Below are 144,179 nucleotides of genomic sequence, written 5' to 3'. Positions count from 1 at the left end.
CAATGACTGCAGACAGGATGAACCCAAAAGCATTCATTCTGCAAAAAAATCACAATCCACTTAAACACCAAGGGTGAAACTTAATTCATAGCCAAGTGTGACTTTCACCCAAAGCTAAAAAAATGTTATTTCTGACTTTCCTGAACCTCCATTGCTAAATGCCAACACCATTGGACATTCTCAAATTTACTTATGTATCCTGGAAGACAGCCTCAATTCAGTCCCCAAGATAGGAAGGAACCTGTTAAAAAATTATGGTTCAAGAGTTTCTAACAAATTGTATGGACAGTGCTGGAAGAAAACCAGTTTTACAGTCCACAGACACTGAGATTCCCAAGACTACATGAATGCCACTGAATGCCTGTTTATCTTGAGTTCATTGTGTCCAAAACTGTTTTGGTAAGAAATAACATCTTTGGAGCTGAAAAAGATCTTCCCCCAGTACACTTTTTTTCATTTCTCACAAGTAGCATTCTTTCTTGAAACACAGGGACTGCAATGAGTTTGCATTTTCACAGAGTCAGAGAACAAGGAATGGCTGAGGGTGGAAGCCATCCCTGGAAACCATCTGGCCCAAACCCCTGCTCAAGCAGGCCACCTATAGCAGGTTGCCCAGGACCACATCCAAACAGCTTTTGAGGGAGGCTCCACCACCTCTCTGACCTCTCCAGCACTGAGAAGAGGGGAAGGATCACCTCCCTCCACCTGCTGGCAATACCTTGCCTAACACAGTTCAGGTTACCGTTATCCTTCTTTGTGGAAAGGCACGCTGCTACGCTGCTGGCTCATATTCTACTTAGTGTGCACCAGGTCCCCTACAGCCTTCTCTTCTATGCAGCCGGGTCAACCTCAGCATGTACTAGCGCCTGGTGTTGTTCCTCTGAAGGTGCAGAACTCTGCACTTCTTGTAGAACTTCAAGGAGATCTGTGAGATCATTTCTGCAGCCTGCCCATGTCCCTCTCGATAGCAGCATGTTCCTTTCATGTATCTGCCACTCCTCTCATTGCTGGGTTGCCAGCAGACCTGCTGAGGGTACACACTGGCATATCATCCACATCATCAGTGAGGGTATTTAATAAGAGCAGACCCCTATTGACCCCTGGAATAGACCACTAGTTACTGGCCCCCAAAACAGACTTTGCACCACTTACCACTGCTCTCTCATTCTGGCTGTTCAATCAGTTTTTGTTCCATCTCACTATCTGCTCACTAAGCATCTCTATAAGGATCTTGTGCCTCAGCATCAAAGGCCTTACTGAAGTAAGGAAAGACAATATACACTGCTCTCCCGAGACCTACCTGCCCAGTCATTTTATTGCAGAATTTTATCAAGTTGGTAAAGCATGACTTCCCCTTGGTGAAGTCACATTGACTACTCCTAATAGTTTTCTTCTCCATCGTTTGCCTGGAAATGCTTTCCAGGAGTAGCTATTCCACCACCTTCCAGGCATTGACATAAGGCTGACCAGCCAGATTCCCTGGACAGTCCCCCATGCCCTTCTTGAAGATAGGAGCGTCATCTGCCTTCCTCTAGTCATAGGGCACTTCTCCCAGGCACCATGATCAACCAAAGATTATCAAGAGTATCCTCACAATGACACCTGCCAGCTCCCTCAGCACTCACGAGTGCATCCCATCAGGGCCCATGGACATAGCATTGCTCAGATTGCCTGAGCTGACCCTCTGTCTTCTACCACACGTACCTTGTCTTTGCTCAAGCCTTTCACTCTGACCTCTGGGATTCACGAAGGCTGGTCTTGCCAGTTAAGACAGCCTTGTTAGGCTGAAGCAGCCTGTCCTCTCCAGTCAGCAGAGGAGCAAAGAGAGCCTGCAAGAGCACCTCAGGGTGCAGGTGAAGTCTCTTCCTCCTACAGGTCCTTGTGCTACTGCAAGCTCCATACTGATCAGCCTCCCCCCCCTTAAATGCCCCTCCCTCTGTTAAATGCCCCTCCCTCTGTTAAATGCCCCACCCTGCCCTCCTGGGTGGGCCACAATTAACCCATGTGGAATGGGTGCTGGGGTGCAGGTGGGCATGTGGTGATCTTTGTGGTGCAACAGGACCAAATCTGAAGAGTTTTGTGTCTGGGTTCTCCCCGTGACAGAATAATGCGACAAAAATTGGGGTGTTTTGTGTTTGGTCAGAGGGAGGGCAGGCTGGAAACTCTGTGTCTCTGGTGCCACCTCAGTAATTACCCAGCATGATCTCCAAGGACATAGAGGGGGAAGATAACACAGTCCTGGGGGACGTGCCTGTGACCAGGTGGTGAAGTACTCGTGTCTGTGGGTGTGCAGGTGACCTGGCTTGGTGTCCATGCCTGAGCAGGGACAGCAAGGTAAGGGAGAGCGGGATGCGCTCAGCACACACGAGAACAAGCAGCAAACGTTGTGAGGAAGACCATCGACAACCACCAGAGACCCTCAGAAGACCACCAGTGCATTCAGGGACATTGGCATGTTTTTAACAAGTTATAGGAAATTGACTAGATTGATAATCTCTCAGGAATGTAACAGATATGTATGTGTTGGCTGTTTAAACCTCCTGTAGCGTGGACAATTTGGCACACACTCTAGGTGAAGCAATTCCCTGTGCGTCTGGCACCGCAATTAAAGAATGCCTGCCTTCTAAAACTCCAAACTGAGTTTCTTCAACCAACTTTTACAATATCAAGGCTAGAAAAGCTTGCTCAGAGTGCTGTCCATGTGAGTTTTGAATGTCTTCAAGAATAGGCATTCTACATCTCCGGGTCACTCGTCTCAGCATTTTAGGAGACTCTTCTGTAGTTTTCATTAGTTTTCATGCCTTTATTTTAGTTTTCATGCCTTTATTTTTTTTCATGCCTTTATCTGATCATTAGGTCTGTAATACTGAAGAAAGTGCCCCCTCCTCCCCCTCTATCTCCTTGGTGACTGCAGAGTGACCCAGCTGCTGGCATGGTCCTGCTATTGCCAGATCCCGGGGCACCCTCCTAGTGTAATCTAAGAGCTTGCTTATGAGGGCACCTGCCAACACTCCTCTACTGGGGGCACCAAAGCCCACCATGTGAATGATGCGTGCCCTGGGCAGGAGCTGTTGGGCCTTCTGCAGCCTCGCCAACCTCCTCCTGCAGCTGCTCTTCCTCCCCTGGGATGGGAACAGGGGTGGGGGGAAAGTAGCTGAGACCCCTATGCAGGGCAGCTGTGGAGCTGCTGGGAAGCTCTTCTGCATTGGATGCAGTGGGGATGTGATGGCAGGACAGGTCAGGGGCAGGAGTTGTCCCTGCAGAGGCAGTGCTGGAGGCCGGGAGGCCCAGCAGATGTCAGGCCTCCCTGCTGCAGTGGTGCACAATGATGTCAACAAGCTTCTGCACAAATATCACCATGTGCCATCTCAGAGACAGCCACAGCAGCTGGATCAGGGCATTCTCATCCAAGCCAACGAGGCGCAGACTGGACATGATGACACCCTCCGCTGCGGCTGCTTCCCAGCTTTCATGCCCAAAGAACTGCCTCAGCTCTCTGCGCAGCCAGGGCAGCAGGGACTGAAGCAAATCTGGGTATTCTCGGAAGAGCGATGCCCAAGTGCTGGCCTGAAGGGCACCCACAGAACAGCTGGGCGCAAATCCTGCGGTCAATGACTGAGATGCTGCAGGGCGCTGGGAGCTGCGTATGGCTGAGCTCTCCATGAGCTCTCCTTCTACGGTGGATGACGACGAAGGCCTCCACAGGTGGTCTGATGGTCACTTCTTCAAAGTTGTCGTCTGCCTGCAGCGAGTGCACAATGGAGGTCACTCTCCCCTTGCAAAGGGGGCACTCGGGCTTCCTCTCTGCCCAGCGCTGGATGCATTTAAAACAAAACCGGTGCAGGCACGGCAGTACATAGGCAGCATTACTCCATGTGTCTAGGCAGATTGGGCAGCGCTTATCCAGTGCTGAGGCCATGTTCTCCATGTGCTCTGAAAGGCTGGGCAGAAGTGGGATGACAAGCTGCTCCCTCCCACTGGTGCTGCAGCAGCTGCTGTCACACTACAAAAGGAGGAGAGGACAAGGTCATCGGCTGAGCTGGGGAGTGGTGGAAGAATTGTCCAGCACCCTCGAGGAAGAAACCCTTACAGATGACCAGGGGGATGTGTCCCCACAGCGCTCACCTCTGCTCTTCCAAGATCACCTCCCGGGTGCCCTGGCTGCCTGAACCAGGCAGGGCCATGGGAGAAGCTCTGCTGGTTTGAGGGTTGCTCCAGCAACTCCCAAAGCACAGCGCCAGTACCCAGGCAATCCTTGCTCCTCACTGCAGACCTCCAAACCACGCTTAGCTGGAGTGCAGGCGCAAGCTGGTACAGTGAGACTATGCACCCACATATCAGCAGTGATGACCACGTGGTCACAATCCATCACTTGCAGACATCACTGTCTGCCAGTCATTGACAGAATCACAGAATCACAGAATTTCTAGGTTGGAAGAGACCTCAAGATCATCGAGTCCAACCTCTGACCTAACGCTAGCAGTCCCCACTAAACCATATCCCTAAGCTCTACATCTAAACGTCTTTTAAAGACTTCCAGGGATGGTGACTCCACCACTTCCCTGGGCAGCCTGTTCCAATGCCTCACAACCCTTTCAGTAAAGAAGTTCTTCCTAACATCTAACCTAAAACTCCCCTGGTGCAACTTAAGCCCATTCCCCCTCGTCCTGTCACCAGGCACGTGGGAGAACAAACCAACCCCCACATCGCTACAGCCTCCTTTGAGGTACCTATAGAGAGCGATAAGGTCGCCCCTGAGCCTCCTCTTCTCCAGGCTGAACAAGCCCAGCTCCCTCAGCCGCTCCTCGTAGGACTTGTTCTCCAGGCCCCTCACTAGCTTCGTCGCCCTTCTCTGGACCCGCTCAAGCACCTCGATGTCCTTCTTGTAGCGAGGGGCCCAAAACTGAACACAGTACTGAAGGTGCGGCCTCACCAGAGCCGAGTACAGGGGGACGATCACCTCCCTAGCCCTGCTGGTCACACTGCTTCTTATGCAAGCCAGGATGCCGTTGGCCTTCTTGGCCACCTGAGCACACTGCTGGCTCATATTCAGCCGACTATCCACCATCACTCCCAGGTCCTTCTCTGCCTGGCAGCTCTCCAACCATTCCTCTCCCATCCTATAGCTCTGCTTGGGGTTATTGCGCCCCAGGTGCAGGACCCGGCACTTGGCCTTGTTGAACTTCATGCAGTTGACCTCAGCCCATCGGTGCAGCCTATCCAGATCCTCCTGCAGAGCCTTCCTACCCTCAAGCAGATTGACACATGCACCTAACTTGGTGTCATCTGCGAACTTACTGAGGGTGCACTCAATGCCCTCGTCCAGATCATCGATGAAGATATTAAAGAGGACCGGCCCCAGCACCGAGCCCTGGGGGACGCCACTAGTGACTGGCCTCCAAGTGGACTTGGCTCCATTCACCACGACTCTTTGGGCCCGGCTATCCAGCCAGTTTCTAACCCAACGAAGCGTGCGCCAGTCCAAGCCAAGAGCAGCCAGTTTCTTGAGGAGAATGCTGTGGGAGACGGTGTCGAAAGCCTTGCTGAAGTCAAGGTAGACCACATCCACAGCCTTTCCCTCATCCACCCAGCGCATCACTTTGTCATAGAAGGAGATCAGGTTCGTCAAGCGGGACCTGCCTTTCATAAACCCATGCTGACTGGGCCTGATCGCCTGCTTGCCCTGCAAGTGCTGCGTGATGACTCTCAAGAGGATCTGCTCCATGAGCTTTCCTGGCACTGAGGTCAAACTGACAGGCCTGTAGTTCCCCGGGTCTGCCCTCCGGCCCTTCTTGTAGATGGGCGTCACATTTGCGAGCCGCCAGTCAACTGGGACCTTCCCCGATAGCCAGGACTGCTGATAAATGATGGATAGTGGCTTGGCCAGCTCCTCTGCCAGTTCTCTCAGTACCCTCGGGTGGATCCCATCCGGCCCCATCGACTTGTGCACATCTAAGTGCCGTAGCAGGTCACCAACCAGTTCTTCATGGATAGTGAGGGCCACATCCTTCTCCCCATCCCCTTCCACCAGCTCAGGGTACTGAGTATCCAGAGAACAAATGGTATTGCCGCTAAAGACTGAGGCAAAGAAGGCATTGAGCACCTCCGCCTTTTCCTCATCTCTTGTAACTAAGTTTCCCCCCGCATCCAGTAAAGGATGGAGATTCTCCTTAGTCCTCCTTTTTGTGTTGACGTATTTATAGAAACGTTTCATCACAAACGGACATCACAATGGCCATCCTCATACGCAACAATTGCCGTAGCCTGCACCAGCACTTGCACCACTGCACACAACCATGCACGGAGAACTCCTGGAAGCCCACCTGCACACAGTTCCCCTCACCCTTCAGCATCCCAGCCTTTGGCTGTGGGATCATTGCCTAGTGTTCCTCTGTGTGGCCTCCAACCCCATATCTGGGCATCACTTTTCCAAGACTACCCAGCTTTGCTCCAGTCCCTGCTGCTCTGGATGCACCACAAACTGCAGCTACTTCTCGGGGCTGAGAATCCCCAAGCAGATGTGATGGAGGACCTAATGACGTCCAGCCTAAGCTGCAAGAAAATGTCTTGATCAGGCTGCTGGGGTTCCTTCTGAAAAGTATTACAGCAATGTTTGTTCACCAGCTTATTGACTTTAGGCACCAATGCATTCAAGAGGACTGCCATTTGCTGAGCCTACAGGACTTCTGTGCTGCCACGAGGCAGGAAGGCAGCCCTGTAGCTTCCCCTGGATCTGCTGTGTCCTTGGGAGAGTCTCCCACTTTTGCCCTGTTCCTCACCACCAGCTCACCACCAGATCCTCTACTGCTCCTCATGGTGGTCTGACCCACCCCTCTTCTGTCCCTTTTCCTGTTCTTGAGGATGAAGTGCCCTGGAAAGAGACAGAGGAGGCTGTGGCCAGTCCTGTGGCCAGTCCCTACACTGCTGTACAGGGCAGAGATCATTCACACATATTCTAAACTATTTTAAATAGCTGCTTTTAAAACATAAGTCCTTCTTCTTCCCACTCATACATATGAAAAGAAACAAAAAGCCAAACTAGAGCAGGCTGACTTTTCATCAAAATAGTGAAGAATAGCTGGCTTTGAAAGTGGTTAAGAACAGGACAGATAAAGTAAATCTTCCGTTATCCCTGTCATAGTGTGTGATCTCTGCTCAGCTTTAGTTCTCAAATACATGCCAAGCCAAAGGTATCTTTGAACTGATACGGCTTTTTGACTGATTTCATATTTGTAATCCCTTTTGAGCTGATGTAAATCCTCTGACATTCGCAGCATGCTCTGACAAAGATTGTGTCACTATATATAGATACTAGACTCAGTGAGGTGAGACATGATATTAATGAGTGTTTTAGTAATTGTAAAGCATTTGCTCACATCTATACTGTAATAGAGTGATTTTGTTTTTACTTCATAAATTTAGAGAGGAAACTGCCTGCTGGTGAGATAAAGAAATTTTCATAGATGGTTGAGAAGGTAATAACAACAGGAATGCTGCTAGAATGAGCTAATATATTTCACACTGCAACATTCTTTGGAATAGATGATTCATGTGACAAAGAAGACATGCACACAACTTTACATACAAAGCAGTGGGTACTGAGATGATCATTATAACAGCCAGTCTTATGAAAACAGTCAGTGCACATGTGAATGGTTGTGAATATAAAGCCACGCGCATTAGAGAAACACTTTAGTGCCGAGTGCAATATTGTCATGCAAAGAGATGTATGGAATAGCCCTAATTTTTCCAGAAGTTTTTTTCCCATGGTTAAAATCTTTTGGATATATATATATGAATATATTTTAGTTTTGAAAGTCCTACTTGCTTAGCACTTTGAAAAGACAACATAGTTCCACTAGTGTGGATTCATTTGCTGTCTCAGTCTGAATTAGCAATCCCAATAATATCACTGATATGAAACATTTCCTTCTCAGTGATTGATTGCTGTCTTAGAGAAGAACAGTTAAAAAAAATTGTCTTCTGTTAAACACATGCACTGAGCCAATATTTATTTCTTTTCATTCCTGCACACAGTGTATTTTGTAAAGGGCAAAGAACAATAAAGATTCAGCACCTCATTGTTGTTTCATTGAATCACAACTGCACAACTCTCTACCAGTTGGGGAATATTGACAAGAACAACAAGATACACTGGAGTTTATAAGTTTTCAGATCAGAGACATCTGTACTCTCTCAAGCTCAGCTAAAGTCAATGATAGAAAGGAAAGAGCATGGGTGTGAGATTTTTTTTGGTCTTTGTGATATACTTGGTCTTGACCACATTCTTAAAGATAATGTTTATCACTATGTTAGACAAACTAAACAGCTCACATGTGTTCTGCAAATTTGCTGTTTTTAGAGAAAGAAAAACAAACGCATGCAAAATGCATGCAAGAACGTTCAACATTGGGGTTATCTTTGTTATAAATGAAGTCTCAACTCAATCTGAATTGAGTAATATTTATAAAGAAATATTTATAAAAGGTATAAAAGGCAAGTAAACAGCGCTGGGTTTGCAGGGAGTCTACACTCCACCAACACGCACACATGAACATCAAACATTCTAAATACACAGAACATTGCTTTACATACTAAACCCAAGTATGCCCGATTGTACATATGTACAATCAGAAAAGGTAACAAACAATCCTTTAAGTCTATTACTATCAATGTCCATGACAGGGGGCGCATGGTTGGCCTGGTTGAAGTGCTCCCCTATCTCCCATGACTTGTAACAGTCTCCATTTTCCATTCCTTTTCTTGATTACAAACAAGTCTCCGTTTTCCATTCCTTTTGAACACTATGTCTTGCTTTAAGTTGTCAAGCAACTCGGTCTTCAAGCCTTATGTATCCCGTTCCTCCCAGATCGAAGAAAAGCATATCCATCTCCTTTTCAAGCAATAGGCCTGGGTCAAAAGGCACGTCCAGGTCAACAGGGGGCGTAGCAGCAAAGGCCTGCGATGGCAGTGGGGGGGGGGGGGCGGTGAGCGATGGTGTAGCAGTCGGATCAGTAAAGGAGCCCGCAGCTCCCTCACTGTCTGGCAAGCCACACGTTTCTGACTGTGGGCCCACATGGCTCTTAAGGCCTCTGAAGCTGCTCGCCAGGTGCCGAGCAATCCCACCGCAACCTTGTCGTTTTGAGTAGCAGAGTCCCACACCTTGACCTCAGTTTGGTCCCATATTTCAGGCTCATAAACTGTCTGATTGTTAATAAGGAGAATAAGCTGTAAGGTTACCCGGACAGTCTTTGTTTCTAAGGACGTATGATTCCCCATAATGTGCAGCTGCTTACCAGCGAGGGGCAGCTGTGTGCACAGATCCGCTTCTCTCAGCTTGAGCTTCTTCCCAGCTCCGGTGCGCCCATTTCCAGCGACTTTCTGTACGAGCTTCTCTGAGCGGTTTGCTGAGTCTGGCCGAACCTATCTCAGTGAGGCGATCAATGTGCCTGTTCCCGTCCTGGTCCCTGTTCTGCTAGCCTGTTCCTTTTCATTCCTTCTTTCTGCTTCTTTATTGATGACATAAATTCATTATATCGTGTTGCCTTTTTTATCTTGAGGACAGGCTCCCCTTTTGTACCCTTTGCCCCACAGCAGTCCTTTTCAAACAACTTTTCATTGGTCAAACAACTTTGCATATAACAGCAACAGCAAACACCCAGCAACTTCCATGCCTTAACGGCTGGAGAACAAGCCACCTGAGACGGCATGGCGTCTCCGGAATCACCCTTCTTTGTTCCCTCTAAACTCTTTTACATTGCTGATGGCCTCATCGTTAAGAGTCTGATGTTATCATCAACCACGGGGCTTACCGACCCCCATGGCCACACTCCCACATCTCCCCCTTCTTTATTAATATCAACCATTTTCTCAACACGAATTACCACTCCATATACAACATCTTGGATCCCTGTGAAGGAGATTGTCACTGGAGCCAGAAGAGTTCTGAGAACTAAAAAGCTCTGTAGCAAAGACCTACTTCGTGCTGAAGAATAAGGGAACAAGTGAAAACATTTTGAAGTCTCTGTGGCTGGAATCCAATGCAAGTTTTGTTTGCTTGTTTGTCTTCCTGCAGGAAATACCACGTGGAGGTACTCTATATTCATTATAGAGTATTTTCATTGTATATATTGTATACATACATATCTATAATATATATTATAGATGTATAGATACCTATACTTATTATAGAGTACCTGGAGGTACTCTATATGCATTGACACAGACACACACACACATTAGAGTATATTTGTTGTACATATTACATACATATATATAATGTATTCTATAGATACATAGTTTTATAGAGTACCTGGAGGTTGACACACAGACACACACAGACACACATTTCCTCTATCTCTCTCTCCCCCACACACACGCTGCTAGATTGTTCTTTTATTTGTTTCTTTTTATTGACTCTGAGCATTTTGGTGGAGCGGGCCATCCTCCTGCCCCGCTCCCGGCGCCGAGGAGCAGCCCCGGGCTGTACATTTTATTCCCTTCCGTGCTGTAGCCGTGCCTGCTGCCACCCCACCACAGCGGCGCCGCGCCGCCATACTCCTCCCACCACCACCCCTCGCCGCCCACAAGATGGCGGCGCCGCCCTCCCCGCCGCCATTCCCGCCGTGCTCAGCGCCCCGCGTCCCCGCCCCGCCGGCCGGGGGTATCGCGGCGCTGCGGGCTGGCGGCGGGCATGGCGCTGGAGGCGCGGCGGATGGAGGGCGACGTGGAGGACGGCGAGCTCTCCGACTCGGACTCCGACATGCCCGGGGCCGGCTCCCCGGGGGGACAGCAGCAGGTGAGGGCGCGGCGGGTGCGGCCTTCCCGGCCCCGCCGCCTCCCGGTGTGGGTGTGGGTGCGGGCCGCGGCCGGGCTGTTGGGGGGTGGGGGGGTGGTTTTGGGGAGCCCCCCTCAGGCTCCGGTGGCCCTCGGGGGTTGGGGGCTGTGAGGGGGCAGCCCCGCGGCTCTGGTGGGGAACAAAAGGCACAAACAGCCCCGGGCACGCGTGGGGGCGGCGGGCGGCCTGCCCCGGCTGGAGGCCCGGCTGCGCCCCGGGGCGCTGGGGGAAGGGGGGGGGGGCAACGGGTGTGCGGCTGCGGCGCCCACGGCGTGTGCGGTAACATAAAATACAGGTGTTTTGTAATGAAAAATAAGTATAAGGTCTCTCTCTCTGCTTATAGGAAGAGAAGAGATGTTACCGTAATTGTGGTGAGCGCAGTGAGGGATTTTAACCTCGGTGTAAAAGAAGTCGCAATCTAACTATCGCAGCACAGGGCAGAGCTTTGTGATAAGAAAAATCCCGGCCGGGGGAAGCCTGGGATGAGCAATAAGGAAAGTGCTCGTTGTAGAATGGCATGGGCAGCATGGCCAGAATTTACCTCCAGGTGCGAATAGGGATTCTGGGTTATGTTGCCAGTGGTGTTTCCGTGGATTAGGCAGGTTTGAATTGATGTTTTAAATTTACCTGTCAGATAGGTGAGTTATTACTCTCTTATGAATATTGCAGCAATTGGACTTGTTTGTAGAAAATTCTAAACAAAACCTTTCTTTTTTTTTGTTTGTTTGTTTGTTTAGTCTAAATTAGTAAGTAACTACGATGAGTCAGTAGCATGTTCTTGCTTTAAAAGAAGAAAAAAACGAAGCATGGGAGGTTCTTGCTGAATGTGAGGGGGAACTTCTTTACTGTGAGGGTAACAGAGCTCTGGAACAGGCTGCCCAGAGAGGTTGTGGAGTCTGCTTCTCTGGAAATACTCAAAATTCTCTGGATGCCATCCTGTGCAATGTGCTCTAGGTGATCCTGCTCAGCAGGGGGTTGGACTAGGTGATCTTCCAAGGTCCTTTCCAACCTTGGCCATTCTGTGATTCTGTGAAAACAGAGTTCTTATCTAAGGTATTACTATCACTAATTGTTCATGTCCTGTCCTGTGTGAATCAGAATCAGCACACCCAGTTCACTTCTCAAAGTCTGAGCAGCATCCGAATATTGTGGGTTTGTAGTTCCCTTTCTTCTTTTCCTCCTCGCTAACGACCTGAGGAGCACTATGGTCATTACAGGTCACGCTAGTTCAGATCTCATTCTGGCAGGTCAGACTACAGAGAAAACATTATTTTCTCTACTGTTACAAAACCTTTCACTAAGTTGATCTGGTGGTTTGCTTCCTTAAAACCTCTGTGCATGTCTGTCTTGTCTGAATTGGGATTTGTATTAAGTAGGTTTGCCAGTCTCTTAATAATCTTACTTAATGTGATTCAATAAAAGTTATGTTAAGCAGATCGGTGACTCTTGATTTGTTTTTGTGTTGCTTGTTTTTTTTCCTGTAGCAACCATGCTGTAGAAGCATTCAAAATAGAGGAGTTTCATAAAATGCTCGTGTGAACTGTAGTCCATAACATGTTTATAGAAGACTGCCCAAACACCCACAAATCAAGATTAATAACTGCTAACTAATGAAATTTTTGGCATGACTTGATAGCTCTTTTTCTTTACAGAAGTAATTGGATTAACAGACATTTATTTCTTCATTCCAGAAATCTCATGATGGCAGTAATTCAGGCAGACCTTTCCAGAGCAGCATTTCATCCTGTGCACCAAGCGTTCCTTATCGAACAACCAAAAGCGTGGATTCAAGTGATGAAAGCTTTTCCGAATCTGATGATGACAGCTGTCTGTGGAAACGAAAACGACAGAAATGTTTCAACCTTCCTCCTGCAAAGTCTGAGCCTTTTCCACTTAGCCAGAGCCACCAAAAACAAACTGCTGTAGGTGGTAAGAAGGTCAACAATATTTGGGGTGTTGTGCTTCAGGAGCAGAATCAGGATGCAGTGGCTACTGAACTTGGGATTCTAGGAATGGATGGCAGTATTGACAGAAGCAGGCAGTCTGAGACTTACAATTATTTATTGGCTAAAAAGCTGATGAAGGAAGCTCAGCAAAAGGAGGCAGAGACATTAGATAAAGAACTGGATGAATACATGCATGATGACAAGAAAACAACTCCAGCAGAAGAAGAAAATGGACAAGGCTTTCTCAAACGGAAGCGGCCTGTAAAAGATAGACTGGGTGAAAGGCAAGAAATGAAATATAAAGGAAGGTATGAAATAACAGAAGAAGATTCAGAGGAAAAAGTGGCGGATGAAATAGCTTATCGGTAAGTTGGGTAATGATGCATCTGCCTCAAATATGGGTAAGATGTTGATAGAAACAAAGGCAAAAAAAAAATAAAAGCTTTCTAGTTGCTAAACCTGTAATACCAATCTACAAAAAGCATGAGTGCCTTGTGGCAATTTCCAAAGTCCTGAAATGAAAATACAGCATTATAATTGTTGTCTTTTAGAGGCATCCAGGAATGGTGTCCAAATTTTTGTTTCTTTTTTGAAAGAGGTAGGTAGAGGTTGACTGGAATGATGTGTTTTTTGATAGCAGTGGCAAGGACAAATACTGTTTCTCACTATTTAGATTTAACAGTGGCTTTTTTAGGAAATACCCTGTATTTGAAAATGTGAATTTGAAGTTAGACACCAATGTACACATGCTGTTTTCACCACGAAAATCTGTCTGAGTTACAAATCTTTGAAACTGTAGTTGACTTAGGTAGTGTAGTGCTTTGGAGAGCACGGCTTCTGAAACAAGTTTGCTTCACGTGCATGGAACATCCCTGTCTGCAGAGACATTTCACTGCTGCTGTAACTGAGGGCTGTGCCAGGGCTAGACACCAGCACTGAAATCAAGCGTCTTGTCTCTTTCTGTGTTGTAAAACTGTGCTGCTGTTCTGTGCTAATCTATGCCTGCCATTGTTAGGGTTTTCAAGTTCCAGCCACGCACATTATCAAATTCTTTTCACAGTCCTGCTCTTTACTGACTGTACACTGAGCTGAGAATCTGAGAACTTACCTGTTCAAAATCCTATTGTTTGTTTGTTTGTTTGTGTTTTTTTTTCTTTTTTTAAGGGTTAGTTTTCAGGTAAGTTGGTTTCCCCTATCAGTTTGCTTCACAGGTTCCTTTAAGCTTGCACTGGCAGGGCTGACTGATGCAGGGGGATATGGGGGCACATGACAGAAGTGATTTAAGATTGATTTAAGCTGCTGTAGTCTTTTCAGCAGTGCAAAGGAACAAAATTGGTAACTAGGCAACAGGAGCTAAAAGACTTACTGATTTGTCTATTGACATCTCAGCTGGCTTTGTTGATTGTTGTTGATTTCTGTCATATGATACTGGTATTGCCAGATGCTGAAATACAGCAATTAGGCAGTGATTAATGCTGTTATCAGTTCTCACTATCTTTTCATTTGTGAATCTGAAAACCTAGAGCACGTCTCTTGTAATAAACTTTTCTTTATTCTGTTTAGCTTCATGACAATAAGGGCAGAAGACCCCCCCCCCCTTTTTTTTTTTTCTAATTGCTTATAGGAATAGCTGCACTGAACTATGTCAGTAGAACTGTGCTTATAGAGATGACAGCACCATTATTTAAGCTGTGCTGTGCCATCTGTGCGTGGATTCATAACCTTGTGTTGTGCTGGCCCACACAATGCATGGAAATGAAAGAAGTTTTCTGTCAGTCTTGTATCATTTTTGCCTCCTATCTTGCTCAGTCCCTGTTGCTCTGCACAGCATTAAAGTGCCCAAAAGAGGGTTGTACTGGGGTAGAATGAGCACTAGGTGGAGATCTGACTTTGTCAGGCTGCTGCTGCTACTAACGGAAACCTCTGCAAGGAGTCCTGGTTATCTTAAAGTTGTCTGCATCTTTGAGAAACCTTTTCCTCTCTTCCAGTAATTCACAATTTAGAACTCAGTCCTGTAAAAATATAAGCAAGCATTCACTTTCTGATGCCTTATCATTCTTTGAATTCAGATTAAGCACAGTATAAAATGTAGCTGGCTTGGTGAACATTTGCATGGTTAGGACAATTATCATTATGTGGGGAGATTCAGCATGTAATGTACGTAGCTGTGTAGCAGTCATGTCACTGAAGAGTGCTGAGGGCTGGAGATGGTTTTCAAGAAATTTTTGTAATTGCTGTGATCTGTTGGTCCTCAAAGGTTAAACCTACTGCTTGGGACTGTGCATGATTAGGTTTGTCATTTAAAAAAAGAGAGTTCAGAGCGCGAACTCTTACTCTGGACAGGTGGTTTTGGTTTGTGGGCTTAGGCTTTTTTCCAGTAGGAGTTCACAGTTTGGCACCGTGACTTGACTTGATGCTGTGTAAAAACTTCTCTTTCATGCAGATTCACAATAGAAAACTTCTTTACTTAGGACATCGTTGTTGGGGAAAAAAAAAAAAAAAAAAGGCAATTTAACTCAGTAGTAATGTGATTTTTTTTTTTTCTGATGGCATTTGATAAATTAGGTAGATAGTTTGATAGGTTTGATCACAGGTTGGTCAACATCCTGTTTTGTATTATGTGGGTTTGTTTGAGTTGCACATGTTAGATGGTAACTTTTACATTTGCTGTTGTCTCCCGTTACTTGTTGATTTAACTTTCTAACTAGCCTAAATGTTACATTTACTGTAACGTCCATCTTCCTTGCTGACTTTGTACTCATAACTCTTTTAAAGTTACAGTTTGGTGTAACACTTTTATACTGTAATTTCAGATGTTTAAAAAGGGCTTTACAGTTTCTCATATGACTTAACTTCTTACAATTCAACAGAGGGAAAACAGTGCATTTTTATTGAAATAATTATTTAAAATGCATACTTTAGAAGTTACTGGTACTTAGAAACTCAATATTATAAAATTAGATTTTAGAAGCCACTGAAACACATCTAGATTTGTAGACACAGGTTTTAGCACAGTTTCATGTCCTGCAGAATATGTTGGTGATTATGGAAGTTTTTTGGATGATTTTACTTGAAATTCTGCTGACTGTACACTTGTTTGTTTGTTTGTTTTCTCTCTTTAAAGACTTTGTGAGCCAAAGAAAGACTTAATTGCCCGAGTAGTGAAAATAATTGGAAAGCGAAAAGCCATTGAACTGCTCATGGAAACAGCCGAAGTGGAACAAAATGGTGGACTGTTCATAGTAGTAAGGAGGATGTGATATTGTGGGTTTGGGGGTGGGGAGGATGCTTTTTACTTGCAGAAAGTAAATTTAAGTAATTTACATTTAAGTAATACATGTACTATCGCATAGCGTTCACATTTAACAGGTTCTCCCAGATGCCATGCGTTAACCTATGGCCTTCTTTCAGGAAGGAGATCTTTCATTTGAGCCATGAAAGTGACTTAGCAGTAAATACTAACGTAACCATCAGCAGGGTTAGTGGAAACAGTGAGATGAATGAAACTGGAAATTGCCTGACTTTGTGTCCTCAGATCAGTATATGTTTTGCAGCATTAACATGTGTTACCTGCCTTCTCTTGTGTTGTTTCCCTCACAAACTTAAGAGTAAGGAATTCTAAATCCTGAATAAAAGCTTCTATTTTTAGGCTGTTTCACAGCACTAGCCTACTTAGGTTAATCAGCGTGCAGTCACAGGTCAATGTACTGTGCTGAGCATATCTAATACCACATTCGAAAAGTAACTTGCAAAAGCGAATCTGTTAGCTTTATTATAGGACTTTTAGTTTGTGTACCAGGAGAGCAGAAACAATCACTGATTTCTATTACAAATTATAGTAAAAATCCTATATGTAATGAATAGGCTGTAAGTTTCTGTACATGTTTTTGTTAAATAACAATCTATAAGGCAAGTTAAAAACAAAAATTGAAGGAGGAGCAGGAAGAACCTTGTGTATAGTTTATATTTTTTACATTCAATCATTGCAGATCAGGGAGAAAGCTTTCTAACTAGTGAATTCTCTTAAGAGCAGTCTATTGTCATGAAGGATTAAAGTGTTTAATAAGTATTTACAAAGGAGATGAAAGGACACAACTCCTAGTGGTACAGGTTCTTTGGCTTGCAGATCTGAGTATACCATTCGAAAGGCAGATTTCATATACTGTTTGTCTTGGTTGGGATTTTGTGCAACTAGGTTGATAAAAGTATGGTGTCTGCTGTTTCAAGAACAGATATAAAAATTGAGGCTCCTTGTTAAAACTTTTGGATAGTGTTTGTTATTTAGTAGAAAAGTGTCATTTACTACGGTATTAGTGCATTAGAGCAGCAGCACAACTTTATATGATGTGAATTGTAGTTGAAAAATATTCTGATAATTAGTATTTATAATTCATAAAGATTTCAAAGTTGGGTTTGTTCATGCTTTGGTATTAGGCATCACGCCACTGTTGTTCCGCTGAAAACTACTGCATTGTGGGGAGAAACTTACGCCTTAGGCAAAAATGCAAAATTCTGCAGATAAATAAATGAGATTCTACATAATTTTATGAAATTAATTTTTGACTTTGTACTATGCTTTTATGTTAGGAATATTTTGAATATCTAACCTAATACATGCATTATTGCAGATAACTGTGAGAGTAGTTAGAATACATTAGCATTTTATGTCTTCACTACCAAAATCAGAAGCAGAGTGTAGCTGAACAGTTTGGTGTGATATTCTAAAATGGATTTTTTTTTTTTTTTTTTGAAACCTCATGCATTACCTGTCAAAATATAGCAACCTAGTAGTTGACCTTCTTATGATTAGAACAGCCACAGGTAGAAAAGAACCATGGTGATGGTTACATAACACATAGCACAGCAGAACTTAACCTTTGTCTCAGTAGAAAGCATCGTCTTTTGTGCTGTTTTTATATTAAAAAGTTCTTGTTAGGTTTGCTGTTATCACTAACTCACTTTTTCCCTATTAAGAATGGTACCAGGAGGAGAACACCAGGGGGTGTTTATTTAAACCTGCTGAAGAATACACCCAGTGTCAAAGAAGAACAAATCAAGGTAAAATTGTCAAGAGTACAAGTGGTTGTCCAAAGTAAACTGGAGGGGGGTAAGGGTAGTCTGCCAGAAATGTTACAGTTGAATCCTTCTCATAACTTTTAGCAAGTTTAATTCTATTATTCCAAAGGAAGTATATTCCAAAGAAGCCAACTTTTCATATTAAAAATACAAGCAAAGAACAATTGATGAAGTACATTCACACAATGCAAAAGGAACACCTTTTATGTATTGCTAGTTACAAAAACATGTCAGGGATAATGAGATTGTCGAGTCTGAAGAGTTAAATGCTGTATTTTCTTTACTTTGTATATGCTTTGCAGTAACGTTACCTACAGTTATTTTAGTTATTACAATATTTTTCCGTTTGGACTAATGGTGTTCTCTTGTAAAATACTTCTGTCCTGCACAGCTCCAGCTGTAGCACCAGGCGGTATGGACTGTCACACTGTGATCTGAACCTAGCTTTAACTGCTCTCAGGCCTTATTTGTGGTGATCACCACTTTAGTTTTGAGAGCTTGTAAATATTACTGCCTTTCATTTTACAGTATGAAATGGTCTGAGATGGTATTTTTCATGCTATTAAAACAACTTTCTTCTTGAACAGTATTTGCTATTTATTTAAGTGTGTTTAAAGAATGACTCACTTATTTGTTTGTAGGTGGCTAGCGGCTAGAGCTCACTCTATGTATCATCCCAGTATTTTGTACTGGGAAAGAGATGAATTAACATAAATGTGATTGTTGTATGTTTAAAAAAAAAAAACCTTCCACAGCTTACAAGTCACAAGAAGATGCAACTTTAATCACTTCACCTCATTTCCAAATTAAAAAAAAAAGTCGTAACAGAAACTTTCTGTCAGGATTTCTCTACAGGTCACCTTTAAAAAAAAATTCTTTCAACTTGGCAAACATATTTTTCTTAGAGTGGTGTACATTGGAAGAGACCTCTGGAGGTAGGTCCTCTGGCCTTCACAAAGCAGGGCCCCACTACTAGAGATTGCCCAGGACCACATCCAGGCAGCTTCTGATTGTTTCAGAAATTCAGCCAACTGAAAATTATGCCAATATACAGTCATCCTTACAGTCAAAAAATATCTGCCAGTGTTCAGGAGGAACCTTCGGTGTTTCAGTTTGTGCCTGTTGCCTCTTGTCCTGGCACTGGGCACCACTGAAAAGAACCTGTCTGATTTCTTCACGCTCTTCCTTCAGGTACTTGTATATATTAATGAGATACGGGCCCCCTGGAGCCTACTTTTCTCCAGGCCATCTTAGTGGCCCGTCGCTGGACTCTTTCCAATATGTTTGTATGGCTCCTGCACTGGGTAGCCCAGACCTGGACACAGCACTCCAGGTGTGTCTTCTCCATCGCTGAGGAAAGAGGAAGGATCACCTCTCAGAAATTATATAATAGAATTATTTATGGGGCATTTTTCTTAATTGCTATCTCTACTCATACTTTTACTCTGAACAATGTATATATTACTTATTGCTCAGCTAGTCATAAAAAGGATTTTACTTCACATTCTCTTTAGGAAGCACTAGTAAAATGAATATACCAAACTTGTTTTTTTTCTTTCAAGGAAATATTCTATCTGGAAAACCAAAAGGAGTATGAAAACAAGAAAGCTGCAAAGAAGAGGAGAATACAAGTTCTAGGAAAGAAGATGAAAAAAGCCATCAAAGGGCTTAACCTGCAAGAATACGATGATGCATCTCGTGAGACTTTTGCTAGTGATACAAATGAAGCTCTGGCTTCTCTGGATGATTTACAGGATGGACACCATGAAGCAAAGATGGAACCTGAGGATATTATAGAAATTGATAATGCTCATGATTTGGAGATCTTTTAGTTCACAGTGATAACAAAGTCTCCACGAAACACATTAAATGAGTGTTTCTTATTATCCCATGACTTCATGTTTTCGTAAGTTGCAGAAACATAGGAAATACTTGATGGTGAAGAAAGTGACATAATTCCTAGCTAAATTTAACAGCATGAAACATGTTAGTTGTCCTGTTACTTGTTTGCTAAGTCTTCAAAAACTGATAAGATTTTTCTAGATGACAACTGCATCATTGTGTTTGTCCCTTAGGAACTTTTTTCTAGCCATATATTAAATTTAGGCATTAAGTCTGTTTTAACCAAATACATCCTACTTAATCTGCTGAAGCTAACAAAGTTGCCATCAAATGGGGGATATTCCTAGTTACAGCTGGACAGAAACACTATTATAAAGTCAGTCTTGATGTGAAAGATCCTGTGGTCTTAATAGGACAGTGAGTTGACAAGAATAGCAATGTTTATAGGATGAAGACATGTAAAAGCAGATTGGCTTGTGAAATTAACCAAATTTTCATAGCTACTGACTTTTTGATAACAACCTTGTAAATAAGTACTGTTGAACAATGGATGTTGTAAATTTCTGCAGCAGTTCACTCCATTTTATAATAGTGGTTTGAGCTTCCAACTTGTTCTGTCTAAGCTTTTTCTGTGAACCCACAGACAACTTATACAGGATTTTTTTGTTCTAAAACATAAGTGAATTCTTCCTGAGCAGAGATTTGTGTTTCCTTTGAGGGTCTGTAAGCTCTATGTGCAGGTATGAATATTGCAATTCTTGTCTCCATGCTTTTTCTGATGTGAAGTAGAATGAAGCAATGTGCAGCTTGCAAAAATTCAGAAGTTTTTCTTTGCCTGAATCTCAAGAAAATAATAGTATGCAAAAGATAATTTTTATTTGATGCAGAAGACTTATGTAGTTCATAAGTTTGAAGATAACTTTTACATTGAACATTGTGTTTAATATAATTGAAGAACATTTGCAACACTGAAATGTATGATATCTTGGTCACTAATAAGTTGTGTTTTCTGTGAATATACGCTATTTTTCAGTATAAAATCTTTCCGCGTTTTTAATTCACTTTCAAACCCAACAACAAAGTTCTGGGCATGAATTTTGCTTACCTGAAAGTCTTTGGATTTCAGAAGCAAAGCATATCACTGAAGCACATAAAGAAATTACTGTCAAGAGTAACATTTAAAGCACTAAAATCTAATGCACTAAATGTCTTGAAAGAGACATCTTAAACATGCAACACATTCCATTATGTGCTTTAACAAATTTCATTAGAGCTGTTCTGCGTTTTTCTGTTCATGCACCTGTTATTCATCAGACGTGAAGCACACCTTTGCTGGTAACATTTGCTGTCACTGAAGTAGCAGAAGGTTTTAATTTATTCGTTGGCTTTCCTCACACATCTGTGGTGATCAGAGTACTAAACTGGTAACTCATGTAAGATACAGAATTTTGCACCAGTTGATTAGCTTGGAGCTGTAGCAGTTGATCCTAGTTTTGGGAATATCTTCAAAATACTGTAGATGGAACAGCAAATTTTTAGTAGGTTAAGGTTTTTGGGTTTTTTGTTTTTTTTTCCATTGTTAGGTGATTTGCTGCTAATTACTGTGTATTTTTTTTTTTAATGTTACTGGTTTTAGTGTTTATTTCCCAGGTAAGGACTACTGAAACAGTGTATAAAGTTGTCTCTTTAATGAAAGGAAGATCATGCCAACTATGTCTACTGTCTAACTGGCATTTACTTGTTTTCTGTGTGTGTGTTTTTTTTTTCTGTCTTGCCTATTGTCTATGGCTTTTACCATGGTCCTTTCAAAAGGAAGTACATCTCCTGTGGGCTGCGTCTGTTTGCACAGCATGGCGATGGCCACGTCCTAAGTCTGTGGGTGATGGAGTTTGGGGCTGGTAGAGGCAGGACTTGAGCTGAGCGTGGAGCTCAGTTCTGCAGCTGAGGAGCCCAGAGATTTGGAAGAGTGGGATGCTCAGTCCAACTTGGTTTTCACGTTGGCCTGATGCAAATGTGTAAGGGTGAGAGAGAACAGGTCATGATCTTCCTGTGTATTGCTAGAGGTCAGGCTTTTTTCTCTGTATTTAACTGAGTTTGCTGGAAAGTGTGAGGAACATTTTGGTGATTATTGGCAGCTTCCTCGTCAATCAATTTTGCATTCCTCCATGCTTTGTCTTTTCCCAAAACTGCAGAGCAAGAAGCACAGGCTAAGGCTTCAGTGTTTTTTCAACTGACAGGTGTACTGAATTTATTTAGTCTGTGCTGCACTGGTATTTGCAGAGGTAGTGGCTCTACAGTGTTTGTCATAAGTTTTGACCGAAGTGAATGGCGTTTTGTCTGGAAGCTGATGTTCCTGGCTGTTGGGGATTCTAGTAGATGATGCTATACGGACAAAAATGTAAACATAAAGGTTGAGGGTTTTGTTCTTGAGAAGTTTCTCTGCTGGGCACATGCAACTGACACACTAGGTCTACTTGAGCTTCTACTGCCAGGACAGACATCCTCCATCCACCAGGAATATACAAAAACATCTCTATTGTGTCCGAGGCAGACAGTGGCAAATAAGGGAAGTACAGTCTCATTTGAAAACACAAAGTTTGTTTGTGGGCACTTTTCTCCCATATGTTACAAACCCAGATAACTACATTTTTCTGTATCACTGGAAAAATGGATTTATTAATGATCCAGGTTCATAGCAGATAATGAAAGCATCACTTCATATATAAATATGATATTACAGATCCCTCTTCCCCTTCCAAGTACATCTGAGTCTCATGTGTCCTTGTTATCTTTTCAGACGTAGTGAGGTAACTTGAAATCTTTTTTTTTTCTTCCAGGATTATTGTCTGTCATTTAGCAAAACACTCAAGCATGGAATGACCCAGTGCATATTGTGATGCCTTCAACAGAAGACACGAAAAATAAGTTCAATTTAAAGGTAGTGATAGTGAGATTTGAAAGCATTTTTCTGCTGTATGTAGCTAAACAGTTGCCCCACATTCTTTAAAAAAAAGTGCTCCTAGCATCATTTACTAATTGATAAGCAGTAATTTCTGGCAGAGGAGGGAAAGCTAAATTTGCTGTCTTTCTGCACTGCTACAGTAAATTCCTCCAGGTCTTATCAGACTGTCTCCTTTGTAATGGTCTGAGAAACAGCTAGATACAGAAATGTCTCTGAGAAAGAGACGGATACTCTGTCACATGCAGGGATTCTCATCATATGGATAGGTTTGCTAAAGACTGAGTGGTGTCTGAAAGACCTATTAAGAGCCAAAGAGGGAGAGGAGGGGGAAAACAGCAACAAAGAGGTATTATTGGTGTTGGAAAAGGTGAAGGAAAAGGAGAAGACTGCATTAATTATGACAATCACTGTTTTGGAGAAGAATTTCTCATACTGTTTCAGAACAAAACAAGATATGAAGATATTGACTGGGTGATTAGGAAACTACTGAGTTTTTCAGAAGTTTGTTTAAATCTGTTAGAAAGCTTGGCTATGACAGCCCTCCTTACTTATCTCCTTAATTTATGCCATCCTGTGCTCCTGCTGTTTTGACACAGAGAAGTATGCCAGAGGCACTTCTTTAGAACTCAGATAATTCCAATGTATAGAGGAGAATTGTAGCCCAGAAAATAAGAGCTCACTTGTTGCCTCACTGCTATTTGTAGTTCCTAAGTCAGCAGTAGTTCAGAGATACAAATTTATTTCTACATTACTGTGGTATTTCACTCTTTGAGGGAATACTGAGCCTTAAATTTAATGCATCGGAGTTCTCAGCTGGCAGATGTATAATCCACTGGCAACCTCTGTGGAGACTATGGCCTCTTGGTATTTTGCATCCGCTGCATCCTGTTTCACATGTGGCTCACCACGCCTTAGAAAACGTTTTCAGAACAAAGCTTCCCAATATTTAAAAAGGATGTTTTGAAGCTTTCTCACTTCCTTATCTGCAATACTGGTGGATTACACTTTTTCAGAGCTGTACAAGGAGGAGGGAAGACTCAGCTGTGATAGACTTAATATTGCCAAGCCAAAACCATTTCTAGAATCACACCTAGACGTAAATGCTGATAACCAATGAAAATGAGAAATGCATACCTGAAGTCATAACACAAAAGCTAGGTATTCAAGATGCTACCTTTAACATCAAAATTTGTGTCTTAAATGGAAGATTATTCTTGTTTTGTTTTGCTTTAAAAAATATCAGTAAATGAACAGTAAAATATCTTGAAACATTTTCTCTTTAGATATATTTCTTATTTTGATGTGTTTTTTTTTTTTTTTTTTTGTGATTCAGCATACCAGCATTCTTCTTTAAAACAGCTCTTCTTTAGCTTTGAAAGGCATTCTTAGTTTTTCAAGAAACTGAACTTTTTAATTTGCCTCCTAAATTTTTCATTTGTTCTACAAGTTTGGTGGTTGTTTTTCTGTTGTTGTTTGGTTTTGTCTTCTAAATAATAACATAGCTATTCACAGCTCCTGTTTTACAGATGTTATTAAGTTACCATTGACTGAGTTTTCCACTGACAACTTTTATCCACTTGAATTTCTATTCAGCATGCAGAAATTGGTGGAGTATACACAGAGGCTCTGGAAGGTCTGTCTGGAGGGAGCACCAGGAAACACTTGGGCATGAAGAAAGAAAAAGCCTCCAAGGAAAAAAAATAATGATCAGGAAATATTAGCAAGTACTAACTGCTGGTACCTCCATGTAGTCTCATTTCTCCAGATACTGGACAACTGTTACTTCTCTTGCATGCAGGAGAAAACCCTTTCTTCTTCCATTTATCTATGGAATGGTATAGCCTGTAAGGTTTAAATTATGTACAAAATTAATCAAATTGCTGCACGGGTTATACAGAGAAAAGTCAAAAATGTGCCTTAAAGTTGACTTGCTGTCCTTAGTAAAGGAGAAACCAAAGCATTTTGGACTCAAGATTTTGGTGGAAAATCAAATGTCCATGTAGATGGACAGGAGATAGATAGGTGGCAGCCTACTCCTGTGCTGTGTGCTGTTTCCTTCTTTTAAAGTCCTTGTGGCTTTCTCCTATTCCTCCCACATCATCTGAAAGTGAGCCTATTCTTTTTTTTTTTCTTGTCCTCAAGATATTTTTCAGACCTGTCTTAAATTCTTTCTTGTTTTGGCAATATTCTTATTTCTCTGCCTAACTCAAATATAGATAAAAATACTTTTTGGAAGATACACAGAAAAATACGGTTCTGCAGCATCACAGAATGGTTGAGATTGGAAGGGAGCTCTGGAGATCATGTAGACCAACCCTTCTGCTCAAGTAGGGTCACCTACAGCAGGTGTCACATCAGCCTCTGGAAATTGTCCAACTCGTATTGCTTTAGTTGCTGGGTTTGTTTCTAACTCATCAAGTGGGTTGACACGTAGTGGGTACGAAATGCTCTCAAGCATAGTACAGTAGAATAAGATTGTCTGAAGGAAGAATTTCTGATCTACAGTCACTGGCAGCCTGCAAACAAATAGGAGATGAAAGTATCTCAAGAGCCACCAGGGAAGATAAGTGCTGCAGATCTAAGTGAAGAATAAGACAAAGTAAATGAAGGCATAAAATAAATGAACTCCACACATGATGGTAATAGGCTGCAGCCATCCAAATGCATTCCCTATGATACTATCAGTCCAAACAAGATACATTTAAGAAGAAATACCATTTAATTTTGTATTTTGATTCACCAATTCCTCATGGTGGAAATGTACACCTTAAAAAGGCTTTTTAATGCTGTAGCATAGTAAGTGGGAAATCGTAAGAAAAAACATAATTCTGTGAGGTGTTGAGTATTTTTTAAATTTTCCAGAAAGTATTTTTAATATCTGGGATATGTTTAGCATTTGCTTTATGTGGTACAATTAAGTTTGTTTACTGTGATGGTTGTTTACATACTTAATTGTTGTCATTTAAAATATTATAAACTGAAACTTCATCTTCGCTTACTCACCACAAAAATGTACATTATTCCAATTAAGTCTCTCTTCATATTCTGTTTTGTAACAGACTTCATTAAATCCAATGGACAGAAGCTGCCTTGAAGGCTGTTGGTACTTAGTAATAGAAATACAAAATTGCCATGGAAATGAACAGAAGGGCTTTGAAGATTTTCTACACTTACTGTCAATGTAGTTTTGTGTGCATTGAAATGGTAATCACAAAATAGTGATTTTTTTGTTTGTTTTTTTCCTTAAATGGTCTCAAATCTAAAAAAGTTGCATTTGTATTTCTTTAGGAAAATATATAGTGTATATTTTGTACTTTGTTATTTCTCCCTACAGTATTTGTTACAGTGGATAAAAATCTGTGATTGATACAAGCTTCTTTTCCACAGAATGTAATAAAAATGAGCTAATTTATCATCGCTGTTGATTGTAGGTGAGTCTGTTTCTCTGCTCTCAAAAAAAATGTAACATTCTCTTGTTCTCTTCTTACTTGATTTTACTTTTCAATGCTATTCCTCTGAGCTTTCTATTTTTCTGAAAACTGATTCATTTCTTACATTATCCAGATTTTACCCAAAGAAAGGTATTAAAGATTAGTTTCTGTGTAAGAATATCTACAGTACCTTTCACAAGACTGATGCTTCAATAATTTATTGTTTTTAACATAATCCATGTGGGCAAATTGAACCTTCTACCTGATCAGTTTGTTCATTTTTGTTTGTTTTTGTAGTGGTGGTGTTTTGTTTGATTTTGTTTTTTAATGAATAATTGATTATCCAGTGCTCTGTTTTGGTGTTTTCAGAAATCAGAATGTGTGCACGTGGAAGGAGAGTAGCAGTGTCATACTCCTTTTTCATTTTTTTTAAAGGATTAATTATTATAGCCCCTTGTCAAAACACATGTAACTGGGAATAAGAGAATACCAAGCGTGGTTATGAAATTTCCACAGGAATTGTTTGATAGTAACTATTACTCCAGTTTAATATCTCAGTCTCTTTCCTCTGTGGGTTACAAATTGAGGACATACTCAGCATCCTTCAATTTACACAGGGTTGTATTTTCCTGGTTTAGCCCAAAGAGCACAGAGCAGATGAATACCTGAGCACCACCATGGCTGTAAAACTGTAATCTTCTTGGCGCTTTTCAGAATACGTGGAAAGAAGCAGGTGCCAAGCAAGCCAGAAGAGAAGGGCCTTAGGTTTCCCTACCCTTGATAGTGAAGTAGCTGAACAGAGGAATTTTTCTTGCACTGCTCTCCCTGCCATGGCAGTCTGCCCCAGCTCAAAATGATTTTCTGTGCTCAGCAGCTGTTTGGCAGTGTTAACACCCCAGTGGGTTTCCTGTAGATAGGTATAAAAGCATGTACTGGATAGGTGATACACCAGTTTGCCTGGCCTCTGCAAAATATTTTCCTTCCTTCCTTCCTTCCTTCCTTCCTTCCTTCCTTCCTTCCTTCCTTCCTTCCTTCCTTCCTTCCTTCCTTCCTTCCTCCCTGCTATGGTTTTGTCTATTTTTTTTTTTTTCCACCAGTCTGCAAGCAAATCAATCTTCAGTAGAGTATTTCACAGGTTGGAGGGAGGCATGTCCCCACTGCAGTTTACTGTGGAAGGCAATCCCATAGAGAATAGAGGACCATGTATATGAAACAAGCTTTGGAGTAATGCTAAGTGTGAGTTCACGTTAGCAATTATGTGAGGAGTTACACAGATGAGATCATAGCAGATATGAAAGAGGATGTTCATGTAAGTGGTGTATGACACTGCTGATTTCTACAAGATCATTGTCCAAGATATTTCTGAGTGACATCAACAGGCTCCTCAAAGTAGCCTTTGAAAAAGGGGGGAAAGAAAAATACTGCTTCCTTTCTGGAGTTTCCAAATCTCTCTGGGGAAACTTGAACCTCCTGGCTGTGAACTGAGTCTAGTAATACTGCCAAATGGTCTCTGCAGAATTACTTGAGGAATAAAAAGATTTTAAATAATTTATTTTTACAAGGAAATTAGTTTAAAGGGGCAATAGCAGAAGATTCTTCCCTAAAGACATAACTACATGCAATTTCAATGCTGCCAGGTACTCAGAAATGATAGCAGCTGCTTCAGAAACACTTAAAATAACTAAAAGTAGATTTGTGTGTCTTGACCTTTCAGTTCAAGAGAATGTGGTTGTATGTTGACAGTTCAACATGCAATATTATTAACCTTTTGAGAACAACATGCAGGCTGATATAATGAACCCCTTTCAAAAGCCTTTAACCTATCCAGAGTCTGCAAACCACAGTTTACAAGGGAGCAGGTACAGTGGGCCTGAGAAAAGATGTTCAGTGCTGTGTACATACCAGGGGTGAGAAGGATGTTCAAGAGCAACATGTAAGAAAATTTCACTTGTTTGTTCCTGTTGCAGTTGCCCAGCTGTTCCTGCATTGCTTCACATTTATGTCTGTCTCCACAAGCGTGCTATTTGTGCAGCTCTGCAACTGTCCATCATCCCTCTTTCCAACACAGGCCCAACTACATGTTCGCTCCAGTTGTCTCCCAAGGTGATCAGACTTCAGCTACAGAAAACAGACCCTGGGACATCTTTAAATGTGTCAAAGCAGTCATTTCTACACTGTTTACTGTAGAATGTTTCAAAATAAGAGGTGGACCTTGACAGAGGTGATACTCAGCCTCACTGGGGAATGAGTTTACTCATGCTTAATGGTCAAAAGGAAAAATGTTAAGGGTCACAGGACAAGGAGCTGAGCTGCAGTGCTTGAAGGCTGAGAGAGGTCATTCAGGAAGCCTGGAAGAAACTTTTTTTTTTTTCCCATTTGATTTTTTTAAGTGGAAATACATACAGGAAGGAGTTTGTTTCAGCAACTCTGGAGCTTTCAGGCTGAAGAACTGGAAGAGAGACCAAAGTGAGCAGTTGGTTCATGGAAGGAAATTCTCCCCAGGTGCCGGAAAACATACTGAATCAAGACTGTGAAGCATCTAGGAGGAAATCTGCATCTGGTCTGTGGCTAAGCTTCCCCAGAGGAAGAGAAATTGAGGAAACAACATTCTATTGTCTAAAACCTTCTAAGGAGGTGTTTACAGCAGGACCCAGAGCCAAACTCAGTAAGTCCTGTTTTAAAGTTGCACTGGGGGCTCACTGAAGCTGAAGACCAAACAAGAGCACTCACCATGCCTTGGACTCAGCACCAAGTGGAAAATGAAAAAAAAAAAAAAAGCCAAATATATATAAAAAAAAAAAAAAAAAAAAGTTAACAAACCGTGTGTGATCTCTTTCCTCCTCTAAGTGTCGCACTTGCCCCAACATTTCCTAGCAAAGCCAAAGGCACGAAGAGTGTTTTCTCAAAAAGTGCTGGCCACGGGGATAAGTTCATGTGGGTTGTATGCGTATGTCAGAGACCAACAGTAATTCTATTTATTTAAAAAATAATAATTAAAAAAAAATAACGTATCCATGTTAAGTTGTTCTTCCAAGAAAAGACGTTTTATCATCTTGTGGTTTCATACCGCTGGCCAGCTAACCACGACTCAAAGGAAGGGGGGAGGGAAATACAATAGAAAGGGCTCAAGGTTTGAGATAAGGGCAGGGAGATCACCAACAATTACCGTCAAGGGAAAAACAGGCTCAACGAGAGGAGATTAATATTGTCTGCTACTAACAGGACAAAGTAGTCACAACAAAAACTAAAAACACCTCCCTATCCACCCTCTTCCACCTCCTCCTGAGCGGTGTGGGGGAATGGGGCTGCAGTCAGTCCCTAACGCTCCATCTCCCACGGGATGCCGTCCTGCCCGAGCTGAGCCTGTGGGGGCTGCCCACAGGCAGCAGCTCTCCAAGCACTGCTCCCACACGGCTCCGTCCCACGGGGTCCATCCATCCATCCCCCAGGAGCAAACTGCTCCAGCACGGGTCCCCCACGGGTGGGGGCAGCTCCCCCCAGACCCCCTGCTCCTGCGTGGGCTCCTCTCCACGGGCTGCAGCTCCGGCCCGGGGCCTGCTCCTGCGGGGGCTCTCCATGGGCCGCAGCCTCCTCCAGGCCACATCCACCTGCTCCACCGGGGGCTCCTCCACCCATGGGGGGGCTGCAGCGTGGAGATCTGCTCCATGTGGGACCCATGGGCTGCAGGGGGACAGCCTGCTCCACCAGGGGCCTCTCCCTGCACAGCCCGCAGGGGAACTGCTGCTGCCCTGTGCCTGCAGCACCTCCTGCCCTCCTGCTGCACTCACCTGGGGGCTGCAGGGCTGCTTCTCTCACACTTTCACAATCCTCTCTCCCAGCTGCTATTGCACAGCAGTTTTTTTTCCCTTCCTTCAATCTGCTCCCCCAGAGGCCCACCCAGAGTCACTCCCTGCTCCGGCCAGCAGCAGGTCCCTTTTGGAGCAGCTGGAGCTGGCTCTGCTCTGATGTGGGGCAGCTGCTGGGCTCTGCTCACAGAGACCACCTCTGCAGCTCCCCAGCTACCAAACCCTTGCCAGGTAAACCCAATACACATGTACGGCTGTAGGGCTCTGTTTTGACAATGTAAGTTAAAAAAAATGTCTACGTACATGTATGTCTATATATGTCTAGTATTTGATTGTTCTTGCTACACGCAGAAGTATTTTAGTTTCTTCCTTTCTAATTTAATTCTAAAATAATGATATTCACTAAAATTGTATCCTCTTCTATGTAATGAGGGCTTTTATTAGTGTTATTCAACCAAACCATGTGCTTCACAGTATGATAATGGAAAGGATTTAGGACCAACACTTTATTCGTATACATGTATACGAGCAGAAAAGGACACACAGGGGATATATTCGGACACTAGTTGGAATATCACTAGACAGAAAGTAAAGGCACTTATCTAGACCATGTTTTCCTTCTCTGACTCCTCTTCTTTACCTTGGCATTACAAACAACTACTTGTGTACGCTTTTTGTTACCTTTAATTACCCTGTTATTTACTAATAATCAGTCCAAGTTACTATACTATGTGATGCTGCATTAAAAAAAAAAGAACATGTAATGTAGAGAAGGAAGGCGTGTGCTGCTTTGGATTGACATGATCTAGCACTTTTTTCTTTCTTTTTTTATTCGCTCCAGCATGTAACTGTGCAACAAAATTTTGTGTCTTAGAAAGCAGGCATAGTTTCTTAAACTGTGTGGTATACTATGGTGGCTTAAAAGTCAGAGAGTTTTGAAGACAGAAGAACAGTACAAAACATCACAACGCCGGATGGAATTCTTCTGACTAAAGATTAAAATGACAGTCTGTGTTCATTGCTTTTAAAGGTACAATTGGATTGCAGGTCATGTTCCTACCTAATAATGGCTCAGGATTTTTCCTTTTTCTTTTTGTAAAGGACCTCAGTTAAGTCTATGTACCATGCTTATGAATGCTTCCTTTACATTGACAACCCCCCCCCCCCCTTTTTTTTTTGTACAGTAAATTTTTGATGGTTTGTGAATTTTTTCAACAATTGTTGCTTAGCCAGTTAGTTACACAAGAGTTACCAGGGGAGGTGGAAGAATACCAAGTTTTCTGTCATAAGGAATGAAGGAGGTGCTTTCAAGATAAAAAATTAAAAGTAAACAAATATTTTTTTTAAAGAGCTAAGAATTGATTCTGTTTTTAAGTTATCTTGTATTTAGGGTATTCTGAGGCTTGACAGTTGATTCAAAGTGAAACATGAATTTTGTTCTACACCCAAAATTAAAAATAATTTTTAAAAAAGACTTCTTTATTTCCTACTGGTTGTTTCTATGCACTATATTTCTCTTCCATAATATTACTAGATGTTATCATACAGAAGAAGAGGTCATGTTTTGCAACAGCATATTTAGTAGAAATGAAAGTCACAAAAAGAAAGCTAGATTCTGAAAAGAAGAACAGAGTAGAAAGCAATGTATTTTGTTTTTAGGACTCTAGCCCAGATCTGTGGAGAGGTTATCTTGTGGGTTAACCATTTTCTAGTTCTATGCATATTTTCAGAACTAGATAATCTCTTCAAGATGTTGAAGCAATTATTGGCTCAATGCCTGAAAGAATTACTCAGATGTCTTTGAACTTTTTGAACCAGATGAGCAACTATTTGAACCTTCAAGAAAGTTGGAAGAGAAAGGGGTTCTTAGAGTTTGCAAATGTAGTTCCAGAAATGCACCAGAGTTTTATTTTGCAGGCAGCATATCAGTATCTTAGCAACTACCTTACTGGCATTATACTACTTTATAAGAACCAATTGGAAGCAAAGTGTTTTTTGTTTGTTTGTTTTGTGTGTTTTTTTTTTTTTGTTTGTTTGTTTGTTTGTTTTTTGTCATTGTTATAAAAAACTGTTTACTTTCCCATTCACAGGCTATTACAACACATCACAACTTTTATTCATTCAAGATTTCTTTCTAACTCTAAAATATTTTTTATCAGTAAGAGAATGTTAACTCAATACTTATGAAGTATTTTGTAGTATTATTTGAAGTATTATGAAGTATTACTCTTCAGCTCTTTGCAATGTTTAATTCTCTTTTCTGTTTCAATAATGCTTCAAGAGAAGTATGCAGTGTTTACTTCTGCAAATGAGTGCAGAATCAGGTAAGAACCTTTTATCGAATCTTGTCCTCTGCTGAGCAGAGCAGATTCCATTAAAGTCGGTGTGGATGAGCAGCCATTTATCTCTGGATGGAATTTGGCCCTTTGGCCATTTGGAATTAATACAAAAATCTCTTAAACCGTGAGGAGCTAAGCTTTAGGATTCCAAAAATTCTTCATGTGCCAGGCAGCAGATGAATGTAAAAAAAATTTACACTGATTCAAATAAAACTATTGCCCAAGAAAATGAAGAGTACCTGAAACTTAGGATGCCATGACTTAAAAACACTTCTTACTTGTCTAACCTGCTTGGAGAAATTTCTAAATGTAATGTAATTCTAAATGCAATTTCTAATGGGTAAGCAGGGAGCTTTGTAGTGTTAGGTGAACAGCTTTTGAATATGACTCAGAGACGCCTGTACATGCAAAAATGAAACTAATTTGGGGAAATTAGTTCAAACGGTGCCTACACATTTGGGATCACTAAGACTGAAACTCTCCATGAGGCACACATAGATCATGATATTCGTAAGTTCAGTCTCTCATTTGATAAGAAGTAAAGTAAAGGAACACGAATGTATAAGCATACTTTTTTTTTTTTTTTCTTTTTTTTTTTGAAATAGCATTCCTTGAAAGCAGTTGGTAGTTATAAAATGAAAAAAGAAATCCTATAAAGAACAAAAAGTGCTATACTTGGTCAGTCCTTTGTTAATTTAGCAACTAATGGGAGTGGTAGATGGCTTCTTCTGGGAACAAAATGGAGGCCCATAACCTTGGAAATCCCACTCAAAGCACGATGATCTTCAGGAGAAACCAGAACTTTCAAGAGGCAGCAGCTCTTCCTGGGACACGCTGGGTACTGGGAGGCCGTCCTAGCACACCTGGAAGCAGCACTGCATGGTGATGCATTCCCATCCCATCCCATCCCAGGTATTGCCACCCCTGAGATGGTGATGTCAGGTTGATCCAGAAGAGGTAGAGAGTGATTGACAATCATGCTCATCTACTCCTCTTTATTGCTAACAACTCCTGGCCTACAGCCCTTAGGCACAGCTGCATAAACCTCAGTGCTTGCAGCTTTGGATCTGACCTTTGGCTTCAGCCAGCACAGCTGTGAGTTAGCGAGCTGCCGGGGCTGTCTGAGAGCTCGGCAGTGTGGTAGGATGTAGTCCTCAAGAGAGGGGCATATGTGCACATAGACAGGTCAGATTTGTGTTGTTAATTTGTGGTTTGCTTCATCTTAATTAGTCTTACCCCTCATTCATGCTGGGTTAATGAGCTAACTTTAATAGAACTTGCTTCCTGCACACTAGAGGCAAAAGCAATACATTATTTCAGTCACTGAAGCCAAATACTTAATTTTCTGCAGTTTACTTCAGACATTCTTGCATCATTTAGTGTAAATGTCAATGAACTGGTGGTCGGCCTCTTCTCACAGGTAACTAGTGACAGGACTGGAGGGAATGGCCTCGAGTTGCGCCAGGGGAAGTTCAGGTTGGAAATGAGGAAACATTTCAGAAGAGCAGTCAGGCGCTGGGACGGGTTGCCCAGGGAGGTGGTGGCATCACCATCCCTGGGGGTGTTTAAGGACAGGTTGGACGTGGTGCTTGGGGATATGGTTTAGTGGTTGACACTGATGGTTGGACCAGATGATCTTGGAGGTCTTTTCCAGCCTTAATGATTCCGTGATTCTATGAATGAAGGGAAAACATCAATAACTGTTATTTTATTTTATGAATGTCATTCATCTGTTGTTCCATGGAAGTCAGTTATTAATAAAAATGACAGGGTCAAGTCACTTTTCTTGAAGTACAGAGGATATGCACAATAAAACTCTGCATCCTAGTATGGGTCGTTCTTAATGAATAGTTTGCCCTGTACATATCAGTACAAAGAAAAAAGTGTGTGGTTTTCTAGGAAGTCTCATCAGGAAGAAAGGGCTGGTAAGAGACTCCTTGTACCCTCTTACTTTCTTCTAGCACACACAAAAAAAGAATGTCTGTAATGACATTGCTGAGAATTTAAAAGGTAAGAACATGCTTTTAATTTCTGCACCTAATTAAAAATATACTTTTACATCCTTCTAGTGCATGAAATATTAGTTAACTTCATAGTGAATTCTTGACCAGAAAGCTGTATCACTTATGTACACCTCAATATCAACTTTCTCATCCAATAAACATTGATATACCCTCATATGTAACAGCGGCTATTTATTGCAAGACATTTTTTACAGTATGACTCTTTGTGTGCATGTAGTGGTGAACGTACACAGGGGAGCAATGACTGCTGAAATCTCTACCAAGAATGCACTGGGTCATGGTAATGATTTCAGAGTGGCAGGGCCTAAGTGGGCTCTGCTCCCATGCTTCTGGGAAGATTGCGTCTTACCTCTGCTTCCATACAGATAATAAAATCCACTGCGAATGGCTTAGTGCTCCAGTGAGGTACACAACTAACATGCCATGTAGAAACCACAGCTCTGTGAGAATTAAGGGGTTTTCTGAACTGCTGAGTTTGGCATTGGTGTTTCGGTAACAGAATTTCTGCATTCCAAGTCCTCTGCTCACGTACACACGTTGTCTTCACCATTCAAATTTCTACATGCAGCAAGATAAAGTCTTCTGCATCGCTCTTTCTGCTGGCCTTTATCCACAGGGTTAGAATCTGCATGCAGTTTGAGGTTTTTATCAGAATATAGCTCTACCTATTAATTACAACTATGAGTAGTGTGAAATTAAACAGTACTTCAAGTACCAACCGGTAGAACCTGCTTAGTAGAATCAGCATTTGACTTCTAAAGAATAATGAATAATAAAATAGTAAAATATAGGAATGTTTGTGTCTGCATTGCTTTCAGGAAGTAGGAAGAAGAATGCCAGAATGAAATATGGCAACAGTGAAAGAAAATGTAGAGGTCATACACCATTGTGCCTTAAAGCATCTTTTCTATTTAATTTGGAGAGCTGAAAACATTCTATACTCACTTGTAATTACAGCATGCTATTCACAGAGCTCCAGAAATGAAAACTTAGTAGACAAAAACATGTTGCAACTTCCTACTGGTGTTTTGGTGAATCTTTTCTTTTGCTCTCTGTTGTGGTTTAGTCCAGCAGGCAGCTGGGAGCTAAACAGTTGTTAGTTTACTCTCCAGCAGTGGGATAAGGGAGACAACTGAATTTAAATTTTTATTTTTATTTTTTAAAAAGAAGTGCAAGAACTTGCATCAAAAAAATGATGCACAATACCATGGTGCCACAGGGTATGGAATATTCCTCTGGTCACAGCTTGGGCCAGCTGTCCTGCTGGTGTTGCCTCTTGGCTCCTTGTGTACTCCCAGCCTCCTTGCTGGGGCAGTGTGAGATGCTGAAAAATCCTTGGCTCTGTGTAAGTACTGCTCCGAAATAACTAAAACATCGGTGTGTCATCAACATTATTTTCATCCTAAATCCACTGTTTTCCTCATCCAAGAAAGTGGAAATGATTCCACAGACACAGGTAAAGCAACACTTAAAAATGGAACAGGTTATTATTATCAACTTGAGGAGTCTGGAGCAAGCCTCCCTTTTCTGAATTTTCTTTTCAGAAGCAAAAAGTCATAAAAAACATAGGAAGCATTTCCATCAGAGAGATTGTTCTATCAAAGAGTATTATACAGCTAAGAAATGAGGGTTACTCTGGATTCTGCCAACTGCAATTGTACCAGTGCAGGAAGTCATAATGGACAGAAGCGTACTGTTGCTGTTGTTGGATATGAGTTTGTGTGTCTCAGTGTGCTGTATTTACCTCCCTCAATATGAGATCTGGAACATGTAGCACTTCCCTGTACTTCCATGTAGGCTAGAAATACAGGACTTAAGATGAAGTATTGAAAATTATGTTTTCTTGAGGATTTTAAACGTGATTATCCAAGTATCATACAGCTTTAGTATTATGATGTGCTGTCCTATAGTTTAATTTTATTGGATTTACGATTAATGCAATGTCTTAATGGTTGTTCAAAACCACTGATTCATCAAACCTACGTTCTTCAAGCCTTGTAAGACAAAAAAACACAGATGGTGATTTCCATATTTTAACTATAACACTATTGCGGTCCAGCTAGGAGTAATTAAAGAGTAATTAAATTGAGATTGTATCAACACACTAACCATACAGACACTAATAAAGAAAATCCTAAAAAAAATGGGGATAATGTTGTGATGTACCAGTGTGACCCCTTTGTTATCCCTTTGGCTGGCTGGATCCTGCTGCTATTGAATGTACTGACTTCAGCTGGAGCAGATTTGAGTCCCGGGGAAGAAGGAATTTACTGTTTGGTTTTACTTTGAGGGAATATCAGGGTGTTATGGGGTTGTTACTTGTTTGTTAGTTTTTTCCCCTTTTTGAAAAATGCAAAATGCATAGGAAGCAGACTAATCTTAATTTGCTATGAAATTGTTCTACCATTTACAGTATCTTCCTTGTGCTAGTGCTACATATCAGAATCCCTTGACATCTGGAGGTAGAGTTCCTAACTCTGAAATATAGTACAGTTCCTGTAAGACTTCTTTATGAATAACATTATTAAAGAAGAACTCTACAACCTAGACAACTTTAAAATGATAAATATTGTCTTGTACTTTATTTTTAAAATGCATAAGGCTTTCACATGCTTCTAAATCTTCAAATGTATAAAGTGAAAACTGGTATTTCCAATGCCTGTATGGAGGCTGCAACACCCTTAGAACAAACACTGACACTCCTTATCTTCCCAGCCACATAAAAGAAGCTGTTGGTATAAAACTAAATATAAAGACATGTCAGCACCTGAAATTTGCTGCAGGTTTATTATATGTTGTGCATTGTCACGCACAGCAACTACTTTAGGAACAGTCCATATTGTGGGATTTCAGCATTTTCACTGAAGCTCTCTAAAAGCACTCTAACCCAGTAACTATCCTAACTACTGTTGTGGAGCCTGGAGCTGTTTCTGATGGAAGCAAAGAAATCTTAATGCTGTGCATCAGTCTGAGCTGCCCTTCTTGTTCCATCCCATCATCAATGTGCATGAGTTACGGTGTTTGGGTTTTATTGTGGTTTTTCTGTGACCTAGCACTGGTGTGTTTTTGTTTTTGTTTTTGTTTTTTTTTTTTGATGCTCTGTCAGTACAGAGAGGAGCCAGTCTGGTGAGCACAGTGATTCATGGTATTAAATAGAGTTGGATATTTCTCCCATGGCTTTTCCAGGTGTTTATTCTCTTGAATAAATGAGCTCTGACTGGTGAGAGAGCAGCATATGTGAGTGAGCAACAGGCTACTAGAATACATGTACAGTTTTCTGAAATTCAGTACTAAACTTGCTTGGAGATGTGGAACAGATAAACCACATGAGAGCCTACATTAATGCACAGAAACTAGGAAGCTCACTATGCCTACTGTCACCTCTCAGGTACTAATTTAAAGTCAAAGCAAGTGTTTAATTTTGTTTAATTAAGATGTTTAATTTTGCACTAACTCACACTTTTTTTTTCTTGACCACTAAAAAGACAACAATATTTTAACTAAAACTTTGAGTTGTGATTATTCAGTGGAATTCATAATTAGTCTTTGAAACAAAAATAAATAGCTTTATAAAACTGATGACAAAGTCACAGAAGTTGGCAACAATTAATGTGTTCTCTTAGCCATTGTCCTTACTTAGTGAATTGGAGTTGTTCTGTCACCAGCTACAGCAAAGTGCTCTCATGTATCAGAATGGTTAATACCTCTGTAATTTTTCAGCAAAAAGTTCTTCCTGAAGACCATTAATTCAGTATAAGCATAAGTCTCCTGTACTAACTGGCATATTATTAAGCAAGGAGATTCTCTGTAATCTGTTTTATAGCTGTTTGCCTGTGTGGAAATAGGATGTTTCTAGTTTTGCACAGAACTTTTTAAATTGTCCCTAATAAGCTCTCAGCTCATAGCTCACGTGGAGCTACATATCTTCAGTTCCTGATTCTCTTTTACCACCTGTAGTTTCTTTCTCTCTGCTTTGGGGTTTTGCAATCACTGTGGGAAGTGACTTCAGCACAGGCTAACAGTAATATCACTACATCTCTCCTACGTAGACTTCTATGCAGAGGGGGGTGGCAGGTATAGAATATTCCCTGGACATGATCTAAGTCAAAATCAACCACCACCGTGCATCCCTTCCTCTAAACATGCATCACAGGGTGATTTTCTCTGCCTCGAAAACTCTAGGATCTGCTTGAGTAAAGAAAAATGAACAGTGGTGGTGTCAGTAATGGATACTGAGGAGCGCTACAACTCTTGCAACATTCTTTCTGCTTCGGTCTTTCCTGCGCTGCTGCTTCAGGCTACATTCCCTTCTCCTCCCCTGCCTTCATCAATCTTAGTGTGCCACAAGCTTGCAGATACAGCAAGGCCGCATCCCAAATGCCTCTGTTCATGCTATTTCAACTTCTCCTGGAGGATATATATCCCACAGAACACAAAATAGTCTTCAAAAAACTTTCAATGTGATGGCTTCAGCAGAAATGAAAAAATACATATTTTTACCTTAAACAGTAACTGAAAGATTCCCAGAATCTTTATTTTATTTTATTTTATTTTATTTTATTTTATTTTATTTTATTTTATTTTATTTTATTTTATTTTATTTTATTTTATTTTATTTTATTTTATTTTATTTCATTTATTTTTTGCGTTTTGTGTATATGCAGGAAATATTGATAGCTCTGTTTGATCTGTTTGAATCCTTATGAGGTACAATTTAAAATTAATAATTTAAAAGTACTTCTTAGGCAAGGCTTTGAGTTATACATGAGGAAACTTATTAAAAGTAATGTAGTCATACATGAGTTATTACAATACAAAGTAGTAATTAGAAACACATGGACCATGTAGACCTTACAGTTATCTGACTGGCATCACTTTTGCATTATCAAAGCCAAAAAAAACAGGGAAGAGTATTACTATTATCCTATCTGCTGATGTGACTAGTCTCCAGATTTTGCTGTCTTTCTAAACATCTGTAGACATACCTATTCCCTGCTTGCCACTTCCTCTTCCCTCCCACCCCCCCAACGCTGCAAAGTGAAAATAAAGCAAGATTCTGTTTCAGAGTGTCTGTGTCCCCAGTAGTGGTCTTTAGTCAGCACTATATAACCAAAGGAATTGACGTTTTCATTGACTTGCCAGAATTAAATACAGTAATATTTATGATGCATAAATGATAACACGGGAAAAAAAAAAAAAAAAAAAAAAAAGAGAGAGAATCTGCTGAAAGACAGTCTTTTTAGCGCTTTAGTGTAAAGTTAATTGCTCTTGGGATCAGGTCCTGATATGCTGTGCATACAAGCACATGTTTATTTTGTGCTCCAAGGTTGTGAAAATGCTTAGCAAAGTTTCACTTACTTGATACTGACTGTAGCTGACAGGAACAGCCCCTCTAGATCCCTGCTACATCTAGCAGGACTGTAACTATTTTTTCTGTAACTTGTTGTTACAGAAAAATATTGGCATTCAATTTTTGTTGGTTTTGCTGGCTTCTTCAAAGCACAGACTACAGCATTTACTCAGATGGACTCTTCTGTAGCAGACATTCCCTGAGTGGTGTGGGAATAGAAACGTTGTTTTTGCAGAGTTATATTGTTTAGGGGAAAGGAATGCGGTATTGAGATATGCTTACAGTGATAAGAAAGCTTAGCAGGCGACCTTGTAAAATACAGACAAACAGACTCCTTACAGCAGTTAGGTGAAAATCACAGTGTTAAGTCAAGTCAGACAAGTGAAGAAACATTACCACTTCAAGCAGTAAAAACGTCAAAAGAAATCTGAAATTTAACAGGCTGGCAACTGAAGGCCATGCATTGTTTGTGAAGCATCAGATAGATTGTGAACCTGGATTACCCACTCAGTGGGGAAACAGGGGAGGGTCCTGTCATCAAAAGGTACATAAACTGTGTTTTGGAACTAGTAGGGGCACTCTCCTGCTTGAGGAGCGCCCGCCATTGCAATCGTGAATAATTTACTACTTCACTGAGACCCTCATCTGAGTCGAAATTACTGGCTACAGCGTGTTTCTCACAATTTGGGGGCTCATCCAAGATCCAGTCACCTGCTGGGGAGCCCCACCGCTGCAGCAGCAGGAAGGCATGCCCCGCTGATTTCAGTGGTCCTGTGCATCGACGGTGGTGGTTCTGCGGAGAGCTGACAGAGGGCCCGAGACTGATGACAGAGGCAGGATCCGTGAAGTAGTGGGGAAAGAAGAAGGTAGGCACTCCGGGTTTTAAGAATTGATCCGGTCACTCTGTGCACAGACCAAAGTAAGAAATATTAAGTATTGCCTTGGGGGTCAGGTGAGACTGTGCAATGTGTGATTGAGACGTACTTTTGTGAGTGTGGAGTTTTACTGATCCGTGGTTCCGTAGCTCTGCAAGGGGCACGGCTGGAGACGGACGAAGCATGAGATAAGGGAGAGAAAGGAAGAGTCTCAGGAAATTTGGTGTACAGTAAGCCCTTGCATGGTGAAGTGCTTGGCAGTACACCAGCGAATCTGGTAAACTCATAGGTGAGTTACCCTTAAAAAGGGTTACTGAAGGTGTTAAAGGTGTGGTATGTAGTGTCTGACAGAGCTGTTCCAAGTTGAATGAGCAGGGAAAGAGGATGTAGGCATTATCTAAGTAGCAGTCTAGAAGTTTTGGTATATTTGCTGTAGTGTTTGGTCAGTTGCCCAAGTATCGAGAAAGGCGGGGGTGGGGGGAGACAGCCTGCTCCACCAGGGGCCTCTCCACAGTCTGCAGGGGGGCTTCGGCTCTGGCACCTGGAGCGCCTCCTCCCCCTCCTGCACTGACCTTGGTGTCTGCGGGGAGGTTTCTCATTCCTCGCTCTCCCAGCTGCTGTTGAGCAGCAGGTTTATGTTTGTTTGGTTGTTTTCATGGATGTGCTCTCACAGAGGCACGGACTGTGTTGCTCATGGCTTGGCTCTGGGCAGGGGTGGGCCCCTTTGGGGCCAGATGAGATTGTCTCTTATCTGCCATGGGGAGGCTTCTGGATTTTTCTTGTGGGGGCTGCCACTGCAGCTTCTCTCTCTTCCCCCCCAAAAAACCTTGCCATCAAACCCAACACACTGGGGCAGCTAGGTCATTACTGGCTTGTAAAGTATCAGGGATTAAATTAACCAATGAAACCCTCAAAAGTGATGGGGGCAGAAGGGGCTGGGATAACAGTGCCACTTTTGGGGGATACCAAGCTGAGACTAGGGGATAAAACGATCACTGGGCAATTATTATATGTACCCAAGGCAGGGACTAACTTGTTGGGAAGGGATTTGATGATGAAATTGGGCATTCAAACAGTAAATTGTTAGACTGGAATAACAGTGTTATTAATGGAGTGCTCTCGGGCCCTGAGAGCAAACATATATTCACCTCTGACTGGAAAGACCCTGAAATGGGGGCGGAAGCAACAATACAGGTGGACAGTTTTACCTTGGGTTTACAGGGCCACCAATTTATTTGGGCAAGTTCTAGAACAGATTTTGGAGCAATTGAAACCTCCCGAGGAGGTGTTACTGTTACAAATATGTGGATGATTTTTTATTGTCAGGACAGGAGAAAAGAGTTGTGAAGGAAGCTACCAACACGCTATTCAACTTTCTGGGAGAGCAGGGCTTGGGAGTATTGAAAAATAAACTACAATACGTAGAAAACGAAGTCAAGTATTTAAGGCATTTAATGTCTGAGGAAAACCAAAGAATAAATCCAGAGAGGATTCAGGGAATTGTTGAAAACTAAGAAAGAACCAAAAAGTTTTAAGAGAAAGATTTTTTTTTTTTTTTTTAAGGAATCAGGAGCCACGAAGTCTGAAGGAAAATGGATACTCCCTGATGGGAGAGAAATGCTGAATAAAGCACCAGTGAGGCAAATATTAATTGTTTTACATCAAGAGTCATTGGGAGGTGCAAGCAATGTGTGATGTTGTGCTAAGAAAGTGTGTCTGTGTAGGAATATACACTTTAGTAAAGCAAATATGCAGGGGATGTACCATATGTCAAAAGGTAAATAAAAAGGTCATCCGTAACCCACCTAGAGGGGGACAGGAGCCAGGGATCCTACTTTTTCAAAGTATACAGGTAGACTTTACTGAACTACTTGTTTGTCCTAAGTGACCACGTGACTGTTTGGGTGTAAGCTTTACTGCAAGGGTTAAAGCAGAGACTGAGTGGGATTTTCACACCCCCTGGCACTCCTCCCCTTCTGGGAAGGTGGAGTGAATGAACCATACATTAAAGAAGCAATTAACTAAATTAGTGTTAGGAACCCAACTTCCTTGGGTAAAATGCTTACTCCTACATGTTCAAACAGCACTGAGAAAGGATATAGGAATTTCATCATATGAGATGCTGTTCGGATTGCCCTATCTGGGCAGAAGGGATGAGATACCACAATTCAAAACAAGAGAGTTTCCTTAAGGGTAAGAGGGGCTGTCCTCTTCTTTGTCATCTCTCAGCACCCATGGGCTGTTGGCTCAAACCCCACCTTTGGAATTCCCCATTCACCACCATCACCCAGGAAATTGGGTCCTGATTCAGACCTGGAAAGAATCAACTCCGGCCTGAATGGGAAGGACAATTACTGACCACTGAAACAGCCGTAAGAACTGCAGAAAAAGGTTGGACTCACTATACTCGAGTGAAGGCATCCATTGACCCTAGTACCGGGGAAGCTGTTCCTACAGAAGACTTGTTGGAAGTTGAAATCAAAGAGAAAAATCTCGTAGTGGACTCTGAGCAGGATAAAAGCTTACAATTGTAAACTAACCTTTTATTTTCACAGATAACTAATGAGTGTGGCTTGCGAGTGAGAGAAAGGACTAGCCTATAGCAAATCAAAGTGCTCCCAAGGGGTTTTTGTTCTAGTAGTACATATATCTTATTATTTGTATTGATAATTATTTGGAAACCTAAAGTTTAAAAATAATGACAGGGAAAACTCAACTGTTACTTTTGTTTCTAGTAATTGTAGGCCTTGGAGAAGGCCTCGGTCGATTAGCAATTTGAAAAAAGCATGACCAGATAATAGTAATAAGGGATACCCCATCAAAATATGGGTCACCGTGACAGAGGGTTATGTACACAATCTGTCACAGAATCACAGAATCACAGAATTTCTAGGTTGGAAGAGACCTCAAGATCATCGAGTCCAACCTCTGACCTAACGCTAGCAGTCCCCACTAAACCATATCCCTAAGCTCTACATCTAAACGTCTTTTAAAGACTTCCAGGGATGGTGACTCCACCACTTCCCTGGGCAGCCTGTTCCAATGCCTCACAACCCTTTCAGTAAAGAAGTTCTTCCTAACATCTAACCTAAAACTCCCCTGGAACAACTTAAGCCCATTCCCCCTCGTCCTGTCACCAGGCACGTGGGAGAACAGACCAACCCCCACCTCACTACAGCCTCCTTTAAGGTACCTGTAGAGAGCAATAAGGTCGCCCCTGAGCCTCCTTTTCTCCAGGCTCCTTTTCTCCAAGATCTTATGGTCCACCCTACCATCTAACTGGGGAGGCACTTGTGCACTTGTTCAATTAGCTATACCCTTCACCCTGGCATTTGAGAAACATCACAAATAGTTTAAGTAAATTACTTTTAATAGTTTTTTTTTTTTTTAAATAGTTTAATAGCTTACGTAAATTACTTTTATGTAAAAAGTTTAAAAATTAAAACTTTGCTGTTAAATGGTGCGTGTTGGAAAGCTGAGACTTTTAAAATGAAAGGAACAAATGCTATATTATCTCAATGAAATATTTTCCTTGTTTAAGGGAGGGAAGTCTCAATGCTGTGTAGTCTGCTGTGTCTGTAAGATATACAGATGCCTGATATATATGATTTATGCTGGCTGTAAATGTATCAGATTGTGACAGTGGTGGTATTTCAAAGCTGTGTCAAAGTTCTTGTTCAGAGATCAGTTCTAAGAGCTGCAAAGCATATCAGAGTTTTAATAAGCTGAAATCGTTTTGAGTCAAGTTGTAAGCCACAAGGGTAAACAACACGTTCCTTTGTTTTGCTTTACTTTGAGGTAGAGAAGACACTCCTGATTCCCTTGGGCAGCAGTCTGTAGGGATGGCAGCGTCAATGCTCAGTCCTCTGTGGCTGTCTTGTGCCTCTGAGCAGTGACCCCTCTGGCTGATTTAATAATGGCACTCACCGGCTTCTTCACACAAAGGAAGCGTACCACATATGTGGTTTCTATCAGGCCCAAGCTGCCAAGAGCAAAGGAGCAAGAACAATATCGATATTCAGCTTCACAAGCAAAGTGTCTGACATCAGCCGAGGCATGATTTACACGCTTTTCTGTTTGTATTTTCTGTCTCAGCCTAGTGGAACAAGATGAATTCAATCACATAAATACCAGGAAGAAATCTCAGGTGTAAGCAAACGACAGGGAGCTTTAAATGTTTAAATATGTCTTTTTAATCTGGGAGATAAAATGAAAAACTTCCCATAACTCCTTTGGTAAAAGCAATATGCTTCACTTCAAGCACAATAACTGCAAATCAAATATGGGGAGAGTCGTAATATACATCTCTAAAACAGAATGAAAGCTCAGTGATTTAACACCCAGCGCTGTGTTAAATCTGTGAAGCAGACATAACCAAAACCAACGCTAAACACCTGCAGAGGGCTCAGCTTGTACACCAGTAAAGTATCCCAAATTTTACATGTCTTGTGTACTGCCTGTGAATACAGATCCTTTCACTCTAGTGCCAGCTGCAGTGTAAAACTACCTTGGGTTGTAATCCTACTTTACTGACAATTTTATGTTGCAGCAGGTGCTATAGAGACGAAATTCCTCTTTTTTTTTTTTTTTTCTTTTACCAGCTGTTTTCACTCTTCCTAACTGGCTTTGCTGTTTTCCAAAGGGCTGGGAAAGAAAAGGTTGCATTAAAAGGCAGAAGCAAAAAGGAAGAGAGAACAATCTGTGTCAACAACAAAGGCACCATGTAGGAAAAAACAGGGACTCCCTGCTGTGGCTAAATTACCTGTACTCATATAAGCCCCTCTGACTGGAATATATATATATGTATATAGATTTATATATGCATATATATATATATATATATTTTTTTTTTTTCCTTGAGGGGATGCCTCTTAATAGCTGAAATTTGCAAAAATGATTTTGCTAAGGCAAACTGAGCTGGGAATGAATGTCTGTGAATGGACATGCGGTCCCCAGCTTCAGATGGGGTCAACCTCATGTCCTGTGGAAAACTACCAGGTTTTTAGCCTCTGCCTGTGGCTCCTTATAGGAAGAACCGTCTTAAATGAGGTGAGGAGAAAATCTTAGTGTTTTCCTGCTGACAAGCCCTTCCTACAGGAGTTTGTGTGAGAAGAGCCACTGGGTTTCGAAGCGCCCCTTTGAAGCATTCGCCGAGTGGCCCTGGTGTGGACTGATTTACGGAGGCACAGCCTAGTGAGCCGTGCTCGTGGAGGGATGCTGCTGCTTTGAGGCCATAAAGCGGACTTTCAGCAGTCCCCGCCGCCTGCACCCTGTGGCACCGAGGGAACGAGCCGGCAGCCGGGGACACGACGCGCGCCCGGGGGAGCCGGGCTGGCACCAGATCAGGCGCATCCACACGCCGCCACCGAAACCTGGCTGGAGCCGGCTGCGCATAATTACATTTTATTACATTGCGGCTGCCGCAACGCTTGGAGGAACCGGGGGGGAGGCAACAAAGGGCGGCGGGGCCGGGCCGGTCCCCTCAGGAGGGGTGGGGAGGGAGGGGGCGGGGCGGTGCCTGACAGTTGCAGCCGGCGGCGGGTTTTGAATCGCGGCGGGCGCGCGGCCCGCCTCGGCGCGCCATTGGCTGCGGGCCGGCCACGTGGGCGCCGGCGGAGGGTCGGGGGCGCGGGGCTGGGCGGGCGCCGGCCATTTTGGATCGCGGCGCCGAGCCCGGCGCTGCTCCTGGGGCACGGGGGTGCTGCCGGGGCTGCCGCCGCGGCTGCCGCCGCCGCCACCGCAGCCTGCGCCATGTCGTCCTCCGTGCCGCTGAGCCGCCGCTCGCGGGGCACCGCGGCCGCCGCGCCGCTGAGCCCCACGCGCATCTCGCGGCTGCAGGAGAGGGAGGAGCTGCGGCAGCTGAACGACCGGCTGGCCGCCTACATCGACAAGGTGCGCGGCCTGGAGACGGAGAACACCACCCTGCAGCTGCAGGCCTCCAAGCGCGAGGAGGTGCGCGGCCGCGAGGTCACCGGCCTGAAGACGCTGTACGAGACCGAGCTGGCCGACACCCGGCAGGTGCTGGACGACACGGCGAGGGAGCGGGCCAGGCTGCAGATCGAGCTCGGCAGGGTCCGCGCCGAGCACGAGCAGCTGCTGAGCAGGTGAGCGGGGCTGGGGGGGGACGACCCATCCCTTCCCATCCCTTCCCATCCCTTCCCATCCCTTCCCATCCCTTCCCATCCCTTCCCATCCCTTCCCATCCCTTCCCATCCCTTCCCATCCCTTCCCATCCCTTCCCATCCCGTTGCAGGGCTCCCCCTGGCGCCGTGCCGTGCCGTGCCGGGCAGGGAATGAATGAGCGTGCGGCAGGAGGAGGCAGCGCCGCCCCGATCCGCCCCGGCGGGAAGCGGCGGCCCGGCCCCGAGGCGGGGCGAGGCATCGTAGCTACACATCCATCCCTCCCCCCCTCCTCCCCCCGATCCCCATCCCTCCAAAAAACATCTCATGCCATCCCCCTGCCACGGGCAGGGTCTCCTGCCAGCCGGCCGGGTTGCCCGCAGCCCCGTGCAGCCTGCTGCTGGTTTTCCCGTGCCTCGAGGCGCAGTTCTGCGCCTGCTGCAGCTCCCCGTTAACAAAAGGGAATTTGCTGCTCTTTTTTTTTTTTTTTTCCCCCCCCCGCCGTTTGGGCGAGCAGGGCGCACCAGATGTCGCCCTGGGTATGCCGTACTTTACCCGTGGGTTAATCTTGGAAGAAAAGCAAAGAGCCGTGCTTTTAACCCTGCTCTGCTCTCGTATAATCTGTTAATCTTTATTTTCAGCTGAATGCAGTCTCTGTTCTAATTTTAATAATGAAAAAAGATACCGCGTGTGTACAGTACTTCCCTGACGTTTTCATCTGTCTGCAGACATCTCTTGCATCGTCTGGGCTCCTAATGTGCCTCGCTTTGCATGCTTTATTGTGTGCTGCTAACCAGCAGGTCGTTGTGGTTGCTCTTAGTCAACCCGTGAAAGACTTCTATCACAAACAATATTGGCAGTGGCAGGGAAAGCAAAGTGCAGCTGCAGATGGGCATCAAAATGACTTGAAAGGCTAACCAGGAATTTCCATCTCTTTGTGACTTGATGGGGAAAGATACAATCTTCTCAGAAGCTGACAGATGAATAGGTGGAGTCTTGGGATGAAGACACAATCTATAGGAAAAGGCATTACTGCCGCTTCCCTTTCTGTGGCTGTAATTGAGACATTTTAATGATGTGAGCAGGAGGCTCTTCATTTTCTCATTTGCATTTTCCTGTGCACTGATAACCAGTGTAAAAAGATGACTAAAAATTGTTCTTGTGCTGCTATGGCCTCTTATGAAGATGAGTGTAATATTCCTTGATATGAGTACCTGTCTGAGATGATCTTATTGCACTACAAAGCACAACGAGATTTTAGTTCCGGGCTTGAACTACTCGGTAGCTTTGTGAGATGTACACTCGCTGCTGCATAACACTGCCAGATTCTGTGTGTGTCTGTGGTTATTTGTAGTTTGGCAGATCTTACTATGGCATGTAGTTTCTTAGGCCACCTTTGGGTATTTTTGAGATGCTTATCTGTAACTCTGTTTCCAAAGTCTTCCAAAGAAAAGGTGATTTTTTTTTTCCCATATGGAAAATTCCTGTATTTGGACAATACCCCCTGATGGCTTCTTCATTACAGCTTTTAAAATGTCTAAAAACTGGCAAAAACACTCTTAAAATACTTTGCACAAATGTGCATGGGGGTACTTTAGGACTACAGATTTCCATTTGCAAAGTGTAGTGAGAATTCACATTCTCTTAACACAAATTCTTTGTTCTTTCAGAAAGCTAAGTGGAAGCATGGTGTACATGCTGGCTGTGGCTTAAATACTGGGTAATCAACCGTACTAGTTCTTGCAGAGTATCTAGACCCTTGCAAAATACTCATCCTGGTCATTGGAGTGGGATTTGTCTCACCCACTTTTGGTTGTGTAAGGTCGTAGATGGACACAAATGAGGTCATTGTGCTGTGTGTTGCTGTGGAAGGAAACAGTGCCTTATCTTCCTACCACCTTCCTATGATTCTGTCCTTTGTCTTGGTTATTCAGTTATTAATCTAGATCATTAAGAATGCAGAAAGTTACTCACTTCTGATGTAGAAAAGTACCAGGGCTGGCATATAGGGTGTTACTGAGGGCGAGGGAGAAGGGCAGGCCATGTGGGACTGTCTCTGCTGCCAGGCTGCAAACCATTCTCTTGGCTTGGGTGTCCTGGCAGCCACGTCCTGAGAGTCAGACTGGGTGGTGGCTGGTGGTTTGGTTTCCTTCAGAGTCACTGGAGATGAATGGTAGAATGAATTCCTCTATTGAGTCATCTTGGGACTGCAGAAAGAGCACGGATGACTGGCTACTTGGTTGGCTGGCTTTGGGCAAAATGATTTCATGGCCATCATGCTCCGTTTGAATATTTCTGTAGGTGGCTACTGTTTCTCCAGATGGACGCACAGCTCTGCTTTCTTTAGTTAGTACAAAAGGCTTCTGCTGCACTTTTTATTATTCCAGTCCTCTTTCGGCCCCTTGACTTTCTGCCTAATGAGGGCATCAAACTGAATCTTCTGGTTACTTCCAAAGTTCTGCAGCACTTCTACATTTCAAGGCTCATTCACCTATTTGTTTTATTTCTTGTTAGTTGACTTCAGTCTCAGATATATGGTGTGATTTCATGAACTCCGTTCTGTTCTCATTTTTAATCCATCAAGAAAAGCTGCATTTTTTCTAAAGTTGATGCAGCTATATATACTGGACTCTTTGCATGCTCTGCTTGCAGAGCTCCTGCCATGCAGTGGGTACTGCTGTAACTAAATAAATATGAAGGCTTCTCTTAACAGTTGAAATATTGAAGAAATGGGGGAAAAATGAGGTGAAGAAAATCAACTTACTCTGTTCTGAGGAAACAATGGGGAAGATAAGTTGTTTTCTGAAAGCAAAGACAGATGTAACAAGAAGGGAAATAAGCTGAAATAAATCTCCCATCTCAAGACTGTATTATGGAAAAATCCACGTACTCTTGAGCTTAGATGTACAAAACTCTGGGATAGCTCTCATGAGGTGGAAAAAAGGGAAATCTGTTCCTCACTTGTGAAAGAATTGGGAGAAGTTAGTGATTTAACAGTATTTCCATTTTTTTTCCTGATTAGGCAAGACTTTACTGTATGTTTTCCTGTTGGTGATAGCTGTTGTAGAGAAATTCCTGCATTTCCTTCCTTCCTTTAAGTAGAATGCTCAACTGTGATTATTACATCTCTGCATTCAAGGGCTGTAGGAAATGTGATCTGTAGTTCAGCAACCTAAGTTCACTGGTAATTAAAACCAGGGTTTTGGGAACTGTGGGATCCTTGTTCTTGCTTCAGTAGCCACCCACTTTTTTGTTTCACCCCTGTTAAAACAAATATTAGGTTGGCTACACAGTAAACTGAATTGGGAAACTCAAAAATCAGCACCAAGCTGTAAGCTCAGAATGACCCTCCCACCACTGGGCAGCCTTGGCTGGGATTTTGGGTTACCACAGGTTTGGGGTGGGTGGAAAGACCTGAGCAGCTGAGGCAGGCCAAGCAGGGAAAGAAGAGCTGACGTGAAATATCTAAAGATCATGCAAGTGACAGATAAATGTTGGGCTCCGTCATTCCAGCACCCTTCTGACTGGATGAAGTTTCTGCCTTTGGGTGGAAGCGTGTCAGGCTTTCATAGCTTGCAACAGCTGCAAACCAGGGAGTACTGCAGAGCAAAACTTGAGGAAGAAAAGTCCTCGTGTAACTTGAGCAATTAACCTGACAGCAGTTCGTGTTGTGAAGTTTGACACGGCTGTGTTACCTGATAATGTTAATAAAATACACGAGGACAGTTCAGTCCTGGGACTCGGTTTTGCTGTATCAAAGATACTGGTAAAGGGTACAATGGATTGTCAACTGTTATAGAGTGCAATAATCTGTAGTGAAGTAGTTGTGGCAAGGAACTAATTTTAAGCATTTTTAATATTAAAGAGGTTACCTTTATCTCTTTTGAGCTGTGTCTCAAGACAGAGAGTATACCCTCTCCATCCTTATTCAGAAGTGAATATTCAAGATGGGATTAGGCTGTAATAGCCTAATAAATATGGGTAATAACTATATATCATCCTAACTGTTACTGCCATAACTGCTGTGCCAGCAGGCAGCACTGTGCAGCTGGTACCCCGAGCAACTGCTCGGAAGAACCATGTTAAGGCAGGCAAAGTTGTAACAGCTGTTCGAGGGTCTCCCATGGTGCGCATGTGGTATGCTGCCACGAGCTAGAGGTGTAGTTTGGGGCAGCTGATTTAACACTTTTCAGTTTTTGTTGTGGTGGGTGGTATTGGGAAGTCGGGTGAAGATGGGTGGCATGGCTTGGGAGCTGCTGAGCTTTAATCAGAACCCTGTCACTGTTGTGGTGTCTCCCATAGAGACAGCATCCTGGAGAGGTAAGGAGGGGAGTAATTAACTTGTTGCACAAGAACTTAAAGCCAAATGTAAGCATTTTTCTTGAATGATCCAAATGTGTCTTCCCTGCAGAGTAGGATGTAACGACATCCTGTGACTTGCTGTGGGGTAGGACCTGAGAGCTGAAGGCTTGTTCTCAGATACCCGGACAGGTAATGATAAGTCAGAGAGGTAGATTTGGAAAGTAAGCTCTAGTGACAAATTTCAGCCATGTACAGAAATTGAGATCTACTGCTGTCTAAGACAGTGAAATTATGACAGAACGTTGTTTTATCAAATTCCTGCTGTATGTTGCTACCCTGCTTTAGAGTTGTTTAGACAACTGTCTGCAGCTTGTTCTTCAGCTCTTCTGAAAAGTTTTGGTGCTTTTTTATTTTTTTACCTTCTAGAGGGTTTTATTACAAACTCTTGACTAAGCATGTTCTGCAGAAATTTTATGGGTACTACTGTCAGTGAAGAAATAGATTACTTGTAGCGTGGGGGTTTTATTGAAAATTCAGGGTGCAGTTGCACCTTAGAGCTGTAATCTAATCAGCATTTTGAAGTACTTTGAATTATTTACTCACATTTTAAGATGTATTTGGATAGGATTATGATTGATTATATATATATATTTATATATAAAAATCTGGCAAAGGGTTCTGCACGACTGTGGGACCTCAGTTTAATTTTGCTGCAGATGATGAGTTCTGTGTTTTAAATCAGAGGTGATTATTTTCGTTCCCACCTTAATCAACTTTCAAAGATTAGTGCACCAGTTAGAAGGTGCAGGCTCTCACAGCAGACCTATTGTTGATTTCTTCCTGCCTTTCTCACCTCAATTACTGAAAAAAGAAAAAATATATGGGAATTTCATATTAATCACATGTTTCACATGTTCTTTTTAATAAACATGAAGTGCTATAGAAAAAAAACTGGATACTCTGCTCATCTGGAATGGTTAATCATGGGTAAAATGGCTTCATACCACCCTTGTGGATTCACAGAATTGTAGGGTTGGAAGGGACCTCAAAAGATCATCGGGTCCAACCCCCCTGCCAAAGCAGGTTCCTTAGAGCAGGCTGCCCAGGTAGGCGTCCAGATGGGCCTTGAATATCTCCAGAGAAGGAGACTCCACAACCTCCCTGCGCAGCCTGTCCCAGTGCTCCCTCACCCTCACTGTGAAGAAGTTCTTTCGCATGTTGGTGCGGAACTTCCTGTGCTCCATCCTGTGGCCATTACCCCTTGTCCTGTCCCCACAAACCACTGAAAAGAGGCTGGCAAAATCCCTCTGTCTCCCACACCTCAGGTATTTATAAACATTGGTAGGATCCCCTCCCAGTCTTCTCCAGGCTGAAGAAACCCAGGTCTGTTCAGTGAACTGGTCATCGGTTGTTGAATTCTGAGTTACCTTATGATTGGGCATATACAGAAAGAAGCTCATTGGATTTTATGAAACAATGTGTGCATATGCTTCTACACTTCTTTTTCAGATCCTGTAAAAATAATGAATTTTGAGCAGTGGCTTGATGCATGCAATACTTGCGTGAAGGCTCTGCCAAGACTGGTGGTTAGAGTAGTTGGATTCACGTGGTCAGCTGAGCTCTTCAAGAAGAGACATGGTTAAGCAGTAAGTGACTGGGGATATGCATTCAGCAGTAGTCTTAAACACTGACAATTTCCAGTCAAATAAACTGGATAAAATGAGAAAGCTGAAACCAAGTGACATATATTAGCTTACAGAAGTGGTAAGTGTGTCCTATCACTCTTATTGGCATGTTGATATGTTTACAAAATCATTAATGCTTTCAGACAGGTATCTCTTACGTTTTTGTAAATTGTGTCCTTGCAAAACACAACTTTGTTTCCTCTCCTTTAGGGGAGAAGGAAAAAAAACACCACTACACACACACAAAAAACAAATTAAAAAACATGGAAAACAAATGCTTCATATTTTATTTACCTAGCCGTCAATGACTAGATTTGTGCTTTAGTTTTTCAAGTTTTTCCATAATTGGTGGAAAATGAATACAACATGCAATACCATCTAATTTTATAGAGAAGTAAGTATGGTCTGCGTTATCATTAGTTACAACACCTGTATAGCTGTTTCTTGAATTAGCTGAAAACCAAATTTTTTTTGAGGTTACTGCTGGTAATGCTTTCCTTTGTGATCTAGCTGTCTAAATGCAGGCAGAAATGAGTTCAGGGTTGCTGGGAGACTGGAAGGGATCTTCCCTAGGGTGCTTGGTGTCTTGCACTTGGTCAGCTTCAAAGGAACTTCAAATCACACCCAGGTTCAGCTTAAGATCTGGCTGCTGACTGAAAGGAGCAGTCTTTCTGCTTCTCTCGTCATTGTGTGGTTTTATCTGACCCTAGGGGTCTATTCATCTTACTAAACTGGTGTAAAATTATTTTTATCTGTTTGCAGGGTGGCTTTTCTGCTAGCTTAGTAAGAAATTCAAGGAGATTGCAAAAAGTTCTAGGGTGTTTCATGAACTTCAGAGATAAGGAAAGAGGAAGGGTTACTGCAAGAGCATGAAAAGGGAGCCTTCCTCTTTCATGGAGCTATTCAGTGTCTTGGCCGTTCCACTGGTTTGCAAACCGAGTAATCTCGTTAACTCACCAGAGCGGCAGCATCACCATATAATGGCATTCACATTTCTGAGAGCTTTGAATTAGTCTTAAATGAGATGCCACAGGTAACCAGATACAGCTTAACCACAGTACCTTAGAGTTGTATGAACTCATCTACATGTATTCTGTCTTACTGGCTACTTTGTGGGAACGGTGGGCAAATCAAACCATCTAGGACTGTGCATTGACTAGGCTGCATCTGGTGTGAGAAACTATCTTGTGTAAAGGTGTTGTGGGCAGATGAACCCCAGCATCAGAGTTGCTTGCACTCTAGAGAGTGGCACTGTGGCATGCTTGCTACTGTCAACTTGCTTGGGAGGTTGGAGTGTGCTGGGGAAAACACATCGAGTTCTCTTGTAGTATGTGCAAAGCCTTTTCTAAAGCATTCACAGCTGCAGCTCTACTAGTGAGCAGTGCTGGCAGTATCAGCTGAGAGGCATGCTGCAGAGTCTCTGTGAATTGAGTGATACAGGTTACATTTTTGAAGTGAAGTTCTCCCTGAAGTACAGAGAAAATAAAGGGGATCTGGCTTGTTTTTGGTCAGATCTTAGTTCTGCATTATTTTGATATAAATCACATGATTCCTTGGATAAAAAGATCCAGCTGCTACAAAGAGAGAAAAGCAGGTTTCTTCTTTGAAAAAGAGGCAAGCCAACAATTAATTCTTCTCTTTTGTTTCTTTCAAGAGCAGCAGTACTTGAAGGAGCACAGTTCTGAACACTGCAAGAAGGTGTTTGGTTTTCTTTTTGTTTTATTTTTGTTTTCGTTTGTTTTGTTTTAAAATGCAGCTTCAGCATATCAACAGCTAGCTTTTCTTCCTCTACAGAAAGCTCAAGTTCTTCCTGTTGAAATTACGAAGTGTAAGGGTGAAGTATGTATTGGATACATTTGATCTTTGTTTTGATGATTCAGAGTTTTTTTTCTGATCTTTTTGCCCTTCTTTCCTATATTTCTTTAGGACTGGGATGACACTGCTGAGTTGCTGAGATTTCATCTGACTTTCAACAAATGAAGTGTTGAGCTTGTTTTCTTCTTGAGAATGTGCTCAGATGAGTTGTCTCATAGTTAGACAACTCATAACACTAATAACTAAACTTTAATTCTTTTTTTTCTTAATATGACTTCAGTCATTAAATTATAGGATAGCTTCACAGCCAGTCTTGTTACAAACAAGCAAAGGGAGTACTTGATGTAACTGGCAGTGCTTATTAACTTATTAGTACAGGTAGAGTGGTAGGTTGTAATAATTGTTGTTGCTAGTCCACAGTATATACCTTCCTCTGTCTCAGTTGCAAGAACAGAATCACAGAATGCTAGGGATCCTAGGGATCGGAAGGGACCTTGAAGGATCATCTAGTCCAATCCCCTTGCTGGAGCAGGACGCTGTTCTCAGCTGCCTACCAGTTTGTAAGTGATAGAGGTATTTGCACTGGGGGAGAAAAATACTTTTGCTTAAAAAGTTATTTAAGGAGTATAGAGAACCTTCCCATTTTGAAGTCCAGAATAATTCAGAGAGTGCCACACTACTGCTGTCAAGGCTGTTCATGTAGCACTTCTAGTCTCAGGATCCATCTTGACAGGCTTGACTTCAGCATGAAGCCTAGTGAGATAGGCTGAGTGAGAGTTCCTACATTTTTTTGAATAAATGTTATCCATCCATGATCAAACAATGAGGACCTGGTGTGGGCCCTCATCCATCCCAATAGATGATGGAGAGATTTTTACTGTAGGTGTACACCATAGTAAGACATCTTTTCCTGTTTTTCTCCTCTGCCACACAGCACCCTTGAATGCTGAAGTTCTTAGCAGGACTGAGGGAGAGGAATGACAGGGTAGCATTACTCCAATGAGTAATGGAGTTACAAGTAAGAGCCCACATGGACAAAACCTAAATTCTGTGCTCTGGTCTGACCTGTGGACTTAACTGTTAAGAACTGGTGGGTCTAATAAGTGATAGGTAAAGTGCCATTGAGGAACTAGATAGCATTGTTGTACTGGATAGTGCTGAGCAGCAGAAGTGACAATAAGTGCTTGAAAATATGTTGGAGTTTAGAATAGCCTGTGTATCTCAGGCTTTTGCTGTGTATGACCTCATTGAGCATTGTGTTACCCAACAGAGAAGGGATTAGTTAGTACTAAGTCTGTTACATAAAGCCTGCCATCTTGTGGCTGTAATGCCTAAATCATCCCCAAATTACTTTCATTTGTAAAGATTTTTTTTGCAAGCCTTTGTGCACACTTTTCTCTTGAGCATGATATTAATTGCATGTACTTATATGTTATTTTGGAAAAGCCTCTTCTAAATTTAGAAGTTTCTCAGTTTTAAAATTGTAGGTTGACTTGACTGGTCTCATTTTGATGATAAGCTTTGCTTTTGTTTCTTGTGTGTTCTGTATCTTGATTTGAAAACTAGTAGATCTATTAGTGCTTTAACCCTTTGAATCTAGTTCTTAAGAATCCTTACTTATTTTTAGTCTCCGCAGTTTAGTGTTGTGAATACTAGTGTGTGTTGTTGTTTTTTTTTTTTTCCAGAGAAGTGTGAAAACTGGACAGAAACCTGCTAGCTGTTGTCCTGATCTGTCCATTCTTGTAAAATGTTCATAGTTCAATTATAAGGATTTATATATGCTACTTCCTTCGCTAGAAAAATCTGGATGTCGCAGAGAGAAAGGAACAAACATTTTAGAATTATTTTACTACTTGGTTGCTTTATTTGCATACATCCTTCTACGGAGTAATTCCCTGAGACACTGTTTGACCAAGTGCGTTGACCTGAAAACTAATTTGAATAGTAATTTGAAAACCCTGAGTGCTTGCTTTAAAGGAAAAGACATCTGTACCTCATCACCAGTGCAGTTTCACTGATGGCATGGACTATTGTATAGATGGGTCATGGGTATCTTTCCTCTGATCTGTGGACTTCGCCATTACGTGTTGCAAAACAGCTCACTATGCTGCAACTTCTGCTTACAGCTTTTACATAGTGAACATCAATTTTAATTGAGAAGTTGGTCTGTTGCTTGGAAGAGGGCTATTTGCAGCCCAAACAGTGGATTTTCACAAGTTCCTACATGGATAAAAGACAACAAAGATTATTTGTTTCCACCCTATGGAAAGGGCCACTTGATGTGGGAACTTATTTCTGGTAGGAACTTATTAAAACTGGTAAGGACAGGGCATTTTTGCAGAGGCTTCCTAAAGAGAAAGTGAAAGACCTTTAATAGACACAGTTTCTTCCCCTTTCCATATATGCCTTACTTTTAAGATCCCTTGACATGCTGTGTTTCCCCTATAATTAGTTTTCTACAGCTCAAGCAAAGTATTTAGCTTATGCTATGTAGAATCATAAAATCATTAAGGTTGGAAAAGACCTGCAAGATCATCTGGTCCAACTGCATCCCTACCACCAATATCGCCTACTGAACCATGTCCCTAAGTACCACATCCAGCCTTTCCTTAAACATCGCCAGGGATGGGATGACAAATCTAAGATCTAAGGAGTTTATTTAAACTGAAGTAATGTAAGCCAAGACAGTGTTTGTATTAAGTGTCTGAAGTTTGATATTCAGATTAGACCTTGTTTTATTAGTCACCAGCCTACTTTGGGGCATTTCTACATTTTCTTACAGCTTTCTCTCCTTTATTCCAGCTATGCAAAAAAGGAGTCTGATTTTAATGGAGTCCAAGTCAAACTTAGAGAGTTGGAAGCAGCACTCCGTTCTAAAGAAGCTGCACTTGCTACAGCTCTTGGTGATAAGAGAAGTTTGGAAGGAGAACTTGACGATTTAAGAGATCAATTGGCACAGGTGAGCAGACATATTTAACTATTAAGCTTCTGTCAGTAGATGAGGTGATTTGTGTATAATATACATCTATAGGATAAGCAGCATGTCATCGTGGACATGCAACTCTGTAGCCAAAATATGAATAGAAAATTGTCATATGGTCAAAACTAGAAGGAAGTTATATATCAGAATTGGAGAGAGTATTGGATTAGGCGTCTGTGTCCAGTACAGTTTGGATTATGAACAGCATGAATGGTGAACTAGTGCTTTTAAAACTGCAGACTCTGTGAAATAGCAAGGGATAACAGTTATATTGACAAACAGATCAAGAGCTCAAAATAGACTTGACAAACAGGAGAACACGTTGTGGGGAGAGACTGACTTCACAAAGGTAGGCAATGAATAACTAGTTCAGTACCAGTTTTCCAGAAGGAATCTGGAAGTTGCAATAGACAACAAACTTGTCATAGACAGCACGGTTGTAGTCTTCATCTTCAAGACTACTTTAGTCAGTCGTCTGTGTAAGTCAAAAGCAGACCAAAAAATGTCAGTTTTAAATTGCAGCAAAATTTCTAATAAAGATTAAGAGTAGTAGTTTTTCAATAGGAAAGTTGGTGAAGCAGTGAGAGAGTGCTGGAGAAAAGACACTTTAGTTGTTTCTCATAATGGGGAAAGACCAAGAACATGGAGTTGATTTTCCATGGAAGCAGAAGTATCAGTATGGTTTATACTTCATGGTGCCTCCTACCTTTGAGTTTGTGATTCTCTGTGCACTCCATGTGGTTCTGCGTGTGGCTGTCTAGGTCCTGGACATCTGATAAAACAAAGAAAAAAGTCTTCTGCTAGTTTCGTTGACCCTTTGAAGCATCTGATTTGCAATTCTAAGCAACACTACCTCACAAGAATGGGTTTAGCAGACATCTGAAACCAGGGAACTGGTATTTGCCAAGCAGAAAAAATGAAGATTTTTAAGGACATTTGATAACTAGCCTTAAAATACAATTTATCAATGTGCAATATCTGGAATTCACTTGTGCAAGCAATCACAAAGGGGGGGAAAATGCATGAGTGCTTTCAGATACTGGATTTGATTGTCATGTTCAGCCTTAAAATGTAGTTAATTAACTGTACATGTAGGTAGCTGAGGTTATTGTGTTGTGTGAGTTTTGCTCTGTATTTGTAGTGCTAAACATTTTTTCTTTCTTAAAGCTTGAAGCTTCTTTAGCTGCTGTCAAGAAACAGCTAGCAGATGAAACTTTACTGAAGGTGGATCTTGAAAATCGTTGTCAAAGTCTCATTGAGGATTTGGAATTCCGTAAAAATATGTATGAGGAGGTAAATTACCTTAGTGTGAAGTATTTGTATTTATAAAGGAAAGAAGAAATGGGGGGGGGGGGTAATTCTGGAGTAGTAGAATAATTTGGGTTGTGATGAACCTCATCTGGTTTAAACTCCCACTCAGAGCAGGATTTATTTCTACTCTAGCTGGAAGATTTCCATCTTTTCAGTATAGAAAAATAATGTGAACTCATTGTGATTATAAATGGTAAAATAGCTTCACGTGTTACGTTGTTCTGTGTTTAAATTCTGCCAACAGTATTGCAATGTGCAATCTTTTCATAGTGTAAGAAAGTAAATTAATAATTTCTCACGTTGTGCTTCTTTGAGAAATAAAGTGGTGAGTGACACTCAAACACATGCTATGAACTTTTTTTTTTTAAAATTTCAGAGCTTTCTGATAGGATATGTTTGAAGAGCATAAATAGTTGCTGGGTATTTCTTTTAGAACTCTTCTTGCCACACTTCCTTCCAGTTAGTGCATCAAGGTTTTCAGGAGAAAAACTGAAGTAGTAACAAAAATAACCTAACCCTACTGTATTTCATTCTATGTGCACATTTCCTGCTAGTTCTGTTTTCAGCTTAGTTAGGGTTTAGAATCTTTTTTTTAGCCATCAAAATCAAGCATACAAATAAATGGGGAAAATGTTGATAGTAAAAGTGACTGTTTAAATTCATAGTACTTTGATTTTGAGCAAGCATGAAAGATAAATAAGAATTAGGGGTTAATTCTAAAATCTGATCATATTGAGGTATATTTGTTGAAAATGTAGGCAACTCAGAAGGAAATATGACTTTGCATGTTCACATCCTAAGTGTTTTCAATTGCAAAATAAGTTGCTTTGCTGGTCAGACATGGAAAAGTGTCCCTGTGAGAAACCTGCAGTAGAAACAGTGTTAAAGTACTCTAAGGAAGACCCACAAGAATAGCTTAAAAAATGTATTACTATCTACTCAGTGAATAGTCTTCTATAGTTTGTTTTGCCTCATTTATTGAATGGCTATTTTATTTTTCTGGTTTTAGGAAATCAATGAGACAAAACGGAAACATGAAAGTCGCCTAGTTGAGGTTGATTCTGGTCGCCAAACTGAATATGAACATAAACTGAGCCAAGCACTTCAGGAAATAAGAGAGCAACATGATGCACAAGTGAAGCTGTACAAAGAAGAGCTTGAACAGACTTACCGTACCAAAGTGAGTCTGATGTTCTTTATTTTCGCTTTGATAAATGGAAGAATCCTAACATTATTACTTGCATTTCAAAGGGTTTAATTCTGAAGCTTGGTTTAAAATCAGTGTTTTTGAAGGTAAATTTCTTAGGTCTTATTTTAGAAGCAGAGTTAAAACTCAAGCAGCACAACAATGTAAGTGTAGAGCACACAGTGTGACTGAATTGTGTGGAAAAAGACTTGTACTGGGATTGCTATGAATTCAAGGAAATTAATGTGTTTATTATAACTATATTGTAACAATCCTGATCAGTAAGGTGTCCTGTGTTTTGTACAGAGCTTATTTCGTAAAACAGCTTTCAGAGAAGACAGCATCCTGAGTCCTCAGACCCTATATAAAAATTCTTGTGTGAAAACTTTACCACACCCAATGGTTTCCACTTCTATAGAAGAGTGAAAGCATACTCAAACTGAAATCAGTTATACTTCATAATTTCCTTCCTCTAAATGATTCAGAATTTCTGTAAGGATGGATCCTGATGTCTCAACTGAACCCGGTTTCTGTGGCTGCTTGTTGCAGTTAGTGTTTTTAAAAACAAGGTGGGGTGACAGCATGCCGTTGCCTATCCTCACAGCTTCAATCTGACTTGAAAAAAAAATAGAGAAAAGGTAATTTAAAATAAGATATAGCAAAAAAATCTTTTCCTGTTTTCTAATCTGAAAAACCTTTTCATAATTGATTTTTTAAATTCCTTTTTCTCAGGTGTACTGCTTCTGTGCTTTTAGATTTATCTTAATTAGAAATTATACCATTTGATCTATAAGTTCAATGCAACTTAAGTCTGTGGTGCTGCTTAGGTAGATAAGGTGGTGATCAGCAGAATGTTGTAGCTAGCTTAAATACATAAAAATATTTGTGCAAAGTAGTGATCAAAATGAAGAAGTAGTGGCACTGTGCACTGAAATCTGAAGGCATGTTCCCAATGTGCTTAACATGGCTAATAATTAGCATCAGTTTGCTTGTTTTTTTTTTTTTTTTTTGGTAGAGAACAAGCAATTTTAGTTTAGCTTCTATTTAAGCATACTTTATTAAGTATTTAAATAGATAAATACTGATAGAATCATAGAATCATAGAATCATAGAATATCCTGAGTTGGAAGGGACCCTTAAGGATCATCAAGTCCAACTCTTGACACCGCACAGGTCTACCCAAAAGTTCAGACCATGTGACTAAGTGCACAGTCCAATCTCTTCTTAAATTCAGCCAGGCTCGGTGCAGTGACCACTTCCCTGGGGAGCCTGTTCCAGTGTGCAACCACCCTCTCTGTGAAGAACCCCCTCCTGACGTCCAGCCTAAATTTCCCCTGCCTCAGCTTAACCCCGTTCCCGCGGGTCCTGTCACTAGTGTTAATGGAGAAAAGGTCTCCTGCCTCTCGACACCCCCTTACGAGGAAGTTGTAGGCTGTGATGAGGTCTCCCCTCAGTCTCCTCTTCTCCAGGCTGAACAGGCCCAGTGACCTCAGCCGTTCCTCGTACGTCTTCCCCTCCAGGCCTTTCACCATCTTCGTAGCCCTCCTCTGGACACTTTCCAACAGTTTCATGTCCTTTTTATACTGTGGTGCCCAGAACTGCACACAGTACTCGAGGTGAGGCCGCACCAGCGCAGAGTAGAGCGGGACAATCACCTCCCTTGACCTACTAGCGATGCCATGCTTGATGCACCCCAGGACACGGTTGGCCCTCCTGGCTGCCAGGGCACACTGCTGGCTCATATTCAACTTGCTGTCTACCACGACCCCCAGATCCCTCTCTTCCAGGCTGCTCTCCAGCGTCTCATCGCCCAGTCTGTACATGCAGCCAGGGTTTCCCCGTCCCAGGTGCAGGACCCGGCACTTGCTCTTATTGAACTTCATGCGGTTGGTGATCGCCCAGCTCTCCAACCTGTCCAGATCCCTCTGTAAGGCCTTTACGCCCTCATTTGAGTCCACAACTCCTCCAAGTTTGGTGTCATCAGCAAACTTGCTCAAAATACCCTCTATTCCTACATCCAGATCGTTTATAAAAATATTGAAAAGTACCGGCCCTAAAATGGAGCCTTGAGGGACCCCACTGGTGACCGCCCGCCAGCCTGATGCAGCCCCATTTACCATAACCCTTTGGGCCCTGCCCGTTAGCCAATTGCTCACCCATCGTATGATGTTTTTATTTAGCTGTATGGTGGACATTTTGTCCAGTAGGATCCTATGGGAAACCGTGTCAAAAGCCTTGCTGAAGTCCAAAAAAATCACATCAGCTGGTTTCCCTTGGTCCACCATACGGGTGATCTTATCATAAAAGGAAATCAGGTTAGTTAGGCAGGACCTACCCTTCACAAACCCATGCTGGCTGGGACCAATGACTGCTCTGTCCCCCAGGTGCGCCTCAATAAGTCCGAGAACCATCTTCTCCATGATTTTACCAGGCACTGACGTGAGACTGACAGGCCTGTAATTGCTAGGGTCTTCTTTCTGACCCTTCTTGAAAATTGGCACAACATTTGCCAGCTTCCAGTCTACCGGGACCTCTCCAAATTCCCAGGATCGTTGAAAAATAATTGAAAGAGGTTCCGCGATGACATCCGCCAGCTCTTTCAGCACCCGGGGATGAATCCCATCCGGACCCATGGACTTGTAGGGATCCAGGTGGAGTAGCAAATCCCGCACACGTTCAGGGTCAGTTGGGAGTTTGTCATCCCCACCGTCCCGGTCCTCCAGCTCAGGGCACCCTCGGTCCCGAAGCCCATCATCGGCATTGAAGACAGAGGCAAAGAAGGCGTTAAGCGTCTCTGCTTTGCCTATGTCATCATGATCATGATCAGCATGAAAACTGAACTTAGCAGTCCAACTTTCAAACTTTTCATTGAAGATGTTACTAATGGGTATTTATTAATGGGTATTTATTTATCCTATTATAAACATTCAGAGGATTCTGATTTCAGATAGAGCAATATGAAATGGTAATTGAATTGCCACATTTAACCCTTAAAGAGAAATGTTTCATTGTGTTAAAGCTGCAGAGAGGAACTTTGCAGCTTAATGTAGCATGTGTTTTTGTTTGGTGAATAATTTTTCTTGTCTTGATCTACTGCAGCTTGACAATGCTAAACTGTCCTCTGAGATGAGCAATTGTACAGTCAAGTCCGTAAGAGAAGAGCTTGATGAAAGTCGTGTGCGAATTGAAACACTCTCTTCCCTCCTGAGCAGTCTTCAGAAAGAGGTAAAAAGCTATTTGTGATTCTTCAGTCCCGCTAATTAGTCTTGATTTTTAATGCAAACAGACTTATTTCCCTTAACTTGTAATTGTGTTCAACTTCACGACTTGGATTTGTCTGTAAGGGTACAAGCACTACCAATTTTCCTATTATGTAGGCAAGTTTGTTTCTGGAAAAGATCAGGTGATGTAATCAGTGTGTGTGAAGTTGCACAAGAAGTGGATTGAGACTTTTCTCTACTTAGCTCTTACTCCTGCCTTTACATACCATTGTGTTTCTTCTGGTGGCTCAGTCAATGTGTTTCTGAGGGGATTTTTTTTTTCCTTCTTTCTTAGTTAAATACCAATGTTCTGTTGCCTACATTAAGTGGCAGCTAGGTTCAGAAAAATTCCTTCTGAATTTACAGGGTTATTTCCTGTGAATTTCAAGACTATCAAAATTGCCCTCTGCAAGTTTGACTATAACTGTCCACCTAAAAAAGATTTTGTTGCTGTGCTTGTTCTAGTGCCAGCGGTGTCAACAAGTACAAGTTTCTTTTCAGTTTGCTAGCACTGATTTCAGCTAGCTTTCTTCTCTTGGAAGAAAACTTTTACCACTGATTGTAGTTTGGATTACCAGCATTGAACACTGTAGCTGTTTCCACTAGGGTCTTCTGTGTGTCACTCGACTCCTTTTCATAAACTCAATATCAAGTCTTAAGATGGGTAACTAATTACAATGGTACTCTGCATCAGCCTTGCAGGCTGCCTGTTTTCATTGTCTCTGGACTATGATGACTTCCTGAGCAGCATGCCTGCATAGCAGACCTGGTTACTTAACACCAGGCATGGCAATTCTGGGGCATTGGTTTTTGTCTGTCCTTCAATTAAAAGATTTTCAGAGACTAGTAAACAGAGAAAACATGCTTGGGGAAAGTAAATCTTAAAGATGTCACTATTTAGTTATTCTTTGGTAAGCATTCCATTCTGTGTGTACAATATTAAATTTTATTTGCTTGATGTGATTTTTTTTTTAAGTATGTAACACATTTTCTTTCCTTGTGGACCAATAACCACTAATTTCAGCAAGTAGGCAGACAGGTTTTCTCATTCACTGAGAACAAACCCTATTCCTTTAGAGAAACTTTCTCGTAGAATTTTGAATTGGCAGCAGTAGGCTGAAGCACAGAACGGACATCTGAAACAACACTTACTTATCACAGGATCTGAAGTTCACTGAACTGCATTTTCATTCTGTGTTGTCTTGCCCGGCATGTCTTAAACTGATCTAAAGAGTCAGACTGAGTAAGTTCAGCTGTGGCAACATTTTCAGATTTCAGAGAAATTAAGTAGGTAGCTCTCTTCCAGAGTAGGTTGCAAACTTCACTGGGATTTAAGGTGTTACCTTTTTAGAAGGAAATGTGGAGAACAGGAGGAAGAATATGGGTGAGTTTGAATTCTGCAAGGGGGCAAAAATGCTTAACCTATTTTTTTTGAGTTTGAGGCTACCTGTAAAGTAGAATGCTTGGAGACTTGGTCTTTAGACCACTGATGTTTTGATGTTTTTTCACTGCTTTCTAGTCTAGAGTATGGCAAGATAAAGTACAAGAGCTTGAGGACACCTTGGTCAGGGAACGGGAAAACTGCCGCAAAATGCTATCTGAGAGAGAGGGGGAAATGGCAGAGATAAGAAGTCAGATGCAGCAGCAGTTGAATGACTACGAACGGCTTCTGGATGTTAAACTGGCACTTGATATGGAAATCAATGCGTACCGGAAACTGCTGGAAGGTGAAGAGGAGAGGTATGAAAGAACATGACAACAGATGTTGGTGTCTCTATATGCTTCACTTGCCTAATTCTATTAAAAGGCACATCTGGGAATGCATTCATGAAGTGTCTAATATACACTTAAGTCTTTGTGAGAGCAACCTGCTTGAGTATCAGACCAACAGTTCTCCCAGGGAACAGATATCATTCCACCATCAAGAGTCATCCCTGAGGAAATAGTGAATTGTCATTTGTCGGTCTGTTTCGCACCACTGCTAATACTGTTTTTCAGGGGTAATTACAGCATTATTTAATTGTGAGCCACTTGTGAGATGTTGCTAAAATAGTTTTAGTACAGTAGTAGCTATTATGATTACTCAGCTTATCAAACAGATATGCTTTTCACATGTGATCCCAGGCTTCAGCAATACTGAGCAATATTTTTCTTGGCAAGCTACAGCTGTCATTTGAAATTTTTTGATATTTCAGTGTTTTTGACTGACATATTACTCATATGGGCTGATACCTCTCAAATGTGGGGATAAAGTACAAAATACAAAGAGTTATGCCATTGGCTTTTTGCATAAATTTCATACAAAAGCATAAGCCCCTGTAAGACTGTTTTTGTTTTTTTTTGTGGTGGTGGTAGTTTCTTTGTTTTCTTTTTTGACTTGTTCCAGATACCTAGGAATACAGCCACTAGCAAAGGCATACAGATACTTAGTAATGTTAACATAATCCTTCAGTATTCTGTGTTCCCACAGCGTTAATCACCCACTTGAACAACATTTTATTTTATTTAATTTGTTAAAGTACCTATAGCTTCAATTTTTGCTGTAATGTTGTTTGTTTATAGTATTCCTGTACCTTTATCTATATAAATCTTTGGGAAGAGGAGGGGATAGGAAAAAATTATATAATTCAAGGTTAAAAAAAAAAATGTAAAAAGTGTGGTTTGTGTGTGTCTTGTGTCCTTTGATTTAGGCTCAAACTTACTCCAAGTCCGTCCTCGCGAGTGACAGTTTCACAAGCTTCATCAAGCCATAGTGTACGTACAACCAAAAGAAAGAGGAGGAGGCTTGCTGTGGAGGAATCTGAAGCCAGCAGTAGTGTCAGCATCTCCCACTCAGCTTCTGCCACTGGAAATGTCTCCATTGAGGAAATAGATGTTGATGGAAAATTTATCCGCTTGAAGAACACCTCTGGACAGGTTAGAAAATGCACATGATGTGACTTTACAGTGGGCTGACAACTAGCGGTGGAAGGCATCCTCCGCAATGGTCAGATCCCAGGCTTCATGTTAATTCTGGAGCTAAATTGGGCTGTATAAGAGTTGTCATGAAGAAATCAGTGTATCACAAAATGAGCTTTCATACAGTATTCTGGGTTGATAATGGTTGGTTTTAATGATTTAGTTTTCTTGCTAACTATACCCTAGGTATCCCACCCCCCTGAGTGTTGTATTACACTTCAGAGTTTACCTTGCCAAGTGTGATCTGGCTTTACAGTTAACATTGTCACTGATAGCCTGATGTCTGCTTACACCATTTCCTGTCTTAAAAATCTCTTCTGAAGTTTGTCTCTGCTTTAAAACGCCCCAGAAGAAATACATACTGATGGAAAATTAAGGTCTAAATGTAATTGTCAGTGTCCCTTCTATTTCCATATAGCTTCTTTAAATCATAATTTTCCTTCCTCCTTGGTTGCATCCACAGTTTCTAGAAGTAGGAGCCCTCATTGCCTGTGCCAAAGCTTCCAGATTATTTTTCTCTGAGTAGTTTGAAGTTTGTATCAGTTGGAGAAGCAAGACTATATCTATTTATCAAAGGGTATTTCATTTAAGGAAGTGTGTTGTTACTCATGTTTAGATCCAAAGGATGTTAACTGTTACATTCAATAATTTGCTCCCTCCCAAGACACATAAAAACTCTACAAATGATCATTTGTAGATATGATAGGGCTGGACAATGGAGTACAGGGAAGAAAACCTTTGGTATCCCTTTGGGCAGAGGGAGGTTCTTTCCCTCCCTTAGTTTGGGAGAAGAAAAAATGAACATTGCTTCAGTAGGGTGCTGGAATTAAGAGACCTGATTTCTTGTAACCTCAGTTTCAGAGAAGTCTAATTCTTGTTTTCTTGTGTGCTGTCTGCACCTAAACTGTGTTCAGAATTGCTAACTGTTCTTTGTTTTCAGTGTTGCACAGGCTTTGTCTAATGTAGTCAGATCTTTTAGCTTTACCAAAAAGGGAGCTTATCTTGATGTTTTAAATGGCAAAGATTAATCTGGTTGCCAGCATCTAAGTTTTCCCTCTAATTAATGAAGATACTCCCCCTGGTGTTATAAATGAAGTCTCAACTCAATCTGAATTTAGTAATATTTATAAAAGGCAAGTAAACAGTGCTGGGTGCATTGGGAGTCTGTGCTATACCAACACACACACACATGAACATCAGACTTTCTAAGTATACAGAACATTGCTTTTACATACTAAACCCGAGTACGCCTATACATATGTACAATCAGAAAAGGTAACAAACAATCCTTTAAGTCTATCACTATTAATGTGCATTACTGGGGGAGCATAGTTGGAGTTGGTAATCCTGGTTGAAGTGCTCCCCTATCTTCCATGACTTCAGTCTCCATTTTCCATTCCTTTTCTTGATTACAAACACCGGAGAATTCCAGGGCAGGAACAATATGTCTCGCTTTAAGTTGTCGAGCAACTCGGCCTTCAGGCCTTATGTATCCTATTCTTCCTGGATCGAAAAAAACACATATCCATCTCCTTTTCAAGGCCAATAGGGCCTAGGTCAAAAGGCATGTCCAGGTATCTAGGGGGTATAACAGCAAAGGCCTTTGATGGCTGTAGCAACAGAGGGGCCCATGGTGTAGCAGTCAGGTCAGTAAACGAGCCCACAACTCCCTCACTGTCTGGCAAACCACACGTTTCTGACTGTGGTCCCACACGGCTATTTAAGGCCTCAGAGACTGCTAGCTAGGTGCTGAGCAATCCCACCGCAACCTTGTCATTTTTAGTTGCAGAGTCCCACACCTTGACCTCAATTTGGTTCCATGTTTCAGGATCATAAACTGTCCAATTGTTAAGAAGGAGAATGAGCTGTAAGGTTACCAGGACAGTCTTTGTTTCCGAGGACGTATGATTCCCCATAATGTGCAGCTGCTTACCAGCAAGGGGCAGCTGTGTGCGTGGCTCCGCTTCTCTCAGCTTGAGCTTCTTCCCAGCTCCGGTGCGCCCATTTCCAGCGACTTTCTGTATGAGCTTCTTTGAGTGGTTTGCTGAGTTTGACTGAACCTTCATGAGGCGATCAATGTGCCTGTTCCCATCCTGGTCCCTGTTCTACTAGCCTGTCCCCATTCATTCCTTTTTTCTACTTCTTTATTGATGACATAACTTCATTATATCGTATTGCCTTTTTTTCATCTTGAGGACAGGCTCCCCTTTTGTATCCTTCACCCCACAGCAGTCCTTTTCAAACAACTTTTCATTGGTCAAACAACTTTGCATATAACAGCAACAGCAAACACCCAGCAACTTCCATGCCTTAACGGCTGGAGAACAAGCAACCCTAGATGGCATGGCATCTCCTGAATCACCCTTCTTTGTTCCCTCCAAACTCTTTACATTCCTTATGGCCTCATTGTTAAGAGTCTGATGTTGTCATCAACTATGGGGCTTGTGGACCCCCATGGCCCCACTCCCACATTGCCCCCTTCTTTATTAACAATGACTATCTTCTTGACAAGAGTTATTACTCCATATATCACAATTCTTCCTCTTCTTTTGAATGTCATTAATTCGTGTTTTGGCTTTGAATTTGGCCAAGGCCAATTGAACCATAAGAGTGACTCTGTCTTCTTGAGGACTTTCCGCTGGGTTTGTGGTAAACTGCATTCCTTGGATTATTATTTTCCATACAAGGAGTGTAGTACAGGGAATTAAGAATGGGAATGTTAATAGTCCTCCACAGACAAAACAGTTCATTACATTTAATGCCTTCGCAATATTCTCTGATACTATCTTATCTCTACTGGAAGTGGCACTCCCCCTGTGGGGTTTTGAGGTCCCCAAATACAAGTTTTAATATACATACGGTTAACATCCAAAGGGTAGCTATGCCCCGATATACTTCAAGTTCTTTTAAGCTTTACTTTCAAATCTCCAGGAGTAGAATCAACCTCCCAAGTTCCTGTTATGGGTCACTTTTCTCCTGACCCATCCTGGAACCTTCAAATAAGTTCCGAATCCCCGGAACCCTCCAAGAGGCTCCGAATCCCCGGCTGTGCCTGTGTCTGGAGGTGTCTTGCAAGTGGTTAACCCACCCACGAATTCCTAGACCAATTGCTTCGGTCCTTCACCAGCCAAGTCCCTCACGGGAGATTGGAACCGCAGTTAGAAGACCTCTGCACTCGCTTCGGAATGAAGTTCCGTCTCAGCCACACCCTCACACACAGTCACACAGCCGAATCCCACCCAACCGAATGGTACACTCACAAATCCTCTTCATTCGGGTCTTTGCACGCAGAATTACGGGTCACAGAGTGAGAGCTCTTGGTTCTTTACTTGCCTCTTGCCTCACAGTGTCAATACATGAATTAATCTTAATTACCTGTCTGGGATAAGACTTACAGGCTGGGTGTGCTCAAAGGACAAAGCCTTAACATTTAGCTGTCTAGACCAAGATAGTTGTCTAGATGTCTTTAATTTACCAGAATTTAGCTTGCTTCTAATGAATCAGGACCAGTTGTTTTTTACCTTTCTGAGTTGTTCTAGTAATCCCCCGTGTCTGTGTGTAATGCAGATTTCCCTCCTATTGTGGGTCACATCTAACCACACATTCATTGCTCCATGAGTGGGCCATTGGTTCAGTTATACATGTAAGTAGCCACAGATATGATTCATGGTTATTGTACTTTGGCAGCAGTATAGCAATAGTCTGTAGCGCAGTGTTATAAGCTGTACTTAGAGATGCTCAGAAGTGTTGGACAGAGCAATGTGTATATCTAAGTAGATACGCAAAAAAAATACCATAAGAAAAATATAAAAAAAAAAAAAAAAAAGAAAATATACCATACTCATTTAAAGAGGATTTTATATATTTGTATTGCAATGACCAACTGAATGTCAGAAACCATTAAGGTAAATCAGATTATTTATTTTTAAATAGTGGAATCTGGAAAGTTAATCATTTAATGTTTGGAAGGTGTCTGTTGGTTGGGAGAGGGGAGAATTTAAGATATCTATACCCATTTTGAAATTGTCATTCTGCAGTGATGACCTGTATATGTTTTCCTATTTGATTTGCCAATGCTTATTATTCCTTTCTATTATTTTTTATCCAACAAAAAGAAGTACATAGTGAGAGGTGTGTATATTTAGACACATCTTTTTAAGAAGACTAAAAGGAATGATTTGTTTTTCAGAAAATCATTTTCTTATTATTGTCGTGTCTTAAATTGTAGTATTTATTTAGACCAAGCTGTAAAAAAAAAAAAGTAAACAATAAACATTAATTTGAAAAAATATAACATGAGAATTAAAAAGCAGGCTGTATTGAGCTTTCTCTTGAAATAAGATGTAATATCAATTTGACTAAAACTAGCTATTTACATGCTGAAGGTAAATTGATAGTAAATGTTTTCACTGAAAATTCTATGTATGCATTTGTGGCATAATGACCACACGGACACCAGGGCTCTTTTAGGGTCAGTAACTGCTAACATAACTTCATCTCTCTCTCTCTCTCTCTCTCTCTCTTATTGAGGGAATAACTTCATCTACCTTATTGAGGACAGGATCCCTTCTTACACCATCTGCCCCACAGCAGTACTTTCCCATTAACTATTCATTGTTCAACCACTTTGCCTGGGAACCAGCCACCACCCAGCAACTTCAGTGCCTTAGCAGCTGGAGAACAAGCTGGAGAACAAGCAACCTGAGATGGCATGGTGTCTCCTGAATCACCCTTCTTTGTTCCCTCTAAACTCTTTACATTCCTGATGGCCTCACCCTTAAGAGTGCGATGTTACCACCAGCCATGGGGCTTGTCGACCCCTATGGCCACACTCCCACATCTCCCTCTTCTTTATTAACATAAAAAGCGTGATTAACACAAATTAAAACATGGAAAAACTACCAGAAAAACTACTTTTTTTTCCGGTATCAAGCCCACTCAAGGCAGCTGCCAGGGCCTAGCAGCCCTCATGAGGGAGGTTGACAAGGTATAGGCAGAGCCAGCAACAACCCCTCCCTGGCCGTTCAGAAGCTGCCCTTAGGGAGCGCAGTGACCAGGACGGGCAAACAGGGCTGAGGGAATAGTGTCTGGACCAAGGATTTGGGTATTCCGATCTTGGGCAGCCCTTTGAGAAGCTGGCTGTGTGGGCTGCTGACCGACTTCAACTCAGCATCACCAGCTGGATAGATGAGGGGAGAGCAGTGGATGTCATCTACCTTGACTTTAGCAAGGCTTTTGGTACTGTCTCCCTTGACATCCTGATAGCAAAGCTGAGAAAGTGTGGGATAGAGGAGTGGACAGTAAGGTGGGTTGAGAACTCAATGACTGGCCGAGCTCAGAGGGTGGTGATCGGAGGAGCAGAGTCTGGCTGGAGGCCTGTGACTAGTGCTGTTCCCCAGGGGTTGGTGCTGGGTCCGGTCTTGTTCAACATATTCATCGACAACCTTCATGAGGGAATAGTGTGTGCCCTCAGCAAGTACGCCGATGAGACAAAGCTGGGAGGAGTGGCCAACAAGCCAGAAGGCTGTGCTGCCATTCAGCGAGACCTGGACAGGCTGGAGAGATGGGTGGGAAGTAACCAAATGAGGTTTAAGAAGAGCAAGTGTAGAGTCCTGCACCTGGGAAGGAACAACCACATCTGTCAGTACAGGCTGGGGGATGACCTGCTGGAGAGGAGCTCTGAGGAGAAGGACCTGGGGTTCCTGGTGGACGACAGGTTGACCATGAGCCAGCACTGTGCCCTCATGGCCAAGAGGGCCAATGGGATCCTGGTGTGCATAAAAAGGAGCGTGGCCAGCAGGTCAAGGGAGGTGATCCTCCCCCTCTACTCTGTCCTGGTCAGGCCTCACCTGGAGTACTGCGCCCAGTTCTGGGCTCCCCGGTACAAAAAAGACAGGGATCTCCTGGAAAGAGTTGAGCAGAGGGCCACGAAGATGATACGGGGCCTAGAGCATCTTCCCTGTGAGGAAAGGCTGAGACACCCGGGTCTGTTCAGCCTGGAGAAGAGATGACTGAGAGGGGATCTCATCAATGTGAATAAATACCTGAGGTGTGGGAGACAGAGGGATTTTGCCAGCCTCTTTTCAGTGGTTTGTGGGGACAGGACAAGGGGCAATGGCCACAAGATGGAGCACAGGAAGCTCCGCACCAACATGCGAAAGAACTTCTTCACAGTGAGGGTGACGGAGCACTGGGGCAGGCTGCCCAGGGAGGTTGTGGAGTCTCCTTCTCTGGAGATACTCAAGGAGACTCTGGATGCCTACCTGGGCAGCCTGCTCTAAGGAACCTGCTTTGGCAGGGGGGATGGACCCGATGATCTTTCGAGGTCCCTTCCAACCCCTTCAATTCTATGATTCAATTCTATTTCCAGCGACTTTCAGTATGAGCTTCTTTTAGCGGTTTGCTCAAAACTCATCTTAAGAGTCTGATGTTATCAGCAGCCATGGGGCTTATTGACCCCCATGGCCACACTCCCACATCTCCCCCTTCTTTATTAACATAAAAAAGGGTGATGAACACAAATTAAGAAAGCAGAATTAACACAAATTAAAACAGAGGGGAAAAGTACCAGGCATACTAATTCTATCTTTAATAAACTTGGTAACCACATCTTTTGGAGAGGCAGGCACTGACTGCTGCCCAGCTGGAGGGCGCTGGCTGCACCTCCAGCTCCTGGAGTCCTTGTCTGTGTGTCCTGCATATGCCAGCGGGACCCTCCCTACATTGTTTTTTGTTTGAGCTGGAATCCAAACCATGGAGGAGAGCGCTGTGATCACGTTAAGGCAGATGATGAGACGTCCGGAGGGACCCATCATGCTGACACCCATCTAGGACGGGTTCCTGTTGAAGCACAAGCACAACCTCGGCCCCAGGTTATTAGCGAGTAGGGCCCTTCCCAATGATTGGTGCTTTACTTTTTACCATGACTTGTGCCACATTCATTGTGTCTTTATATGTAGAATACCCAACGTGTAATAGAATGACTGCTGATGGAAACATTTTTTCTTCTTTTTGTTAGGATCAACCTATGGGAGGTTGGGAGATGATCAGAAAAATTGGAGACACATCTGCTCGTTACAGATATACCTCAAGATATGTACTGAAGGCAGGACAAACTGTTACAGTAAGTTGTTGAGCTTCAGCTGTTCATCTGAAACAGGCTTGAGGCCAATTTGTGTATATCGGTCGGTATATATATCAGTATATCAGTATGGAGGTTTTAATTTTGCTCGTACCATACACATGTTCAGAAAATAATCACTTCCATTTATATTTGGCATTCTTTTTATCAATTGCTGGGAAAAATAACTCCTTGGTGAAGAGAACTGTATTTTTCAGAAACATGCGTTCTTTATGGAACAATAATTCTGACCATAAATAAAGGCATTTATGTATTCAGAAGTCTGTATTAAAAATAAAAGAATACTTTACATTAAAAAACAAAACAAAAAAAAAAAAACACAAAACGACAACTTGGAAGTGGCTAGGCAGAGACTTGTATTTTTTTAACTGGAGGATATTCATTGGCATCACCTAAATGGAATTCATTAACTCAGTAACATGGAAATGTAGTACATAAGACTAGCAAGTAATGTTGTAATGTTCATTTATGACCTTTAACAGATTTGGGCTGCAAATGCTGGAGTAACTGCTAGCCCACCTACTCACCTCATCTGGAGGAACCAGAATTCTTGGGGCACTGGTGAAGATGTGAAAGTTGTACTAAAAAATTCTCAGGGAGAGGTAAAGTACCTCAGATATGTTTAAGCTTTTTTGACTGTTTAGCCATCCCAGTATCTACCCCTATAAGGATGAAGGTAGAACCACTGTAAGAACTTTGCACAGTGCACGAGTGTCTAGTAAGATTTTCTGCTGCTGCTTTTCAACCCAGCATACTGTACCTGTCTTAAAATTAATTGCAGTATAGGAATGTGATGTTTGGAAGATTGTGGATTCTTTTATTTCCTCTATGCCCCCTCCCTGTATGGAGTAGTAGAATGACTTGTTCAGATGTTGCCCAGACGCCAAGAATTAGGCAATGCCTTAAAATGTATTTTGAGTTAAAAGATACTAGTAAGCTTTTCTCCTCTTTTAGATTTGTTTTTCATTAAAACTGTGTTCATGGGGAGTTGGTAAGATTAATTTTGGGTAGATAAGTCACTATGAGCTGTAGCAGTTGAAGTAAATTACAATATATTTTTTTTGTAACAAATTTTGGAAGAACTTGACAAGTGTCTTGTTAGAAAGACTTCTTAATCGTTCAGAGAGTTAAAATTGAAGTGCTAGGAATGCTGTTTATATACTCTTTGTGTACTGCTCTGCATAGACAAACTGTACAAGTAGCTTTCCAAACAGATGGCTCTCCAGTTTCTCAAAATACAAGTAGATTGGCATCAGATCTTTAGGAGAGTCAAGTCTTTAAAATGTAACTCTGTTGCAGGAGGTTGCTCAGAGAAGCACTGTCTTTAAAACAACTATACATGAAGGGGAAGAGGAGAATGAAGATGAAGAAGAAATAATTGTTGAGGAAGAAGACCAGCAGGTATGTGTTAGCAGTCGTCCTACAGAGGTTATTTAGATAGTAAAAATCAGATACATGAGGAATGGATTTTTGCAGTTATGTCTGTGTGGTGGGTGTTCTTTTGTTTTGTTAAATTTTTAAATTTAAATTTTGTTAAGTTTTTTAAATTTTGTTAATTGTAACATATGAAAGAGGTTGTATTACAGCTTTATGGCATTCTGACTCTTGGCTAGACGATACCAGGCTAATATATTTTTAATATATTAAAAATATGCAGTATATTATGTTGAGTTGCTAATCCTTTTACTAATGGATTTTTTTCCCAAACCTGTCTTCTTCTGTTGACAACAGGGAGGCCCAACAGCATCTAACAAAAATTGTATGGTCATGTAAACTCCTCCGGCCAGCCAGGTTCTTCAAATAATGGTAATTCTTGTCTACAGAACAGAGCCTTCTCAGAAGCACAACATATTTTTGTATTTCCTTTATGTGAATTTTTAATCTGAGAGTGATGGCCTTAATTTCCTTTGTCACTGAAAACGAAGTTATGTAATAGAAACTATCTGTAACTTTCTTGCAGGATGTGAATTGTTGATTCTGAACAATGTACTGTTTGAAAAATGAAACTCCTACCCAGTTTTATATGCCAGGTTTTTTTGTAATAGAAACCTTGCTGGAAGGGTAATACACCACTGCTTATTGGGGATTGATATTCTTAGACTGTACACCTCTAGCCATGTACTGTTGACCTCTTTATATTTAGGTGCTGTTGGGGAAGGGAAAGGTGTTTTCAATACTATGAACTCTTTTTTTACTGAAGACTTGGTCTTTTTCTACAGCACAATAAAGGTTATGAAAGTTTCTTATAGAAAATAACAGCTTTTTGTTGTTGTTGTTGTTGCTTGTTTTTTTAAAAAAAAAAGTTTAAAGAAAGCATAGATCATGTGAGCACTCACCTGATGAAGGATGCAGTACAACTTTCCATTGGTACTCTTTTCTTTGCTTAGATTTCTTATTCTGAAAGGGGATACATGTTACATGCATTAGTTGTGTTGTTAAGATAGTGTAACCAGCTTAAATTTGCTTACGTGATTTTTCTTAACAAAAGTAGGTTTTAATATGGAATGCCTTGCTTGCTTATAGTTTTTAGAAACAAAACCAAATCTTTTAGAGATGTAGTCTACATTTGTATGGAAAACAACTGTAATGTTGTCATTGTTGAAAGTTTTTGTCCTTTTTGCCTTTACTTGATGTCGAAAGCTTTGAATAAAAAGTATCTCTGTATAGACACTTCTGATAAAGCTTTTGGGATTTGTTTTGTGATAGAACTGAGCTACAGTTGAATGATTGCTGAATATTTAGAATTGATAAGCTTTGAAGCTGGAAAAACTTCTCTGTGAATGGAATAGTGGCACTTGACTTGTAAAGATTTCTTTTAAAATAATGGGTAATATAGCTTGACATGTGGAGAATGAATTATTTAGAGCTTTATTCAGACTGCATTTTATGCAGTTATCTTCTTAATCTGGAAGTATTTTTGAAAGCATGGATAGAATCATTGTAGTCATTGGAGCTTTTTTTCTATCATTAGTTCTGTGGCAGACTTGACTTTTTTTTTAACATATCTTCCATGTTAGATCCATTTCCTATTCTGGTGAACTACATAATGGCATTTCAAATCTGTGGCAGTACAAGGTGATGAAGGCGGACAAGGGTTATATGGATGGAGATTGTAGTGCAGTGTGGAGTGATACTGCTTATTTTGACAGTAAAGGTGGCTTAAACAATTTCATTAAGCCTCAAAGTAAAAGTTGATTTAATTCCCTATTCACATGTAAGTGTTCTTACATAGTATAAACATCTTCATAGATCTTCAGTATCATTTTTCATATCCTGTAATATTCTGAATACTTCAAAATTTGATTTGTAGGAACAGTGGCTTTCTCTTCATTAGTCTTGGGTATCTCCAGGCATTGCCCCTATAAACACTTGAGTTGTGGGAAACTTTATTCTAATCCTTGGATGTTATTTTCAAAACTAATAGTAAAGTCTAGCAGCAGTCGATGCCAATAAAGACTTAGCTGGATCAGTTAAATAGGTTTGTTACTGCTCTTCACCACAGATTATTTTGCATGTAGCCATTGGTTGCTATCTTATTTCATGCTAGGAACCTGCCAGTATAAGTGTTTTTGGCTCTAGCTTTTTATAGTCTGTCTTTTATCACCACAGAATATTGAACAGTGCTGTAACTCTTACCTGGGCATGCTACTTGAGGCTTTTGTATAAAGAGCTTTTAGACGAGTCTTTACAATATTCAGGTAAATCAGCACTCTTGTGATAGATGGCAGTGGGAGAAATGCTGGTTTTTTAGAAAGATGGTTTTACTTTCAGAAGTACTTTACTTAGTACATTACCTGGCATAAAGAATGTTAGGAAATGTAAATTTCTTTCTGCTGTGTATTGTTAACTTTTAGAATGAAACATTCTGCCACCAGATGGAGATGTTGTTATTGAAATACATACTCTTTTTTTTTTTTTTTTTTTTTTTTTGGGGGGGGGAGTGGGTGGGGCACAACAAAATTTCCTGCACTATTCTGCAAAGTACCATGTTAACTTTAGAAGGTTTCTGCTTTACTGGACAGAGCAAGTTCTCCCACCTCCTCCCTACCTTTCCCACTCTGAAGTTGGGTGGACCTTTAATTAGTGTATTGAAAAAACAGCCACAAGCTTGAAAGAGGTATTGCACATGTCGTAAATGTAAATATGATTTTATGTCAATACTAATTCCCATCCGCCCCACTAACATGAAACAAGAGTTTTCATGTTAGTCTGGAACTGGGTTAAAATACACTACCTGGACTATTGTAGTTACTGCCATAATTACACCAGCCCAGGTGAGAGAAGGCAGACTGACAGATTTGGTAAATGTAGCATAACGCGGAAAAATGAGCTTATTAGCTCTATTATTTTATCACATATTTATTTGTGATAGCTTTATTAGCTGTTGTCTAAACTGTATTTGTGTTCTTTGTGCTTCCTGCTCTACTCTGCGCTGGTGCAGCCTCACCTCGAGCACTGTGTGCAGTTTTGGGCACCTCAGTACAAAACGGATGTAAAACTGTTGGAGAGTGTCCAGAGGAGAGCTACTAAGATGGTGAAGGGCCTAGAGTGGAAGATGCATGAGGAGCGGCTGAGGGCACCGGGCCTGTTCAGCCTGGAGAAGAGGAGGCTGAGGGGGGACCTCATCACGGTCTACAGCTTCCTTGCGAGGGGGAGTGGAGGGGAAGGCGCTGACCTTTTAGTGACCACTGATAGGACCCGAGGGAGTGGTGTCAAGCTGTGACAGGGGAGGTTCAGGCTGGACATCAGGAAGAGGTTCTTCACCGAGGGGGTGGTCATACACTGGAACAGGCTCCCCAGGGACACAGTCACTGCACCAAGCCTGTTGGAGTTTAAGAAGTGTTTGGACTGTGCATTTCGTCATATGGTCTGAATTTTTGGGTAGACCTGTGTGGTGCCAGGAGTTGGACTTGATGATCCTTGTTGGGTCCCTTGCAACTTGAGATATTCTATGATTCTCTGGCTCATAAGCTAGTTTATGACCTTTAGAAAGTAAGCAAACAATGTCCTAGTTAGCTTTACAGACATTTTCGTTACTACTTTTATAGCAGTACTTAAAGAATATTTTTATGCACATTGTTTCTTCTAGAGTTGACAGCAGATACAAATTACCAAGATGTGATATGGATCAGTTATAGTTTACCGAGATGCATATTGTGTCCTCCCGACACATAAAAGCTGCTAGGGATTTGCTGCATGCAACTAGAAAAACTTTGCTAGAAATCTGTCTGCTAAAATGAATTAATTCCTGTAAAAAACAGAAAAAGAAGATTTTAAGAAACAAGTAGTTTAATTTTTACAGCACTAGTGTTGTATGATTGTGGTTTTACCCATCTGGGCAGCTGAGCTCCACCACAACTTCTCTTTCACTCCCACTTCTCAAAGGGGGAAGGGGAGGAAATATGATTGAAAGGTCTCAAGGGTTGAGATAAGGACAGGGAGATCACTCAACTGTTATGGTCATGGGCAGAACAGTCTCAGTGTAGGGAGATTAATGAAATTTATTATCTATTACTGGTAAGCTAGAGAACAGAGAAACTCAAAGCAAACTACAAACATCTCCCCTCCATCCACCCTTTCCCACTTCTTTCCACCAAACAGCAAAAGAGAACAGGGAATGGGAGTTGTGGTCAATCCCTGATGCTTCGTCTCTGCCGCTACCCCTGCTCCCCGTGGGGTCTCTCCCATGGATGCCGTCCTGCCCGAGCTGATCCTGCGGGGGCTGCCCACAGGCAGTAGCTCTCCAAGCACTGCTCCCACATGGCTCCGTCCCACGGGGTCCATCCATCCATCCCCCAGGAGCAAACTGCTCCAGCACAGGTCCCCCACGGGTGGGCGGCAGCTCCCCCCAGACCCCCTGCTCCTGCGTGGGCTCCTCTCCATGGGGAAGATTCCTTAAATCTCTTCTCCCAGAGGCCCAACTGATCTCGCTTATTGGCCCATCTCTGGCCAGCAGCAGGTCCCTTTTGGAGCTGTCCGGAGCTGGCTCTGCTCTGCACATGAGGCAGCTGCTGGGCTCTGCTCATAGAGGCCATCCCTGCAGCTCCCTGGCTACCAAAACCTTGCCAGGTAAACCCAACACAGCAATGAACATTTCTGAGGCAAGATGTTCATTCCTGTCATTTGTTTCTATTTCTATAGACGTCTCATTTTCAGACTTCTCTTAGCAAAAGCAGTAAAATTTTAGATTGCTTTGTTTGTTTATAGTAGACAAGTTCATTACTAAACCCCAGTGTAATGAACTGTAGCTGTATGCTACAACTTGTCTTGTGTTTTATCTGACTTCTTTATCCCTGCTCTATGTGATAGGATGAGGAAATGGTCTCAAGTTGCACCAGGGGCGTTTTAGGTTGGGTACTAGAAACATCTTCATGGAGAGTAAGGTTGGTCAAGCATTGGAAAGGTCTACCCAGGGAAGTGGTGAAGTCCCCATCCCTGGAGGGATTTAAGAGACGTAGTAGTGGCACTAAAGGACATGGTTTGGTGATGAGATTCACTACATCAGGAGCGTGGCTAGACTCGACAATCTCTAAGGTCTTTTCCAACCTAGATCATAGAATCATAGAATGGCTTGGGTTGGAAGAGACTTCAAAGACCATCCAGTTCCAACCCCTCCCTGCCATGGGCAGGGATGCCACCCACTAGATCAGGTTGCCCAGAGCCTCATCTAACCTCCTCTTGAACACCTCCAGTGATGGGGCATCCGCAACCTCTCTAGGCAACCTGTGTCAGTGCCTCACCACCCTCTGAGTGAAGAATTTCCTCCTAACCTCTAACCTAAATTTCCCTTTTTTAGTTTAAAACCATACCCTCTTGACCTATTGAGGTTTAGTTTAAAACCATTCCCCCTCATCCTTGATAGTTCTATGGTTCTATAGTCCAACAAAATGTTTGTGCAAACAGGGAGTAAAATACACAAAAATACAGTAAAATACATTTGTCTACCTTTGTAAAAGAGGAAGTTTTAATGCTGTTCTTAACATCTCACAGATAAATTTAACTGTCTTTAACTGGTGTATTGTTTTGATGCTAATTTGAGTGTTTCCAGAGTGAAAAGGGGGTTCTTATGGAAAATCTCCAAGTCTGGAAACAGTGTCTTTAAAATCTATGCAGCACGGTAAGTAGTGTAGGTTCTTCTGCTTGATAAAAATGACTTTGTCTTGAAGAAAAGGCTACAACAACCAACTATAAATAGTTTTTGCCAAAAAGTACTTTTCGTCAAAAAAGGTATGTTGTTGATGGGAAAACTCTTGTCTGAAGTATCACAGAATCACAGAATGGTCTAGGTTGGAAGAGACCTCCAAGATCATCGAGTCCAACCTCTGACCTAACACTAACCAGTCCTCCACTAAACCATATCCCTAAGCTCTACATCTAAACGTCTTTTAAAGACCTCCAGGGATGGTGACTCCACCACTTCCCTGGGCAGCCCATTCCAATGCCTAACAACCCTCCCAGTAAAGAAGTTCTTCCTAATATCCCCTGGCTCAACTTAAGCCCATTCCCCCTTGTCCTGTCACCAGGCACGTGGGAGAACAGGCCAACCCCCACCTCGCTACAGCCTCCCTTGAGGTACCTATAGAGAGCGATAAGGTCGCCCCTGAGCCTCCTCTTCTCCAGGCTGAACAAGCCCAGCTCCCTCAGCCGCTCCTCGCAGGACTTGTTCTCCAGGCCCCTCACCAGCTTCGTCGCCCTTCTCTGCACCCGCTCAAGCACCTCGATGTCCTTCTTGTAGCGAGGGGCCCAAAACTGAACACAGTACTCGAGGTGCGGCCTCACCAGAGCCGAGTACAGGGGGACGATCACCTTCCTAGCCCTGCTGGTCACACTGCTTCTTATGCAAGCCAGGATGCCGTTGGCCTTCTTGGCCACCTGAGCACACTGCTGGCTCATGTTCAGCCGACTATCAACCAAAGCTCCCAGGTCCTTCTCTGCCTGGCAGCTCTCCAACCATTCCTCTCCCAGCCTGTAGCTCTGCTTGGGGTTATTGCGCCCCAGGTGCAGGACCCGGCACTTGGCCTTGTTGAACTTCATGCAGTTGACCTCAGCCCATCGGTGCAGCCTATCCAGATCCTCCTGCAGAGCTTTCCTACCCTCAAGCAGATCGACACGCGCATAGCTTGGTGTCATCTGCAAACTTACTGAGGGTGCACTCGATGCCCTCGTCCAGATCATTGATGAAGATATTAAAGAGGACCGGCCCCAGCACCAAGCCCTGGGGGACGCCACTAGTGACTGGCCTCCAACTGGACTTGGCTCCATTCACCACGACTCTTTGGGCCCGGCTAGTACTAACTGATGATTTTATAAAGGGAACAGGCTGTATACAATGGATTTCAATGCTTATTTAGGCTTTCCCTTTTTATGACAGATAATATCACTGAAATATTGGGACATTTAATTTGTAATACTCAAGTAGATACATCCCAGGATTACAGCAAAAGTTAGCTACTACTTACCTGTGGTTTCGCTTAGTGTATAGTTACTGTTCTGAGTTCTTTGCTGCTTCTCTCCAGTTTCCTTTCATGTGTTTGCATAAATACAGAACTTGTTCCCTGTAAGATTAACTCTGGAGAAAGAAAACTTAAATTTAGTGGTATCAGTAAGGGTACATTCCAGCTTAGACTGATTGTATGGTAGGTTATTTTCATTTAGTTACCAATTAAATGTTGGATGTGAGTTTTCAAAGCTAATGTCATTTGCATTTTATGAACAGGAAAGATTATTGGCAATAAAGTTCTGACTTTCTCTTTAAGCCTGAAAACAAACAAACAAAAAATTACATCAGTTTTCTGTGCAACTGCAGCATCTTTTTTTTTTCCCAGAAGGTGGTGTGTTTTGCTCTTTGTAATGGGGTTTTGTAGGGAGTGTATCAACACTGACTACGTATACTTAAATTCTGCTGTGAAACTATTTTGTACACTTAGGATACAGTTGAGGGAAAAGTTGTAATCAGTTCTATAACCTTGTGACATCAAAGGGAGGGAAAAAAGGTCTGTAGCATTGCCACTGTCAGGTGTAAGAGGCAGTCAGTAAAAATTTGATAAGAACTAAAAGCAGTCACAAGTGCTAACAGACTTGGCAGCTGTTGGGATGTAGCCCTTGATCTTGAAAAAGCTAATTCTCCTACTGCTACATGTGGGAAAGAAGTAGTATATATACATAGTGAGAGAATAACAATAATGAATTGGCATGCAGTGTAGCGTCATCATCAGTTATGGTGCACACTACACTACATATCTATAATGTAGACTTTATTTTACAGGCCTACTAGGTATTTATGAAAGTGGGGGTCTCTGTTGTGTATATTGGTTTGTCTAAGAGCTTTAGAATTACTTTGAATGCCCCAAATCACCATTAGGCAGTAAATAGGCATGACTTAATTCTTATGTTTGTCATAGAATGGCTTGGGTTGGAGGGGACCTTAAAGATAAAGATCAGCTCATTCCATATTCCCTGCCACGGGCAGGGATGCCACTCTGGCTGGCAGGGCCTTGTCCAGCACCTCCAGGGATGGGGCATCCACAGCTTCTGTGGGCAACCTGTTCCACAGCCTCACTACCCTTACAGTGAAGAATTTCCTCCTAACATCTAATCTGCACCTTCCCTCTTTTAGTTTAAAACCATTCCCCCTTGTCCTGTCATTGTCTGCCTGAGCAAAAAGTAATTCTGCTTCTTTTTTATGCCCCCTTTAAGGGCTGAAAAGCTGCAGTGAGGTCTTCCATGAGACTTCTCTTCTTTAGTATGAACATCCCCAGCTCTTTCAGCCTCTCTTCACGGGAGAGGTGCTCCAGCCCTCTAATCAACTTTGTGGCCCTCCTCTGGACCCAGTCTAACAGCTCTTATAATGTTATTATTATTTCTTTTAATGGTCTTTTATTAATTTTTCCTCAATAAAATGTCTGAGAGACCATTGCTAGTTGCTTCGCCAGTTAGTTCTGCTGTACTTGCTGGTGTGGCACAGAAACTAGAGCAGCAATTTAAATACATTGCTAAACTGGACTTAACTTTCTGTTTGTCTGCTTCAGGTTGCCACCTTCTGCCTAAATGAGATGTCTTGAAACCAGAAATGGAACTTGAACTAACACAGACCAGCTGGCTGAAGTCATTATGTTGTTCTGTGTGCAGATGATCTGCAGCTTGACTTGAACAATCATTTTCCTTGTTACTTTGGGAATTTGGTATCATCTCAATTTTTTGTTTTATAAAATAAGAATACCTCTGACTTCACATTTCTTTCATGGGGCAGCTTTTTGGGGTATTGCCCAAAGAAGCAGAAGCAGCAATTTAATTTTAAAGAAATCTTACATACAGAAAATGTGTATGCATTAAAATCTTGGTTGTCCTAGTGTGGCGGTGTTGTGATCCAGCTAGGCTTCCTTTATTTCTCTGCCTGTGGCCAGCAGGTTTCTTTTTAACCTGAAACACTCTGCTTATGCGAGTTTTCAGTCTTCTGTCCAGAGTTACTCTGAAAAGATGGTAACAGAGCAGTAAACACATTAGGCAATCACAGTTTGATACACGTTTCCTCAGAATTTTGTGAATTTTTCCCAGTTTTATACTGGAAGAGAAGCAGGTGTCTGATACCAAACATATGAACGACTCTAGACCTTACCATCACACTAATGATTACAGACCTGTAGGTTCATGACTTCTTTAGACATAAGTTGATTTTTTCTTGCTGTGAAACTGCAGTTTTATCTCTGAATAAAACTGTCATTACAGTATTACGTAGATGGTTGATTCCTTTACCCCTATGAAAGTTGCAAATATTGCTAAATAGCTTCTTTATACTATTATTTGGACAATTCTAGGTTCAGTCATGTTAACAGATTTGTATTGGTGTACAAATGCTTCTTCTAGAAGAGAGCATTAAATAAATTCTGTGGGTGAATACCCATATTCCCTTGATCTGTCCAGATTATGTAAATCATTATCCTTTTTGCTGTCTGTTCCTTTTATTATTAGTTGCTGCAGAGTTTGGAAAATAATGCACATGGTGGCATTACCATCTACAGATACTTCTAAACCAAACACAAAAAAAACACATTCAAATAAGCTATGTATCACTTGCTAACTCTAGTAGAATTTGTTAATGACATAGTTTTGTAAAAATAAATAAATAATATATATATATATATCTCCACATAAATGTTATGTCTCATTTAAGAGTAAAGAATTCTTGAATGATTTGGGGAAAAGCCAATGGGGAAATAGATAATGCCATCCAGGAATCAAGTCTAGTATTTAGATTGCAAATTCAGTTCAGTCACCACTGTACGTTGTGTTCTACATTTTTTAAAAAAAGCCCTAGTCTCAATGCTACAAAGAGAGGTCAGGGTTTACATACACTGCTAAATCTACTTGTCAAGCTGAAAATTCTGCAGCTTTAAAGGAATGTTAATAATTATGCAAGACAACTTCCTGCTCCCTAAAATATGTCTAATGATCTCATTCATTATGTATGCAGGGTTTGCCTTACAAAATAAATTTATACAATTAGGGTTAAATTCAACTTGGTGTAAACACAAAGTAAATTCACACCAGCAGAACTTCAGTGCAGGATGTGATGCCTAATTTGTTGCTTCTGAGTGGAAACAGTGCAATTTTTTTGTTCCCTGACTGTTACTTAATAGAATACTTTCAAGAAGATTATTGCAATTTATGTCACTTCTTTCTTTCACATATTCCAAATTTATTCATGAAGAATTTTCCTTTCAGAACTTCTCTGTCAAACAAGAAACAGAAGATCATCTTCCAATCACTTCATAGGGTTTAAATAATATGCCAATTTGTAGAAGTCATCACACACAAAAAAAGTATTTTAACAATCCAAAGTGCTAGTATAAAATCCTTCAAATAAAATCTGTTGGGGAAAAAAAAAAACATCTGCAATATTGCTAATGTGACTCAGAAAAACAAAATACAGCACTGGTTACTATACATCTACCTGAAGACATAGAACTATGGGAACAGAAACAAAAACAAAACAAAACAAAACAAACAAACAAACAAAAAAGCACTCTTTACACCTGTTTTGCATTGTTAATTATCATAGTTTAATATTTTTAAACAATAGAAAAGTTTGCATCACTTGTTGATGCAAGTATTAACACGAGCTTCCATATAGTATCTGCTAAATAAACACGTTTGGCAGCTTAGCAAATATCATATGATTGCAGCATCCATGATTTGAATTCAGACAGTGATTTCTTCCTCTGTGAAGAGTTTGTAAATCAGAACAGCACACTAGTGGGTTCTGGACGGTGTCTGAGCCCGAAGAGTTTGAGGAAAATATTTTTAGTGCATGGACCCAGTGCAGAAATCCCCAGATCAGACGATTGTCTCCTTTGAGTTCCTTTTGACTGATGGCAGGCCCAGCAGGGACTGCTGGTTGGAAGGAACATTGGCAGACTTCGGGATTAGGAGTATCACCCGCTGATTGGTCCGACGCCATTCGTTGTATAATCTGCAATGATATCTAAATGATACCTGCAGGGAGAAAAGAGGTGTCGTGCACTTAGAATCACTTCATTCCTCTAAGGAATCAATTAGAGTTGCAGGGGGAAAACCTTCAAGTGGGACAAAACACCTGTAAGGAGCTTTGTTGGATGGAATAAAATTGAACAAAAAAGTGGTTGGCAAAGATCAGACCTAACATACAGATGGCAGGTTCCACACATATCCACGGCAAAAGAGAAAAGCAGCTTATGTCCTACCTTCTGCTGTTGCCCACCACTCGTTCCCTTTTTACAAAATTAAAAGTTGGACATCCTGCCAGTATTTCCCAAGAACTGGAATTACTGGTAGCCATTTACAACCAGATGAATTTGGGTTTGAGTTGTTCAACTGACAAAAAATGGAGCTGGCTGGATGGTGAAGACGTGCAGGTAGCTAAGGTGTGCATACACTGACAAGACTATACGTTCTACCTTGTAATGGCTTTACTGCTGTATGCATCGAGCTCAGGGTTGCTCAGAGACATGTGAGCCATCTTCTCACTGTCTTAGAATTAATGTCCCAGCTGAGGTTGTCTTTTGAGTTTAATCAGATAAGCCTCGATGTGGTTCTGCTAGCAGCGGAAGAGAAATGACTGCTATGCAAGATATACAAGATAGCTTGGTCCTGTACATTTTTTTTTAATAGTTTACTGCTTATTTTAGTGACAGTCACGTGCAGTGAGTTAAGTCTGTGTAAGATGCTGTACATTCACAGCTTTGTTAAAAGCTGTTAGCAGTCTTGGTATCTTTTGGGTGAAACATGCCAAATGACAATTACAACGTTACTGAGCTGTGGGCAGAAGAGACCCAAGCAGTGAGCGCAGAAGGAACCTTGTCTTGTTAGCTATTCTGTTTCCATGCGCAGCCTGTTATTTGTCATTAATTTTTATGCACCTGTGCCACTTCTGTGGGTCATTGCTATTCAGAAGGTAGAAGGTGCCATGCAGATGCTGTATCTGGAGGTAACACGCTTGGTTTACACAGGCAGATGGAAGATGCTGCTGTTTGCAGTGAAGCATTTGCTTCCAACCAGTGCCTTTGTCAAAGGGGCTGTGCTGCTCGGTTCCCTACCCTCTGCAGCAGTGCTGGTGAGGTGTGGAGTGACTGCAAAGCCTGGTGCTTTTGTGTTAGGTACCAACATGCCTATGAATAGCATGTTGGTACCTTCAAAACCCTTTCTTAGTGCAAAAGGGTGCTTTTAGCTAAATAAATGATTTACCATTCTATAAAATCCTACTAGCGACAGGAAAAAAAAAAAAAAAAGCTTTTTTTTTTTTTTTTTTTTAGATCTTTATCCAGCTGTCTGCTGTTAACGAGGGAAACCCACAGAGCTTTTGTTCAATAAGCGGTTGCCCAAAGACAGCTCTTCCAGCAGATGAATACATTCCCCACCTTTCGATCTCCTCTGCTTCCCCCGAAGGTAAAGCAGCCTGCATCTTCATTTCTGTGGAACATCCTATATGTAAGGACATGAGAAATCCCTTTTAAGAAAGAGCTGCAGCATCAGCAGAATTCATGTGGTAGTTAAAAAAAAAAAAAAAAAGAGAGAGAGAAAACTGCACAGATGAATGCCATGCAAAATGCTGTGACTGGTTCAGAGAAGCAAGCTGGAGTTTAGGATGGGTTTTCCAGTAGCATCACACCAGAGTCTTTGAGAAACAGCTACATTGTTAATCCAGGCTTTATTGTTTGTTTAAGGCATTTTCACAGGATATCCCAGTTAAGTTTGACAGCTTGTTTACAATGGGTTCTTGCCTGAAGGCAGTTTCCAAGTATGTCAGCTACCCGATTTCATCAAGAGCCAGCATTTCTCACCCTAAACACTTGCACTGGATGGGAAACTCGAGATGCTGAACAAACGCCTGTTTTTACACTGGTCCTTGCCACACTGAAGTTCTTTGTTTACCTATTCAATAGGATAGCAAGGGGAGATGTCTGTCTTTCTAATTTGGATTCATTTAGGCTAGCCTTTTTTTGTTTAACATAACCAGCAGTTATGTTATATTGGAAGCTACATGGCCAAATCCTATTGCACCCCAATCCCTGCTGATCTTGTAGAAGTCAAGATTACCTAGGTCTGAGAAAGCAGAATGTGGCCCTGAATTCTTAAATAGAATTTTGTCTGAAGCTTGCATCTTGGGCATAGCAGGATATAAATATATATATATATATGGTGGTATATCAGTTACAGTTATCAAATACATTGGAAAAGTAACAGTATTTTTATGGAGAACTTGGCTGTTTTAGGGGAAGGGATAAAATAGCTTCTTGGATGCTAAAAACAGCATCACTCCCATTTTCACTGGGCTACTGTGGTGTGCAAATAATCTATACGCCAGCTTTTGCCTCCAGAGAAAATAAGCTGATTTATTGTAAGTAAAATGAAGCTTTAGTTTTCTTAATTTTCCCAGGTCCTAGAGGAGCATTATATCACATGTTGTGTGTAATTTACCCAACAGCACTCAGTATATTCCCTATACAGCCTTAACTAAGCAAGTACAGGATTCACCCATCTGCTAAGGGGAAAAAAAAAAAAAGTAGGGAATAAAAAAAAAAATAGGCTGAATCCTATTACTTCAACTTGCCAAACGTTAACTGGGAGTGCCACATAGCTGACACGAGCAAGTCCAGGAGGTTCATGAAGCACCTAGATGATAACTTCTTGGTGCAGGTGCTAACGGAGCCAACTAGGAAAGGTGCCCTCCTAGACCTGTTGCTAGAAAACAGAGAGGGTCTGGTGGGAGATGTGGTGATTGGTGGCCGCCTCGGTCATAGCGACCATGAAGAGGTTGAGTTCAAAATTTACGGTGACAGAAGGAAAAGTGCCACCAAAACCTCATCCCTAGATATGGGGAAAGCGGACTTCAGGCTGCTCAGGGAACTAGTCAGCAAGGTCCCCTGGGAAACTGCTCTTGAAGGCCTCGATGTCCACCAGTGCTGGTCATTCTTTAAGCGATGCCTCCTAGAAGCACAAGATCAGGCAATTCCTAAATATCGCAAGTCAGGCAGGCGGGGCAGGAGGCCGGCGTGGCTGACCAGGAACGTTCTAATGGAGATTAGGCGGAAACAGAGAGTGTTTCGCTACTGGAAGGAGGGCCAGGCGTCATGGAAAGAATACAGGGATGCTGTTCGTGTTTGTAGGGAGAAAGTTCGTGTGGCCAAAGCACACCTAGAGTTGAAGCTGGCTGTGTCTGTGAGAGAAAATAAAAAGGGTTTTCTAAGATATGTGAATGGAAAAAGGAGAACTAAAGAATACATAGGGCCGCTCCTTGATAGGGAAGGTCTCCTCACAGACAATGACATAGGCAAAGCAGAGACGCTTAACACCTTCTTTGCCTCTGTCTTCAATGTCGATGATGGGCTTCGGGACCCAGGGTGCCCTGAGCTGGAGGACCGGGATGGTGGGGATGACAAACTCCCAACCGACCCTGAACGTGTGTGGGATTTGCTACTCCACCTGGATCCCTACAAGTCCATGGCTCCGGATGGGATTCATCCCCGGGTGCTGAAAGAGCTGGCGGACGTCATCGCGGAACCTCTCTCAATTATTTTTCAACGATCCTGGGAATTTGGAGAGGTCCCGGTAGACTGGAAGCTGGCAAATGTTGTGCCGATTTTCAAGAAGGGTCAGAAAGAAGACCCTAGCAATTACGGGCCTGTCAGTCTCAGGTCAGTGCCTGGTAAAATCATGGAGAAGATGGTTCTTGAACTTATTGAGGCGCACCTGGGGGACAAAGCAGTCGTTGGTCCCAGCCAGCATGGGTTTGTGAAGGGTAGGTCCTGCCTAACTAACCTGATTTCCTTTTATGATAAGATCACCCGTATGGTGGACCAAGGGAAACCAGCTGATGTGATTTTTTTGGACTTTAGCAAGGCTTTTGACACGGTTTCCCATAGGATCCTACTGGACAAAATGTCCACCATACAGCTAAATAAAAACATCATACGATGGGTGAGCAATTGGCTAACGGGCAGGGCCCAAAGGGTTATGGCAAATGGGGCTGCATCAGGCTGGCGGGCGGTCACCAGTGGGGTCCCTCAAGGCTCCATTTTAGGGCCGGTACTTTTCAATATTTTTATAAACGATCTGGATGTAGGAATAGAAGGTATTTTGAGCAAGTTTGCTGATGACACCAAACTTGGAGGAGTTGTGGACTCGAATGAGGGTGGAAAGGCCTTGCAGAGGGATCTGGATAGGTTGGAGAGCTGGACGATCACCAACCGCATGAAGTTCAATAAGAGCAAGTGCCAGGTCCTGCACCTGGGATGGGGAAACCCTGGCTGCACGTACAGACTGGGCAATGAGACGCTGGAGAGCAGCCTAGAAGAGAGGGATCTGGGGGTCGTGGTAGACAGCAAGTTGAATATGAGCCAGCAGTGTGCCCTGGCAGCCAGGAGGGCCAACCGTGTCCTGGGGTGCATCAAGCACGGCATCGCTAGTAGGTCAAGGGAGGTGATTGTCCCGCTCTACTCTGCGCTGGTGCGGCCTCACCTCGAGTACTGTGTGCAGTTCTGGGCACCACAGTATAAAAAGGACATGAAACTGTTGGAGAGTGTCCAGAGGAGGGCTACGAAGATGGTGAAAGGCCTGGAGGGGAAGACGTACGAAGAACGACTGAGGTCACTGGGCCTGTTCAGCCTGGAGAAGAGGAGGTTGAGGGGAGACCTCATCACAGTCTACAACTTCCTCGTAAGGGGGTGTCGAGAGGCAGGAGACCTTTTCTCCATTAACACCAGTGACAGGACCCGTGGGAACGGGGTTAAGCTGAGGCAGGGGAAATTTAGGCTTGACATCAGGAGGGGGTTCTTCACAGAGAGGGTGGTTGCACGCTGGAACAGGCTCCCCAGGGAAGTGGTCACTGCACCGAGCCTGTCTGAATTTAAGAAGAGATTGGACTGTGCACTTAGGCACATGGTCTGAACTTTTGGGTAGACCTGTGCGGTGTCAAGAGTTGGACTTGATGATCCTTAAGGGTCCCTTCCAACTCAGGATATTCTATGATTCTATGATTCTATGATCCCTCGATGGGGTTAGCCCTTGTGCTGGCAGGTTACCCCTCGCTGCAGAGTGAGGGCAGTGTGGTGCTTCCCAGAGGTAAATGCAGGCTGGGGCTTTCCTGTGTGACTGGTGCATCCCAGGCTGCTGAGCGGAGTGTAGAGTGCTCAGTGCTGTTTGTAAAGTTGTATTAAACCTCTTCCTTGCCTTTATAGCCCTGCCTTCTGATGAAGCAGGTGAGAATACGCTGGCACCTGAGCCTGTTGTCTTATTTTACAGATGTACATAAGCCTCTGCTAAACTCTTTCATCCAGCGCTAATGCTGGGAGAGAAATGAGGGCACCTTCTGTACTGAGCAGAGCCTGAGCATCCTTCCCACCACATCTCCCTCTGCTCTACCCACTGAATTAACTCCACCCTGAACAGGGCGGTTACTGTGTCCTGAAAGGCCTCCTGCCTTGCTCTTGCCTGATGGACAGAGGGCTTCATTAGCCCATTCGCCTCCTGTTGGGCTGAATGGCAGGTTACAACAGAGCGTCTTACACAACTCGCTGGGCATTGAGGATACTGTATTTCAATTAAACCAGCCGAGGTATGCGTTTACATCAAGCTTACTATCAACACATTCTCCGAGTGCCAAATAACCTTAAGGTTAATAAAGGGCATACAGATTTCTCGCTAAACTTCTGAAGGCGTGAAAGTTATCAAGTAAACAGAGGTCATTTTTACCTTTACCAGTGCAATAGCAATAGCTGATGGTGATTACGGCTGAAATGCTGCAGAAGTCTTAATGAGCAAGGTTGGATGTGTCCACATGTCACAAGTAATTTAACCAAGCAAATCAGCCAAACTGCCATTTCCAACTTAAAACCATTCTGATGTTGGTGATTTATATACATATATATATATGTATATATAAAACAAAAACAACACACACACACACAAAGCAAAACAAACAACAACAAAAAAAATAACACCAAAACTGGGCAGCATTTGGATTTCTAAGGCAGTCGTGCTAAGGCAATTTCAGCAACCTCAGCTTGCTGAAATTTGCTGAAAAGATGTTTCCCAAAGGAAATGTCTACACACAGTGTGGCAGAAAACCCAAGTGCCCTGTTACTGCTGGAGTCACTGCTTTCCTGTCAAAGGGCAGAGCTGCTGCTTTATGGGGAAAGGAAGTAGAAGCAAAGAAAAGTGAAACTGCAGAACGCTGAGGCAAAACTCTGAGATTTCTCTACTATTGTGTTAAAATTAGCCTGAACTCCTCTGTGGATGAGCTGAGGTTTTACTGTTCTGAATGAAGTAAAAGAGCTGTTACCTTTCATAGCATTCTTGGAGCTCCTCATTAGTTATTGTGGGAGGGAGGGGGGGTATTTATTTGCTTGTTTCTTCCTTCTCTTTTTTGAGCTTACTATTGATACCAATGCATAGTTAACTCTCTTATGTGTGAAAGAGATAAAAAAATGTACTTTGAGGAAAGGGCAAGATAACCCAGGCCTTGGAGACGTCTAAAGGATGATTAACGGAGGAACTGCTCATCAGGAAGACCATTACATTGACATTCTTGGGGGAAACATCCTGATGTATGCTCTTGAATCAAGGTAACATGAATAGTTCTACCACAGCATCATAGTTGGCAGAAAAACAAAAGATTAGGGGTATTCTGATGTCAACTATCAGTGAACTATTCTCATCATAAAGTAAAAATCATGCCTCTAGGCTGGGAGACCTCGACCCAGCAAGGGTCCCTTCCTCTCTGAGGATGTGCAGAATGACTCTGTGGTGTCAGCAGTGTGTTAATGATGTAACCACTCGGGGGCTATGGGCTCCTACAAACGGGTAAGTGTAGTGATAAGGGACTGTACAAAGAGCAGTGTGGAAAATTCTTAGGTGTGCCAGATTTGTGGGAAACCAGCTGGTACCTAGACTTGCACAATTCTTCCTCTCTCCCTCTTGCTATCCTCTCCAGTGTCTGGGATTTGGGAATTACTGATCTGAAATGTACAGCATCTTTCTAGCTTTCCACAGAACTTAACACCTATGTAACCACAAGATTTCTTGTAGTTGTATATTTATACCAGCGCTAAGCGTAAGTGACACTTCATACAATAGTCCACCCACTCTGCAGCACTCTGTGGCAGAGGTGCAATTAATTTTCTGATTTACTCTTTCCCTCAGTCCTGTGAGTTGAATAGGAAACCAATACTTACTAGGGTCCAAAAGAGGTAAATAGTGAAGAGTGCGACAGTGAGTGCAATGAGGCCAACAGCTTCTAGCCTACTACTAAAGTGCAGGTGGTCCACAGCTCCTCGTAGACACAGCCAGCCAGAGATGGTCGCCAGTGGCGTTATGAACAAGAAGCACACCATGTCTCCAAAGAGAGTCCGTTTCTCATGCTGGGGGCCTGGGTTCCTCAGCCACTGCAGGCAAAACGCAGACAGAGCAAGTGTCAGCAAGGGGAGCACGCGTGGCCCAAGACGAGCTGCTTGCTTGTGAAACATGGGTCTGCCCCTCTGAGAAGGGCAAACAGAGACCACACGCAGGACAGGGCCTTGGCTGTCCCTAGAGAGCTCCCACCTGAAGTTGTCCCTCTTGCTGAGGCACACCTCCAGCCATACCTACCCACAGCATCATTTGTTCACCTGTAGAAAAGCTGACCTGAGAAGGGGACACGTTTCACCAAAATGTGCTGGCAAAGTGCTGCCCATGGCATTTGGCTGCTGGAATGTCTCAGAAACTCCCTTCTCAATGCAGAAAGAATCACACGCTCTTTTGTCAACTCCAGAGCACAGACACCGTTTGTTAGTGCTTTGTATCCTACTTTAAGATTATTTATTTTAATTCCACCAGTAATATCACCAAAGCCATTTTTAACTTGCTTTCAGGTATCTGCATGCAAACAGAGTTGGATTCACACAAGGTTACTTTTACTAAGAGGACATTAATCTTGCAGAACAGAGTGCCTGAAAATCAACTGCTGGAGTGAACGCTGATTGAACAGCTATCAAACCTGCATGCCCCTGTTTCTATAAACAGGATTTCAGGTCACAGAGGTGAAGGAAGTTCAGCCTACAACAGCACACTGAGCTCTTTTAATATAAAAAACCTCATCACTTAAGTCAATCTTTAAACAGGATGACTACCAAGCCATGCAACTTTTTGCTGTGGAAAGGTGAAGGATTTGGACAGATCATCACACTCCTGCCAGAAGTGCTCCTGTTCTTTGCTGTCAGTGCAACAAAAAAGCCATGTCGGCTGCAGCAAGTATGCTCACCTAGGCATCCCACCTGTTCTTTTCAAACCCTGCTTCATCTTTTCCTGCTTTGCCTGCTCCAGGAAAACAAATGCAGCACTTCTCTCTCCATCTTAATACAGGGTAAAACCACAGTCAGGAAATCGATTACAACCAGGAGCAGGAAGCCATTGGCACTAGACCAGCACTATCAGGACAGGTCCAAATCAGCAGACAAGTTTGCCTCGACCTCACCGTCTCTCAGATGGAAATACACAGTAACTATTTCACAAAATTTTTGTGAAGTTTCACTGCAACACAGTAACACAGTAGCCTGCATTCATTTTCAATTATGACTCAGGAATTCAGGAGAACATAAAAATACATTTTAAAAAATAGGAATTATTTTTTTTCTTGAGTTGCCTTTTAAAATCCTAACAAAGTGGGAAGTGCTTCATAACTACTATGTACGACTATAAGCCACTTCTGCAAGCAGGTGCAAAAGAGGGAGGCTGAACGATGATCCTTCCTTTCCAAGCGGGGTCTAAACCTGAAGATAAATGAGAACACCCAAACACCAGGATCAGGGGACTGATGCCAACCAGCAGCAGAACACCCACCCATCCACTCACACATTCCCCCGCAGCAGGATGGAGCAGAGGGCAGGGGTCTTACATGCAGAGCTTGCCTCAGCAGGGCTTGCACAAAGTGAGGAGACTTAGCTTTACACTCGAACAGGTTGTCATTTTACTGTAAATTTACAGAGAAAACCATAAAGTCACGTGTGAAAGGCTTGCAGCCACTTTCCTCAGTGTCTTCATTCCATTTACTGAAAAACACTCCCCGGGGCATATGCTTCACTGTTCCAGGTTATATTTGGATGCTTCTAGACATGACTGATTGCAACCTTCACCTTGTTCAATTTCCATGAATCCCCGTAATGAGAAACCACCAGGAAAATGAGAGGAACTGAAAGCGCCTGGCAGTGGGGATTCTGCTTTTAAAGGCGACTGCCAAAAGGGTTTGCGAGACATATTTGTTTAAAAGGTGACCTGCTAGAGAACTGCTGAGCACCTACACTTCTCCTTCACTTCAGTGGGAACAGCAGGTGTTCGCTGCTTTCCCAGGGCAGGCCTTAAAAAGCCAGCAGCTCCACAGCTCAGCACCGTGTGTCCCAGCAGCTGGGTGGTGAAGAAGGCAGGGCCACATCCCTGAGCCCTTTTAGTGCAGGTGACACCCTTGGACAAACATAGTCTGTGCCCTGAGGTACACAGGTGGCTCAGCTAGAGAAGAAATGCTGCACATTGACCTGAGAGACACCAAAGAACACCCAAGAAAAAGCACACTCAAGGAATAATGCACAAGGGTGTTGTTGTCATCTCCCACTCCATGACTTTCACAAGATGCAGTAGAAGGCATTGGAAGTATTTTATGGTGTTCCTATTACTGTGATCAAAAGCTTAAGCAGATAAAAAACAGCCTGTGCACGCTTCACAGGCTGATGTCTCCAGGCGCTGTTTCTGTCTTGTCTGACCCACATGAACAAAGAATTAAACCTAAGCGATTCAGATATTAGATGAGGCCAGGACAGACAAAAGTAGTATTAAATAATAAATTAAAAAATAAAATAAAATTTTTACAGTCTAACCTTAAAAGCTGGCGTAATTTCACTAGCTATTTCTGAAATGGAAGTCAAAAGCAATGAATAACTAATTTCAATGGCTATATGGATTTCAGTCACAGCATGTATTTTTCTCCTGAAGTAGCATACACGTGTTTCTAAATATGCTCCTGTTTAGATTCTAGGTTTCAGTCTTCCGTTTTGGAAATGTGCACTGTCAAGTTACTTTATAGCTAAGAAGCCAAGTCAGCAAATCCTTTTGTGAAACTGAAACTCAGACAATGATTCCAGCAAAGTGCTGAGCTGATTAATTGGTGTGGCTGTGCAGGAGGGACTACCATGCTGGCAAAGAATAAGATGTAAGGCCAGATGCCACTGTCAGACCTGCACTATGATACTCTGAAATGTATTATATTAAGATGTGTCAAGGTACTCAATTACTTCTGCAATAAATTGAGACCATGAGCAATAATTTCCATTTTTGAAAAAAAAAGGCAGCTCATAAAAAGGATCACATTTGAAAAAAAAATTGGCCGAGCTGGCAAGGCATTTTTTCATTAAATGCCATCTTAAAGTGAACATTGATTACTGTTCCAGATACACAGGCAGAGAAACATGCGGAGGTTTTGCTGAAATGACCCAAGATCATTTGTCCCAACTCTGGGGAAAGGGCCCTTCCTGCAGGGGAGCAGCAGCAAATAGCCTGGGAAAGGCCATGACTTCAGCCATGCAGCTCCTTGCTACGGGGAAGTAGCAAGGAAGCTCCCCCAAGATGCACTGGTGATGGTCTCCTGTGCTCAAGAAAGAATCACTTCAGCTGGTACAGAGAAGGGACACCAAGAAAACTGAGAGCCCATTTTACAAGGGCAGACTTTAAAAGTTTGACTCATTTACCCCAGCAAGATCATGCTCTCTAAGTGCACCTTGGGGACGGCCAGAAAATGGGAGAACAGATGGGGGACATCAGTGAAGGAGAAGTGCTACTTAAGCTAATAGACAATGCTGGCTTAAGAACAAATGGCTAATAACTGGCCATAAATAAATTTAGGGTAAGAGTCAGAATAAAATTCCCAGCCTTCGTAGGATCCAGCTCTGGAAGAGCCTCTCTAAGAGTGGTATAGGCTAAAACTCCACAGTTAATGAAAGAACTTTTGAAAAGGATGCTCGATGTACTGCGTTTGGAATAGGAAACACCACTAGCACATCCAAGGCACCTTCATCTCACACTCTGACATGTGTAGTACACTTAGAAGGATCTGTTGCAGTTACATCGCAAAGCAGTGTTGAATTTAAATGATTACCTACTCCAGAAAGATAAAACAGAGTTCCCGACCTTCATCAGAGGGTCTCTTTGCTTCTTCCAACTGAATGGCAGCTACAGCTCTGGGGAACTTTATATGGATTTTCAGCAGTCCCTGGCAGACTTTTGGTCTGTGTGCCAATTACTGGCTTCCAAAATTTCACCTGATATTTAAAACTGCACACAAAGCCAGATCTGTCCCCAAACCCTTTTCAACAAGAATATACTGAGATGTTTACTTGACATTGTCAAACAATTTGAAACTTCACGCCCCTGAGATGAGCAAATGGGCTCAGTTTCTTTTTAACCGGTTTATTTCATCATGTCTAAGCAAACATAACAAACCGGAGAAATGCTTATCTGAGATGTGAGACAGGCTGATGCATGTGTGCAATGTGACAGAAAAGTGAAGTCTTCCATTTGAAGATGGAAATAACCAGAACAAGCAGCAACTGAGGACCAGACACTTTCGAGAGGCTCTGGCTCATGAAAATGAGTTGCCAGCAGGAAGCTGCTCCAAAACACCTCCAGAAGTCTGAGCTATTTCACCACTGCCATAGGCCAAATTCTAGAAGCGCTCAACTCATAGATATAACTTCAATTAAATGACTCACAGAAACCAAGTGAATTACGTGCACAGTGTTTTCTGGATCAGATCCTAAGGCTACAATCAGTTTCTACTGAGAAGCCCTTTTTAGTTCAATATGTTCTGTTTGGAAAATTGATTTTACATAAATACTGCTTGAATTATACCAGCAACAAAGAATATGAAGAAACTCCATCACGCTGCTTTTTAGTTAAAGGTATTTAAATTGTTATCACAGATGAAGCGGGGGGGGGAGGAGACAGGAAGGAATTGTCTTCCCTAAATGTGTTTCCCTTTGAACTAAAAATAACTTATTACACATCAAACATGTCACTTCATTTCATTCTTTTCATGCTGATAGCCTTGCAGTGAATCTCAACAAAAGCAGCCTGTGAACAAGCAAAACTGCCAGTAATTATTGTCATTTCTGGTTTCATTCCTGCAATGACCAATAGGAGCATTTTCCTTTAGGCTTTAGGCCAAGAAAGACTGATATTGCCTGTATTTTTGAGAGCATTTCTCTTGGATGAAGGACATTTTTAAAGACCAAGAGGACCACTTATTGACCAAAATATATATATATAATAATAACATCTGAACAGGTAGTTTTGTTCAAATATTTACTTGAAAAAATCTGTTTTAAGATTATTTTATTATTATTTTTTTTAATGTTTTGAAACTAAGCTTACTGGAATGTAACTCAAAATAAAGTCTCTCAGAACAGAATGGTACGTATGTTCAATTCCAGTGCAATGAAATACTTTGGTTAACTCAAAACTTTTCTAGGTTAATGTTTTGCCAAGGAAAACAAATATATGACTGCTACTTTTTCATTGGAAAACAAAACAAAACAAAACAAAACAAAAACACTTAAATTTCAGTTTTGAGTTTTCCTGCTTAGATCAGATAAGCTGCTTTTGTCAGTGAGCTGCTTTTGGAAAGGTCATAGTGATAACTGATGGAAATGCTCCTTTAGTCCCAGAGTCTAGACTTTCTAGATTTCTTACAGGTAGAAACTAAAGATCTGAGCTCTGTTATCTTTGCTATGTTAGTGCTATGGCCTCTTCAGAACTGAGTCTGCACTTAACCCTCATTTTAAATGAGGGTTAAAGTTCCAGGGAATATTCTCATTGTTGATGTCCAAATGAGCCAAAGCTACTATGTGAAATACCAAAATAATTTCACTTTCATGTTTTTCAAGTGGAGAGAGTAGAGTGTTTATTGTAAAGATGGTATAGGATACATTGTTGTTGTTGCTGTTGTTTTGAAAGAATTAATATGCCACAGTGCAGACAAGAACCAACCCTAGGCTGAAAGTAAGTGAGCAGAGTACTGCAGGTTGTTGCTCTTACACTACAATAATCTGCCATCTAGACCTTGGGTAGCCTGCAAACTGAAAAGAAGGTGTTTGATACACAGTGCTCCACCAAGCTGTGGAGGTGGCAGTGGCTGGTAAACGTGGTGTTCGGTTTCTGGATTATACAACATTAATACCTAAAAACATGATTAGTAACTATATGATAGTGAAAACAAAGAACAGAGCTTGCTATGTTGCAAAAAATCTGTGAAACTTTTTGCAGGTCCAATTAAATGATATTGAATCCTTTAACATTAGTCTGGCTTCCTGCTGGTCAGTTTTCCTATTACCCACTTCTAGTTCATATTTCAGGTGATACTTCTAACAGGTAAAAGTTTTCAAGATACGTCAAGAAAAAAGATTTTGTGGAACTCTGGGAGAAGCAGTTATTTCCTTTTATCTGTATGTTTTGCAAAGCCACCATTCTATTTTTAGATGAATGTCTTCCCAATTAACCAAACAAATGTATGCAGTCAAGAAAAAATCAATCAACAAAAATCACCTTTTTGCATTTTAAATACAAAGCAAGGCAAGCAAGGCAGATTTGCTATCTGCAACACAAAGTTCAATACACTACAAATACCTTGACCTACAAGGTCAAATATATGGAAACTAATGATCCAATAAAAGCTTGTTATCCCTCCCAAAATTCAGACACACTGAAATTTTTCATCTTAGCAATTTTTTCACTAGAATAAGCAGCTTCTTGGCTGGCTCCTGTTGGTGGTAGGATATGCTACCTGCAGGACAGAGATGATAACCCCACAACCTAGAACTGCATTAGAGAATCACAATGTCCACACAGAAATCACCAGTACCATAATGTGAAACACAAAAAGCTCTACCTTTAAAAAATCACTGTATCTTCCCTCATTTTAACTAGTCCTGAAAGAAGTGTTTGGCCTTTTCCATGGCAGCTATTTCCTCTCTGGGTGTCCATTTACTTTCTCCTGGGAACTTTCCTCAACCCTTGATCACCGTTCCTTTAAATTTAGCAAAGAGCAGTTACAGATGTGACCCATGATCTGCTTGCTGGTAAATAATTTTTACTTTTCTTCCTCAAGGTTTGGGTTTTGTTTTCTTTTGTGTTTGGCAGGGGAGTTGCTTTTGTCTGCATTCTTGTTCCCAGAACTATGAGAAAGATTTGTGCTTGAGAAAAGTGAAGCATTGTTGCCAAACTTTTCTGTAACGAACATAAAATAACTACTTTGTTTCTCTTTATTAGACTTATGAAGCTTTATGCAGCTTGTCTTGGTCTCTGGACTTTTCCCCACTAGGAATGAATACAGAAGGGTATTCTAGGTGCAAAAAGTCATTCTTGAACAGCTCAGGTTTTAAAAACTGCATGTGTCATCGGGTTTACTGTTACTTCTTTTTGTAATACTTTAACTCAAACACATTTCTGCTAGAAATCTACAAGGCTGCTTCAAATTCCTCCCATGTGAATTGAATCTCAAGGGGTCCGTTTTTGCAGTTGAGGACTATGAGGTACAAAAGCATCTCCACCACCTAGCTCTTTTTGGGTTAAGACAAGAGGTGAGATGTATATACATATGTATGCTAGTCAGTTAGTCCCCTGCAACACCCTCTGGATCTTCCGTGACTCTCTTTTCCAAAGTGCTAGTGCTGTCCCAGTGCCCATTTGTTTAAGGTTAGTTGGTGTAATTTGCCTTTTTTTTTTTTCTTCTGGCTAGCCTCTCTTTCCAATTTTTATTTATTTTTTTTTTTAGTTGCTCATGGACACTTTCCCTGTTGCCAGTGCTTCTGTGTTCCTTCCCCATCTTTGCAATGTGCTCCAGCGATCCCGAGTGCATCCTCTATTCCCTTCAGAAGCACCTACCTGCTCCTGGCATGAACACGCTGCACAGACTGCCACAGCTCCTCTGTGCTCTGAGATTTATGGAAGACATCCCTGTTGGTGACTACGCCAAGTCACCATTTTTCTTCTGGCTTTGAGAGCAACCCTTCTACAAACTACGTGCAGCAAATCTGGTGTGTCTTCATCATTATTTAATGTAATCGATTGTTAACGACGTGCTTCACTGAGTAGTGGAGGGAAAAGTAAGTGAAAAGAAACCCAACAGATAAAAAGAGCATGACTCAGAGCCTTGCACGAAAAGTAAATTCAGATTTCAGCGTACAGCTTCTGGAAGTTTTAAATTATAATGTAAGCTCTTCTTAACCACTTCCCCTCTTTCATTTTCTTTTCTAGTACGAGTTCCAGAGGCAGAAACAGATTAGGGAAAAACCTGTAGTTAATTTCTTCTCTTTATTGTGATGTTTATCCTGATTATTCATTCTTTCATGCTGTTTTGCTGAAGAGTTTTATGTTGTTAATGAAATGCTTGTTTGCTTGGAAAAAAAAAAAAAAAAAAAAGGAAAAAAGAAAAAGAAATAACGAACCACTAGATACCAAATGGATTGGCCTTATTGAAAGAATAATGTAAAAGTGAAAGGTCTATAAAATCACTAACTGAAACTGCTGTAATTTGATTTCAATGTGTTTGTTTTGACATCCTTCTAAGTGTGTCATAAGGAACATCAGGTCTACCCATATCAATCCCAGTATTAGACCTTCCTCCAGCGTCTGGAGTTTCTGCTACTTTATCCTAGGTGCTCTGTGCCAAATGTGCTAGGCTCCCACTGTCACTGAGGAGACAAGGACACTGGGGAAAAGTAGGGCTACTCATCTGTAGCTGCTTTTTGTTCTGAAATTCATCATCCCCAGGCACATGCCAAACATGAGACTTTCATGTGCGCAAGCTGACATGCTGTAGATCTCTTGTTTCCAGCAGACTGCACAGGCAGGGGTGCAGCACATCTAGTATGTGGTAGAATAGGTGGGATCAGATCTTTCCTGTAACAAGCTGTACGTTTTGAATTGAATTTTGCAGTATCACAAGGGACTGAGGGGAATGTGCATGTACTGGAAACGTGTAAATTGACAACGTATGTTGGATTACCGGCAAATAGACTGTAGTGCAGTGGATGACTCCAAACAATCTAAAAGGAGTTCTGAAATCAAGAGAAATGCCTAGACTTGCTATATTGATGCTTGTCAAGTGCTTGAACAGCAGCAAGTGGTCTAGCAAAAACATGGCTAAATGGCAACTCCAAAGATGCTACAGAAAGTTTGTGCTCCAGCAGATTACCCCTGCTTGATGTCGGCATTTTCTCAGTGCCGGAGCTTTCTGGGTGCCCTCTCCAGAAGGGAGATGAACAAAATAACTCAGTGACTTTCAGCCTGGAAAAGTGCTTTTTCTATCACACTCCATTTCCTACTCCATTTTAACAATATACCAGGTTCTCCAATGTACTAAGAACTTAACATTTTAACAATGTGCCAAGAACTGAAGGAGTTATGCTTCTGTGACTTGGTGAAGATCAATACACAGACAGCTTCCACCCAATGCAGCAGGGGGTAAAAGATGAAAACAAGAGGGTGGCAAAGAGGTATCAAAAACAATTCATTTGATTTCCTCCTGTTTTAGTCCATTCCATTTGTCCCAGCGTCAGAGAAAGAGAAAGGACCATAGCATGCACATGCTACTACCCAGAATCATGACATGATGACTCATGACACAAAAGATGGGTGGCAAAGAACAAATTGCTCTCCTTGGATACTATAAGTGCAGCCAATCCTTACCATAAATCTAGATTAATTGTTCAGAAACACGTTTCTTCTGGGAAAAAGAATATGGGTTAAAATAAGAAGAGATCCAGGAATGCCTGAAACTTCACAAAGAGAAGGTTGGATGGATCAGTCTGACACTGTGCTACTGGTTTCTGCCTCTCTGTTGAGGCTGTGGGCTTTGGCAGATAGTACACCTACATTTTGGCAGATACTTCTCCCCCAGACAACAGAAGCACGCTGTATGTCACGGATAAAGGAATGTCTCCCATAAGAAGTGCATAGTTTGAAACTCAGCTGACCAAAAAGAAGCTCATGATGAAGAAAAGATACAACAGATAAAATAGAAAATGGAGGTCAAAATCAAAGCTATTTTACCTATGCTTTTCTTTGCAACAAAAAGCCAGGGAAAAACAACAGCTACAAAAACAACAAAACAACAAAACAGGCTGCTGCCCATAATGTAACTTGAGGAGAGAAAGTAAAGCTGGATCCCTGCATTTTTGCATCCTATGCATGAAGTATGCAGGAGGCAGGATACAGCTGTAGAGATCTCTCCCTTCTATCTGAGCTAAAGATCTCCAGTTTGAGCACATGGGCCCACATCCTTAGAGTGAACATGGGCAATTGCTTAAAAGAAGGCAAAAAGCCATCTTGCAATAAATTTTCATGGAGTACTTGCTCTTGTTTCATAATGAACTGACAGCATGGGTGAGGGAGAAATGGAATGGGTTCACTAACCTGCTCTGACCAAGTCATTAAGCGCAGCAAGAAATTCTCTGCTGCTTCCGTAATAATGTACACAGGGGAGGGAGGAATATGGCTGAACAAGCAGCCCTGCCACTTACTGCTCACTTCATTTCAAGCCCACTACTGATGCAGCATCTCTTGGGTGCTAACAGCATGAATGCCTGTCAGATATGACATTTCTGGATAAAGCCAGTAAAGTAACTCAATTTGGTCCCACCGAGATTTCCTTCACACTCATGGCTAAGCCCCATAGGAGGTAGTGATCAAGCCAATTAAAGGGGTAAGGAGAAATAATAGCATGTTTTTGTTGTTGTTGTTTTTGTTTTGTTTTGTTTCCCCCCTTTAAGAAAGTGAGTAGTATTTATTTGAACAGGCAGAAGTATCTTTTTTTTTTTTTCTTTTCCTGATGGAAAAAATTCTAAATCTCCAGCAGAAAACACAAATATGATGATTGATTGCTTCGAGCATTTTTATACTACTTGTCACTGACCAATGGGTGGGATACAGTCTCTGCATGAGATATGACCTGCTGAGGAATTACTGGATAAGCTTGTATTGGCTACGCTCTACAAATGGCTTTATGAGTATAATAGCCCCTCTTGACCTCCCAAAATGCATTGGTAAACTCATCTTTCACCTCCACTGAAAGGACCATTTACCATTTCCATTATCTAGTTGAGAGGAACATTTGGAGAACTAATTATCTTACTAAATGAAGAGAACTTTGACTTTGGTATTGCCTCACACAGTCAGCTGTGCCAGCACCTCACGGGAGGGGAACAGCTCTAGGGAGCTGATGATACTTGCCTGATTTGTCATTCCCTCAGACAAACACAACCCTTTAACTGCACTTGATGGAGTTAGAAGCAGGTGGTCACTCTGGCTTCTCCCTAGTCCAAACATTACAGCAGGTTTTTGTGAAAATTGGTCCTGCTGCATCTGGTAATCCTCCCTCCATGTCCCGCTACCCTAGGTGATACAGGAAGATACAGGACAGTGCTCTTAGGGCACAGGCAGTGACATAATCTGGCAACTTGCATCTCATTTAGTTGCACTTTGGGAACTTCTAGATTCACTGTAAATATCTGCATGGGGAGGTTTGGGGATTTCAAAGCACTGTGCATTAAATTAGTACAAACTTTAAGTACAAACCTAAATTACAGCAATAGAATCAAAAAGTTTGGCTGATGTCTTTCTGCTTAGATTTGTCCCATTACTCTTTATCTCTGCTGCTCTCAGCATTAAAAGTATAAATTCAATTCCCTTCTAAATCAAAAATGTACTCCTACAAGGCAGCAAAGGACTTTAAAAGAGTGAGCTGCTGTCATATTACAAGCTTTTCTGCAACAGCACATAATTTTTATCGACTGTGTTAAAATACTGTGGATGTGGTAGCTGAAAAGCAAGAAAAGGTTAGGTAGTAAAGAGAAAAACAATTAACAATGAGTACCACGTTTCAGAAATGTTTCTGCACCTGCTCCTCATTTGTCCTCAACTGAGAAACAACAGGCAGTTTTTAGTTATTGTTTTTATAGATATACACATAATATATAAATCATATAATGTATATAATATACAGTATAGAAAGTACATTGTATCACATTATAATAATATTATTGCTCTTTTGGCAAAAGAGAGTCTTGCTTCAGCAGGGAGTGATCAAGCAACCGGACTCCCTCAGTCTGGGCAGGGTTGGCTTTGCCTTCAACATCTTCAGTCCCCATTAGCCTAGGGAAATGTCACACCCCATCTGTGCAGAGGAAGCCTCATGAGCAGCCCTTGTGAGGGCACAGCCTGAAGAAGGAAGAATCCAAAACCAAACCGCTCTGCACTGTTTCAGCATTGCTCGTTTTGCAGTCAGTATTATCCTGTATCCTCCGACCTGTGAGTGAAGGCAAAACATGACACCCTCTCTCCCTTAGTTTTAATAGCGTGTCTCCTTCAACAGCTCTGCTACAGGTTACAGGAATGATGAAGGAGGCTTAGCATGAGAGCACCTGTGTCACCAACTGCTACAGCAAGATGCTTCTCATTACTTCTGAAAAATGTTACTCTTTTTAATTCACTTTTAATTCCAACACAAACCATAAATTTTACCTTTTTTTTTTTTTTTTTTTTTTTTTCCCCAAAGGAAAATAAAGAAGAGAAAGATCATTAACAGTGCAAAGATCATGATCTTGGCTTCTATTTCTTTTTTTTTTTTTTTTTTTTTTTCCTGGGGGTACAAAAAAAAAGCTGGCAAATTTCATGCAGCCACTAAAGCTTCTACAATTGGCCCATAACTGAATTTTAATTGATAAGGGAGAAACAATTGCCCAATTCACTGTCTGGTCTGGTACACAGGCAAGAGGAGGCCAAAAGGTCGTTCAAGAATGGCTGGAGATGCCAGACACTGAGCAAAACCAATTCCTTCTTGTGGGCTTGACACAGAAGCTAGGTTTATAAGGCTCTTTGGCTTGTTTTCTCTCTCTCAAAAGCAAACAAAGTAAAACAAAAAATAGTTCCTGGCCTATATTAAATATTCTAAACAAAGATGCTGTTGAGCAGTAACTACTGCTTTGTAGTGACACACCTCTCCTCCATCCTCTATCAAGCTCCTGGTGTACTATGTATCCCCAGCACACTGCTCCCCAGACCTCTGCTTCTGTTTACAATGAAGCAAAAACATCATTCCTGTTCTTTTTGCTTGTTTCGATTTTGTTTGAAACACGGCTTTTGCTGTTCCTGACCTTTCCTTGAGCTCCCACCGCTGCCTTGCAAAGCCCCAAGCTGACAGCTTGCCCTTGTTTGGCGGAGGCTTCGTGATGTCTATGTAAAAGCAGATGGGGCTCACTCACTGAGCTCTGGGGGACGTGCCCCGAGTACTGACCTCTACCAGCGGCCTGGGTTTGCGCTCCACTGCAAACCTGAAGTGGCAGAGCTCACAGTAGCTGGTGTTGGAGGATGACAGCCAGTGCTCCAGGCAGCTGCGGTGGATAGTCCCCAGGGTCCCCGTGCACTCGCAGGGGGAGAGCAGGTCTTCCTGGCTGCTGCCCTCGTGGCAGATCCTGCACATTGGCCGGTCATTGAAGGGGCTGCTGGAGGAGAAGGGAGAAGCCACTGGTCAGCACGCAGGGCCACGATCTGGAGTGTCCCTCTTCCTGCGTGCGTCACCGACTCACAACACAGGAAACTTCTGTGGCATGTGTGCTGTGCTCTCTAGTCAGCACAGCAGGCTGCTAGGCTAGAGACCGAAGGCACTCTGACACGCTTGTTTAAAGCACCCCCTCGGTGGGGCTCAAAACGTGGAAGAAGAAAAGAGGAAAAAAAAAGGAAAAAACAAAAACAAAAAAACACTCAGGAGCGGGCAGGTGAGTGCGGGATGCCCCTGTACCGCCGTATTTCTCACCTCCTTGCAACAGCAGAGGAGCTTCAGGAAACCCCCAAACCCACCAGGTAAGTTCCACACCTGCCTCCAGCGGGCCGGCGATGATCCGCACCACCTCCTCGGGGCCAGCCGACCCCAGGCTCCACAAGCAGCCAGCACCAAGGGCCTGGGGGGCCGGGGCGGGCGGCACGGCGCCCTGCGCCCCCCGAACAGCGCGGGGGCAGCCTCGCACCCCTCTGCGGGACAGCCCCCGACGGCTGCCGGGGGGATAAAGGAGGGGGCGGCGCGGAGCCGCGCCCCGGGGGCGCGCGCGGAGGCTGGGAGGGGGCTCGAAAAGTTGCTGCCGGCTCCGCCAGCGACCCCGCTCGCCGCCCGTGGGGCCGGGGCCGCGCACCCCGCGACCCATCCCCGCATGCCCCCCGCTTTGCCCCCCACCCTTACCTGTGCGCGGCCAGGCTCCGCACGGCGGAGGAGAGCAGCAGCTGCCCGTCCTTGGCCGACACCTGCATGACATGCCGCGGGGGGCCGCCGCCGCCGCGGGGCTCGGCGGGGCTCGGCGGGGGGGCGGCGGGCGGGCGGCTGCCGCTGCTGCTCGTCATGGCGGCCCCCGCCCGCGGAGGGGGGCGGCGGGCGGGGGCGACGGGCGGGGGCTCGGCTCCGCTTCGCCCCGAGGGCCCCCGGCGCCGGGAGGCAGCGGGGAGGCCGGGCTGCCCCCGCCCGCCGACCCCTCGCCGAGCGCCGCCGGGGGGCTGCGGGACCCCCCATGCGCTGCCCGCACACGGACGGAGCCGGGCGGCGGGGGCTCGGCGCGGCTCGGCTCGGGAGGGAGCCCGGAGCAGGCTCGAGTCACGCAGAGCCGCCTCCTCCCAGCCTGCGTGCGGACACAACTTGTGCCGGGAGGGAGCTGAGCTGGAGATCTCCGCTCGCCTGCGGTGCAATTCGGGGGCACCAGCTGCGGCAGCGGGAGCAACAGGCGGCGTGCCCCCGGGACCCCTTCCCAGCCCGAAAACCCCCGCACAGCACGGATAAACCCTTGCCCGAGGGGCACGCGTGGCCGCGGTCACGCGTGAGTGCCGTGCACTGCCTCCGCGATGCTCACGGACCCACGGCAGGCGTGTTTCTGTCCGCACCGCGCTTAAACCCCCCTCCCGGAAAGCCTGGGACACCACAGCACCAGGAGGACCACCACAGGAAGAAACGTCTCCAAACACTACGCAGAGCCCCCTCTCTGAGCAGAGGTGTTTACTTCAAAAGAAATCTCGCAATGAGAGCAAGTGGCGCTGCCCTGGAGGATGCTGAGTGGGTGTTGGTGAGACTTTGGAGCCCTGCGAGGCTGTGATGGGGACGCTGGACTGCTTGTACGACTTCACGTGGGGACTTGGATTCTTAAAAGGTGTCTAGAATAGGAAAAGGCCTGGGAATGTGTTCATTTTGTGGCGTTGCTCTGGCTATTTTCGGACTATGAATACCCCAGAGAGCAAACTGGAGGCTGATGAGCCGTCTTACAGTGCATGTAACACTGAGAGAACAGGGAAGGAAGGAAGCCAGACTCTGGCCCTCATTTAAAATGAAAATGAGGCAAATGGCTGATTTCAAAACCATTAAACCATAAAAGATGCAGACTTCATAAGAGCCATGGACTCTCCAAGGAGCAGGGAGGGACATGAATATCAGCAATGTCTTCATTTTAAAATCCATGCTGAGACTGTTCAACAAGAATATTCAGCAGCTGAGTAGCTGCTTCATTAAGCCTAAAAAGCCCAGACATCACCATGCTTACAGACCCATGCTACAGCTTTCTGTGTCTTTTTTGGATGCTTCACTGACCTCATTAAGTGTAACAGCGGGTTTACCATTGCGTATAAAGTGACCATCCGAGCCTTTACAAACACATCCATCAGCCCCTTGATGAGTTCAAGGGCATTTGCTGAAGCATCAGATGATGCAACTAAATGCAGAGCTTTGGAGCACATGTAATGTCGCCATGTGGCAGCAATAAAGTTAATTCAAATTTCTGGGTACAGAACTGCATTGATATCCCACTTTGGTAGAGCAAATACATATGACCCCCTTCCAGATAACATTCTTTACAAGAAAGTTGGAGTCTATACATTTTTTTCCTCATTTCAGAAGAATGCAATGTTAAATGGTGTTCGCCAGAATATCAGGCGTTATTTCAGATGCCAGAAAATTCAGAGAAAAGTGGTTGGATATGGTGTGATGGATGCATGTTTGAAGAAATGTGTTGCTGCACCCACTCCTCTTGCACATCTCTCGTCTATCCAAAATCTATTTTAAGGCTACCTTACGACTGCAATATTTAGCCCAGATCTTTTCCCTGTTCTAGTTTTTCTGCTTTGCCTTCACTGCCAGTTTCTAATTTCCCCTTCTCACCTCCAGGACATGAGATCTTGTGACGGGAGGTGGCAAAGTCTAGTCTTTTAGAGTGGCCCTCCCACTCCAGTACTCTCTTCCAGCCATCACTGACGAATGTACATACCGTTCACTATGTGCTTCTTCCTTTCATCTTCTTGTGCTATCACTTTGATCAGCTATACAAAAATCTCATTTTCAGTGTTTCTTAATGATCACAAATTGAGAAGTGCTGAGTTAAGACTGAATTATTTTTTTAATGTGTTATATATATACACGAAAATTTATATATATATGTGTGTAAAGATGCTGCATGCATTTTGTTTGTACCATAAGTGTGAAGTTTAGCAAGAAAAAAAAAATGCTGTTAATTCTTGGAGCTGTTCTATGTCCTCAGAAATTTCAAATTTCTGGTCTGAAAAAAATCAGTGGATGTTTTCCTGATGGAAGGACATAATGGAAAAGCACTTTACTAGTCACTGACTAAAATATCCTAGCTGTGATTTATTCTATCCACTTTGTTCCATAACTCCACAGCTTATGGACTAAATATCAGCAAACACTGAAAGTTTCACATATGTTCCTGCTACTTTTGCATTCAGTCCTCTGGTTTGCAGATGTGAAAAGTGCAAGTCTCAGAATAACAAGTCCACTCCCTTATTTAATTTACATGGTTACAGATGCAAATGGTTGCAGTAGTTTGCAGTTGTTTATGTTATTTCCTAAAAAAAAAAAAAAAAAGCCAACACAACGACAACAACAAAAAAAAACCACCTGCTCCCTCCTCCCTCAAACCCTGCAGGCAGTACACATACAGTCAGTAAATTAAACCTAACCATCACTGCAAAGTGAGAAACTACAGCAGGGAACTGAGATGCAGTATGCCCAAGCAAATTACCTGAGGTCGTGGTGGAGCTGGGTAGAAGACACAAGTGCAAGCTACATCTTTCTCCATGGAATAATTTATAGGATGTGATTCCAGCATTTGTTCGTGGTTCCTTAGAGTCTCTCCTCTTTCCTGATCTGCTGGGAGGCACCCCCAGTGCTAAAAGACAGGTCAACATCTTTCTCTCTTGCCCCATTCTGCCTTTCCCACCCTTCCACCCGCACCCCACTGCTTTTATAAAAATCATTCCAAACTCCTGTTCTCAGGGGTTGCAGTACCTATTACAAGATACCTGGGAGTATTTTTCTTCTTGACATTGTGTGAAGAAATGCAAAAGTGCTGGAGAAGAGGCTCAGCCCCACAGACAAATGCCAGCAAACACTTGCAGTCTTTGTTTCCCAGGCAAGCTACTTCTGGGCTTTGTCACCTGCTGATTATTGCAACCAGTACGCCCCCACTGAGCTCAGCAACTGTTTCTTTATATGCTGTAATGTATTTCCAGCATATCTTCTTTCACATCCTTTTAAAGAGATTTATGACTTCTGTATCATGAGAAACTGTGAGACTCAACAAATGTCAGTGAGCGAGGCACTGCTACTGTTTTTGAATTACGCTCAAATACAAAATGTTGAAAATGAGCATTGCTACCCTGGAAAGGAATTTAAAGAAGAAAACATCTGCACTTACAATAAACACCTACAACTGTAATCCTTGCTGCACTTTAGCCTACTGTGAGCGAACTGACCTCATTTCTTAAAGCATTATCATGCTGATGAGTTAAATTATCATAATAGATTTCTTTAAGTGGTGGAGATTTTCTGCTGAAACCATAAGTGGTTTTGATTTTCATGAGGCAAAAAGGTACTGCACTTCAAGCAATAGGATGCAAAAGTTAAACAAATATTCACACAGAGCTCTTGAGTGAATTGCCTGCTTTTCCCTTCTGCAGCACCTTTACTAAGAATAACACATAATACATCTCTCCTAGTCATACAGCTCCAAACTCGGAAATCCATTCACCTTTCTTGTTCTATGTTCCCATGAGTCACCCTTTTAGTTTAAAGACATGCAACCCAAGCATGCATCAATCAGCTTCAAAACTTAAAAACACGTGTGAAAAAAACACTGCCTTCTTATCTGGAGAAAATTGTCCCAAGAAATACTGCATTATTAAAACAATCACAGCCCTTTTATTTTATTTTTAATGGTTTTTGGAGACGTATTTCTATTTCCTATTTATGCACTTACACACGCCAGAGGAACATTTCCCTTTCCAGTCTATCCAAAGCCCAGTGTTCACTATTAAAATCACTATCCAGTATCAAGGAGAAATGGCAAACTAATTGTGCTAAAGGCCAGGAGTGAAACCAAGGCACATGTTGACTTTGTGTGACTTGGTGGGGCCATATCTCCTACACAGGCCCATGATCATGCCTCTATTTACCTAACCAATTCTGCAGTTACAAATCTATGCACTTTGCACAGATCACTGATCTGAGCACCAGAGGAGGCTGGTGCTGAGAGAACAGTGACCTATGCTCACAGGAAGATCCTGGTTTCAGGACACATGAGCAGACTTTGATGACAGATGCAATTCTGCATTATACTGCAATCTGGAAGAAAGGTGCAGTTTTTGGAGAAACATCTGCCTTTATTTCACCTAACAGTCCTATTAATTACCTAGGAGTGAAAATTGTTGCATTCTTATAAAAAGCATTGTTTCAATTGTGATGCAGTGTATTAGACAGTGTGTGACAATGTTGTTCTCCACTGGCTTCAAACTTATCAATCAAGTATTACAATGTACATGTATACATCACTTTGCTTTTGAAACGGAGAGTAAAGGTTCATCTTTCCCTCATTGAACTTTAGGCAAAATTTTTATGCCATCCTGCTTCTTAAAATAGTTTCCTCACCCTCCCCCCTGTCCCCCCCCTCTTTGTGTGTGTGTGTGTATAGTTTCTCAGAACAGGACACATACCTCTCCAAGTTATCCTTATTTTGCACGATTCCTGTAGAGATGAATCAGTACTGTACAAAAAACCCCCTCTGCTTTAATTAAACTACTGTTACGGTTTTAGATACAGCAAGATAGGAGTCAAGACTAGCTGACAATTCTCTGAGAAGCTAAATACTTCAACAAGTTAATCTAGTTGTGATTAAGCTCCATCCCATTGCAGCTACATTAAGATGCTCCAGAGACTAAACTAAGCTTTGTAGTGACTAGTTGACTTGCTCTTGAGCCTGGATGTGTTGATTTGTTTCTCAGATTCACCTTCCTACTGGAAAACAAAACAAAACAAAACAAAACAAAAACAACAACAACAAAAACACAAAAGAAACAGAATTCTCATCCTCAGAGTACTGTAAAACGTATTTATTTATTTTATTATTTTATACTTATTAATTTTTACCTGTTAAGAAATAATACCGGGGTTCCATGAAGGTGGCATGGCCAGAAAGTCTCTAAAATTGCAGGACATGCTGAGGTGCCTTAGACTTTAATAACTCTGACAGTCTTATTAGGGAGTTTTCTGCACGTCATTTCCAAGGTATTCATAGTTAGAATTGTTTCACATGTACCTTGGCTCTTCCCTCCAAACTCCACCATACAGAGTTGCATGGATACCCTCCTGGTTTCAACCCTACTGAGGTTTAGTGAGAAAAGAAACAAAGTACCACTCATAACCCAAGATGCTGTCATCCAACATGTGGGTATATCTGTACTTCTTTCAGCTGGCAGTCATCAGTTTAGGAACAAAAGACTTGGGAACCTCATGTCATGGGAGTTACCAGAAGGGCTCACACAGACCAGGCTCCCAACCAGCCCCTCCTGTCCTTTGTGGTGTGCCATTGGCCATGCCTCCTCTCTCTTCACCCCTCCAAGACCCCAGCCCATCAGCTACTACTGCTTTTTGCTTCTGGACCCCATTTCAGCCCTGTTGAGTGATCCTGTGTGTACCAGGGTTGTTTTTCCAAGTAACTAAGCCTACACCAGTACCAAGACCAGGTTGTGTAATGGGAAAGGCCTGCTGCCCTATGGCCTCAGTAGATGCAGGTATCATTACAACTGGTACGCTTTACCATGTCTGTTATGAAACAATAATAATAATTATAATAAAAAGTACAGGAATTTTCATCAAAAACATACGAATCCCACAGAAGTTGCACCAAAGACTCAACTAAGAGTTGAAAGTTAATTTCTACAGCTTGAGACAATGAAGCAACTCCTACAACTGACAGTCATGTTGCTTAGAGGAGGGGAGGACGCTCCTCTAAACTTTTCACTGCACTGGTGCAAAACACTCACTGGACTCCAGCTATCACTGTGGATGGCTGGGAGTGCATTACTGTACACAGCAGTTCTGGGACACAATGACAGTGAAATGATGTTGAAGAACAATAATTACAGCCTTCCAACAGCATTCATTTTGTAACAATTGCAATAACAACAACAACAACAAAAATAATCCAATGAGCTCTGAGAGACAACTGAGAGCATTGCAAGAGGAAGGTGCAATACTTGTTTACCAGTTGAAGAGGATGGTAAACTTTACGCTCCTTGCAAGATTTTACTTTAAAGTATGTCAACAAATAGTAAGCAGTGCAATACTGAATTTCACTGATACTAGAAAATTTCAGGTTGACTGTTTCAGCACACAGTTTGCTAATTCTTCATGCTGTAGATAACATTTTCTGCTCAGTTGGTCTGATGGCACAGGGCTCCAGGGCCTCTTAAAAACAGCCATGCAGTAGGCTACATGTAAAGTGTAATTCTATAAACAGGCACATCAAAGAAGTGTGTGGTAGTCTCAGGCAGTGGCACAAAGCAATTCAGCATGAATAGTCCTTAAGAGCCTTCTTTAAAAATCTTTGCCTGCCCATAAATCAATTATTTTTTTTGTTATGTACTGAACCTTGAACCACTTTTCATGAGAGAAACGGACTATGTTTTGGGCACTGTGGAACTTAATGAATTGTTTTATATGTCTGTACAGATGCTAACTGAAGTCTTTTGTTTCAGTTTGTCTTTTCTTGCTAGCTGTCAAAATGGAGGATGTTGCAAGCGCAGAAAATCTCATAAAATTTGCTAGCTGAAGCATTTAAGAAAGCATGATAATATATGACAGAAGTAATCATTTTAGTGGCATTTTAATCTTGCATTAATAACAATTTAAAAAAAAAAAAAAAAAAAAAAAAAGAGAGAGCGATACAAGCATAGTTTACAACTCATCTGGAAATAGTAATGATACCTCCCTTAAAAGTATAGGGAAAGATGCAGATTTTCTTTTCCATTAGCCTTTTCTAGTGATGTCTTTCCTCTTACCAGTTGGAATGCAAGACCCGTCTGTTTCATTTTCCTAGAAGACATTTTGGATTACTAGGCAAACAAGAGGAAGCTGTGATTCAGCGTAACTGCTAGGTGCTGCAAGCAGATTTTCCAGCACCAGCCGTGCACTTCCCAAGCTGAGCAAGCTGCTTCCAGGCTCCCCGAAGCAATGTGGGTTGCAAAAAACCCATATTTCCACAGCTGTCCTTTGCTTGAATGGGCTCCCTGTGCTTGTGGAGACTGGTAGAACATGGACACAAATGGAATAGCCTAATGTGCCTAATTGCACTCTTACTAAACATAATCCAGGAAATAAACTAGTGTTTCTGTATATGCATTTTGCATTTGTAAATTCCTGGCAACAAGTGGGTGTTGTGAGACAGACTCCAAAACCACCCACTTGATGGCCACTTGCCAACGGCACACACCAGCCGCATGCAGGAGCCCTGCTGCAGGCTGTTCTCTGCCTACACGGCACTCCTTGCAGCACTCTTACTGGTTCCCCAACCCACACGGCCAGGAGATGTGGGGTCAAGCCCAGGTGCCATTTTGGTCAAATGTTTTCCGAAGAGCTCATTTCCCTGTAGTGGGATTTGTACTGTCTCCTGAAAGCTGGGTGATATGCCTTCCTGTGCACAGTGCCCAGTTTGCCAGGAAAGGAGGACAGGAGCGCGAACAGAAACACCAATATTCAGCAACAGAATTAGTACACAGTTATTCTCTGAAAGCTCACAACTTAGAGGTCTGGAAGTTCATTTTTCCACTAAAAATTATATACTAGATTTTCTTTCATTTTCCTAAATTAGGTTACTTCATACAGCTGTGGAAAGCAGAATTTGAAACCTAACGCCAGAGATGCATGTTTAATTCTTGGCCTAAAACCTGCAAGGTGAGGCCTGCACCAGGACATTTCTTTTGTCTGTAACAAAGGCCAAAGGACAAAGCATCACATCAGCCCTTTGAAATCAAAATTCCTCTTTAAAAGTGACTCAGTAAATATTGGTTGATCTGAAAACCTCAGTAAATTTTGCGCAATATATATTACTAACACTGCACTTCCTTTAACACAGGAACTGTGAAATGTTCAATTATCCCTCTCTCTGCAAGTACTTAACACTTCATCAGAAAGCTTTTCTATTGCAATTTACAACAGCAGCAGTTTTAGTTGGATCAGCCAGATTCTCCAGACTCTGCCTGGATTCTACTCCACAGATACTTCATTTCTGGTGCTCCTTTTACCAGGAAAAGTATAATCTGAGAGTGCAGGGTGCTCCCTCTACACAGCATACATCATGTTATGTTCATGTTTTCAGGCCAAGCGGAAAAAATACTACGTCTGCACACTTTGGGACAGCTGAAAAATATACACAGATTGCACCTACTATGCCCGGAGATTTAAAGCTAGCTGTTTTTTAGCCTTGCAGTGAGACTGTGAGACCAATGCCTCTTTGTTAAGTACACAGTTTTGAAGAGAACAAGTCAAATCAGACCTGATAAAAATGTGGCTCCACTTGATGAAAAAGTTACTGCTGACCTCTCTGCGCTTTATGTTGGACTTGTAGTTCCTGTTCATCATCTGTAAGCTGAATATTAAGGGAAAATGGCCAAAATTAAACCTTTGTGTATGAACAAGTCCATGTTTTCCCCAAGAAACATTCAAAAATATCTCTCACCATTTCCATTGCAAGGCTGAAAGGAGGACTGCTAACATCATACACCTACAGCCCTGTCCCACATATTAACTTCCTAACCACAGTTCATTCTCCACTCATGCAGGTAAACATCAGCTGAGCTCAACTGATTTCCCCTGACTGGGTGAGATTATGCTAAAAATGACTTGTGTAAGCTGCAAATGATGTACATATTGCTTAACTTCATGCCCAGGTTTTAGTAACAAATTCTTGTTTGTGTGAAGCTTGTGTAAATGAATGTTCTGGCAAACTGAAGCAGTCTGAAACCTGCTTTTTATATGGCTTACAGTGGCCTATTCAGCATAACTCCTGAGCTGTTGATGCTCCATGCAGTAGCATGCAGGATGGAGAACATGGGCAGCACTGTTTAGCAAAGGAGTTGGGCATTTGAAAACTTCAGGACTAGTACAGCCTGAAATTGAGACCAAAAAGCAAAGCATTTTTAATTATTAAAGGAGAGTAGTTGGAGCAATACGGCCACAGAATTTCTACAGATAGCTTAACTGTTAATTTTTTTGTTTGTTGTTGTTGTTAATTCAATTATGCCCATTTGGGCTTAATATGCCATTTTGGGCTTATTTGATTTGTCAAGCTAGAGATCTTGCAATCATGATTGTATTCAAATATGATCTCATATTAAAAACATCACTTTTTGAGTCCTGACCGTTGATGGAAAAAGTTGAACATATGGAAATTAAAAAATACATTTTGCAAACACTTCAAGTAAAAAAAAAAATCTAGAAAATTAAAAACACTTCTCTTTTCAATAGCTTTACATTTTAATGCTAGACTTCAGTGATACTGTGTCAGTCTTCCACTTGCTAACAAAGACTTCATTGGAAGCTCAATGAATATGGTTTCTCTTTAAGACTAGTTTTGAAATAAAGATGATCTTACATTGAATACTACTATTTTGTTGCACTGTAATTTGTCTTGAAATCATTCAATTACCTTTATATTCATTTTTTCCCCAGACTTCATCTGCAGAAATGTTTAATTTTAACATTTACTTCCTGTATTGATCACTTCTGTACTCCCTATCCAATGCATCCAAAAAAATCTAATTATCTAAAGCCTTTCAGTAGAGTTGTATGCAAGACAACTGCATTAGTAAAACCATCATCTGGTACTGCTAATGAAGCTTATGTGCATTAAGTACCATGGATACTTAACCTGAAGGAAGAGACAGCTTCCACCTCTTCTGCCCTATATATTGTGTTTGTCAGTACTACAGTGACACTGAAAACTACTTGTGGCATATTGAAGTCTTCCAATATTTTATACAGTGACAAACCAACTGATGACACTTTGTAAATCCATGAAACTTAGCTTGTTTGTGATGCTTGCCAAGCACACTCCAGACAATCATATTTATATGCAAAATTTATGCTTCCTCTTATTTGAAGACCGTGTGATCACCCCATGTGTTTCTGAAGGTACAATCTAACAAGCCCTTCTCCTTCACTAAGAAGAACTTACTTTGTATTATTTTGTCTTGTAGTGTTTTAATTGGCAGTAGCTGAGCTTTTGATGCTTACTGGAGGGAATTAGTCTTCCAAAAATATTGTTTTAAAAAAACATTCTTTAAAGAAAAGTGACTCAAAATTCAACTCTTTTCCTTTTCCCTTTCCTATTCTTACCCTCCAGACAAAAGCAGCTAAAAATACTCCCACTGCATTTTCCTCCACACAGGAAGATACACTAATATGAGAACAAGAAGAGTTTATTCTTCTCAGCAGGAATAAAATGTAGGCTCAGTGGTCTCCTAGTATGTTTACATGAAGATTTCCCTCTGAACTTGAATTCTGGGGGTAAAGTCTTTCATCAAACTATGTACATTGTACTCTAGAGATCACTCCAGATGCGACAAGCACATAGGAATACTGCAAGAAAATTTAAAAAGTGATCCTTTCCTACACTAACTAGTTTTACAAGTATATGTTTTAATGCTGAGTAAAACTAAATGCTGAAGTGACTGGGCAGTCCCATTCTTTTTTCCGGCAACAAGCACGCCAGTAAAGCTTTTAGTGACCGTCAAACTAACTTGATATTGCTCAAATAAATAAGGCCTGACATAGACCCGGGAATGAAAAATAATTGCTGTAAATAAGCAAATAAAATCCAGTTTCTACTCAATAACTTTCAAGCAAATTACTAAGATATTGCAGTAGTGCATGAAAACCAGAGGACAGAACTTAATTGAAACAACATAAGTACAATTTAACTGGACAACATTGTTCTCCTTATCCAAAGCCAAAAGAAATACCAACATGTAAAAATAATAAGAACAAGAGTTAAAAGTTAGATATTAGCCCTAGTATTATGAGAAATAAAAACAACACAAGTGTGGGGCATGTGCTGGTGTCAATTGGGATTTTGATCTCTGTGTTATTTTGTCTTCTGCACTGAAATCAACCTTGAGATGCATATTTTTGTGTGTGACTATTATAAACTTGGTACAGGACTGTGACAATGAAACAGCTTGATGATTGCACCTCAGCTTATCCTAGTGCTGCTAGAACTTCTCAGCAGTCTAACAGCTGCTGTCTAAGTTGCAGTATTGCCATCCATTTCTCTAGAAGACTACATATGCACTATGGTTTCCTGATGTATAACACTATATAGCTCTTTTAACTGATTAAATTCCTGGATAGCCATTGAAGTCAGATTCTGGCTCCCTTTCACTAAGATGACTTAAGCTGTGATCTTCATCTAATGGCTACAAATGCAGGAGTTTGAAGTGGACACTTGCTAACCTAGGAAACTGCATCCAACAGTAACAAGCCCTTGAGAAGACTACCTTTACTTTCATCACAGGCAATTCTAAAAAAAAAAAAAACAACAAAATAAAAACAAAAACAAAAACAACCAACCAGCCAACCAAGCAAACAAACAAAAAAGCACAAGAAATATTTAGTTCTCTATTCTGAATGTCCATCCAATACCTCTTAAAATAAAAGTATGCTCATATTTCACAGGAATAGAATCATAGAATCATAGAGTCATTAGGGTTTGAAAAGACTTCCAAGATCATCTTGTCCAACCATCACCCTACTACCAATGTCACCCACTACACCATGTCCCTAAGCACCATGTCCAACCTTTCCTTGAACAACCCTGTACAACCCTGAACAACCCTTGATGTATTAGGCACATCAAGCCTAATACATGTGGGGTCATTGAGGTAGGTAAGAAGAAACACCCTGGTGGAGGTTTGGGATGCAGGATTTCCATAAACTGTTGATTAACTTCCATGTTCCACAAAACAGGATTTTGTGTATCCTTGTCCCCTCCACTTCCTCTAGACAACAACTTATTCTCAGCCATTCTTGACACATTAAGACTGTGGTATCTTCTGTAATGCTTATGACCCCATGGCTACATACAACAGTTAAGTTGAGTGTAGTTAGAGACAATTACCAATGAAACCTAAAAATGGAAACCTTAAAAGTCCTAAATTATAGCCCTAGTGAGCCTTTAAGGTATTCTTGTTGTGTCTCTTAATGGAAACCCATTTCTAGTTACATAGCCCATGAAATGTGTGGTTTGAAGATCTGGCTTCAGAGGGGCTGTATATAACTGGACAGCATTTAGAAAGAATAAACAAGCATACAACATTTTCCAAGAAGGGCATTTTCCTTGGTTAAATTTATGCTCAGGCTTAAGCTTTTAAAGCACATTCAACAATAATCCAAACACAGCTAGCAAACAAACAGGATCAAGTGACTAGTTTCCAATTCTTTCTGCTTATTTAGTAGATGATGTGCATTGAATCTGCTCTGAGCTACAGAAAGAAAAAGACACTTCTTGTCCCAGGAGGCTTCCACACAGGGATGTCTCAAACTCATGAGTAAATTGATTACACAGATGATTCAGCTGGTTCTGGCATACAGGAAAAAAAAAAAAAAAAAAAAAAAAAACAAAAAAAAAAAACTATTTTTAGCTTAGTACTTCATTATCAGTTTAATGGCATCCTGAGGTTTATCAGTCTGTCAGGTCAGGAAGAAAGTACACCTTGTTAGGGGGAAGCACTGAAACAAATTTCCTCATTAAGTACCATGTCTCCTAGTTTTTCTCTAATGCCAGAAGGATCATTTTTTACACTGCAAGTTTGGTAACCGTAAGCCAAATCGTTATGTGTTGGCTATCTCCATCGCTTTTACCTCTCTTGTCTTTGGCTACTGCATTTTAAAGTGATTGCTTCTGGGTCTTGATATAGTCTCCATACATATTTTATAATAACACTGATACTGACATAGAGAAACTGATCGCTGTGTATATATGAACATCTTACTATTCTAATGCATCTCGGTGGATTTTTGTCTCATCTTTCTAAGACTGTTGCATTGCCAAAGGTTAATTACATTTCCCATGCCATCTGGGCATTGTTCTCAGTTAATCATACTTATCATTACATTTTTTCAGTCTTCCAACATGAGAATCCCCAGTGTTTTCGTTAGAAAGCTTATATCCTCCAACAACTCTCCTTTCTTCCTAGCTTCTGGTTTATCTCTTACCACAGCTGTGGATGCAGAATAAATTCCTGGTATCACATCGTTCAAGAAAATTCATCTTAATGATCTGGCACACTTGTTGACATACTTGTCTCAGTAATACCCTCCAGGCACACAATTTATCTGTAACCCTAATAAAGAAAACTGATTAGAAAGAGTAACAAAAATTGGTTGAAAGTAAGCCAAAGACTTGTTCAGACCCCTCCTCATTGCAGCTCTTCTCCAAAGTCAAACAGTCCCATCCTTACATTAATTAAACATATGTGCATATAATGTTTGTGAGATCAGCCCTTTTTGACAGCCAGTATCTGCTTCACGCACGTTACATTCCTGGCTGCCGATACAGTCAGTGGATGGACTAATTATGGGTAGGTATTTGTGACTAGTGTTCCCGGAACCTAAATACAGATTATCTGTCTCATTGCATATATCCATCAGCTCATAACTGTCAGGCAGAGCTGAAAAAGCAAAACAGAGGAATAAAATTCCCTTTTTCAGTCCCCTAACACTTAACAAGCTCGGCACCCACCAGAGCTCAGGTATATCATCCAAAAGCAAACCACAGTAGCCTAATGGCCAAAGAAGGTAAGTAATTGCAACAGGCCAGTGCAGGAAGAAGTGAGGGAGCCCAGATGGTGGCAAATTTAACCTGTTTAATTTTTTATGCTAGTGCAAGGTAGTACCTGACTCATTGCCATTTGAGACTTTTGGGAGAAGACGTACTTGCTTATGATTCTGAACATGCTCTGTTTCTAAACAACTGTGAACAAGAAAATGGTGACAGTCCACCAGCCACTACTCTTAGGAGCTTCTATGAAGATGTCTTTGAATCATCTCTTTTTAAAAAAGACATACACAAAATCTCAATCCCTTTGGTAAAACTTGTGCAATAGTCAGTCAGGTTTGTAATTTTTCATTATTCCTTTTTGATTTATTTAAGAGAAGCTTTCAAGTGAAACTAAGTGGATCAAACATTGTCTGAAACCTATATAAATGAGTGAGAATATGAAAAAGTGGGTGAGACAGTGAAACCAAGCAAGAGCAACATGGAACTATAGAAACATAGAACAGTTTGGGCTGGACGGGATCTTAAAGCTCACCTGGTTTCAACCCCCCTGCGTGGGCAGGGACACCTCCCACTAGATCAGCTTGCACGAGGCCTCATCCAACCTGGTCTTGGACACTTCTAGGGATGGGGCATCCACAGCTTCTCTGGGCAAACTGTTTGAGTGCCTCACTGCCCTCTGAGTGAAAAATTTCTTCTTAACCTCTAATCCAAATTTCTCCTCTTTTAGTTTAAAACCATTCCCCCTTGTTCTGTCATTCTCACTTGTCCTGTCTGACTGAGAAAAAAAAATAAAAATGTTCTCCATCTTTTTTACAGAGTTTCTTCAAGGACTGGAAAGCTGCAATGAGGTCTCCCACAAGACCTCTTCTTTAGTCTGAACATCCCCAGCTCTCTCAGCCTTTCTTCATAGGAGAGGTGCTCCAGCCCTCTGATCAACTTTGTGACCCTCCTCAGGACCCATTCTAACAGACCCCTATCCTTCTGCTACTGGGGGCCCCAGACCTGGACATCCACTCTAGTTGGGGCCTCACAAGGGCAGAGTAGAGGGGGACAACCATATCCCTCCACCTGCTGATCACATCTCTTTTGATGCAGCCCAGTATGCAGTTGGCCTTCTGGGCTGCAAGCACACACTGCTGGCTCATGTCGAGCCGTTTGTCCACCAGAACCCCCAAGTCTTTCTCTGCAGGGCTGCTCTCAGTGAGCTCATCTCCCTGTCTGTACTCATGCCTGGGATTGCCATGATCTAGGTTCAGCACCTTGCACATGGCCATGTTGAACTTCATTAGCTTCAGGTTGGCTCATTTCTCCAGCCTGTTCAGGTCCCTTTGGATGGGATCCCTTCCTTCTTTGGTATCAACTGCACCACTCAGCTTGGTGTTGTCTGCAAACATGCTGAGGGTGCAATTGATCCCACAGTCAGTGGTATTGATAAAGACAGTAAAAAGCATTGGGCCCAAGACAGATCGCCAAGAGACACCACTCACCACCAGCCTTTTCCTGGGCATAGAGCCATTGACCACCACTCTCTGGGTGTGACTTTCAAGCCAATTCCTTATACACTGAATGCTCCACCCTTCAAATTCACATCTTTCCAATTCAGACATCAGGATGTCATGTGGGATCATGTTGAAGACCTTAGAGAATCCCAGGTAGATGTCATCAGTTGGTCTTCCCTTGTTGACTGATGCAGTCACTCCATCATAGCAGGCTACCAAATTGGTCAGGCATGATTTGCTCTTGGTGAAGCCATGCCGCTGTCTTGGATCACCTCATTGTCCTGCATGTGCATTGACGTTGCTTTCAGGAGGATCTGCTTCATAATATTCCCAGGTGCAGAGGTGAGGCTCACTGGTCAGTAGTTCCCCAGATCCTCCTTTCTACCCTTTTTAAAAATGGGAGTGATGTTTCCCTTTTTCTAGTCACTGAGGACTTCGCCTGACTGCTCAGACTTTTCAAACACGATGGAGAAAGGTTTGGCAACTATATCAACCAGTTCCCTCAGGACCCTGGGATGCATGTCAACAGGCCCCATAGACTTGTACTGTTCCATTCCATCAGGTGGTCTCAAGCTTGCTCTTCACTTACAATATGGGATATATGGGAAATACTTTGCTCCCCATTCCTGTCTACAGTTTCAGGGAAACAAGAGATGTGGGAAGCCTGCCTGGCAGTATAGACTGAGGCAAAAAAGTTGCTGAGTACCTCAGCCTTCTCCATGTCTGTCATTACCAGTTCTCCCTTCTTGTTTATCAGAGGAGGTACACTCTCCTTTCAATGTACCTATAAAGTCTCTTTTTGTTATTCTTTGCATCCCTTGCCAAGCTCAGTTCCACCTGTGCCTTGGCTTTTCTGATCCCATCCCTGTACATCTGGGCAGCATCCCTGTGCTCTTTCCAGGCCACATTTCCCTGCTTCCACTGTCTGTGCATTTCCTTCTTGTGTCTCAGTTTGACCAGCAGCTCCTTGTTCAGCCATCCCAGTTTTCTGCCCTCCCTGTTTGCTTTCTTACACAGGCAAAAGGAGAGTGTTGTGTTTTCATTTTTCAGTGAAAACATCCTTAACGAGTTGTCAGCTCTGTTCAGCTCCTTTGTCCCTAAGGACAGTGTTCCAGGGGATCTCTGAACCCATCCACTAGGTCTTTAAATAGCTTGAAGTTCGCTCTTTGGAAGTTCAGAGTCCTGATTTTGCTCTTTGCCAGGCTCGTGTTCCTTGAGATCAGAAACTCAGCCAGGGCTTGGTCACTGCAACCCAGACTGCCTCCAATCTTAACTTTTTTAATGAGCTTGTCTGCATTGGTAAGCACAAGGTCCAGTAATATTTGTCCTCTGCTTAGTATTACATAGACCAGGAGGTTATCCTCATGCACTCCAGGAGTCTCCTAGATTGCTCACAGCCTGCTGTGTAGTTTTCCCAGCAGACATCCAGGTGGTTGAAGTCCACCTGGATGTCTGAAGTGGATGAGAACATGCAAGCATGACATTTCTTGTAGTTGAAGCAAGAAGGCCTCATCCACAGGCTCCCCTTGATCACGTGGCCTATAATAATCCCTGACCACAAGGTATCCTTCATTGGTGTGGTCCTTAACTTTCACCCACAAGCTCTCAGCCTGTCCTTTTCCTCAGAGGCAGCTCTTCTCAAACAATCCCTTCCCTGACATAGATAGCAACACCCCTGCCCCTCTCTCCCGCCTATTTCTTCTGAAGAGCTTGTAGCCCCCTATTCCAGTGCTCCAGTTATGTGATCCATCCCACCATGTTTCTGTGAAAGCAATCAGGTCATATTTGTCTAATTGCACCACGGTTTCCAACTCCTCCTGCTTGTTTCCCATGCTGTGTGCGTGGGAAACATGCATATGTACAAAATATCTCAAAGGACTGTGACTGTTGCCTGTTGATTTCTAAACCTCAGTGGTAGCAGAGCATGATTACAATAGTAATGTTAAATGAAGTACTTCCATTTCTTCTCCCCTGCTGCACTTTTTGTGGTACACATAAAATGCTGGCTGTTCACATGGGTAGCACTGAAACATCAGGCAGCCACACAGCAGTTAGGCATTAAGTTTGTATTGTAGGTCATGCCTGAAAGCCCACACTACCCTTGCAGCTAACAATTACTTCCAGCCCCAAATGTGTCCTTAAAAGCAGTATTATCATACCTTTACAACACAACCCTACAGTCATAATGAATGACTGACTGACCGCTCCCCATGCGATGAAGTCAGTTTACAACTTCCAAGTTAGCTTTAAGGGCTTTATTATGGATCAGTTCCTACTACGTTATTGAAAATACTTTGATCTATCAGGTTTTAGCACAGCCTAAATTTAAAATGAGCTTCTATAAGAGAAGCCCTCCTTTCATGCTGCAGTTGAGCTGCATGAATTGTGAGGTTGCAGGCACAATGAAGAGAGAAGTAGGAACAGGAAGATTAGCTACTACATTCATCTTCCTCTCTGCCTTGGAAGAGACCCATGCAGTAAGTCAGAGAAACTACAACTCCAGCAGTCATGAAAAAGTGTCTTCCCATTTTGCTGGAGGGGCAGAAGGAAGAAATAGGATTCAGTTTCCAACTTCTTAAAATTTGATCATCTTCATGAGCTGGTCTTAGAAGACAAAATTTATTCCCTGTCAGTGATACTCCCATTCACACTAAGTAGTTCTCCTCCCCTTGCTGCACCAGTCTCCCTCAGATGTGATTTAAGCTGTAATAATAAAAATTGATATTCCTTATGCATACTTAAAAAGTGAACACCATAAATACGCTAGGCGAGGGACACTAGTCTGTCTTAGAGCACATTTCTCTGACTGTGCCAGGCTCTGAGCTCAGGACAGCAGCCTGTGCAGAGGTCTGGGCTCAAATCAAGGCCTAACATGGCCCTTCGTGAAGCATCCAGAGAGATAACCTCCCAGAAAGCTTCCCATGCCCATGGCCATGCTCAGCAGCTGCTGTCCCCTGACTGTCCATGACCTCCACCACCCAAGTGGAGGCCTCACTCAGGATGGTGTCCATCAGCTGAGCATTGGCACCAGCAGCTGCTTCAGCCCCTGCTTACCTCAGCTTGAGTAAAGTCTGAGGATTTCTCTACTAGTTGGCAAGGTCTCCAACAGCATCTGCAAAAGTCACTTTACTCAGTTTCATAGAGACCTGAGCTCAGAGAGAATCAGGCCTTAAAGATGAATTTAATGGTTCAAGCAGCCCAAAGGGTGAGGCTGTAATATTGTCCTCCTTGTGATTATGACTGTGTGAATACTGAAAAGCTTAAGCAAGCCCTGTATATTTACTAACTCTAGATACAAACATGAACTGTTGAAGCTCTTTATTTCTAAACATTTTATAAATAAAAGCTTTTGATGCTTCTCATGGACAGCCTAGAGCGGAGAAGCAAAAAACTAACTCTGACCTTGTGTCAGTGTTATGATTTCATTTTTTATACCCTCAGAAAACCAATTGCCTAAAATGTAACCTACTTAGGACAAGACAAATCTTTCAGTCTTCAGTCCAGTGAGGTTTATAAAGCATCTGGCTACTGGGGAAAAAGATTGTTCTCAAGTACACTGATGTGAAAACCACAGACCGAGTTCTTTTTGATTCTGTCACTCCAACCCTGGCAAAACTTAACTACTAAACTCCACCAATTAAATCTCCACCAGTCGTTCAGAGTTGCTATTGGAGTGTGATGGAAGAGCAGGAACAAAGAGTATTTGCACTGCACTTTGCATTTTCAAAGAATTTTGCAAATGCTAGTGAATGATGGATCAGATTCCTGATTTAGGTTATCAAGATTATTCATCATCAGCCAAGGCATATTTTCTTTGCATAAGAAAGAGGAAAAAACAAACCAAACCAAACCAAAATTAAAAAAGCCTCAATATAATGCCAAGGTGACGAAAACATTCCTCTGTAGCTCATGCACTGATAGGAAGTATGTGGATGCTGCAGACTAGCACATTTCTGACCTCACCTCACACTGCTGTCTTTCCTGAGATGAAGCACTGGTCAGCTGTACTGAGAACTAAGATACCACAGCTCAGGTCTGATGACAAAAGAAGAAGAAGGTCTCTTGCACTTCAGCTGCAATCCAAGCATCTTGGAGTATTTCCTCTCCCTTTTCTGCATTTGTGGTGACTTAATGGAAGAATTAAAGACATTTGCCTCATTTCCAACAAGGAACACCAAGCCACAGGTAGGCACCACACACTGACTGTCTCAAGAAACAGTCACCATTACTGAGTACACAATTAAAAACCCTCTACTGGGTAACTCTCTCAATAACACACTAGCCTGTAAGAATTCCACTGAAAGATTCTGATTGAATATCTAAGTTAAAAAACAAAACTAAAAAACAAAACTAAACCAAAACCAAAACCAAACAAACAAAAAACATCAGAAGGAGAACTGACTTTGTCTCTGCAGCTGCATCACATTCTTTACTATCCTCAGACTTCATCCCTAGGAGTTGTTCTCCCCAGAAGTTTCTACCCCACTGTCCATGGAGATGTTTGTTCCCCAGTACCAAAAGAATTAGCTCTTTGGTTTCTCCTCCAGAGGGATTTCTGTTGGAAGTGAAAGGAATGATAAGACAACTCCAATGAAAATCATCTGTCACTACACGGTGCTACATCCTGATTGTTGAATGAGGTTAAAAAGTAGAATGAAATCCCCTTAAAGGGCTGGAATATGGTATGCCTTTTTCTGTACTAGCATTTTATAGAGTAACAAAACTAAAATACTTCAGACTGCCTGGGCTGTAACAGCTTCATAACAGTGTCGATTCATTTGTGTTTACTGTCATATCCTAATAAATATTGCAGTCAATAAAGGTTTTATGCCAGTTACCTGTATCCTTTGGCTCACCTTCTGCAGAGCTTGTGTATTTATCATAACTGTCATAGTTAAGCCAGAAAGCAGTCACTCTTGCTTAATTTTTCACCATAGGTACTTCTATGCAGACACCACATTTACAATTTTTATGTGTTAACTTCTTAAAATGTGCCAAGTGGTTTTACCACAACTGCTGCAAGGCTTGGATACATTGATAAAAATATAACAGAACACTGAAAAAAACAATCATCAACTGAATCTAATGGAGCTCTTCCCCTGCTCTCAAAGGGGATCTTTGCATGGCCCTTTCTTAGGTCATGAGCTTGAAAGCTGGGCAAAGTGACACCAGCTGCCATCACCACTACCACCTCCCTCCGGGAAGGAAAGTGCAGCTTCTACTTAAAGCTATTCCTCCTAAAAATATTCACAACATTTCAGCAACAGCTTTTTCGAGTACTCTGGCAACCTGCATGACGCACAGTTTTATTTCACGTCTCTGACTGTTTTTCTACCTTCTAGCAATCTTTGGTCTCATACAGACTGCCACAGGCCATGACATATCTCTCCATCTCCCACAGAACAGCCAACAAAAAAAAAAATATTTGGTAAAATTAAGTAAAAGTAAAAGAGCTCCTGAGAGCTCTATACAAAGCTCTGTGCCTCTCTAGCTGTAGCCATCATGGCCAGATAAGGATATTTGTTTCCTAAAATTCAGCAATTTTGTGTAGCAAATCAAACCAGATTCATGCAATCTTAAAAAAAAATATGTGTTTTTTAAAGAAGGTGCTTACTTAGCTGCCATAACTTACTCCAAGTACGTGAACCCAGAAAAAATAAGACAGTCTTCACAAGATTATCCTGAAAGTGCTTTGTAGGTTTTAAGAGTCATTCAGTCTGCAGCAGACATAAATAGAGCATTAAGTAGCTGGCAATTCCACAGCAACAGCAGTATTTGTTGCATGAGCTGTGGGAAATAGCATGTGAGTATGCCATATCCAGAAAGATCATTACATAAATCATTCAGAGCATTATTCTGAAAAACAAATATGAGAGTGAAAAGTTATGGATGAGGGTAATATGTAATGACAGGATAATATCACAGCTAATTTCTCTTGTGCACAAGTCGTTGAGTTTCTAAGTTCCCTAGCAATGTTGATAAGTAAAAATTGAGTAAAAAGGATCCAAGATCTGACTTAAGCTTTTTGAGAATTTTTACAAAATGTTAGACTGAATATTTTTTCTTGCTTCTGTTTCATCAGTACCAGCAATGATTAATCACCACTAAATACTGTTCAATAATTAAACCAGATGATATTTCTGTTCTCATTATTTTATCTCTCTCTTGCTAAGTTTTTCTTTAAAACAAATGTCCCCCAGTCAGATAATTAATGTTCACTTTTCTAGGGTCTGTTCAGAATAGGAATACATGTACACTAACTCTTCAGGTAAAAATAATTTACAGACTGTACTATCCTAAGTTATTTTCTATTATTTTGTCCTTGGCAGAGCAGTGTTGCAATGACATCCAACAAATTAGCACAGGTTATGTTAACAAGATTGTATATTTCCTGAGTTCTACTAAAAAAAAAAAAAGTCACAACACTATTAAACTGAATATCAACTTTATTACCAACATTCTTTCACAAAGAACTGACACTACTGATAACCAAATTCTCAGTTCAGTGAGCTTTTAATTATTGTAAAGAATGAATCCCAGATCCATGAAACTTATTCTCTCTATTGCATTTCTTCTAATGATAGTGCTATGAAAGAATTTGTTTCTGAGTAAGCCTGGGAGGGCATTTCAGACACTGGTAAAGTAGCTTCGCTGCTACATAGCCTTGGAGAAACATTTACAGAGAAAAAGGTTGGCTGACTTACATAAAACCTAATGTTTGGGTCTAATCTGATAGTCTTTTACCCATTTAATGCATGAGTTTGGGAATCACTTCACTTTGTCCAAGTTGCTTGTGTACATTATCCCATGCTTACATTGCTGTTGTGTGCAATGACCTGCAGACAGGACTTCAGTATAGCTAACAGGATTTGCACACAGACAATCTGTAGCTGTTTTCACAACACAGGAACATTTGTTTCCATAATATACTGATTGGTGGAAATTAACATTCTATTTAATTTAAATGAGTAGTATAGAAAGATAATTTTTTCAAGCCAAACTGAGTTTTATGTTTCATTTTCAGTACTTTTTAGAAACACAGTTTAATTTAAAACAAGCAAGCAAACAAACAAACAAAAACATGACACAAAACTAGAACCTTTTGTCATGCTGAAGTGATGCCTGTATTCATGTTATTTTTTTTAAAGACAGGCTTACCTGAAAAACTCAGATTAATCTAGAGAGCTGGAGATGTTGAGTGCCGTATCGAGTTACTGATTCACTGCCATTTTAGAAGACCTTCCTGGAATCTCTATATTTGAGGTTTTATGAAAGCATAAAGCATTTGATGTTTGGATACATTTCTGCATATGTAAAAAGAAGATAAAATAGCTAATTTAACTTGGACTATAACTTATCACATACAGCTTTTCCTTCTTTTTCCTTCTCGTAAGGTGGTATTAGCTTTACTCCATCACTGATAAGTGTTGTAGTTTAGTGCTTTACTTAAGAAGTGTTACATATTATTAACAATATTAATATTTTTTGCAATCTATTTCCTCTGAACATTTTGGGAAGCTTTCAGTATTCCACATGAGAAGTTTTGTGTTTATTAGAGAGTGCTGGAAGTAACCTGAGCTTTGGCTCTGAGCTTTGGCTCTGGGCATTGGCTGCATGTTTTGCACAATCATTGATCTCTTTCACCCTAAATGCTTGGTAAGGTTTTGTGGCAGACCAGTCTTAGTGCCGTATCAAACAGAATTGTATTGTTTAACCTGTGTCTAGTGTAAGCCAATGCTTTCTTTCATTTTGATAAGTATTAAGCTTTTATTTATTTTATCCACTTCTTTAAAAAACAGATGTATGTATTTTTTTTTTTTTAAGAACAGTATTTGACCTGATTGCATATGTGAGTATTTATCTATTTTCCACAACAGATGAAGTTAACAAAAAGAATTCTATTTTTAATTTCAGACTTTAAGATTTTAAATAATTGCATCCCTAGGCACCATAAAGCTAAATGTAATGTAGAACAACTGCTATGTTTATTTCCAAAGTTTATTGGAATTGTGTAGAGCCCAGCAGCTTGGACATAGTGTTGGAGTGTCCCAAGAACAGCATGAGGCAAATAACACCTGAAGACAATGTCAGCTTTTTTAGAACTCCAGACTGGGTAAAAAACAAACAAAAAAAACAAACAACAACAACAACAAAAACAGACTTTTGTAAAGTATGTGGCAGGAATAAGCCATAGCTGCAGACAGCAAGATGTGCTCAGCAGGAGAGGTCAATCAGGCACAATTCCATTGAGGTAACATAGACAGAAGAAAGCAACAAAAAACCCCTTCCTTTCCTGGTGACTGACCCAGCATACAACGTCTAGGTATTTCACCAGAACCCTTCCATTACTTCCAGTAACATTTGGGATCATTCTTCCCTGCAGGGTTGTGGTGTAGACATCAGAGGCAGTAAGCTGCTGACCATTTGCTTTCCTAATTTAAGGAACACTAATACATTAATACATTAATACAATAAGCCCATCCATTACTCTTCGGCATGTCTGCCATCATGCGCTTCTGAAATGACAACTCTCCTAGCAAAAATGTTTGCTGTCACTGTTTACTGTTTGTTTGCAGCCCTGTAATTAAGGTGATGGACTGGGCTCTGCTCTCCCTCCAGACTAAGAATGTGGGACCCAGAGCGGTATTCAAGGATTTTTGGTGTGACACTCATTGACATACAACTTCAATGTTCTCCATCAGTAAGTTAAGAAAGGTTTCACCATGATGCACCATTTCAGTTTTCATATAATCACATAGCACTGCTCCACATGAAGTGAAGCTGTATCCAGATTGAAGGCTGTCAGTTCCCCATCCTTCCTCTGATCTGACTACTGAGATGGTACCTAATTTTCAGTGCCTTTTCCTACACAACACCTCTTTTTCCTAAAACTCTCATTAATTAATCATCTCATGATCTTATATCATCAAGTTCCCTTCTCTTGAAATACATAGAAAACACCAGCTCTGAATGGGAACCTAACACTGAACTCTGGATCTACTGATTTTAAGGAGAGATTGGCCATGAACCACCACAGGGACAAGATTTCCTTGCTGTTAAGCAAGGTCTCATTACATGGGCCACCATCATCTTATACTTTCCTAGTAGGGCCACATCAGCGAAATCAGTTATTTTGGATACTTGCAGAACAGGCTTGGAAACCCATTTTACAAAATTGATCATTAGAAATCATGATGATACTAAAAAATAGAAGGCACAAAATTTAAATGTTGCTCCTTTGTGCCAGTTGGCAAAATTAATATTACGATATGTCTGATTCTTCACTTGGCGTTCAGTTATTTTGTGTCAACAAATATTTAGTGGTTAGCTTTACTATAATTGTCTCAAGCTTTAGAAATTCCAAATCAGCCAGAAATGGTTTATGTCAGTCGTAAATCAGATTGAACATTTTTTTCCACAGTTTAAGTGGGGTTAAAGAATGCCAAAATTAATGTTATGCTACATCCAAAGTACAGATTAGTTGTTGCAGACCTTCTTCAGTTCAGAGATTTGCAACAACAATTTAGCTACTAATGGTACAGAAAAATTTGTCAAATTCAGCTTTTTGTTCCTTTTGCTCTGCAATCATTTCAATAGTATTTGCATATAGGTGAGCTAGAAGCAGAGGCTGAAAATGCATCTGATTAATGAAATAATTAAAAAACATCTGGAAAGGTAGGAATGTAATGTTGGTCAAAAGTCAGTCGCCTGCCAGTCAAGAATCATAGAATCATTAAGGTTGGAAAAGAATTCCAAGATCATCTGATTCAACATTCAAGTTGGCATTTACCATACTGATATTTTTACATTTGCTAGTGAAATTTATCACTGCTTAAATCGTGCACTCAAAAAAATAAAGAACTGCACATGTTCTCAAAATGTTGGCGTTAATTAATCATAATGTTTCTAAGACTGATAGAGCTGATATTTATTACATAGAAAGTACGTCTGTGACATTGTCTTAACTGTTCAATTCACAGAATCACAGAATTTTCTAGGTTGGAAGAGACCTCAAGGTCATCGAGTCCAACCTCCAACCTAACGCTAACAGTCCCCACTAAACCATATCCCTAAGCTCTACATCTAAACGTCTTTTGAAGACTTCCAGGGATGGTGACTCCACCACTTCCCTGGGCAGCCTGTTCCAATGCCTCACAACCCTTTCAGTGAAGAAGTTCTTCCTAACATCTAACCTAAAACTCCCCTGGCTCAACTTAAGCCCATTCCCCCTTGTCCTGTCACCAGGCACGTGGGAGAACAGGCCAACCCCCACCTCGCTACAGCCTCCCTTGAGGTACCTAAAAAGAGCGATAAGGTCACCCCTGAGCCTCCTCTTCTCCAGGCTGAACAAGCCCAGCTCCCTCAGCCGCTCCTCGTAGGACTTGTTCTCCAGGCCCCTCACCAGCTTCGTCGCCCTTCTCTGCACTCGCTCGAGCACCTCGATGTCCTTCTTGTAGCGAGGGGCCCAAAACTGAACACAGTACTCGAGGTGCGGCCTCACCAGAGCTGAGTACAGGGGGACGATCACCTCCCTAGCCCTGCTGGTCACGCTGTTCCTGATACAAGCCAGGATGCCGTTGGCCTTCTTGGCCACCTGAGCACACTGCTGGCTCATATTCAGCCGACTATCCACCATCACTCCCAGGTCCTTCTCTGCCTGGCAGCTCTCCAACCATTCCTCTCCCAGCCTGTAGCTCTGCTTGGGGTTATTGCGCCCCAGGTGCAGGACCCGGCACTTGGCCTTGTTGAACTTCATGCAGTTGACCTCAGCCCATCGGTGCAGCCTATCCAGATCCTCCTGCAGAGCTTTCCTACCCTCAAGCAGATCGACACACGCACCTAACTTGGTGTCATCTGCGAACTTACTGAGGGTGCACTCGATGCCTTCGTCCAGATCATCGATGAAGATATTAAAGAGGACCGGCCCCAGCACCGAGCCCTGGGGGACGCCACTAGTGACTGGCCTCCAACTGGACTTGGCTCCATTCACCACAACTCTTTGGGCCCAGCTATCCAGCCAGTTTCTAACCCAACGAAGTGTGCACCAGTCCAAGCCAAGAGCAGCCAGTTCCTTGAGGAGAATGCTGTGGGAGACGGTGTCAAAAGCCTTGCTGAAGTCAAGGTAGACCACATCCACAGTCTTTCCCTCATCCACCCAGCGTGTCACTCTGTCATAGAAGGAGATCAGGTTCGTCAGGCATGACCTGCCTTTCATAAAGCCATGCTGACTGGGCCTGATCGCCTGCTTCCCCTGCAAGTGCTGCATGATGACTCTCAGGAGGATCTGCTCCATGAGCTTCCCTGGCACTGAGGTCAAACTGACAGGCCTGTAGTTTCCCGGGTCTGCCCTCCGGCCCTTCTTGTAGATGGGCGTCACGTTTGCTAGCCGCCAGTCGATTGGGACCTCCCCTGATAGCCAGGACTGTTGATAAATGATGGATAGTGGCTTGGCCAGCTCCTCTGCCAGTTCCCTCAGTACCCTTGGGTGGATCCCATCCGGCCCCATCGACTTGTGCACATCTAAGTGCCGTAGCAGGTCACCAACCAGTTCTTCATGGATAATGAGGGCCGCATCCTGCTCCCCATCCCCTTCCACTGGCTCAGGGTACTGAGTATCCAGAGAACAACCGGTATTGCCGCTAAAGACTGAGGCAAAGAAGGCATTGAGCACCTCCGCCTTTTCCTCATCTCTTGTAACTAAGTTTCCCCCCGCATCCAGTAAAGGATGGAGATTCTCCTTAGTCCTCCTTTTTGTGTTGATGTATTTATAGAAACGTTTTTTATTATCTTTAACGGCAGTAAAGATAAGTATCTTTATTCATAAGTATCTTTATTCATAAGTATCCAAACTTCCCATTTCAAGATTAGGCACTTATACCCAAGATAGAAAAATGCCAGGGAGACAATATTGTTCCTCAGTGTTTCTGGCAGTACTCTGCCCTCAGAAGACAGTACACTTGCTTTTTAAAAGATCTTAATCACCAAAAACCACCTTGCATCTGTGTGAGCTTAAAATGAAAGCATCCACTTTCTATGCAAAGTCATCTTCAGCCTCTCGGCAGACATTGCCTCTACTTGGGACAGAATAAGCAGATCCAGTTCTTGATGGAGTCAGAGCAACCTTTACAGAGGCATGACGTCTCTGAGGACAGATGGTAAAGATCTGGTTACTCGTTGAGGTACCTCTGATTGGGCTCAGCTAGATGTTTTCAAAAAAAACTAAATTGGTGAGGAAAAGATGAGTTGTTTTATTACAGAAGTAGGTGAAGAACTTTTCCACAGTGAGACTCTCTTCTGACCCTAAGTCTTTCTTGGGTTGGGTTAAGTCAAGAAAGCTTGCTGCAGAAAGGCTAAAATGTGGAGGGACCAGCAATGCTTACAGAGATATACTTGAAGTTAGGGGCTCTTAAACAGTTCAAATAAGCACACGGCAAGATGTATTGGCAGCTCATTATAAAATGCCTTTCAAAGAAGGAGCACTGACTACCAGTGGGTTATTATCATGGGGTTTTATTTGCCTTCATTGCTTGAAACTTTTAAATGAGGACTGGATCGCTTGAATCCAAAATAATATTAATTGAAAGTCTTGGCATTCACTTATGTAACTGGGAAAAAATAATTTCTTCCTCATGGCAAGGCTTAATGACACAACCTTCTGCATGTACTTAAACCTCCATTCTGCACCAGTTCCACAACCTTTGCCCTACAATGCTGGAGGGAAAGAAAAGGAAAAGGAAAAGAAGAAACTGAAAGAGGGGAAAAAAAAATCAAAAAACACACACACAAAAGAGAAATGTCACAGTCTTGCAGTTATTTTACAAAGTTGCAAAGTGCTCTGAATGTATGAAGGAAATGGATCATAATGTCAGTAATACAGGGGATAAAAATTCAAGGTTTTGGGAATGAATGTTTTGTTATAGCTTAACGTATCATTAGACCAGCAGATGGAAGAACAGATTTCTATGTGATACATTACCCTAACGCTCTTAAAGTGAGTAGCTAAACAAGTAGCTGTAGAGAGAGATTTTTTGATCAGCTCACTACTCTTTTTCTATTAAAATTTGAATACAAGAAAAGGTGACATAAAAATTAGAGTCAGAATCATAGAATCATCTGGGTTGGAAAAGGCCTTCAAGATCATCAAGTCCAACCATCAGCCTGACCTACTGAGTCCCATTCATCCCTGCCAATTTTGTTTACAAATTTTGGTGCAGCTCCACACTAGCATTGGCAAACCATGAACTATTTTGTTGCTTAGCCATTGCTCGTTGAAAAGGCCAGAGATGACCAATTTATCTGTATCTCCCTTTATGAATGCATTCTGCTTTTCTGAGATATCCCAACTCAGTTCTGTTGAAGTGCATTCAATTGTGTGACACAAAAGAAAGCACCAAGTACTTGTAACCCATTTGCTTAAGCCTGTCTATGATAAGTGGCTTTTCTGTACCCACAGTATTAAAGTCAAAAGAAAATCTGTTCAGCACTTCCACTTACTGAATTACAAACAGTTTCACAAAGCTTTAAGCAGGTCAGTAGTATAACACTTACCTGTTCAAGAAAAAACAGGACAATGTGCCCAGTAAACCCTTCCAACAAGCCCAAACAAACACTGAATTTTTGTCTGTGCATCTGCTCATCAGTTTACAGCCATATGCCTGTACTAACATTGCACAAAGCCTCCTTCACATGGTTCTGTATAATTTTGCACTCCCAAAATATTGTTTTCACAAGGTTATTATAGGATCAACTAGAGAGTTCCCCCATACAGGTGAATGCTCACTGTAAAAAAATTAAAACAGATCCCCTCCTACTTTCAGGTACTATTTCCTACTGGTAGAGAATCTAATATTCTCATCTGTCTGATTCTTCAGACTCATGCCTTCTCAAGTCCTTTCACATTGGCTTAAGAAAGGTGCCAGAACAGAAGATCTTTGTAACTCAGAGCAGATGAGGTGGTTACCAAGAACCAGATGACAAAAAACGTCTCAAAACTGGAAGCTCATATGGTGAAATTTAGTTTAACCTTTTAATTAACACCTGTTCTTAAAATGTTCCTGCCCCTGTTAAACAGAAACAAAAGAAAAACACATACAACTTTGCAGACTCTGAAGTAAAAAAAAAAACAAGCATGATGAGTTTCTTTCTCTACCTACCCTCCAAAATTTTGATCATCTAAGAAATGTTAATTTCACAGTTATACATACTGCATGAGCAGATGCTCTATAATGGAGCCTTAAGTAAAACAGACAATAATTAGATGATTTATACGTAGACAGATTTGCTTAGTTTTATACATCACTATTATTTCTCTGTCTCATCTTCAACTTTGACTTTTCAAATCCTGCAGTTATTAATAATTGTGATTTTTGTCTTAAAACAAAATAAAACAAAACAAAACAACAACAACAAAATACTACATTTACTTCAACAGAATCTCAACAGTCCTAGCATGAAAACTGTGCCTGGAGATTTCAAAGTTTTGTTTGCCTAAAAACAAACAGCACTCTCAGTATGAGCTCTTGTTCTCTCCCAGATATCTTGGTAGACTGTGTATCACACATTTTCTTTCATATACTGAATTTTTAAAAGAACAAGTACAGTAGATTGAAATACTTTGTTCTCTGAAACACAATCCCATACTTTGTATCTGAAAAGCAATGTATGCAAAACAAAACCAAGCACACATCAGTCTGGATTTAGTTTCTTTCCTTTCCTCTAAATCCAGCTTAACAATTCCTGTGCTACTGCTCCTTGGGTAACTTTGGATGCTAGCAGTTTAAAGACAAACATATGCTTCCCTGAAAACTGTCCTTTTTTTTTTTTTTTTTTTTTTTTTTTTTTTTTTTTTTTCTTTCTTAACATTCTGTATGGTGTTTTATAAATTAAGTACCTTAAAAACTTAGGAATATGTACCTGTGAATCATCTGCAATGACTAATTGTGCCTACAGACTGTAAAGCATGTAAACGTACTCCCAAAAGAGTTTTCAAATGGAGAGAAATTAATTCACTGTGAATTGTATCACCCTTCTGAATAACTAAGAAACTTTTCTATCACTTCTGGCTCACAGATGTTTTAACTAACAGCTTGGTGAATTTGGTTATGAGTTGCCTTAGAAAGGACAATAATGATGAAAAGAGTACTGTCTCCAGGTGGGAGAACTTTGTGTATGTTGTTTTGTTAATATTAAAAAAAAAAAAAAAAGGAAAAAAAGGAAAAAAGATTAACTGAAGATCTCTGTGCTGTGTCCATATATATAGTAAAGGGAAAAGAAGTTAGCTGCAACCTTGTCCTATTTGATTAAACACTTAAAATTTTTATTATTTTTTTCCATTTTTACAGGCTTTTCACCCTTTTGGTAGAGCACCTGAGCATTTAAAGCTGCCTACCCCTACATTATTAAGGCCCTTTTTGTCTCTCAGCAAGTTTACAAATGACACCAAGCTGAGAGGTGAGGTTGATACCAAAGAAGAGATGCAATCCAAAGAGACCTGGACAGACTGGAGAAGTGGGCCAACTTAAATCCAACAAGGTTCACCATGGCCATTTGCAAGGTGCTGTATGTGGATCATGGCAATCCCAGACAGGAGCACAGACTGGGAGAAGAACTCATTGAGAGCAGCTCTGTGGAGAAGGACTTGGGGGTTCTGGTGGATGAAACCCTTGACATGAGCCAGCATTGTGTGCTTGCAGCCCAGAAGGTCAACTGCATCCTGGGCTGCATCAAAATAGGTGAGACCAGCACGTTGAGGGAGGTGCTCTGCTGTCATTAGACCCCACCTAGTGTGCTGCCAGGGCCCCACTCTGGGGCCCCCAGCACAAGAAAAATATGGGTCTGATAGAACGAGTCCAGAGGAGGGCCACAAAGATGATCAGAGGGTTGGAACACCCTATGAAGAAAGGCTGAGAGAGCTGGGGATGTTCAGCCTGAAGAAGAAAAGGCTTGAGGAAGAGCTCATTGATGGAGAAGGACTTCTTACTGAGGTAGAAAATGATAGGACAAGGGGAATTGTCTTGAACTAAAAGAAAACAGATTTATATTAGACACTGTGAAGAAATTCTTCACTGTAAGGGTAGCAAGGCAATGGCACAGGTTGCCCAGAAATGCTGTGGATGCCCCATCCCTGGAGGTGTTCAAGGCCAGGCCTTGGCCAACCTGATCTAGTGGGTGCCATCCCTGCCTATGACAGGGGGTTCGAACTAGATGATTTTTAAGGTCCCTTCCAACACAACCCATTCTATGATTCTGTGATTCTTGTGTGTGCCAAGACCCATCTCCTTGTCACTCATCAATGCCACAACGTTTCTTTCAGCTGAAAGGGTTAGAGTCCCTCCTCAGCTTTTCTGTAGGCCCTCCTTAGGCACTGGAAGGCCACTGTAAGGTCTGCCTGGAGCCTTCTCTTTTCCAGGCTGAACAACCCCAACTCCCTCAGCCTGTCTTTGTAGGAGAGGTGCTCCAGACCCTTCATCATCTCTGTGGCATCCTCTGGACTCATTCTAAAACACTCATGTCCTTCTTGTGCTGGAGGCCCCAGAGCTGAATGCAGTGAATATAACACACAGACGGCTGCATGACAGCTAAAAGTTACTTACTTCTAAAAGAGGTGCAATGTTTCAAATTGTGTAACTTTTTTTTTTTTTTTTTTTTTTTTTCCAAAAGATTGCAAAACCTTTCTTCTTTTAACAATGCTGTAGAAGATGCATTCCAACTAATGGAGAGACTTGTCCCGCACTGTACAGAGCCTATCCACTGTACATAAATCACAGAATCACAGAATCATAGAACTGAAGGGGTTGGAAGGGACCTCGAAAGATCATTGGGTCCAACCCCCCTGCCAAAGTAGGTTCCTTAGAGCAGGCTGCCCAGGTAGGCATCCAGATGGGCTTTGAATACCTCCAGAGGTCAGCCTGTCGTTCACCAGGACCCCCAGGTCCTTCTCCTCAGAGCTCCTCTCCAGCAGGTCATCCCCCAGCTTGTACTGACAGATGTGGTTGTTCCTTCCCAGGTGCAGGACTCTACACTTGCTCTTCTTAAACCTCATTTGGTTACTTCCCACCCATCTCTCCAGCCTGTCCAGGTCTCGCTGAATGGCAGCACAGCCTTCTGGCATGTCAGCCACTCCTCCCAGCTTTGTCTCATCGGTGTGCTTGCTGAGGGCAGACACTATTCCCTCATGAAGGTCGTCGATGAAGATGTTGAACAAGACCAGACGACCCTGCACCGACCCTCAGGGAACACCATTAGTCTCAGGTCTCCAGCCAGACTCTGCACCAGCGATCACCACCCTCTGAGCTCAGCCTGTCAGTGAGTTCTCAACCTACCTTACTGTCCACTCCTCTATCCCACACTTTCTCAGCTTTGCTATCAGGATGTCAAGGGAGACAGTATCAAAAGCCTTGCTAAAGTCAAGGTAGATGACATCTACTGCTCTCTCCTCATCTACCTAGCTGGTGATGCCATCTTAGAAAGCAACGAGGTTGGTTGAGCATGACTTCCCCATGGTGAATCCATGTTGACTACTCCTCATAACTTCCTTCTCTTCCAATTTCTTGGAGATGGCATCCAGAATAAACTGTTCCAACACCTTTCCAGGGACAGAGGTGAGACTGACCGGCCTGTAGTTTCATATGTCAACATAAATTTCAGCACCAGATAAGCAACAGCAGAAAATGCTTTTATGTATTAGGACTTCATTTACTGCCTCATTTTCTATTTTCCGTGTAATCTAGCCAGCGTATGTGGTGGCAATATACATAAAGCACAGACAGCTGTGTGACTTGGAGGCCAACCTCAGAAGTGTATTTTCCAGCAAATAAATGAATCTGTGCTGAGTTTCATCTCTTGTGACCATATCGTAGCACTAGGATATACAGATAACTTCAGCTGTTAACAGCCTGATTTTAATCGCTTTCATAAATTTACACATGCAGGAGGTGATGTATGGTGGTGGGAATGATGGGAATTTGGCCAGAAGAAATCAATTTGTCACATCACTTGTCACCTAACAATAAATACTCTTACAAGGTGGTAAGTTGTAATTACTCATGGCCAAAGACATTTTTTTTTCTATATGAACAGCTTGTTAACCTTCATGTTATTTTATGTTATGTTATGTTATTTTATTTAATTTAGTTTAGTTTAATTTAGTTTAGTTTAGTTTAGTTTAGTTTAGACGGCAGGTTTCACTTGCCATATTCTACCTTCATGACTACAGTGTGTATAGCACTCTTAATCATTTCCTAACCTGCAACATTAAGTAGTGCAAAAGCTACACAAGAGTGAATACCTGGAGATGGCTATTTATTAAAAAATAAATAAAAGTTCAGATGAAAGGTTACTAGATATGCCTATAAGAAGACTACACTACAGTACAAATTAGAAATCCTACTGGTTCTTACTTAATTATTCTTTGCCTTTTACTTCTTTGAAAGAAGGAGAGAAAGATCCCAGATACAAGGCAAAAATACTTGGTTCTTTTAAAGTACACTAGCCATGCACAATGTTTTTCCTCCTGATTTTGATAGGCCAGCACCTGGTAAATGTCAAAACCTAGTTCAAAGGGACAGTGAGATACAGTTGCACTGCACAATATTCCCACCCAGCAGATAAGCAGAAATATAATGATGAAGTTTCCCCTTTTCTGGAGAGGATCTCTTTGAGCATTGTTGTACTTCAACATTTCACAAAACACACAGGCAGGGGAAGGTGCTTGCAAACAACCGCGAGTACTACCAAGACAGTTGCATGAGGACTACTGAATACTAGGACCACTGAGTGACCTGGGGACCACTGAGTGATCGTCATTTCCTGTAAGCCTGGAGTAAGCTTGTGAAACAGCTAGATCATCTGTTCTTGTTCCCTGCTCTTCGTTTAAAGGACAAAAAAAAAACTTAAAAGAATTCCAAGTTTAAAGGTTTGTACCTCGTTGAACAACATAGTGTAAGACTTTTTTTTTTTAAATTCAGAGACAGATATGTAATTTACTCAATCATCTTGGTATTTCTCACTCCTACTCCTGCTGGCCATATATATACATATTTTAGTGGCTTTTCCCCCAATTTAATTCAGTATGTTTCATGCTTTTCCCTTATATCTTTCCCTTCCGTACCCTCTTTTCCCTGTTCATCCCTCTCTCTCAAGCTTTCACTTTGCCTGTCTGTGCTGTGATTCTGTTTTGCAGGGTATATATTCTTCCCCCCTTATCCGCAGGCAGTTATTCTCTCGTTCCATTTCACATACATGCCCTATACAGATAGGCAGCTAATAGCAAAGGGGCTCAATCAGCTCAGAGGTATGTAAACATTTGTAAAGCTAAGCCTCTTTCCCACCACCTAGCTTTAGGAAAAGAGCAAGATACAAGGTAATCAGTTAATGTATAATTCAGTTAGGTATCCATAGATTATTTTATTTTATTTTATTTTATTTTATTTTATTTTATTTTATTTTATTTTATTTTATTTTATTTTATTTTTAATTTTGAAATCTTTCTCATAAACCGTCATCTAGAAAGGAAAGTTTTCTAGGAAAAATTAAATCTACATCATAATATGACTGCTGAAACACAGACCATTTCCTTCATTCTCCACCTTTCCTCTTCTATCACATAATTTTCTGGTGGCCAGAGGGAGTACAGATCTTCACCATGATGCTTTCTCCTAAGCTACTTTTAACTGTTATTCCTTGTGAATGACCAGAAACAACTAGAAACTTGCATTTTCTTCTGATTTAAGTTCAGCTTAATGACAGCTTCACACTGGTGGTGTTAGAGGAGGATGCAATGAGCTGGAGGGACAGGCAGGAGAATGACTGATCTCTCCTCAGGCTAGAAGCTGCCGTCATGTTTCTAAAAACTCCAACAAGTCTTTATTGCTTTAGTACCTTACAGAGACACGGGGAAGGTGTGAGCTGGGTTTGGAAAGGTGTAATTCCTTGATCTCGTCACACAGAAAAAGCAGTCTTTGCAGACTGATGAAGAATTATGATAAATCTATGTTAAAAAGTTATCTCCCTCCCTCTCTTTCTTCCTCCCTCTCTCCCTCCCTCCCTTCTTCCCTCCTTCTTTCCCTCCCATACAAGCACTTTTATTCTTCAGAAGCTAAATGTGAAAGTCAGGAGACTTTTAACACAATTGGAAAATTCTGCCCCTTGCTACTATAACGAAAAACGTTGGTGTTTCCATGGAAAACAGACTAAAGGCAAGACTGAAATTACCCAGACTTAAGACTGACATGCAAGGCTGATGGCATGGATTTGAGCCCATAAAAAAGATGCATAAATGACAGGACAATGTGTTGATGCACTCTCAGTGTCTCTCTTCATGTAGGAAAAAAAAAAAAAAAAAAAAAGTTTTGTCACCATTAAAGTTTTTTTATCACTGCTTTCAGAAATATTAGACACTTGACTTCTCTGCTTCTGAATCAGGAATCCTCATAGAACTAAAGAAATTACCTTGACTATAATGTCTTTGTAAGTGAACCCAAACAAATAAGAGGGGAAAGGATGTTAAACAGTAGTTTGGACATCTTAGATAGCTTCTAAAAGGAAACAAAGTGCACAGAGAACTGTGTGAAAGACTCTTCCTTGTAAGCAAAGGCTGACCAAACTCTTACTCCAGCTGATCAATATTTCAGTGACAACTCAGTAAAAGTGGGAGAGGGAGAGAGGGAGAGAGGGAGAGAGGGAGGGAGAGGGAGAGAGGGAGGGAGAGGGAGAGAGGGAGGGAGAGGGAGAGGGAGAGGGAGAGGGAGAGGGAGAGGGAGAGGGAGAGGGAGAGGGAGAGGGAGAGGGAGAGGGAGAGGGAGAGGGAGAGGGAGAGGGAGAGGGAGAGGGAGAGGGAGAGGGAGAGGGAGAGGGAGAGGGAGAGGGAGAGGGAGAGCTGGTCTGGGCTGTGTCACTCACACTGCTTGCTCAGTCTGGTAATAACCCACGATAAGACTGGTAAAACAGGAAAAAATGTCCTTTCTCAGGCCACAGCTGCTAACAGGGATCCAGAAACTTGCCAGAAATAAGGCTGCTGATTCTACAGTCTGGTTCACTTCACCTACAGTCTGATACCAAGATGTAGCCGTATCACACTGCTTCCAGATTTAAGATAAACTATTTTATAAAAGGCATAAAAAGATGAAGCATGGACCACTGTTGATATTGACTACTGATTTCATTCTTTATCTAAGGTTATATGCTTAAAATAAAAATAAAAAAGCACAATAGGAACAATAAACAAAAGAGGTATTAATATACCTAGATATTTAATCTCGAAATACAAGAGAAAGTATTTACAATTTCAATTTTGAATAGTGTTCAAAAAGAAAAAAAAAATCACACTGCTTAAAGGTGTTCTGTTAAATTATTCATATCCCTGTTGCTACTTTATAAACAAACAGTGGACTAGAGCCACCAGTGATACTTCTCTGCATAATTACTTATGTGAGAAGTAGGTGTAACATACTGCCATTTAGCGCTTGTCAGAATGATTGTGAAGATGCAGGCAGTCTGTGAGTTAAGTCTCATACCTCTATTTGGAGGTACTTTCCTCAATTTCATGTATCTGTTTTTAGCACGTTTACCTCCTTTCTTAACTTAGATCAGAAAACATCATACAAATAAAATAATCCACAAATGCTAAATGCTAAAATGTAAACATACATTGTGATTATTTTCTCAAACTCTGACAAAAACTGTCATGTTTTTCTTCAAAGTTATTTTTAAAAATAAACATATTACAAAAGACAT

General features: G+C 42.0%; 3 protein-coding genes across 3 annotated transcripts; 2 read left to right on the top strand and 1 right to left on the bottom strand.

Annotated features, from left to right (window-relative positions):
* Positions 1-10,645: 10,645 nt before the first annotated feature.
* On the top strand, positions 10,646-21,115 carry PHAX (phosphorylated adaptor for RNA export). Its single transcript, XM_084305646.1, has 5 exons — positions 10,646-10,798; positions 12,529-13,148; positions 15,908-16,028; positions 17,758-17,841; positions 19,422-21,115. Exons 1-5 carry the CDS (start codon positions 10,694-10,696, stop codon positions 19,689-19,691), a joined length of 1,200 nt encoding a protein of 399 aa, XP_084161772.1. The 5' UTR covers positions 10,646-10,693; the 3' UTR covers positions 19,692-21,115.
* A 25,072-nt stretch (positions 21,116-46,187) lies between these two features.
* On the top strand, positions 46,188-75,751 carry LMNB1 (lamin B1). The gene is made up of 11 exons (XM_084305702.1): positions 46,188-46,592; positions 57,213-57,369; positions 58,558-58,683; positions 59,711-59,881; positions 62,987-63,112; positions 64,667-64,887; positions 65,838-66,063; positions 73,124-73,228; positions 73,729-73,848; positions 74,546-74,647; positions 74,978-75,751. The coding sequence occupies exons 1-11, from the start codon at positions 46,240-46,242 to the stop codon at positions 75,017-75,019; spliced, it is 1,749 nt and encodes a 582-aa protein (XP_084161828.1). The 5' UTR covers positions 46,188-46,239; the 3' UTR covers positions 75,020-75,751.
* Positions 75,752-85,579: 9,828 nt separating this feature from the next.
* MARCHF3 (membrane associated ring-CH-type finger 3) lies at positions 85,580-107,185 on the bottom strand (the record flags this gene model as incomplete). The annotated part of the gene is made up of 4 exons (XM_084305575.1): positions 85,580-85,738; positions 92,953-93,162; positions 106,089-106,296; positions 107,028-107,185. The coding sequence occupies 4 exons, from the start codon at positions 107,183-107,185 to the stop codon at positions 85,580-85,582; spliced, it is 735 nt and encodes a 244-aa protein (XP_084161701.1).
* Between the last annotated feature and the right edge of the window lie 36,994 nt (positions 107,186-144,179).

This window comes from Netta rufina (assembly GCF_964035555.1).
Source record: "Netta rufina genome assembly, chromosome: Z".
Lineage (NCBI taxonomy): Eukaryota > Metazoa > Chordata > Aves > Anseriformes > Anatidae > Netta > Netta rufina.
This window is presented reverse-complemented; position numbering and strand designations above follow the sequence as displayed.

Coding starts and splice junctions, on each gene's coding strand:
- PHAX (XM_084305646.1), top strand. CDS start 10,694: ATGGCGCTGGAGGCGCGGCGGATGGAGGGCGACGTGGAGGACGGCGAG. Junction 13,149..15,907: donor GCGGATGAAATAGCTTATCG/GTAAGTTGGGTA, acceptor CTCTCTTTAAAG/ACTTTGTGAGCCAAAGAAAG. Junction 16,029..17,757: donor ATGGTGGACTGTTCATAGTA/GTAAGGAGGATG, acceptor TTCCCTATTAAG/AATGGTACCAGGAGGAGAAC.
- LMNB1 (XM_084305702.1), top strand. CDS start 46,240: ATGTCGTCCTCCGTGCCGCTGAGCCGCCGCTCGCGGGGCACCGCGGCC. Junction 46,593..57,212: donor CACGAGCAGCTGCTGAGCAG/GTGAGCGGGGCT, acceptor CCTTTATTCCAG/CTATGCAAAAAAGGAGTCTG. Junction 73,229..73,728: donor AGGCAGGACAAACTGTTACA/GTAAGTTGTTGA, acceptor GACCTTTAACAG/ATTTGGGCTGCAAATGCTGG.